The following is a 142,542-nucleotide window of genomic DNA, read 5'->3' on the forward strand; positions in this document are numbered from 1 at the left end:
CGATTACGCTACGAAGGTAACTATGGTATAGTCGGCCAGGTAATCAATGTACCTGTCGATGTAAACAACATGGTGCAGCAATTACCGAGGCGGATAGACGACGATTTTGCTTTTAATGTCAACATAAAAAAGAAACTTATTCATAAATCGAATTACTTAAGTGCTTTTGTATGTAGATCAGTTATCATGAGGGATGAATTCGGCCTCAACTACGTACAAACATCACCGGCAACATTAGGCAATAGCACTATAGACTGTACATTCACCAGAAATATTAATGTTGACATTATGCCGTATGTTTCTTATTTCACAAATGACTGACCTATGTTAAATAAAATTGTTGTCGAATATTAATCGTAATAATAAGTAATTTATGTTTATATTATGAACCTGTTCTTTTTTATCAAAATACTTAAAACAGCGTTAATCTTGTTTTCATTTCAATCCTTTACTTTAAAAGCGGTTCGCTAACATAGACGTTTCACGTTAAAACCAACGGCCGTGTGCCCCGGCACAGCCCCACCCGATTTTTCCCCTTATAACAGCGTGCATTTAATTGTATTTTTCCTTTTTCTGCCGTTGTTATTTTGATCGATCAGCTGGAGGAGAACTACTCGTGTTTTCGCTTTCCTTTTGGTTTGTGCATTGCCAACCACCGAAAACACAAGTATCATCCAGTTTGGATCAAATTTTATGACATGATTTTTTGAATATGCCGGTTATCAATAAACACTTAAACTTATTGGCGCTAAATAATTTTTCCTACTATAAACATAAGTGATCAGGACAACCGACATCAATCCTATGATCATTATAGTTACAGAGCTCTTCTTCTTCGGGTATAACCGAACCATTTATACTCTCGCAATTTGAAAAGATCAAACCTGGGGCAACAACTTCAAGTGTTGTAAAATCTTATATTAAACAAGTAAGGAAGGGCTGAGTTCGGGTGAAACCAAACATTTTATACTGTTGCAACTTGCAAGAATCAAAGCCAAGGAAAAACTTTAAGGTGTATCATATAGAGTAAAGTCAGCCGGATGTTCGAAAATCCTGATATTAGTCATAAGGGGCCTAAGCCAAGTTTTCGCTCAAATTTACCCATTTTAGGCACAAAGTTACACTGTCATGAGTAAAGCACGCTTTCTTATTTTCATTCGGATAAATAACATATTGGCCGATACAAAGTCAAAGTCGAAAATCTTGATATTAAGTATATGGGGACTAAGGGAAGTATTGGTCCGATTCAACCCATTTTGACATACGGACATACCATTGTCAGGAAAGGATTGTCCTTGCCAAACGACATTTTCGATCAAAAGTCGACTATAGGTACCGGGGTCTAAGTATTCGGTATCAAGGGGCTCGAACAGTTTTTATTGGATTTAAATAATTTTTGATCATACGATGGCACAGACTCAAGACATTACTCGTGCAAAGTTTTATTCCGTTATATTAATTGCTTCTTGATTTGTGTACTGGAAACTGAACGAATCAAGTGGAATTTAAAATTGTGCTATATGGGAAGTAGGCGTGGTTTTTGTCCGATTTCGTTCATTTTTACAGTATGCATAGAAATCTGAAAATAATGTCACGTACTGAATTTTGTCGAAATCGGGAATATGGGATTTCGCCAAAAAGTGGGCGGTGCCACACCCATCGTCCAGTTTTCACACCGGCCCCCGTAAAGCTCTCTTGTACCATCTCGTTGATAAAATTTAGTGTCTCTAGCGTAAATAGTTATTGATTTATCTCCCTTTTAGTAGTTAGCGGGGTTATCCTCCGATTTCATCTGTTTTCACACTGTCGGTAGAAGTTTCTTTAAAATTTGCACTCAGCGAATTAAACAGAATACAGGGCCACGCCTACTTTTTCAAAAATTATTTGGCCTTAGATGCGCTTTGCTACAGCGATCGCCTGTACCAAATTACAACTTTAAATCTTAATTTAGTGCTTACATGATGATGACATGGTGTCATCATAAAAATATTCTCCCTGAATTTTTGGGTGTAAGATGAAATACTTTAAAGACTTCGTTTTCCCTCGTCAGACGAACTAAAAGATAGTTGCTTCCTCTTGTCAACCTCATCATTTACACCTACACACCACCATTTTTGTAGACTATTTTCATCTCTACTATATAACTGTAACTTTGAAAAAAAATTTACTAGATTTAGTAAGCACTGAGAAATTATTTATTTTTTATGAAATTGGGTTGAAACTGATCAGTTATAGTCATGGTTTGGTTGAGTATTTGAAAAATTAACGCGTGACGCATATCGGCATAAGATGAAGGAAAGTAATATTCTCGGCAAATAGCAACTAGTATTGGTTGTAGTCATTCAACTATTGTTCGTTTTTTACAAAGAAAAAGAGAATAGTAATGATTTGAAGCGTAAGAATGGATCAGGTCGTCCTCAAAAATCAAGTTAGAGAACAAACAACTTACTGCGGCAGATAAGCTTTAAAAAAAATTTGACCAAGTGGATTTAAATGTCGTAACCTAACTCCAACGGCTTAGAGGTGTAAGTTTATATAGAAGATGTCCTGCCAAAAAAAAAAAAAATATTAATACAAAAAATTTATTGGACTTTAATTTGCTAAGCTTTGATAATTGTGTAGTAAAGAAAATTAAGTTTGCGTAAAGACAAATGATTTGATGCTTCTTTTCATACCATGTTTTGGGGTAATTACGATAATTATTGAGGATAAAGGAGAAACGACTCGTTATTAGAAGAGCCTATTGTGAAGTTTGTATATCTACCGTTAGTTGTGAAAATTTAGTAGCTTTAAATGTATGTACATACATACATATGTACATTTTTTCGGTGGTGACCACTGCTACTAATATACATATGTACATGTGCATACATATATATGTATGTATATGTAACCACGTATTCCGGATTCGGTTCTTTTTTCAAATAGATTTTCGTACAAAGTAAATATTGTAAGAAAGTACACACTATACACATTATCCACAAAATCATGTTTGAGTTAAAAAAGTCCTTTTACTTTTAGACCTTAAATTTTACATCACAGTCTAATTATTAATACATATATTTACTTCAAGTACAGTTATTCTTATAAAAGATATGGCATTTTAAACTCATTTTTAAAAGTTTCGACAAATATACTTATTTCCTGACGATTTTCACTACTACAGTCTATCACTCTTTGGCGTCTAGTTTATTTTCGCCGTCTTCGTCTACTTTACTTAATTTCAAGAATACTTCATTAAGTTCCTGTTCGGAACGGTATATTCCGGCAGCCTCCTCCATCGCTATTTGTGACTGCCGACGTGCAACTTCTGCATTGCTCACTTTCCGTCCAGTACGGAAGTAGTTTTCAATTTCCAGTAATGTGCGGCCCTTCGTCTCTGGCACAATGAAATAAATGAACGCCACACCTAATAGAGATATCGCACCGAAAAAAGCGAAACAATTTGCAGTTCCTATCCAAGCTTCCGCGGTGGGATACAGCTTCACTACGCTAAAGGAGAACAGAAGGCCAACGCACAGTGTGAACCCATTGGCGCTGCCACGTACACGTTGTGGAAAAACCTCTGAGATCATAAAGAATGGCAGGGTTAGCAGACCCATTGTAGAGAAGATTATGTGCAGCACAATGGCAAAAACAGACAATAATGGGACATGCTCGCCGATAACTGGCCACCAACCGTTAGCTGCAAGCAATGTCATGCAAATCGTCATTCCGGTCGCTGAAACTATACCCGCTGGGCGACGTCCCCATTTTTCGAAAATCATGCCCATGAAAAAAGTGGTAATTATACGTGCAACACCAACGAACACAGCCACCAGCAGCGGATCGGCAGAGACACCAGCGCGTGTAGCGATTTGTGCTGCAAATACAATCACAACAACAATTCCTGAGCACTGTTGAAAGAAAAAGAAGCCGATCATCATGAGCAATGGTTTGTAGACCTCAGGTGCTCTTATGGCCTGTAAAAGCGACTCATTGGCAGCGGCTGTCCGACTGCTGTCTGAGTTTTTCTTGATGAGTGCCAATTCTGTTTCGAATTCCTCGTAAATGTTATTATCTGTTTTAGCAAGAAATTAAATCAGAATATTTCATACATACACATAATGATTTAGAAACTAACCATTTTTTGAGAGACCCCGAAAATACTTCAGCGACTTGCGAGCCCGCTCCTCATAGCCCTTTTGTAGCAGCCAACTTGGGGATTCAGGCATAGGAAGGCAACAGCAGAACGCCAAGCACTGATAAACGACGGATATAATGGAGATTAATTTAAAATTGTTCTGTAATGAAGACATGTTTCAGTACTCGTTTAATTCGATTTATTATTAATTATTCAAACTAGATACAAAATTCGAGTATGTACTCAGTACTCACCCGTATAAAATAACCTAACAAATACATAAGTAATATACCGCTGGCTATTGCTATCGATGTACCCATAATCAGACGACCCCTTATCCGTGGTAAACTAATTTCCGCCGCATACGAACCAATTGGGGACAGTGATAAACCAATCATAAGACCTACGTATGTATTTACATTGACGATAATAATATTTGTTAGATGTTTGCATAATGCCTATTTACATTTCTTTTTAGTAATTTACCACATAGAAATCTGCCGATGAGTAACTGTATATAAATCGCATCACGTGTGGTTTGGTGGGGGGCAGTGACAAGCAGCAATAATCCGATAATACCGACGAAATTCGTGCATAACATCGTGTTCCTACGACCGATGCGATCCATGAGATAACCTACTAATAGGCCTCCCAGCGGACATGCCATACTGTTAATAGAAGCTGAAATTGTCGAGAAAGGTAAATTAAACGTTAGGAATTAAAATGAATTCGGAACACTTAACACTTGACACTTTTATAAATATTTAGAAAAACTAAGTCCTAAGCCTTTATTTTTTTCGTTCGACTGGACAAATATAATTTCAGTGCTCATACTGTTATTCTCCATTATCATTCCCGTGTTATTTTTTGTAAACCTTGAAGAGAGTATATTATGTTTGCCATGATGCGTGTACCCTTTAAAAGAAAACGTTGGAGACCCTTTAAATTATATAAAGAAATAGCCGACATAACGAACTGAGTTGATTTAGCCATGTCTGTCGGTTTATCCGTCCATCTGTATAAAACCATACTAGTCCTTCAATTCGTGCTTTTCTTCCAAAGAAGCTACTCAATTTTGAATGGATCATTGTCCAAAGCATCTCTAAAATTGTTCAGATTGTACCAATGTATCCTTTATTTCTTTATTTATCTTTTGTATTTGTAAACATACATTAGTTCAACTGTTTAGGTTTTTTCGTATTTTTACTCCGTTTTAGACAACAAGGTATATTTTTAAAAAATTATATAAATATTTATACCGATTTCGTAAAAAATAATTACACAACTTGGATTTTGTGGAACTGTCGGTTGGAACATTGTATACATAATAGAAAATTAAAAACAAAAAACGTTTCAAATAAGGGAAACCTTCAACTGCATTTGTTTGAAACTTTATTTTTCAATTAAATCTAAATATAATATATACATATGTATGTAGGTACATTTATGAGTAAATTTATACCTGGTTTTGAAGTGAAACCTTCTTATGGGAGGGTTTTGAAATCTCGATCGGCAACCTTTTTGGTGACGCTCGCTCTAACGTAGTAAGTAAGAGTGAGGGCCTCCGGGAATCGAGCGAGAGTGAGACGGACTACCTTACGTCTCGTCTATCGGGCGAGAGTGAGAGGCCTTGTGTATCGTGCGAGAATGAGACGGAAGACTTTCTGTCTTTCATGTCATTCTCTGCGTTCAGGCGGCGTCGCGATCGCGGAAAACAGCTGTTGTTTTCTAACACAGTGATCATAAGCAACGTATTTTGTTTTTGTGCGTGTCTTCATTACTTAAATCGAGAGTTTTGTGCAAATATGCCGAAGTCGGGTGCAGAAAGGACAAAAACGTGGCGGGAGAAAAAACGGGCGAGTGAAGGAATTGATCAGAATAGAAAACGGAAAAAAAAGTAGAACTGAAATTGAACGAGATAGCAGGGAACGGAGGCAAACACGTGCTAACCTCTTACGTGACAGTGTGGACGATAGTGCTGCGTTTATCCAAGCAAACAACATCAGCCACACGGCAGTTCCCATTGCACGAAGAACTTCTACGATATATTTGAACAATAATAAAACGATTTTCGTCAAAAGAAATCATCTGCCATTGGTATCAGCGTGTGATATTACTATCCACAAGTCTCAAGATGGTACGTTTAATCAAATCGTCTATGGATACGAAAAGACACATTCACAACAACTCCTTTACGTAGCCTTGTCCCGTGTCACAAGTATACAGGGATTGTACATCGTTGCGAAGGATTGAAAGAACAAATTTTATCATGGACAGAAAAAAGCTCAATCAATGGACAAGCTACAATCAGAATTTAGAAGATTATCAACAAATCCATTTATAACTTTGACTGACATTCTCCGAGAGTTCATCAGCAGACCAGGCTTATCAATAACAACCCTCAATTGCCAAAGCTTAGGAGCTCATAGCGGAGATTTGAATGATCCGGTGATTCTAATATATTGATACTTTCAGAGACGTGGAAGGTACACGATCAAGAAATTGATGTTCCCAATTTTAATTGTGTCGTACAGTTCAAAAGACATAATGTGAGAGCAGGGGGTGTCGCAATACTTTGCAATACTGCTCATGGAACGAACATCATGACACCCAATATGGACCTGAACTTGAAACAACTAGAATCGCTTTCAATTGGGTTGTCATCTGTTAGTGAAATATGTGCAGCTGAATGTCGCACAGAAAGCGGACAGCGGATTATGCTTATAGCACTCTATATTTCACCAAATCAGAAGATGGCGAAAATAATAGAGTTTATTCACCTTCACTTGCTGCCGTATACTCCAGTGGGGGCTGCAGAAGTTGGAGTAGAGCTGGACAAAATACCTATGATTCTAGGTGGAGATTTTAATGTTAATTTTGCTTCAGAGGATTCCAAGCCATTAATTCAGTTCTTGCAACAGAAATTGTCATTGGAAATGAACAATTCACCCATTGAATCGACTACACGCCATGGTACCACGATCGATGCAGTTTTCTCACGTTACATCGAAAATTTGGAGTCAAGAGTCTTCATTACCTATTTTAGTTACCACAAACCTATCATTTCGTTCATGAAGAGTCTACCAGAGAATGAAGGTGAAGCTGATTGAGATTTAATTCAACATATTCATACTAATATTATTGTATCTTGAAAAAAGTATAACTATTATGATGAATAAATTAATATTTATTATCAAGAAGTGTTTGACACGTGATTAAAATGATTCCTCTCCCTCTAATCATAGAAAATTAAATCCTTGCCAATCCAATCATTCAGTTTCACTTCTATTTATGAGTAAATTTATACCTGCTTTTCTTAAACTGGCGTATAGAAATTGTAAAAGAAAGTGGTTGTTTTGTATTATTTCAGATATTGTTTCGAAATTATAACTAAAGTACTTGCATGACAGTGACATCCAAGTGTGCCAAATGTCACATCAAACTTATCATTAGTGTTTAAATACGCTTGTCTTTCTGAAGTACATACATACATACGTGAATTCGGCGATTTTTACGATGAGTGAAATTTTTCAACAAAGAAGTTGCATTAAATTTTGTGTGCTGAATCAAATTTCTTGTTGTTGTTTGTCGCGAACAAGTGTTTTTTATTGGTATAAATTATTCAAGGAGTGTAGAGAACGCGTTGATGTCGAACCATGTCCAGAACGGCAATAAGCAACAATTGATGATCAGCACGTTAATAAAATAAAGGAATTGGTGCTTGAGAATCGACGATTTACAGTCAGAGATCTTACTGGCATCATTGGACAATAAGAAGGATAAGTGAAACTCATATTGAAATATTATTTCGTATCAACGTCGTGAAACAATGGAGGTTATGAAACGTATTATTAGTGGTGATGACTGGACCTACGCTTACGACCTGGAAATAAACGATTGTTATGGTGGCAAAGGTGAGCCGAAGCCGAAAGAACCATGCCAAGGCAGGTCAAAAATCAAGGTTATGTTGACAGTTTTCTCCGATTATTGAGGTGTGGTGCACTCCGAATTCCCTCCGACTTGAGAAATTGGAATACTATTTGAGTGTTATGCGTCGTTTGGGCGAAGCTAAGAGAGACTGGAATTATGACAACTTTTGATTTTTGCACCACGATAATACACTGCCGCATACTGCTTTGATTCTTTGTGAGTTTTTCGTCAAATGTTTAACCAATATCGTACTGGCACCACCGTTTTCGTCTGATTTAGTACCGATTGACTTCTGGCTATTCAGCAAACTCAAACGAACACTCCGGGGGGAACCGTTTTGAGTCAATTGAAGACATTAATTGTGAATCGCTATGCGTACTGAAGGCTATTTCGGAAATTGATTTTAACCACTATTTCGTGGATTAAAAAAACGTCACCACAAGTGATTACTTAGATGGGGACGACATACACATTAAAAAATAAATTAAGCATTTTAAAATTATGAAAAAATTCATACTACTTTTTGCTCATGTCACAAAATACAGCGAGTTACTGTATTGCCGAGATTAACGAACGATACAGAAACAACTTTGGAATGCGCTCAAAAAGTGTTGAACATTGCAGTGAGGTAGCATATTTAAAAACTCAAAACAAAACTGCGAGTCCTTACTTATCTGATCACTGTCGTCTAATTACTATATCTTAAAAATTACATATACATAGGTATCATTAGTATTGATTTTCGAATATTTTAATATAATACTACCCATCATACTTACCAAACCAACTACTTTCCTCGGTGTTCAGATGGTAAATATCATTGGGATCTGTTAGTTGAGCTAGCGATACAGAAGGTAGAGCCACGGACATGCCCGATGCTACCACACACGTATTGCCAAGAAGTACCATCAGCTCCTATAATGATATCATTTTCGTACGAATTATCAATGTATTTGATTATTCTTGAGTTTTTAATTACCTGACGCAATACTGCTTTTCTCCGTTCGCCCAACGGTTTCGGTGGCTTTATTTTATCGAGTCCATTCACAATTAAAACTTTTTGTGCTGAACTACCGTTGTGCAATTTCACCAATTCAGAGTGATTCGTCATTTCGAGTTTTTATATTATATTGATTAATTTACGTATGTATGTATATAACTGCAATGTTTATCTGAAATGATATCTAATAAAATCAGCATATAAATCGTAATGTAAATGCAATTAATATTGTACATTGTAAAAATTAAAACAACGGTGAATACTGGAGAAATTTCAAATAAACCAAAAATTTGCATACATACATATAAATTATTTTGAACTTATTGTCTCATTATTCTGAATGGAGCTATAAATGAAAGTAAGATCCTCTGGCGACCACGTTTCATTACCCTTATTAATGGTTTCTTAAATATGTTAATTTTAATGCGAACTTCATTCAATGGGTTCAGTTGCTTACACAGAATACCTCAACGATCTTATCAAAATTATACATACGTATGTATTTCATGGTAAGACTTTAAATATTTCCGTTTTGTAAACATTAATTGCTTAGATTTGACTTCAACAACTGTTAGATGTTACGTCTTTTAATGTACTTCATGTAAATTAGTATTCGGTATGACAAATACATATATGTATATCCAAATATGCTCCGGACAAATACCTTAAGCACCCCTACCTATATACTTGTATGTATGTATATTGTAAAAATGGATGAAATCGGATAATATGGCCGACCACTTCACAAATACATAACGATTATGTTAAAAAATATTAAAATTGCGATAAATCCATAAATAAATGCATCAGAGGCATGTAATTTTAAACCCATGATGATAGAAGAAGGCTTTAAGGGCGAGACATCGCTCTCATTTAGGTGTAAATCCTTATCTGCACACATGTTCGATGTGGTTGTTGGCTTGTTACAATAGGGCTGTGATTTTAAATAACCCTTTAAAAAGAAATCTAATCTTAAAATTAAGCCATTTTCAAAAAAGTATGGTCCAATTATGCCTCCACCCGAAAATCCTCACCAAACAGTAACACGCTGTGGATGCAGACTCGCGAGAAATGTCGAGCTCTCTTGCCACCTCTCTATAACTCATATGTATTTTCATCAGTTGAAAAGGTCGAAAGTCGCCCAGAATGAGCCATGTCTTCAACGATCTTCAATGATGATTTTGTTTTAGAATCTCAGTAGGACTTTTCCAACCTCCGTAACGATTCCTCACACGAAATTTGGTTATAAATACAAAATTTGAGACAAATTCTGTGTTCGACATTTTTATTCATTGTAAAAATAGCATCGCACTACTGCCATGCAAACTGTCCGACAAACACAACACCTTGTATGAAAATCTATTTTATTTGACAGGGATTTTCACAAAATTTGACATATGTATATTATCCAAGCGGTCTCCGATCTCCGAACATATTGTTCAGATAGGATTACTATAGTATTAGCTGCAATACAAAGTGAGCGATCCAAATTAAGATAAAGATCTTTTTATACATACCTTTTTATGGTATAAAAAATTCACCTGTTAAGCGTATTCTAACTTTGGTACAGCCAGAGTTAATGTTTTTACTTATTTTAATTAATTTACTATAATGCGAGAAATTAAGAAATCATCAACATACATATGTATCTAACATTATTATCCGATATAAGGTAAATATGTAGTCTAAAGTCAAAAGGAATGACTAAACTTTTAATATTAGTACTTATGTATTGAGGGAAAGAATGAATAGATATCAACCATTTTCGGTCATAATTCAGAAGCGTTTTTAGTACTCTACTGCATTATATTTATTAATTCTTGAGACATCTATTACTAAGTCAAATATGCTGATGTTATTAGTTTTAGTTTTGTATTGAAAGTAGGCGTGACTAGACCGATTTTGGTTGTTGTTGTGTCAAGCGCATTATACAATAGCACAGTATCAATCGCTATTTCGTAAGTGCTGTTTAAATTGATCGGATAGTTTGAATGACTTGAATTTCAACAGAGTGGTGACAAACCCATAATTTATTTTTTAAAGAGATTCACAAATAAACGCTGCTTTATCCTTATAAGTTTCATTACCCAGCTATAGAAATCGGATTCTTTCTGATCCTTTTCTCGACGATACGCGGCCTTATCTAATATTATCGTAATAAGGGATCTTAATATAATTTAATAGGACCTGGTCTTAATTAGTGACTGTTGTGTAGTATCCTTGCAATACTAATGCCGTTAAATTACCTTCCTGTAAAGATTTTGTTATCCCAAATAAAAGCATAAACTATGTAATTTTTCCTTTAGCGTGTAGTTTTGGTAATTATTATGTTCCGTTTTAAGTAATTCTGTGATAAAATCAAAGGCATTGTTTATACAAAATTATAAGCAAATTTGAAGACGTCGAATGCCCAAACAGATGTGGACCACCTACAAACAAGTATATGTCACTCTATGAAAGATTCCTGTCAGGCTTTGTATTTACTATAAATGCAAGCATTTTGAACTGATTGTAAAATCTGCACTTTCACTTCACAAATTGTGTTTTTTTCGATTTCTTATAGATTTTACTCATTTTCTATATAGAATCTTTGTTGCTGCTTTATGTGGCGTGTTTAATTTGCTCGAATGTATGTATGTATGTACTTATTTTTTACTTGCATGTGTACATATGTATGTATGTATGTGTGTAATTATGTGACATTACACTTGTCAAGCAATTTTCGTAGAATTTGTTAATTTACGAGTGTCATATCTCACCGAAAACCATATACATACTTATATACATATGTACATATATTTTTTTTAACAAATTATCACTTTTAAGTATTGTAACTAACACATATGTACATTCTTAGTTATGTATTTGAATTTACTTTTCAATAATTATTTTCAAAACATGTCCGAGTCTTATATGATTTTTATAACTTTGTTACACATTGACGCCACTTTTTATATACATATAATTGATTTATTAATTTGTATCTTTACCGTTATAAGTACGTGAAAAAATTCAAAACTTCCAAATAGTTCGACACACCGAACATGAATTTATGGTCGAACGCGCAATTGTAAAACGGACTTCTACATTTCTACTCCGTCAAATATGTATGTATGTAGCTATTTTAAGGTGATTTTCGCAAAGGAGACTCAATTTGTCAACCGTAGTAAAAACTTTTAAGTTTGATGATTTGCTGAATACGAGCCGGTTAATAATATGTGGTACGGCTTTGGTTTTCCTGACATAAACGAAGTGCGAAGTGCACACGAAATTCTATTCTTGTTGCTTTTGCATTTGTTTTGATTGGAATTCCTACAGCTAATTGAAACAGCTGTTTCTGTATCACTCAAACCGTTACCTGATAATAAATACTTGTGGTAGAGTCATGGACAACGAAATAGAAAGGTTCGGTTAAGTTGAGTGCATTTTTATTACGTAGAGCAAAATCAAACGAAATAACTATAATTCTTTCGATTGATATGGATCTGTGCGAACCACTACAGATATACAATTAAATTCTCTAGTTAACTGTTAAATACTGTTAAAATGTGATTTCCAGTTTTTATGAATTTCGAATATTAGTTTCGAATAAAAAGATATTAATCTTGAAAATGCATTAATAAATTAACAAAAATATTTTCTAAATTTAAAAAAAATTACTTTAAAACTATTAATTGTCAATCTGAAGTTTGAATTACTGTAACTAGTGGCAACAATAAGCCTAATTATAGTTTATGCACACACTTTACGTATGGCGACGGAGGTTTTCTTATAAAAATCTTTTATCTTAAAAATACCTACTAATGAAAGCGTATTTTGGATTTAAAATAATATTTAAAGAATGCATTAAAAAAATTTAAAAATATACCTTTTCTCATATTATATGTACATAGTAAGGTGATAAGTGCTGTAATAGGTGAAGATAAGTATATGTAGGTACATATGTATGAATACAGTATTATTTAACAAACCGAACTTTGAGCAAAATGCATACAACGTGACATTTTAGAGAGGCTTGAAAGTGACTTATCACAGCTCATTTACGTAATAGAAAAACACTTGCACTGGACACAGGAAAAAATACGTAAGTATGTAGGTATGTATGGATGTGTGTTTAAACAATAACAAAAATATTGTGTTTTACATTTTTCATAGCATAGAAGAACAAATGCAATTGAAATAAATACATATATATGTACATACGATATCATATACTTATCGATTTGATCAATTTTTTATAAAACTCGCCCTCAGTTACTTACTCATCCTTATCAACCATGACGTTAGACGACAATCGACATAGGTATATATGCACATATAGTACATATGTACATACATACATATATAAAGGGTCTTTTTTTAAACGAGTGATTTTGAACAGTTTTAATAGTATGGCCAATTATTTAGCTTTATTATAAAGATAAAGGTTGGTCACTCTGTTTTACGAATGATTTCCGGGAAGTGACTTGCGTAGTTGGCTCGAACAAATTCCGGCGAAGAGGCGCAATTTTCCCAGGAATTTCGCGCCAAATATTTTCTTCCAAGCTGTCAAACGTCTCGTGTTTGTCTGCATAGAAAAACAACTTCACATAAGCACACAAAAATAGTTTAGCGGCGTTAATTGGCACGATTTTCCAGGCGACACCACAGACCCACGATACGAGATAATACGCTCACCAAAAGTTTCCTTCAATAAATTGAACAAGAGGTCGTCTACATCAATACCATTAATTCTGGCAAGAGAAAGTTATTTATTGCCCATTGACTGTCACATTACGACCGGCTTCATTTTTGAAGAACTATGGAGAAAGTATTTATCTGTCCATAGATATTCATCATGCGCAAAATTTTGGAAAAGACCCATGAAAAGAGAACCGACACTCATCACCTCTTAGTCGATTACGAAGCTGCTTTTGACAACACGAAAGGAAGTTGCCTTTATACCACGATGTCTGAATTTGGTATTCCCACAAACCTAATACGGCTGTGTGCCGTCGTGTGACTTCTTCAATCTGCCGCTGGAGAAAATAATTCGAGCCACAGAACTTAATGGAGCAAGTAAAATCTTCTATAAGAGTGTACAACTGCTGGCGTACGTCGACGATGTTGATATCATTGGTCTCAACAGCTGCGCCATTAGTTCTGTATTTTCCAGAATGGATAAGGAAGCGAAGCAAATGGGTCTGATAGTGAACGAATACAATATCTTCTGTCATAAAACAAACAGTCGTCGCAATCGCGACGTCACTGTTGAAATTCATAACTTCGAAGTCGTAGATAATTTCGTCTATCTTGGAACTAGTATTAACAGCAATAACAATGTCAGCCTCGAAATCTAACTGAGTGGACAGTTGAGAAGTAAAGTCCTCTCTCGACGAACAAAAACCAAACTCTATAAGTGAACTATATAAGTAACTTATTATTCCCGTCCTGCTATATAAAGAAGAAAAACATAAAAATGTCAGAGAAATGCCACGTTTAGTCGAAATCGGTCAGGCGGGTCCCGAGGTAAGGTATTTCACTGAAAAGTGTGCGGTACCACAAGCATAGTCCAATTTTTACAACTGCTCCTCTAAAACTTTCTCACATCATCTTGGGTGTAAAATTTTATGTCTCTGGCATACATATATAGATCAGCGTTGTCCACGGCCTATGCGCACAATAGCGCACGGACAGTGCCAGACACCTCACACCAACATGTCGCGACAAGTGTCTGTGAAAGCACGATTGTGCTACTGTATTCAACTTCGTAGGCAAGCAAAGAAGAATTTTGCGATCAGTTGACGCTAGAATAACCAACACAAGCATAACGTGCACACAGTCACGTTGGACAACACTGTTATTGATATATCGCACTTTTTGTAGTTTTTAGCACTACCGTTATATGGGGAGTGGACGAGGTTTTATTTCGAGTCGATAATTCACACTGTCAAGAAGAGTTCTTATAGTATTTGTGCTGGGCAAATTTTGGTATTGTAACTTTATTGGTTATGGTGTATGTACATTAAACTTATTAGAGGGCTGGCCTACACCTCTTATTTCAACACTTGTTTGCCCACAGGTCCCTCTTGCTACTGCGAGCCCCTTTGCCAAATTAGATTTTTGTATCTTAATTTAGCGCTTTGTTATGACATTTTAGTTTTACAACGTTTACGTTTACAAAGTTTTTCAAAAATAAAATCAAATTAAAAATTTTCAGGTAACTTTTTTTTCACCATAAAATAAACAATTTCCATGTGTCCACAAAGAAATAAAAATGTCTTAACTTGCACATCCTACTACACATACATATGCATATACATATGTACATACAACTAATTGCTAGACATCTTAAACTGCTGCTTCTTTTCATGATTACAACTTTGTAATTGCATAACCGAACTGATTTATAAGTAGTCATAAACACGTAGGTAATAATGTAAATATGTTATATATGTATGTATGTATAATTACGTTTAGAATATTTGTATCCATGTACGCTAGACTAACTAGTTAAAAATTATTTTTTTTTTGTTTCGTTGATCGCTTTCTCGTGTAACAAAAATGCCAGTTTTTGCACGTAAAAAGTAATGAGGCAACTTCGAAATTATCTCATATTTTCGTCTGAAGAGAGTATCTGAAGTTTGCAATTTCGTATAAAAATACTACTCATTATTCTTTAACTCAATAATTTCTACAATAAAAGAGAACACAAATTTAAAATAAATAAAGTTAAAAATAAACTAAAAAGTACATCAAACAAAAAACAGAAAAATAATTACTAATATTGCCAGACAACAATAATAAACGAAAGGTACGTTGAGAAACGCGTTTGCTGCCCGATATGCGCAAAATATGGCGTAATAAGAGTAATTTTTGGTCAATTATTGTTGTTAGATGATACAGTAATTATTTTTCTATTAGTATTTTGCTTTTTATTTTTTTTTTTTAAGTATATTTATTTTTCATTTATTAGTTTAATGTGCTAAAATATGTTTTTAGGGGTATACTCTTCCAGTACAAACATACATGAGAAGCTAATAAAATCGTTATAAAATCAGTCACATGCACGGGAGTTCGGATATATGGATCCTTCAGAATTTATAGCCCTATTTAGACAATTTTTAGGCGAAAGATTAAATATCTTAAGACCACTTATTAAAGGTTGGGTAAGATAAGGTTGTGTTATATGGGAAGTTGACGTAGTTGTTGTCCGATTTTCATAGTGTGTGATAGGAATGGCTGAGTAACCTCTCACTCCAAATTTGGTTAAAATTGGTCAAGTAGTTTAATGCTTGTGGCGCATTTATTCAGTGAGTGAGTGCAGTAGTTTTCAACATAGCCTTCATATGGGGAGTGGGCGTGGTCATTTTACCCATTGTCTGAGGGTATAACGAGATGCTAAAGAAACTTCTTCGGAGCAAGACTTGAAATTATAGACGTTTCAAATACACATACAACTAGGGGAAGCTGATAGAAACGTTATAAAAAGAAATTTTACAGTACAAAATATTAAAAAAAGTGCCTCAAATTATTATTACACGAGTAAGTAAAATATTACAGTTGAAATGTCTCAGGGTTATGAATCATAAGTTGGAGATTTTATAAGCTCTTAATCAACACTTCTATTGCATGTACCTTATTCTTTGCATAGATTAAGTTTTTTGCAATGAATTTAATAAATATAATCATTATCTTTGATATCATGGTTACTTGTTGTAATGAAAGTAAGATTAAGTCGTTTCTCCAACGCAAATAAGAAAAGGCAATTCGAAGCAAGAAACTTAGAAATTTTAAAACAGTTTGCAGTAGGCAGTCTTCAATAAAAAAGGTAAATGTTATAACTGAATTTTATAAATATTTTAATATTTTTGTTTTGACGGCTCTAGTTATTGTTTGATGGCCGGTTACTTTGATCGGAAGGCGTAAAGAATAGAAATAGTGCGAAGAAAGCAATATGGTACTTGATAATACTATCAATGAGGGGTTATTCAATCGCAAGTTCTTCAACTTTAAGGATACTCAAGTTTCAATAGCATTCTTAAAACGCATAACAATTTAAATGTTTAAAGCAAAAAATATATAGGGGTTTTATATAGTCTCATAAAGTTATAAGTTTAACGAACCGAGAAACTAGCGTTGAGAATTGTAATTGCGTAATGCCATTTTTGTATGTAATCCAACAACATTTTTTTAAACAAACGTAAAAATTATAATTTTATGATTTTGTGATGCGTTATGACAAGTTGTGTGCCCCGTAATAAATTATACAGGCATCTATGAGTTTATAAAGTAAGGGTATAAAAAGACATGTATCTGCATTTTGATCGGTCAGTTGACCTAATATAGTGGTCCGATCTGGACAATATTTTCGGAGATTATATATATCAGATAATGACAGATTCTCAAATTTCGTGACGATACCTTGACAAATAAAAAAGTTTCCCATCTCTAAGGGCTTGAATTTGACCGAACAGTTTGTATGTCAACTATATGCTAGAGTCGTCCGTAATGTAATAACATATTAATCTATACCGACTTTCTTGAAGATACCCTGTCAATTACAAGGACTTGATTCCAATCGTTCAATTTGATGGTAAATATATGCTATAGTGGTCAGATTTCGGCTTTTCCCAAATAAGCAGTGTGGGTATTGCAGACGAATGGCTTGGCTTGTCAGACTGATTATTTATGCATATGGGCCATTCCATCAATTGGCGACATGGTTTTGTACCCGTGGTTCTCCGGTTTTGACCAAACCTTAGAATACCATAATATAGACCAAAAGAAGAATATCAGTTAACTTTTTAGTGGTCAAAGTTGCACCATTGTTTTTTGGCGCGCAATTCAAATTGAGATTAAACAAAAAAATGATTCTTTCTTTTATTTTTTAACGACCTTAAAATTGAGTGAAAAAAATTTTTAAATTATCCAATTTAAGTAAAAAAATCTCAGCTTTCTGATAAAAATATTTTCAAAATCCAAAAAAATTTCAAAATCCCCAAAAAAAATTTGTTTCCATTTTTTTTTGTGTTTTTCCACCAACTTTTTTTTTCAAAATTGACTTTTCCATTCAATTCCTCGTTAAATTCTACATAAGAATCAGTGTTCAAAAATATGGGACTCTGATCCCATCAACAGCAAAAAAAATGCAAAGTTGTCGCTCAAAATCCAAAAAAAAACATTTTTTTTCCAAAAACCCGGATTTTTGTGTTTTTCCACTAACTTTTTTTCAAAATTGACTTTTCCATTCGATTCCTCGTTAAATTTTACATAAGAATCGGTGTTCAAAAATATGGGACTATGATCCCATAGAAGGTTGTGTGAAGGAGATACTCGTAAATATGTAAATTGTATTCTTAGACTTGAATTAATGCAGAAATCAGTGTCTTCATTCATAAAAATATGCACCGTATAGCGACAACTTTGCATTTTTTTCCTGTTCATGAGATCAGAGTCCCATATTTTTGAACACTGATTCTTATGTACAATTTAACGAGGAATCGATTTTTGAAAAAAAGTTGGTGGAAAAGCACAAAAAACCGGGTTTTTGGAAAAAAAAAATTTTTTTTTGGATTTTGAAAATGTTTTTATCAGAAAGCTGAGAGGTTTTTACATAAAATCGGATAACGAAAAATTTTTTTCACTCAATTTTGAGGTCGTTAAAAAATAAAAGAAATAGTCATTTTTTTGTTTGATATCAATTTGAATTGCGCGTCAAAAAACAATGGAACATATTCTTCTTTTGGTCTATATTATGATATTCTAAAGTTTTGTAAAAATCGGAGAACTACGCGTACAAAATCATCTCGCCAATTGATGGAATGGCCCATATACTTTGTGCAGCCTTCCACGGCCTTTTGGGTGTTACAAACTTTGAGGAATATATCCTGTGCAGGGTATGAAAAGGAAATATCAAGAGTATTGTTGTGTGACAAAAAGAGATGATATCTCTTTCTGAAAATAATATCTCTGGTGCTAAAATTGGATAAAATCAGTTCAATACCTTTCATAATATAAGGTGTTTCAATCATTTGGTTGACTGCATACCATACACACGTATACGCCAAATATATTACGGCCAACGTGCTCAAGCATATTAGTTGAATGTTATTAAAAATGTAATAAGATTGGACCTTCTTCAGCCCTCAACATAGCAATTTTAAATTTTTCGGCTTACTTTACCCAGTTCATATTGGTCAATATTTATATTATGACAAAATGAAATAGACGTACCTAGGTGCTTAATCATAATTACAAGGTTGACTTTTCCCTCAAATTATCTAAGATATTAAATTTCGTTTTTTATACTCTCGCAACAAAGTTGCTAAGGAGAGTAATATAGTTTTGTTCACATAACGGTTGTTTGTAAGTCCTAAAACTAAAAGAGTCAGATATGGTTTTATATACCAAAGTAATCAGGGTGACGAGTAGAGTTGAAATCCCTGTCTGTCCGTGCAAGCTGTAACTTGAGTAAAAATTGAGATATCATCATGAAACTTGGTACACGTATTTCTTGGCTCCATAAGAAGGTTAAGTTCGAAGATGGGCAAAATCGGCCCACTGCTACGCACAGAAAATGGCGGAAACCGAAAACCTATAAAGTGTTATAACTAAGCCTTAAGTAAAGATATTAAAGTAAAATTTAGCACAAGGGAGGAGCATATTTGGACGTAATTTTTTGGAAAAGTGGGCGTGGCCCCGCCCCCTACTAAGTTTTTTGTAGATATCTCGGAAACTGCTATAGCTATGTCAACCAGACTCTATAGAGTCGTTTCCTTTAGGCATTTCCATATACAATTCAAAAATGGAAGAAATCGGATAATAACCACGCCCACCTCCCATACAAAGGTTATGTTGAAAATCACTAAAAGTGCGTTAACCGACTAACAAAAAACGTCAGAAACACTAAATTTTACAGAAGAAATGGCAGAAGGAAGTTGCACCCAGACTTTTTTTTTTAAATTGAAAATGGGCATGGCGTCGCCCACTTATGGACCATATCTCAGGAACTACTCCACCGATTTCAATGAAATTCGGTATATTATATTTTCTCAACACCCTGATGACATGTACGAAATATGGGTGAAATCGGTTCACAACCACGCCTTCTTGCAATATAACGCTATTTTGAATTCCATCTGATGCCTTCTCTGTATAATATATACATTAGGAACCAATAATGATAGGTAAATGACGGATAATGAAATCTCGATTATCACTTTATCATGCGAGAGTATAAAATGTTCGGTTACACCCGAACTTAGCCCTTCCTTACTTGTTTTTATTTGAGTTCATATCGGATACATATAAATAGCAGATAGCTCAATAAAATTAAGCGAGAATATGCTAATTAACATTAGATCAAACGGTACTTAAAATTATTCTATTGCAACGATGAGATCGGGTCATTAAGTACGAAAAATCACACAGTGAGAATTAATAAGAGATTACAAAATAAAATGTTTAATTGAAATTGAAAATCTCTCTTATTATTATCATATTCATTCCAATTCCATGTTATGAAAGTAGAGTCTTGATTATGTGGTTCAAACTGTTTGTTTTGTTTAGCTTTTAAACTCTTAATCAAGACTCGAGATAACAGCATTACTACTGCGATAATAAATAAATTAACGTTTAAACGTATACTTAAGTATATACATTTGCATGTATGTATGTGCATAGTTGAATCTAATTGCAGTTCTTGGGCAAAATTTTGAAGTCTACTTCTGCTGGAAAGATTTGTTAAGAAAACCATGATTTTATCGGTGGCCAGTATCACAAAAGGATGGCCTCTTTTTGAAATCTCTTTTTTTTCAAATTTTGCTTGCTTCAGCGTCTCTTACTAATCCATATCTCCTTCAGTTTTTCGAGAAATACCGTTTTATGGGTATGATGAAACTTCGCAACCCTTTGGAATAACATTTTTTATTCATAAGGATATAAGTAATACTATAATATTAAAAACTTATTTTTTATTGTTATTTTAGTTTATGATATAGAAATAACTGAGTGTATATGACTGCAAAAGCTAAAACTTTTCAGTAAAACTAGCAAGATTCACCTTCACTTGGTCTTGTAAACCTGTCTCGACCGTAGTAGTATAATAAAACCGTTTACGAGTAAATGCACATTTGAATTAAAAAGCACATGAATTTATTTGGATTATCACATAAACAGTTTACTTTTAAAAACTTTCCGTGTTCCGCGTTAGATATTTAATTTGCATTCAATTATAATTTCTGTACTTATATTCTTTATTTGAACATATTTTCATGTAATGTCATTGTACAGTTCAAGTTCAGTGGTAAAACGTCCTTACTTCACGGCACTTGTCTAGTCCAACGGATGTAGCAGGATATTAATATCCTTCAGATTCACTTAATTATATTTGCCACACCGAACGCAGCAAACTTAAAGGACTCGTGTTAACAGACATAAAATGTTACAGGAACTTGATACTGTCAGTATAATTATGAACGTTGCCGTTAGCATTTGCCGCTAAGCGTCCGCGTGCTTCGAGCCGTTATTGAACAATGGCAAGTCGCCTATGAATTGCTGTAGCCAAAGTGCAAATCGAGTCGTCAGCCAATACCGGCAAACAAATTCAATTCGAACAATTGAACGATGAACAATGAAACAAATGGCAGAGACACCCTACATAGCGACATACTTAAGTACAATATACACATACTTTTGTATGCACTTGCTGCGGGCTCTTATTAGCTGGACTCACGCGACATAAACGCCACTTTGTTGACCGTTCAATTGCGGCGAATCAAGTCACCAGCTACAAGTCACTCCACCGGTCGTTTACATACAGACGCATACACAGTCAAAAATTTAAGACTCACTTTGAAAACTTTGAGCTTCAAAGCAAATTAAAGTGCTTCAAAGGAAATTAAAATGCTTCAAACTTAAAATAGGTAAAATAATTACTCAAAAATATCTTCGGTTGCACCGACGGTATCACAAATACAAAATATTCATTACAGGAACTTGATTTTGATTGGTCGGTAAATACTGCTGCTATGTCCTATAGTGATCCGATCTGATCAATTTATTGGAAGGTTAGACTTATACCCTTAGACTATAACCCATCATATCTTTTGTAAAGATATCTCGTTAAATGAAAAGGCTTTCCATACAATTGGTCAATTGGTAATGACAACTACATACAGTAATCCCATATCAGTGGTAACGGGAAATGAGTAGATAGCTTCTTAGGGAGAAAATGATGTGTTCAAATTTTCAGACCGATATCTTAAAAACTGAGGTATTAACAGGCAGACGAACACGGCTTAATCGCCTCAGCGCGTCAATGTAATCACTCACAGTGACGTTTCTCACCGTGTATTATGCACGCTAAATAATATAAAAACTCATTTGTATTGAAGTATGTGCATAAACAGTCATAAGTATAATAGACAAGACGCTGCACTGCTGGCGTACCGGATTGTTCATCCAATAAACAAATTGCAACTTGGTAATTTATGCAATTTTGCGGCTAATAGTCTGTCCGATTTCCCATTCACTTAATATCGCGGTAATCAGTAACGCGTTGCCACGCGAGCCGACGCACCACTACATTGTACTTTGCTGCGCTTAGCTCTGCTCCGCTGCATTCTCAATTGCTGGAAAATTGCGTCAAACTTACGTTTCGTTACACAGGCCAATACAAATAATTAATACAACGTGAATATATGTATGTATGTAAGTCTACACAAACATTTGTTAGAAAAATTGCAATTTAATGAAATCAAATCATCGTCAGCAATCTCCCTGTCTCACACGCGGAACACTTGCAACTTTAACTGAAATGTATACAGAAATTTAACAGTTATTGCTTACATTAACAGCAAAGCGGCAATACAATTTGTCACTGCTTCGACACAAAGCAAACACCTACTTGTAATATTGGTGGCATAACGAGCGCCCCACACATTCTGCCTTCTCTGAGCTTTTCACTGCCTGGGTGTGTGTGTGTGAATGTGTGTTGACCGATTCGAACAAGTATCACACGTAAGTATTTATAAATATGTACGCGTATGTCGGTTTGTAGCACCGTTCGTTGTCGTTCGTTAGCCAAGTGAACTTGACATTGGCAGTAGCCAATGCACGAGCTTTCCCTTCGACGCCTATGCGCTTGCATGCCGAAGTAAGTGTCTTAGTTTAGAACTAACGCCGATACAAATAATTATGAATATTTCAAGTTAAAATTTAATTTGGGTTAAGCTAAACTCGGCTATAATCGCGTAAGCGGTGTCTACGCCAGTGAAGAAGAGAAGCTAAACTTCCTGTCAATTAGAAAAATAGAAGTTCCTATTTTATGTATACGTAAGTGAGCACATTTATTGCTGCGCAGCTGAAGAACAACACGGATAACTTTTGATCAAGTAAAAGTTTAATGTTTTTCTTTTTGTGTATGATTTTTCATTAAATAAAATATATTGCGTTAAGAAAACAATTTTCTAAAGCGATTGAGAAATAAATTGTAATTGAATTTGTTTAAAAAAGTTGTTTCTATTTTCTACAAATATTGTTTTTTGTAAAAAATTAGTAATATCAAATGAAAGAACACATTTCACTCATAACCGTACTCAATATAAGAAATCGGTTTGGTATGTTAAAATAAATATTTTTTCTGTTAAGAGATATTTTATAAATATTTTCTCTTAAACATGGAAAAAAATATACATTCGAAATTTTTCGAATCAAAAAACCACCGAATTTGTATTTTTTATTTATCGTATAGAACCAAGAAAACGTTTGCTGTACGGGAAAAAAAGCATAAAAAAACAGTTATAGAAACCAATTGCAATAAATATTTATTGGAAAAATCGTTTTTCCCCCCAAAAAAAATTTTCACGAACGTGAATCAAAAAAATCATACTGTGCGGCGATTCATGGCGGCAGTGTGTTGATTCGAATGTTATAAATTTAGTTTGAACGCCACACAAAACCACAAACGCAACCACCTGCCCCCAATGTTCGTACCGTCCTGCTCCACATACTACCTGCGCCGCCGATAGCGAAAAACATCGACTTTTGCTTTCCTTCAGTTCGATTATTTGTTGCTGTATGGTAACGGGTTTTGTTGTTGTATCTTTGTTTTGTTGTATTTATTTTGGTTTTCTTATTTTCGATGCAACTGTGGCTAGGTCTGCGTTGTTCCGTTCTTTAATGACTTTAGTTCGTTTCTTTCCGTTGTTAAACATTAATTAGTGAAACTGTGCAACAAAATAAAAAACAGCGAAAGTTTAAAATATATAGTATATACTATCGGATCAAATAATCGCTGTTAGGTGTAACAGATAAGATTGGTTTTATTTAAAGAAAATTTAGTCTAAAAAAATTGTGTACTAACATCTAGTGATGCGGAAAGATACATATAACTATGCAACTTTAAAATAGAGGAAGGAAAGTGCAAAAAACGCATGTTACAAAACGATAAGACTTTGTTTTTGTTCTGCAGACTTTTATATTTTGTTTTTATTTTGAGAGCCTCTGGATTCAAAGTCGTAAATAACGATTTATTTGAAACGTCGAAAGGAAAAGCATTTGATACTCTGAAGTCCACCCCTCTGACTTCTTGACTATGAGAATTAGATCATTTAAGTTCTTCTGTATTATTAAATTGGCAATTTTGAATTGACGTCTGGGGAACATGCCGGCCACTCGAGTACCGTAATTAAAATCCGGGCCGTTCAATTTTTAATTTGCCTACTTACATGAATTGCCACATTATACTACTGAAATATTCGTAATTTTGGCTATTCATTGAGATAAAACAAACCAGCAGTTCCAAATGTTTTTTAGAAGAAATAGCTCTCAAAAAAATTTCAAAATTTAAAGCAGTTCTTTTCGAATATCATGACAGTATGATATTCATTAACATCCCTAATTTGATCGGTCTTAAAATTTTGCAACAGAAATTACAGGGGAGTTTTGCCAAAAGTCAAATTAAAAATTGCAGTCACTACAAGGTTTTTTGAGAAATCAAGGTGAAAGTAAATCATTAAACTACATTTTTTGCTACAAAGGTTTTCAGCTTGTGGAAGAAGGAGATTTATTAGGGACTTTGTCCTTGTTATTTCCGCCCAAACATCGTCAAATAATTGATTAGAGAGTAAAGAAACCAGCAAAGTTCGTTTTAAACCTTTCAATGATATTAAGAAATGGGCTTGGAATGTGTTGCTCTATTATTTATTGCTTGAGAATATTTTTCCAGTTGCAAATAATAAACCTACACTAACAGCGAACGTTAAAACTGGATTATTACTCTCAATTATTTACATCATGTGATAACTTAATGATGAGAGATAAATTTAGTATTATTCCATTAGCTTTTAGAACTGATCTGGACTTGAGAAACATCCCCAGACCAATCTAATTAACCCTCATGTTAACATTTACCGTGGTTTTGAACAGTGCCTTCTTGTGCAGCTCCAATTAAAACATAAGACATTATTAATTAAGTAAACAATAAAAATATATTTGCCCTAACAACCTCATAAACGAATTATTTTATGAACTTTTCGATCTGACGAGAAGTTGTGCCGGATGTGAAATTTACAAGGAAATGTAACTGATTCACTTCCAACTACATATTTTTGCAATATTATTGGAGACTTATTTTGACGAATTTTTTAACCTCTTCTACAATATATTAAATTATTTGTCCTAGCGAACTATGAGAAGAATTAAAGAAGGATACTCGTTTTAATTTTGATAAACACCATATGGATGTTCTACATAAGTTTTGACGTTTTGGATAAATAAAAGTTGATTTTGATACTTCTATTCGTTGTCTATATACATAATTAGTTTTAATGAGATCAGAAAAGTTTCCTACTTGTTTTGGGAAGATCTCAAAATATAAAAGCAGTTAAACCAGAGGATTCCATTTTTTTGGGAAGAGAGTGGGAGAGTAAGTACGTCGCTTTAAGACTTTGTAGATCACAGTTCATCGTTCTTAAATTATTCTGTTTGGACTTATCAGTCAAGCATTAGATAATACAATGAAGTTCCAATATTTTTGTTGATCTGCGAATGAATGTTAATACTTAATCAACAACATACTTTAATAGATTCTGTAATCAGTTTTTTTCCTAAATATCTTAAATGATTTTTTTTTTAATTCTCTTTTCCGAAACTGGCACGCAGATCGAACACAGTGTAAGCAACGGGTGTTTCCAAAGAGCGTCCACCAATTAAAATTAGGTAATGAGGCATTTACTTGTTTATATTCTGCAGAAATATCCAAGTGGAATTCTTTCGCAATATTTGTCAAGGTATTTCCTACTCACTAGTATTTAAGATAATATCACTCCCTATCAATTTAATTAGATTAGTTCATTTGTATGTATAAGAGTAAGGGTAATCTTATCCACCAATATTATTCAAATAATAATTATATAACTTCATACACATACTTCATATACATGTAGATCAATAACCTTATAACTATGTAGTGCTGCGTTTAATAAATTGCCAAATACATTAGCAAATTTATTGAATTATGTTTCCATTTGAATATAATGAGGCCAAACGAATGCTTGCTTCTTCATGGTAATCATCGTATTAGTTGGCATTTAGTGATTAGGAAATTACAAATTACTGATCAGCTGTAAGTAAAAGGCTGCCATCCCTGTGAGAATATTTTACCAATAATGCCCAAATTAATTAATCATCTTTGACTATCCCACGGTAGGTGGCGCGGTGATAGAACTAACGTTTTAGAATTTTTATTAGAAAATTTTTATTTTAGCTATAGTAAATATAATCTTCAAAGGTGTTGTATAAATGTATTTAGCAAGAACTAATTTGACCCTTAATGCAATTCTATTGTCTAAGATGGTTGTGTCTTCATCGAGAATAGATAGTTTGATGCAGTTTAAACCAGGCGCCTACATATCAAATTCCGCATAAATTTATAGTAAATAGCAGAGGCTCTTTTAACAAAGCTGAGAGCATACGATATACATATGAATGGTGAGTTTCGCTCTCGAGTTCTTAATATTTATAGAACCTTGAATATTGAAGTAGAAAAGAAAACTTTTTCGTAGGATGAAAAATCTCAAGTGTCACGATCTTTTCGCTTCGAATATTCGATCAAATATTTATTTGATATAGAATTTGTGAAGAGATTCCTGAATGAACGAAGACTAGATGTGACAACTTGTATCGATGGAAGAATTTTGTGGCTATACCAAAACGTTGGTATCAGGAGCGCTTTGAAAAATTACAAGTAGTGTTTCAGCCAAAGTGTGTGCCGTAACTGAATGTGCTTAATTACTGCAAAATCATTCAAATACGTTATATACCAACTGTACGTATAATTATATATAAAGTTTTGTACAATGTAAATGTACAAAATTCGAAATTTTTGAAAAATTAGTTCGGCCCCACTCACTATTTTGTTAAGAAATCATATTACTTACATAAATAACTTGAGCTGTCTTCGTCAAAAGTTTTCTTAGAAACTATGTTGTCAAATAAAAATGGTCTATAGTATAAGGTGTTGCAAATATTTATTAAAATTGCAAATCTCAAAAACGAGTTCTAAGTTGTGCATAAATATGTGCGAGAAACAATGTTTGGTGTACCCAATTTTTATACTCTTGCAACCAATTGCTACAGAGTATTATAGTTTTGTTCACCTAACGGTTGTACGTATTATGTACGAGTATATACATATAAGTTGAAATCCGGTTGACTGTCTGTCTGTTCGTCCGTCCGTGCAAGCTGTAACTTGAGTAAAAATTGAGATATCTCGATGATATTTGGTAAGTGGGTTTCTTAGTAAAAAAAAAAAATTCGACTGCCACGCCCACTAAACACCATAACTAAACATTTAATTGAGGTATAAAGCTGTAATTTGGTACAGAGGATGGCAGTAGCAAGGGGCATCTGTGGGCAATTTTTTTTGAAAAAGTGAGTGTGGCCTCGCCCTATAAAATAAAATAGTATACCACCGAAATTTATAAAGCGCATATTTCTAATTATTGTACGGTTAACTGATTGTACGAATAACTGATAAATACAATTTTATTATTTCTATACCGTTCTATCCCCAACCTGACCAAATTGGTGTAAGCGGGGCCTCTCTACGAGCTTTGCAGTTTCCAGCGAATCCATTGTAACCCTCACAAGTCGGATAACAAAGTGGCTGGATGCAACTGAAAAGGGTAAATATTCGTTGACTGTAAGCTAGCTCAAGGTTCATTTTGCTCTGCTATCGAAGTGAATGCACACCTCTACAAAGGAGCCCTTCGGAGCTGTTTATCTGCTGTTTCCTTGATGGCAGCCATCTCTACTTAAATTACAGTCTGGTAGAGTTAATGGAAAGCATCCGGTACTAGATTTTCCCTCCCACCTTTCAAATATGTATTAATTACTATATTGTTGTATTTTTTTTTTATTATATTCTAAATGTATTTAGTTGTATATATTAAATATTAAATTTTAAACCACTAAATGTAATAAAATCTTCTTTCAGGACCAAAACCTATCACAGTTTAAGTTTTTCATAAATTTTATTCTTTTCGAAAGTTTTTTCTTTTTGTTTGCGTCGAATATTAAATTCAAATTGGTTTCATTTAACTGTTAATCTGTGTACTTATTGGCTTCAGTTGTAAAGCGCAACGACTCAATACAAAAGCTTTCATTAACAATCACTTTCACTTCCTTAAATTAAACAAAGAACAACTAATTAATTAAAGCACTTTCTCTGCACTCGATTGGCTCATTTCACGGACACTTCCTGCATTTCTACTGGAGCGGCTTGATAACGCTGCGATTTAACGCCAGTACGGAACTGGTCTTCAATAGCGAGCAGTGTCCGTCCACGTGTCTCCGGCAGCACGGCGTATACATAAACTGCCGCTATGAATGCCATAATACCGTAAATAACGAAGCAGTAGTCTTTATCTAATGCATTCTTCATCGCCGGATAAGTTTTAATGCAGATGAAGGCGAAGCACATGCCCACCGCCACTGTGAGGCCCGACGCTGCTCCGCGCACTTTCTGCGGAAAGAGCTCCGATATCATGAAGAACGGTAACGTATAGAGCCCGAATGTGCTTAAGATAATGAAGGCAATAATTGCAATGACCGGCAAATATGGAATTAGTTGTAGCCATGAACACCAGTTATAGCCGGCCAAAAGGAACATGCATATGCACATACCAAGCGCCGATACAATACCCGAACGACGACGTCCCCATTTCTCCAAAATGATTCCTAGCAGAACTGTGGTTGCGACTCGTCCAACGCCGATCAAGATAGCGCACATAAATGGGTCTATATTGACGCCAGCCTCTTGTGAGATTTGCACAGCGTAAACGACAACAACAAAGATGCCTGTCAACTGTTGGAATGCGAAGAGGCCCATGAGTATTAGAAGTGGCTTGTAGACCTCTGGTTCGCGTATGCTCTTCAAAAATGGCGGTTTCTTTACACCTTCACCCAATTGGATAGATTTCTGCAGTAAGTTATATTCGGCAAGCACTTCCGGATGAGTGATTTCGTCTGGAATTTGGGGAGAGAAAGCAATGAAATTAAAACTAAGACTCAAGTCATTAAGACAATTTTATTCACTAAATATTTAGGGGTTTGTGAAATGCATAATAATGCCTATATTTAGCTCCAAGCTTGTCTTTTACCTGTAAGTGTCCCTTAACGTCAATTGAATGATAGCTGTGGAACATAAGCAAATATATTTTTTTCCAAATTTTACCTGATTTTTCCAAGCCTCGAAAATAATTGAGCGCTCTCTTCGCTTCCTCAACACGCCCCTTAGACACTAGCCAACTGGGCGATTCGGGCATTGGAATAACGCAAAGCATCGCTACTATTTGATAGGCACAGCAAATCATTGAAATTAACTGCCAGTCATTACGAATAAAATATCCCATTATATACATCACTAGAATACCCGCAGCAATTGATACCGATGTGCCAAGAATGAGTCTTCCACGTATGCGTGGTAAGCTTATTTCGGCGGAGTAGACACCGACTGGTGCGCTGGCGATTCCCATAGCAATGCCTTGAAAGAGCAGAAATTTATAAATTTAAATTTAATACCTACATATATTGGCAGCTTTTTTTTAAAGTAATTAAAACAAAACACTAGTGTGAATAAATCCTGGAAAATCTTAAAAAACAAGCGGGTGATGGCCAATTGTCTACAAAATTGTATATTACTATTTTTATTATAGAAACTTTAAAATTATTTAATTCCTAAATTGTAGTTGGACGATAAAAATATATGTGGTCACTTCTACTCACCTATGCAAAATCGCGACACCATCAGCTGTATAAAAACAATATCGGCATTACTTTCCACCGCTAAAGCCATCAGAGCCCATGAAGCGAGCGCAATGCCGTTCAACACATATAGTGTGTTTTTGCGACCCATTTTATCCAGTAGAATTCCAGAGAGTAGACCACCGAGTGGGCATGAAAGTGTGTTGATGGAAGCTATAGATTGAAAAAAAAAATCGAAAATTGGCCTGTAAGCAATTCATTCGAACTATTTTACCGAACCATGAAGCCTGTGACTCGCTGAGATGAACAGGCTCATTGGGGTCCATCAGCTGTCGCAAAGTGACTGTTGGCAAACTCAGCGCCATTCCGGTAGAGAGTAATCCAATATTACCAAGTAGTACCATTAATTCTTGACGTCGTACTGCACGACTTTGTTCGCCCAGCGGTAATTTTTCTGTGGGTCTATTAAGACCTGAAACAATTTGCGCTGTTTTACCATTTTTCGTGGTCAGAGATTCCAGTTCCTCTGATTTGGCGGGATTATGTTCGGTCATACTGTTGTGATGACATAAAAAGGAAAAAATAAATAAATAACTAAGTAAATGATAATCAAATATTACAAAAGTATTAAATTATAATATGTAACCAATCAAAATCGATATCGCTGCACATATGGTAAGCATTGAGTACCAGAAGAACAGAAGAAGTTTTAGATGTTTCATATAATGAGAGTGCGTGACATTGAAAATCTTTAATTAATGAAAATATTTTGTGGCAATTGGTGTGGAAACAGCCAACAGTCTATGTCCGGTGATTTTATTGTAATTATGAAACGTACATTTGTACAGAGAGGTAGTCTGGCAGCACTCAAGGCGTCTCATCTTTGGAGAAAATATCGTTGATGGTGCTAACAGCTTAGCTACTTATATAGCGTACACAGAGGCATAGCAAGAAATAAGCTACCATATAAATGTATAAATCAAAAACATACAAATAAAATAATCAGCCTCTCTAGGGATATATTCGTAGTAAGGATACTGATGAAAACAAGCTTATGCAGACTCAGGTAGCATTTGAATAATATCCTCCGTTTACTCTCGCTCGCCTCTCGTAAAAATCATTATTGATTTGCATTTGCAGAATTTTATACATACATAAAGGTTTCGAAAGTTTATTCTTAAGAAATATTTGTTTTAAGGCAAGAAAATCTTATGTAGATCCTTCAACCGAGGTTTCAATGAAATTGGTACAACCGTTTTCGAATATTGCGAGCAGCAAAATGTTTATGAAAATGTATATAATATAAAGTACATATGTACATATATAGTAACATAACATCGCACCAGCTTAAACCTTCGCGGACCTCCAGAAAACATGTTTTTGGACGGGTTAAAATAATTAAGTCATCGAAAGCTAATGCCCGGTTTCACAGTCCATACCTAAGTTGTGCTTAAGATAAAACAGGAAAATAGTGTTTTACAGTTCATACTTAAGTTATGCTTAAGTACTGAAAATGGGAGAATTAAGCAGTGCTTAGCTAACAGCTGATTTTTGTTTTGAATTTTCAGTTTTTTGTCAAAAGAAGAATAATAAAAAATAAGAAAATATATAAGTATATACTTGTATAATGTTATAATTTAAATAATTTAAACATATTTTTATGGATGACATTTGTAAAACATTTGTTACCCCTAACGTTGCCACATATCATAATACAATTTTATAGAAATTAAGCATTGTCTGTGAAGCGCTGTAAAACCGGGCATAAGTTGATAAATAAATATTCCAATTCTTGAATTTTTCTAAATGTTCGTTTTGCTTTTGTAGACTTAGTATTTATCGGTTCACCCCGACATATGTATACTATATATATGTGGGTAATAAGTATGTAAGTAGGGTACTTCATACACTGATTTTTTTTATATTTAAGTGAATTTATGAAAATAGGTTTGCATGTACGTAAATCAATCGATAAAAATTTACGTATGATTTTATAAGAGTCTTAGGTTATTTAATACTGCACAAAGTATTCCAACTATTAATAAATGCAATGTTTTGAGCGGTGCAGAAAGTAACTGTCAGTTATCTTCGTATATTTAAACAACATGTTGCACAAAGGTATACTGGTATAAAGGTATATCGAAATAGATTTATATCTAGTATATATGTACATACATATGTACATGCATAATTGAACAGGATGGCGATACCTGTCAGACCGTTTGATTGATCGAGCAGAGGATAACTCTCATAAAGAATTGAAGTATTTTGGGTAATAGACTTATCACCTGGACTCACGTGCATATATTATTATATAATGCATAAAAGGAAAAAAAAATATTTTGATCAAAGCAGGGATAGATCCATTAAATCTGGAATATGAACTAAGATGATCTTGTCGCTAATTTATTATTCATTAAGAAGAGATAAAGACTCCCATAATCAAAATGTTTGTCTTATTTCTCTTTTTTACCATATTTTTCATTCGGTGCAATTTACCGTTATCTGCAAAGCTCCATGGCAAGTGGTCGAACAGCTGCATATGCAAGAAGAGTAAATATTGTGTAATAAACAATTAATTTAAAATCAATCAACATTAATCAAAATGTTGTACACCACCACACCAGCGCGTTACGCCAATGATGCGGAGCAGCGGTCAATATTGGAGCGATATGATAATTTATCAGCATGTCGCTTTAATTGATTCAGTAAACATTGGACTGTCTAGAGCTATTTACAGTTCATACATTGCGCAATGTTGTGAAAGATTGAGTACACAGTGGTCTACGGAAAGGATGGGACTGGAAAACATGCATAGAAAGACTGCTAATTAAGATTCTTCAATAAAACATAAAGGAAAACATTACGTATTCATCGCCACAAAAAAGAGCTGAATCTTGTTCTATTAAGTTAAGATTTTAATGGTAGGAAGGTAGGTAGGTGCCATTTTGATACACTATTCCTAGAACCTCCTGTATCTGCTATTACGTTTCATCTTCTCTCTCAAACCATTTTGAGGTTTTGATGAAACTACTTATGTCTGATATGCTTTTAGTGGAAATCCATTCAAGGTTTTAAAGGAGTACGGACATTATTTAATCGAACTATTTACCGATTTAAAAGGAGAATATTAAAAAAGATTGGTGAACAATGGAGAGGTATATTCATAAGTATATTCGAGTATTCATTTGGAATAACGATTTTGGAATTAAAATCAAAAGCATATGTTTATAGTTGTTTACTTTTGTTAAAGCTTAGTAACCTGAATTATATTATTTATAATAAGGATAACATGTGTTTCTTTAAAAAAATATTGAAATGTGCAAAGATCACAATATGCCACTTTCTACTCGCGCGAAAAATTCCACAAAACATTAGCTGAAAAAGCAAAATATTTTTGATTAAAAATGGCCTTGTTTAAAAATGCATCTCAAGTCGCCAATAAAATTTGTGCAGTTTATGGACCCGATACAGTTTCTATTTCCACCGCACAACGATGGTTTCAACGTTTTCGTTCTGGTGTAGAGGTGGTCGAATATGCGCCACGCTCCGGAAGGCCTGTCGTCGAAAATTGCGATAAAATCGCTGAATTGGTCGAAAGAGACCGGCACCGTTATAAACCATTTGAAGAAGCTTGGAGTCACTAAGAAGCTCGATGTATGGGTGCCACACGAATTGATTCAACAAAAATACCGCAAGACTTTTTTGACAACCAATACATATGTATGTATATTAGGAAAATAACGTGTAATCCATTAGATCCACTTTTTTCAATAGCCTTTTTGTTTTACAGATCACGCGTGAGTCATATCAAGTTATTTTTGTTCAATATTGCTTGGTATTTCGTCATGTAAAGGCTAACGCCTGAAAAACGTTTACAAATCATTCAACTTTATTACGAAAATTCACGTTCCATAAAGAATGTGTTTCGAGCGCTTTGCACAACTTATGGTCAACATAATCGACCTATTGAGCATACTATTCGCAACACCATCACCCGTCTTGAGACCCTGTACTCATTATTGGATAATATTCGACGGAATAGATCACTTCCAGCACGCAGTGAAGAAAATATAGCAACCGTAGCTGAGAGCGTGCACGAAGACCGTGAAGAGTCGATTCGACGCCGTTTGCAGCAACTCGGACTGACATATGTAACGACTTGGCGCATTTTACGTCGAGATCTTACATTGAAAGTGAACAAAATACAGCTTATCCAAGAACTAAAGCCACTCGACCCTCCCAAGCGACATCGCCTCACTCACTATGTGCTCTTGAAAAGTTTCAAGAAGATCCAACGTTTTGAGCCAAATTTAGTTCAGCGATGAGGCCCATTTCTGGCTCAATGCGTATGTATGTAAACAAGCAAAATTTCTTCATTTGATGGCGGAAATTGAAGTCCGTGTTCTCGGTGGAATTTTGTTTCAACAAGACACTTTTCACACGTCTTCGGTAAGTAGATAATGTCACGTTTTGGGCTGGTCGATTGGCCGCCAGTTACCAGTTGAAATGCTAAAACGAGTCATCAAAAATTGGACTCAAGGAGTGGACCATCTGAGACGTAGCCGCGGGCAACATTTGAAGAAGATAAATAAAAACAATTAATGTCAAAGAATGTTCTTTTGAATGATAACAAACATTCCCCATTAAATTTGAAGTTTCGGTTTTTTTTCCTTAAAAAAGTAGGAAACTTCGAAATGGATCAACCTTTATAAAATATTTGACTCTGTATTCTATTTAGTTTGAAGATAAAAAAAAATGGTAAACGTTGGCGAAGTTTTCTCAAAACCAAGAAAAAACGTTAACTTCGGCTACACCGAAGCTAATATACCCTTCACAGTTGAATTTGTTTTAGTAACTATGTGTTCAGTTTGTATGGAAGCTAAATATATGCTATAGTGATCCTATCTGAACAGTTTTTTTAAAGATTATATTATTACCTTAAGCAGTAATCTATACCAAATTTCGTGAAGATACCACGTCGAATGAGGCAGTTTTCCATGCAAGTACTTGATTCCGCTCATTCAGTTTGTATGGCAGCTATATGCTATAGTTAATTTCTTCGTATATTACATTATTATCTTAGAAAATAACCTGTGCCAATTTTTGTGAAGATTGAAGTATGGCAGTTATGTGTTATAGTGGTCCGATATCGGCAGTTCGGACAAGTGAACAGCTTCTTGCAGAGAAAATGACGTTTGCATAATTTCAAAACGACGTCTTAAAAACTGAGGGACTAGTTCGTATATATACAGATGGACAGACAGATGGACGGACATGACTAAATCGAATGTTCATATAATAATAAAGTTTTTTATAGAAACTGTGGTATTTTTTTTTATTGATATAAAAAATTTAAACAGGTGTAATATTTCAAAAATATTTTCAACTGTATGTCTTCTTAAGTTTATTTGGTTTGTTATATAAGTAAATAATTGATTATTATTAAAGTGTTAGAACAGTCGATCTCATCAAATATATAATATTTTTAGGTGTAGGAGATGTATGTTAATTATTAATCAAATTGACAATAAAACACTGAATATTTTGTAAAATCGATATACTTAAATGCTATACTATATAATATATGTACATAAATGAATTTCCTCAAGTAACACTTTGCACCATTTGAGATTCTTTGTAATTAATCAGCTCGACGCGCACTTCACTTTGCGCATAATTTCCGTCCAATAAAAAAAATACAAACAGTTCTCACATGTACATACATACTTGAAATCAGTGTTGCGCGACATTTGCTGAAAGACTGCGTTCACGCGAGCGCTCTTTTGTCGCTCATTATAGCTAAATTCTCTTTTGGTGTTGCTCATTGCATTCACGAGTAACACGAGTCCCAAACTTCAGACGCACAATTTTCTTATTAATATTTTACAAAAGATTTCAACATGAATTTGCATATTTGGATATTACAAACAAAAAATAGATAATAAAATTAACAAGTAAGGAAGGACTAAGTTCGAGTGCAACTGAACATTTTATACTCTTGCAACTTGCAAGAATTAACGCCAGAGAAATGCTTTAAGGTGCAAAATCAATCATATAGAGAAAAGTCAGCCGGATGTTTGAAAATCCTGATATTAATTACATAGGGGCTAGGCCAAGTCTTCGCTCAAATTTATCTATTTTATGCACATAGATACAAACTTATGAATAAAACACACTTTTTTTTTTCATTGGGATAACTTACATTTTGGCCGATGTATGTGGCACAAAGTCACCCGGAAGTGCGAAATTCTTTACATTAAGTAAATAGCCCCCATATATCCAATTCAACCGGTATATTTGACATGCAGACCTTCCATTATAAGAATAGGATTATCCCTTAATTCCAGTTATATATATCACACATTGATCGACATTTTTTATCAAAAGTCAACTATAGGTACCGGGGTCTAAATATTCGGTACATAGGATCTTGAACAGTTTTGGTTGGCATTGGATTTGAATTTTTTTTCATAAGGTGGCATAGACTAAAGGCATTATTCATGCAAAGTTAATCCCATTATATTAATTGTTTCTTGACTTGTGTGCTGGAAAGTAAAAGAATCAAGTAGAATTTAAAATAGCGTTATATGGGAAGTAGGCGTGTTTATTGTCCGAAGTGACATGGGAATATGAAAAGAAAGAAAGTTGGGACTCGAGATAAGGGATTTCACCAAAAAGTAGGCGATGCCACGCCCATTGTCCAATTTATACCCCGGCGCCTAAAAACCTTTTCCACACCATCTGGGTGGTAAAATTCAATGTCTCTAACGCATTCAGTTATTGATTTATCGCGCTTTTAGTAGTTGTCAACAGTACCGTTATATGGGAAGTGAGCGGGGTTTTCATCCGATTTCATTCACTTTTCACACTATCGCTAATAGTTCTTGTAATATTCGTGCCGGGCGAATTCGATTATTGTAGTTTTAGTGGTTTAGGAGATATGCGCATTAAACATGTTAGTGGGCCACGCCCACTTTTTAAAACTTTTTTATCCACAGGTGTTCCTTGCTACGGTGATCTTCTGTGACAAATTGCAGTTTTATATCTTAATTTAGTGCTTAGTTATGACACTTTATATGTTTTCGGTTAATGGCGATTTGAGGGCATGGCAGTGGCCCGCTTACGCCCATCTACGAACTCGAATTTTTTTTGTATTAAGGAACCTGTATACCAAGTTTCATCAAGGTATCTCAGTTTTTACTCAAGTTACAGCTTGCACGGACGGACAGACAGACAGACAGTCAACCGTTATAACCCTATATCTATCTCCATTTGTTTTAGGTGATACGAACAACCGTTAGGTGCACAAAACTATAATTCTCTGTAGCAATTGGTTGCAAGAGTATTGAAATTTCGAACATACTGATAATATTAACTAAAAGCCTACCGCAATCGCAACCATGGAAAGAATTTTAAAATTTAAAGGAATGTCAAATTGCACGGATAGATTGTAATGAACTGTTACGAATAAGAATAGAAACCGAGCCGCACAAGCAGAAAGACACGGTTCTTATGTTTTTTTTCGTCGTCCCCTTTACAAAAAACGGGCTTTGGCAGCAAAAGAGTCCTCATGTCAACGCAGTCAAAGCAAGCGAGGCAAATCTAGCATTTACCAATCTGCTTATTTGTTATCAGTACTTCACGACGTAACGTTGATAGAGGTCAAGTTATCTGAGCTATAATAGTCTACACATTTATAAGTTTGCACTTTGTTACTCCAGCGAATGCGCATATTAAATGCAAATATTTGCATAGGAAATATAAAACAGTTAGTCAGCTGTAAATATACTTGTACTTACATACATACATACATATGTATATTTGTACACTTAGAACACTGCTGACATAAGATTGTTTTATCTGAGATTATGTGTAAGTACTTTTGCATTAAATTTGTAGACGTTCTTAGTTTAAAAGTAAATATTATTGTTATCAAAAACAACATAAAGCTGGAAAAGTTGCACAAACTCGAATGGAGGGATTTTGGCACACTACTTAGTAAACTTTATTATCTACAATATCGAGTTATGATTACCTTCAAGATTTTAGTTCAATCGCCCAAGAATTGCACATTTTTTGAGGGCTGCATTAGATTCTTCAAATTGCTTTATGTGCTGAAGTTGGTCCGGACCGATTTGCTACTGAAAGTTTCGCCATTGCGGCCGCTAGATATCCATCTTAACAGCCTTGAAATCGCTGTCGGAGACATCATAAATTCTAATAATTAAAACCGTATTCATTCTAGTTTCATATTTACCCGCACAGGTGTTTCTATAAATTATTTCATATCGCATTTATTAAACAAAAACCAATTTAAATCAATTATACTTTCCTATTAAGAGGCTGGACCATAAATCAAAGACGTTAATTAAGTCATTAATGTAATTTCCTTTCTGGCCGCTTTATGCTAATTTTTGAATAACAGTATTAGAAAATTATCACGATTAGAAGTGGGTTTTATAAAAAATTGTATTGAATTAACTAACTAAGAATAATTCATACTTATGTATGTGTTAATGTATCTATATATATTTACATACATACATATAAATAACTTAATGATAGATGTTTATGAATATGAATTGAAACTGATACAATAACAAAACTTTTTTCAGTCTATGAACGAGAACAGGATGCAGTTAAAGATAGTGTGGTCCGCGATGTGACGCAATCGCTAAAGATGAGCTCTAGATTAGTTCAAGCTTTGTGGTGAACTTAGTCAACACATCAAAAGCGGTCTCCAAACCGAGAAGAACATTCACACTTGTTACAAATAATGCAACCATCGAAATATGTATATCGGAATACCCGAAGGAAAGGGCAAGTTAGCATTAAACCGTATTAAATTTTACTAGCGAAAATGGTTCAATTTACTCTTTTAAGTCACTACAGCATTACCGTTAGACTTTAAGGGTATGTCAATTCAAAAGCATGCCAATTTTTGATTTAACTTAGTCTGGGTGATGAAAATAGGTAACAAAAAATGCCGAGTACAGCAAACAGCATCTGATTCATGTTATGAAATTTTAGATTTATTTTTACTTATATCCTAAACTTTGCTTGGATCATTGTACCTACGCATAGTGAACATTTTCGTACAAGAAGTAAACATTTAATATACTTTTAAATTCCAATTAAAGCGTTAAAGTTTTCCAATTAGATCATTATCAGTGTTTTTAGTATCAAACACATTGTTGTTCTTTCTTTTGTTTATGTAATATGTGCATAAAATTGGCTGTTATCAATCTAAGCAACCTTCTTGAGAATAAAATTGCATTGACGTCAAAAGCCCTCAAATTATGTAAACAAAATACACGTAAATAAATTTTGTTTTTATATTAATTTTAGTTTGGAGTATAAATCGACGAAACTGAAGTAATGTATCAAATAATTCTATCTGTAATTCCAGCAAATTGCTTAGTTCTCTTTCAGTGAACTATTTCGGCAACCTCGTTAGTAAAATTTGCATACAATTCCAAGAAAACTGTTATTATTTTTAAAAAATGCACCCTAACAATAACTATGAAATCTATTCTATTTATCTTTTATCAAACTTTAATAGCGCTTAATAATAGCGCAAAGTATTTATCATGTATCCACGAGCACGAAGTATTTAAACTACAACTTTGTTAAACTTCGAGTATATTTGTAGAGTTCGTCTTTATTTTATGTAAAATTTAATCTGAAAGGCTCTTCATTTGGTGCGTCTTAAAAACATTACATAATTTGGGAGTGTTTGAAACCACAAGCCCACTGAATCGTTCCGGAACGGGATCTGAGAGATCTAAGTGCTTAATTGTAATTTTAAAACGTAGATTTCAACAAACTGAATACATATGTATATATGTAAGTATGTCATATACATTAAAATATCATATAAATCAAAGGACGATCGCCGTAGTCTAATCCTTGAAGAAATTATCACTTATCAACGCGAACTCTTATAACGATATCATGACTTATTATAACAACCGTATATGGTAAAATCGGTTGCGATTAAGTAGATAACAACTACACATACATACATATGCATAATTAAAATATATTTGGAAAAGTTGATCAGTTGTTTGGGTCGTTGGGCATATGCCGCCCGACAAGTTCATTATTGTTATTCTATTATTGAAATCAAAATGTACAAATATATGTGAATTGCTTGCACCTGTTTAAAACCAACGCGGAACATCAAAACTGGCTAAGCAACTTCAAGACACGACTGTCAAATATTAAAAGAAAAAGAATACGACAATAAAGAAGTAAAAATAAAGCACTAGTAGTTCACGACGCCAATTGTATATACATACTTCGGAGTTGGTACGGTCACTATCGCCGTGATCCGAGTTGAAAAATTCAAAAACTGGTTTTTCCACTAAAGTTAGCTGAAAGCGACAAGCGAACAGCTGTTCTCTACACTTTTGAAGTTCAAGTTTGACACATTTACTATATGAACCCAACAATAAGGTAGTTCATTCGAACGCTTTCACTACCGACTGCACTAAAATCTGTGCTGGGACACGACGCGTTGTACTGAATGGTTGTACCGACGAAATATCCGTTTTAAGTCAGACGGTCCGATTTGAAGCAGTTACGCCAGCCGACTAAAGCACAAATGTCGCATAGCTAAGCGTTAAAGCGACATTCAAATGCCTCTGTGAGCCGCTGCCTTCACCACTACTCGATCATTAGCGCGCTCAACTAACCTAAAGGCTTGTTTAGCAGTGATGGGCTATCCGATGACCATAAAAACCTATTTAACAAAAAAGAATGTCAGATTTCTCACGGCATTGCACCGCACTTTGAGATTATGAGACGCACACAGTAACAAAGCTTTGGAGTGGCGCCGTCGACATCTATCAATATTAGTGCTCTTGCCTTTGCGTTATCACAACCGTCACAAAGAAATACTAAAAAGAGTAAAGAAACTCAAAATTGGCCAAGCGGAATCGCAACGAAATCAACTGTGAGTATTTGTTATCATGAATGGAGCGGAGCATTTTATACCATTAGAGTATTGCGTCCGATTAGTGTTGGTAGGATCGCCGATGGCTTTGTGTATATGTATGTGTTGTTGCGATGTTGAAAATCATTCTAAAAGACTTGCATGCTTATCTGCATTCTTGTAATTTCAGCTCTCGGGGAGCAAGACGAGGTTATCGTTTGTGATTGCAGGCATTTGGTTAGCCCTCGTTTATTCGCGTGCCATCAGCGATAGGGTTGAGGTGAACATTCTCCCATTGTTTGGTAAACAAAGGGTATACATATTACAGTGTTGGTCACGAATTTAGCGCACTTGTTTTGAATCTATCCGAAAATCAATTTTATTTCGATAATTAGGTGAAAAGTTTTAAACTACCTACTTTGACAGAATTCAATTCTTATTTTAGTATTTGGTTGAAAATACTCTATTTTTGATAACTTATGTATACGAGTATTTGCTACTTAAACATTCAACTAAAATATCGCATCGTCTCTTCGGAGTTGCATTCCAAGTCTTCCTTCCTTCTTCTAAGTTCTTCGGTTTTTCAAATTCTTTATTGAATTGAGATTAGTAGACTAAGCTAGTCAGTTTTTGTTTTCTAAGGAACTCTTCACGAGACGTGAATTATGTTTTCGATCGTTATCTCGCATAAGATCCACTTTAGATTCCAAAGAGAAAGGTATTACATGGTACTCAAGTATGCTGTTCTATCCATATTGATCCATTGTTATTTTCAGATCCAAACCTATAAAATTTCGAATCATTGGCTTCTAGAAACTGATTGGTTTTTGCGAAAGTAAGCGTTTAAATTTGTTTGAAACAAGAGGTTTTCGCTGAACTATGCATCTTCTCTCAGTTCTAGAGGATACAGTAATACCTTAATTTACCTTCTTTATGTCCTTTGAGTCCCTTGGAGATCCTTAACAGTAATCCTTCGAATTATTGCGTCTTCCTTTGGAGACACTTTTTAACGGCCGTGAAGTCTGTTTCTTTTTGTGTCAAACTTTTGTTAATGTTGTATGGAGTTGGGCACTTCACTTAGGATCTGGTATTCTTCTTCTTTGCTTCTGGACACCAGCCACCTCTCGCTTTTACTAATTTCAGTCGGCAATGTTTATACATTTTATAATTTCTCAAACTTTTTTTATAATTACCTCAAATTGTGTTGTCCAGTTGTCCACACCGAAACTAAAATTGCAAATATCACCAAACTAGAAAATGTGCTAAGTTCGTGTTCACCTTTAAATCATCACTACTGACAACATTTGCGTTTCTTTTATAAGCTTTTATAAGTGATGAAAACAAATCCTTGTAAAAAGTAACGAAATTTGACAATTGTGGGAGTGCCAACTAGTAACATTTTTGTGGATGTTTTAGATCAATGGAATAAAATCAAAAAGCCAACTAAAAAACATGAACATGTGCATTAAATTCGTGGCAACCACTGTGAAATTTGTAATAAGTTCATTGGTTGTTGGACTTTGGGGAATTCTCTTTCAGCTCCATCATTAAGCCGTGCGATAAGCCTACATCAGTTGAATATATAAGTACATACAAGTAAAAGAGATCATATAAGAAGCAGTAAAGTTCATGAGTGGTCAGTGTTTACTTTCAGAAAGGTGATATGCTTAATATTTATTAGTGCTTAAACACTACTGTATGGCAAATATATATATACAGTTATGTGCATATTAAAAGCAGTGCAAGTTGGAATATGCTTCAATGCGAAAAACTGATCTATTTGTAGTAGCAATTTACTTAAAATTACTTAAAATTGTGCATTCGGATTAATATAACAGTATAACAATCACTATTAATTCTGGTTTGATTAAAGTAACCGTAAATTTAAGTGCAAATTTTATAATGATCACTAATTTTTCTATTGCGAAAATTAAAATATAACTTGTGTTTCAAACATTTTACCCTTAGGACAACTCAAGTAGAAATATTCAATATATAAAAACTAAAATAAGGTAAAATAAAATTATCATTTCCAACCCCTACGTTGAATTTAATAAAGAAGCTTAAAAATGTTAAAGAAAAAATGCAAGGATATTGAAAAAAATTGGTGTTCGACGAAAGCAGTGTCAAATTGTCTAAAATTGGGAAATAATCTAAAAACATGTTACCAAAAACAGAATGCAGAACCGCAGTCACATAGGTTAATGTATGGCATTAATGGAGGTCATGTTTCGAAGATGTACCGTCAATTTCCGGAATAAAGCGCATTCGTGTAAAGATTAGTTGGATTATTAATTAGTGTTGTTAACAATTTACATTTTTGTTTAGTTAAATCTAAGTATTTTGTTGTTAGTTTTACTGGTATTTATATGAAAATATGCTCATACATTTACAAACATTTTCTCCTAACCCTGAAATCGTATTAACTTTGTCGAAAGAATGAAAAGAAATACATACATACATATAATGAAATTTGTACATATAGTGCATACATATGTGTGTATATTCGTCTATATAATAATTTCCGAAAGCAAGTTTATTTAATTTTTTTATTCCTAGTTATTTTTGTGAATATATCGTTACCTGAAATGCAAAATAACGTAACAACATTTTCGGAAATTTAGAGTGGAATGAATGAAACACGAAATAAAATGGAACAGGAGTGAAAAAAAATTTTAATATTGGTTAATACTGGTTTATATCTGAGCGCAGAACCTGAAAATGTTGATCATATGTTCAGTTATATATTTAAATATTTAATTTGAAGTAATTAATCGTAATCAATAAGAGACTCAATTTAGAATTTTTTGATGATACTTTATTTTGCATTTCAGGTGACGATATATGTACATACCATATATTTTGAGCGTAGTCCCCTGATATTTAATGAAATCATTTTACTGAAATTTAATTTTTTTCGAAGAGGATAGATTAGGAGTTCGATTTGGATTTGCTTTGCTTAAAATTGTAAGAACTTTTCAGCCTGTGTGCATTGATAAAAATGGCATTTAATTGATTTGTCATATATGAACGTAGAAATTTTAATGAATTTTTAATTTTAGAGTATTGTGTTAAATTTATGAATATGGTTTTATTCATTGTTTTGAGTGCTTAATGAATTGTATCTTAATCACAAGTTTGCACTATATTAATATTTATAATAATAAATTTTAATAAAATTATTGAAAAGAAAATGTGTCAAGAATTAGCGTCGACGCTCGATCCACTTCCACTGAAATTGCACCACTTGTTAAATATTACATGCATTATCTACGAGTATCTTCTATATTTATACTCGTATCGCACAATTACTTAAATAAGATAACGGAATTAGACATTTCTTAACGGTACTTCAACGGAAACTGGTAGTCATTTATAAATAACAGTATATTGCGATGTAAGCTGCAAAAAACAGAAATTCTTTGAATCACATATACTTAGTTAGCTAATATGGCTATAAAATAATTCTGAAATGCAGTTCAAATAATCTCAGTTGTTGTTTCTCTATAATTCAACAAAATCGTGAAATATTGTAAAAAGTACCGGGTATTTTTGAATAAGGATTACTTTTTCGCATCATTTTCGGTTTTTAATTCGCCACTTTTATGTTCAAGTGCCAAAGGTTTGCATGGGAAAACAACAACACAATTGAATTCAATGCAAAAAGTATATGGATATTTCACGTCGAACAAAACAATTGAATTTTACAAAAAAAAATTTTAATTTGCCGTAAAAGTTCGAAAATTCCAGAAATTACCCAGAAGTTTAACCTTGAATAACTTTTAAAGGGGTGAGTATATCGAAAAATTGTCCGGACGTTTTTGTAGAGCATTCAATTATGTATAAGAATATGACTTTTTTATTCCTACAAACGAGAAAGTTCCAGAGAAAAAAAAAATATTTGTAAAAAGTGGCAAAATCCCATGTAATTTCAATGGGAAATGTATCGTGTTTGGGGCAAGGTTTATTATGAAAATTAAGGGCTTTTTATGGTCTGATATTTTTTTTTAGATGGAAAACTAAGAGTTTAAGGGGCGTTTCGTCAAAAATAATCAATTTGGTAAATAACGGACACCCTAGTACATATGTACATACGTCAAGATATCTTAAAGAGAAATATTTTTTTAGTTTAACTTTATTGCTTGTCCACTTTTTCGTCTTCTTTAAAAAAGCAACGTGTTTGAAAAAATGGGCGTTTTTCATAGGAAATCTTTCCAACAGGTAAATCATACTTAATGTTTCTGGGTTAAACTTTGCCATCGCTCTGACATTCTAGAATCTAGATGTAACTTTTCAGTATTGAGCATTTGTCGCGCTACCATTAATGTATACACAAGTGTTTTATATAACTCAATTCACTTCTTTTCAGAATTCATTAGAAAGACGGAGAAATCTACTTAGGGGAAAATGGAATCTAGTCTTAATTCACTATTTCGCAACTCTTTTGAATATACAGTAATAACGGGTAGTAATCCCCCGTTCCTCTAGCTTAACCGACATACATATAAGGTACACACGAAAAAAAGTATTCGTAATTTTGCTTCTTTTCTGCCGGAAAAAATTGTAAAATAAATTTTTAATTGTTCAGAGGTGCTACCAATGCGTTTATTTCACTTTAGCGCAACTAACATTTTCATTAATATAATATTTTATTTCGTGAAAAATTTGTATTTAAAAAAAAAACAATGGAATTCAATGGACCATTCAAGAAGTTTAGACATTTCGTAAAAATTGGGATTTTATGGTCGCGATTGAAAAAGGAAAAATAATTAGAAAGACTTGAGCAGTATTAAGGAAATAAGTAAATTAGTTTGGAGATTAAGCATCACCAGTAATATTAATCACCTCAGGAATTATATGTATTTTAAGAATAACTCAAGAAGGGAATGGTTCCTTGCACTTATGTATTGCACGAGCTGGAAAGATAAGAAATTAACTCATTCAAACTCTTTTTCTAGGAGATACCCGCCTCCCTGAAATGATAAAGGAAAATTGGGAAAATGTGTATTTCATCACACATTGAGGTTCGTAGATGTGGGCAAATCAATGTTTCCATGTGAGTTATTGACAGTTTTGTTTGAGCGGAACGAATACTGTCTCTCAGGCTCACCGGTGTGGTAAACTGGTGAAGTTGAAAATTTCATCAAAGTGACACAGATTACTAGTCATGAAGACGTCCTTGAAAATGGCATGAACATGCCGATACTTTTAGAAGAGAAAGCTGTGGACGGATATTGGCATACAATTACACGTTACTTAATGATTTTTTATGCCCTTTTTGGCGACCCTACAAAATATAAAGTATATATACATAATCATACTTAAATCTATACGCGACCTATCCCCTCAGTTTATGAGATATCGATCTGTCGTATTAAACCGATACCAGACCTTAACATGTAGCTGGCGTGCAAACTGATTGATCAAAAGTCAGACCTTTTTCATTTCATATCTTCACGAAATTTGGCAAGGTTATTGTCCAAACCCCGGTATAATCTCCATAATTATTCAAATCGGACTACCATAGCATATAGTTGTCATACAAACTGATCGATCAAAACCTACTCCTAGTATGTAATTTTTGTTATTGTGAATTAACCGACTGTTTTTCAAAGATGTTTTTTAAGCAACGTTTTTTAATAGGTCTCATGCGATGTTAATACGATGGTTCTTCTGATCAAAAATACTCACTGTGGGGAAGAAAATTTCGTTAGCAGATGCTTCACGTCTGAGCTTGCAATGCGTTTTTAGGGATTTAATGATTTTTCAACTCTATTTCTCACGCTTCCAAACTTTTATTTTTATTTAAAGTAAAATTAACATATCCTATAGCACAGTAAATATTTCGTATCTGTGAAAAGCTGCCATTTAACTTTAAATATCGGCGCATTTCCGATTTATATGACTGTTTTAAAAAATTAAAAACTACGCAAGTGGGAAGTGCATGAACTTTCTAATTAGGTGTTTTAAGCATATTGGTAAATTGTGAAAACCTTATAAATCGTAGCATAATCATATTATTGAAAAAAAAAATAAGTGAGAATAGCTCACTAATACACATCAAAGAAATCTGGAAATCTGAATTGAAATTGTTTGTAATTGTCTATCGAAAATTGAATGTCATTCAAAGGTTTTCTGTAGTTCATATACGTAAGTATATACGAATGACATAAGATTGCGGTCATTCATCTTTATCCAGTGTGGAACCGCAACCAATTGATTGCTCCCTTTGATGCATTGCCCTTGGTTTATATTTGCATGATTGTGTGTATGTGTCTAAATTATGATACTTGAATCAATCAAATAAATTAGAATAATATGATACATGTGTGGATAATTATATACTCGTACACCCTCTCAGTTTTAGACGGCGATGTCAATTGTCACTTTTTGCTGGAAAATATACCAGTCTCATATTCTTTCAACATATTTACTATAGATAGAAAAAAATCCTAGTATGACTCAGTTTGGGTTTAAAAAACTATGAAATTAAATTAAAAACCGTTTTATACATGAAACAACTATGTTCTTTGTCAGTATATTTCATTTTAAGTAATTGTGGACTAGTATATTACAGATTAGTTCGATTTCGGTTAGGATTTTACAGTAGTAAACCGGTATTTTTGCCTGCATAGTTTGAGGTTTCACTGCAGTGCATTTACATATGTATGTATGTACCGGCATATCGAAACTCAATTAAACGCATCCGTTTGTTGATCCAACTGCTAGTAGGCCTTCCAATTGAACTCATTTGCCATGCGCTCGAAAATAAGAATTACTGAGTACAAAAAATATCTCTCTGAATGCTACGTTTTAATGTATTCTTGAGCAACGCTTTGTTTGCCTATTTTTTTTTAGTTCAAACATTTCTTATGACAATTTTCAGCACGTAACAAAATATACTTTAACTTCGGTTACACCAAAGCAGTAACAACCTTCACAAATACAAAAGGTTCTTTACAAGAATTTGATGTATAGTATGGCAGTTCAGTTCAGTTTGTATGACAGCTATATGCTATAATCACCCGATCTGAGTAATTTCTTCAGTTATTGCATTATTGCCTTAGGTAATGATCCATGTCGAATTTCATTAAGATATCTCGTCAAATAAAGAGTTTCCTATGTATGTGTGACAGACATATGATATGGTGGTCCGATATCGTCAGTTTCGACAAATGAGCAACTGTAAGGAAAAACGATAGTTGGCTGACTCGTTGAGCTTGGAGTTTGCATTAAGATTTGTATAACTATTTGTTTTTATTATGTGTGTAATACAAAACAATTAAAGCGTGTTGGCGAATTTCTTGCGTATAAGGTAATAAACCAAAGGTAAATATTATAAATTTGATAAACAATTGCTCATAAGGAAGTGTTTATGAACGGCCTTTATGTAAGTATGTGCAGATTTGTCAGTAAATTGCTTATAACTAGATTTAAAATTAAAAAAATTTATGATTGGGTAAAATAAGGCGGAAAAATATCAAGTCTTATTATCAGTGCAATGTCACAAGATAGTGGGATGTTGTTGAATAAGTAAAGACTTTGCAAATAATTCTTGTATGGATACATTTTCAAATATTATCTTTAAACATGATCTTGAACTACTAATATCCCTTAACAGACATAAGCCCGTCGAATTGACAAGGCTCCAATAGGCTATTCGATCCACAATTCAATATTCAGTTGATGAACTGAAGACTCATTGGCGTAACGTTATTTCGTTGGAAAAGCGAATTGTTATCGGACTTTGTGCATTAGCTTCATCAGTAGAGTACAGAACAATGGAATTGGTGGAACGACAGTTGGAGAAATAGTGTTTGAGATGTGTAGAGAAATTAGTACCGTTTTCCAAAAGACAGTGCTGGACCCGTATCCTCCAATAGAAGCTAAAATAGAAGAGATTGTAAATGGCTTTAAATTATCAACATAGAGTACCTTGAAAAAGTAGCACATGAATAACGAACTATTTAAATGGCATTACAAATTCATTGAAGGCGTAAAAGTACCGATCTTACTTATTGAGGATTCAACGCTTAAATTTCATGAAATGCCAGGTTGAAATATAATGGTATTGTTACTAGCAGATGTTTTGCTCACATTGTAAAGTGCTAGTATAGCATAGCATACGAGTATGTGTCACTATCTGGTGTTCGTTCGTAGTATTGTATTGTTACCACATGTCTGTCATAAGCATAAAGGATTTGGCCTCTTTCAAATAAGTTTAGTTTCATCTTATATAAAGGTGTCGTAATAAAGTCAAGTCATTTCAAGAAAACTTGGTGAGAACCTTGTATTCATCACCTGATTGCATAGACATAAGCTTATAACCACGCCGACTACTTTATAACAATTTTTTACATTACATTTAATAAATCAGTGCGAAGAGGTAAACAGGTTAAACTTTGGCTGTTACACCGGGAAGAATGATAAAAATAAGTAATTCCTCTCTGTACAGGGTATACTAAGTGTGCCAACGTTTGTAAAATTCAAAAGAAAAGACCTTCTGAAATATGTACATATCTTAAATATAAAAATGAAACGCCTGAACCACAGCACGGAAAGACGTGAAAATTTGCACGGGTATTCATTTAGTCCTGGAGAAGGTCCTAACGGCGGTCTTTTATGCAAAATCACCCTTAATTTCGCAATTTATGTCTACATTTATAACTCAAGAACGGCTGAACTGATTTGGTATGAGGTAGCTCAGAACCTCGGGACGGGCATAGGCTACTTTCTATCGTTTTCTGTTAAAAGTCACAACAATTCATAAGTAAAAAAATCTATATTTCAAAACATAAGCATGTGTTCAATATTCATGTCAGAATCATTTGAACAGTTTTTTCTTCAAAAATACAAAATAAAATCACTCAGCTACTTGCAGGGACAGTGGTTTTTGTTTACATACACATATAAATGAATTATAGTGCTAGTTGTAACTGAATAAGAAAAGGTTGAATCATAATGCAAAACAATGCAGTATTTAAAAGGAACGATCATATCTGTGTTTTCTTAAGTCGATTTTGCAATTACATTCGATGATTGTTAGACAAAACATTACCATATGATTAAATATGTATAGGGCGTGAGATGCGTCCTCTTATGCTCTACTCCTGCAATGTTATTCACCAGAACAAGAAGCATACATATATACTATTTGTATAACGATATACGATGCAGATGCAGAGATTGTGAAGATGTTGTTACATCATACATATTTATGTATGTGCATATGTACCATTCCTTAAGTGATTTACAATATCATTAAAATTCAGTTTAACTATTCCATTATATTGTTATCACGATAAATGATATCCTTGACAATAAAGAGCGCGCGTAGCCGCGGGTTAAGACTAGTATGCTATACAAGATGTGTTCCAAAGTAAACAGGACTTTTTTCGGGAAAATCAATTTATTTTATTCAAAATAGTTTCCTTCTGCTTCAATACAGCTTTTTGCATGGTTCAAAATCATGTCGAACGAGTATTTTAGCTCGTTGGCCGGTATGGCAAGAGCCTTTTGAATGTCCTCTACGTCTGCATAACGTTTTCTTTTCATGGGCAAATGCATTTTTCCGCACGGTGCTATATCAGGTGAATACGGGGAGTGGTTAATGGTTAAAATTTTTGGTCAAATAATCGGTCACAAGCGTCGATCGATGAGACGGATTCTGAGTAGTTTTTGGTCGTCAGTCAATTTGTGCGGAACAAATCGTGCACACACCTTTCCTAAGCCCAAATGTTAGGTCAAAATGCGATAAATCGATGTTTTGGGGATGTTCAATTCCATTTCCGTGATTTCAATAATGTTTTCGGCTGATTTTTGATGAATTCATGTCATAAAATTCTCACTGGACAATCGATAAAGATAGCAGATTCTAACGCACCAGTCCACATATCGATGGCGCCACCAGAGGGCGCAGAGTCCTGTTTACTTTGGAAAACTCCTTGTATGTATAAAAAGGATCAGCGTATTGAGCGATCGATGCAAAATTTTGCACACGTTCTTTTCTCCTTAATAAGGTTTGTCGGAACCGCCGATATCAGACCACTATAGAATATAGCTGCCATAGGAACTAAACAATAAAAAAATATTGTAAAAAAGGGATCAAATAATGACAGAGAATACCAATAGTTTTCCTAATTAATGCCACTTAAGTTGGCAATAATATTCCGAACCAATGACATATGACATTCACTTTAAGCGTAAACAACATGCAATTTTGCTTAAAAGTTCTTCTTCATTACTTCAATATGAAAATAAGGCTGAAATTTATCGTGTTTTTGGTGCCCTAGCTGATAGAAAGTACCAAAAGTAGTTTGAACGATTTAAAAATCATGTTTTTTGCCTATGCGATGAAGATTGTTACCGCCCAAAAAGGTTTTGAGGAGTATTTCAAGTAGCCATTTCAAAACGCTCCAAAGAGCCGGAATTTTCATAAGCAAAATTAGATGTCACGTAAATTAAAGCGAAGAGGCGTTGAAGTGCGATTTGGATTGTCAGACGTGCTGCTTGGATATTACAAAAAGAAGCCATATTTGCAAAGAATTGTGACTGGTGAAGAAAAGACATATATCCATTAGGAGAACCCTAAACGCAGAAAGATTATTAGGAACCTGGCAAACCAGATGAATCATGCGCCAAATTAATGTTTCCTAATTGGTGAGATCAGAAGGGTATGTTGTATCATGAGCTCTTAAAACCTGGTGAATCTAGCGACAACAATTAATTATATGGAAGCGAGCGATTGCTGAAAACGTCGTGAATTCGGGGTTAGACACGAAATTAATAATTATTTTCGAAACAAAGCTCGGTCTCGGTATTTAGAAGAAACCGACTGGGAGTTTTTACCTTAACTTACCAGTTCTTCGTATTTGGGAGACATATGGGAAGTTTCTATAGCTTCAAATGACTTAAGCGCACTCGGAGATACGAAGGGATAGAAAGTCCTGCGGAATTCAACTCGTCCCGTTATCTTTATCATTTCGATTATTCCATAGCTATCTCGTTTGCTTTTAGGTGTAACGAACCATCGTTAGGTGAACAATGTTACTGTTTTGTAATGACACGTAGAGAATACAACTAAAAACCTTAATTTAAGATAAAACAATCATATTTTTATATACGTAAAGCAAGCCTCTTAAACAAACACTGTCTAAACAAATACGGAAGGGCAAAGTACAGCTTCCACACCCACTCTTTCAACATTTTTAAACCACAGGTGGACCTTGCTACTGCGGCACAGGGAGGCCAAATTAGAGTTTTATCTTTTATTTTACTGTTTAGATATGGCACTTGCTTTTCGGTTTTTGCCAAGGAACAAGTGTACCAAGTTTCATCAATATATGTATGTATCTCATTTACTACTCAAGTAACAGCTTATACGTATAGACCGGCAGACAGACAGACGGCACTCGGATTTCAGTTTCTCGTCATCCCGATCATTTACATATATGTATACATATACACATATATATAACCATATATCTATCTCTTAGTTTTAGGTGGTAGTATGACCGTTAAGTGAGGAAAACTTTCTACTCTGTAACAACATATTGCAAGAGTATAAAAACAGTTTACTCATTAACCTAAAAATGTGTATTTCATTGGACATACTTGTATTTCGTAGGATTACAGATTTGCAATAAAATTCGTACTTTAATTTATTTTGGTCTTTGCACTGTTGGGTCAACTGTACAAACTCTATATCTTAGCTATAAACATGCAAAATAATCAATTATTTAAAACTGGGTTTCGAAGTTTTAAGAAAGAGAACTTCCCTGTTATAGCTTGTAAACAAAAATAAACATAATACTGATGAGTCTTCAAATGTCTTGTCCAGAGATATTTGAGACTTTCACAAATAACTTCATAGTTTTTAAAGAAAAATTTGCTTACTTAACCCCAATCAGTTATAAATAATCGACTTTGGCAAGTTTTGAAATGAACGATTTGATTTGATGTAGCAAGTGCACATACGCCTAAAAATATGCAAGCTTTTTGGATTTGCACTTTCATTCCACAGCTTTCGGCACAGAACGTATTACCAGAGAACGTACATCATATATAATACGTTCTTTGCTGCAATCATCCACTATGCTTTGTCGTGACATTCGTCGATAAGCATCAGCTGTTTAACGCAGTTTGTTGTTAAATGCCTACGTGAACAAGTATGAAGTGTGTTAACTATCGTTTAAATTCGTGAAATGAAAGAAAAGTTTTATTAAAAGTGATTTCTATAAAATAATTAGTATTCACAGTTTTTGCAAATCAATTTATAGAGTTTTAAGTGTATCTGGAGCGAATTCCTTTGATATTTCATTCATTCAACGCACGAGTAAATCACGCCTGGAATTGAATAACTAGTTGCGCTTTTTTCTCTGCCAAATATAGCAAACGAAATCATTGCGAGCATTGGAATAATCAAGAAAAGTGTATGTAAACCTGATGTACAAAGGTACAACGCTCTGTAGGCACATCCAATGAATATGCTTGAATGAAATTCTCTCTCGTATCCGTTGTTTACTGTCAGAATTGAAATAGTGTCACCAACTCCATAGGGGTGGGTTAAACTGGTATGAACTCACATTATATGCGAGAACACAAGTTCTCTGGCTTGGAGCTGTCGTCTCACTGTTTTAAAAAATATTCAAAAATATTTAAGTTTGGTACTCTTTTTGCTTGAAGCAGCATGCCTATAATTTTCTCAACTAATATGTAAAACTTTGTTGTTGAATTAAAATTGTCAGATTAAAATTTCTTAACTATTTTATGCTCATGTACGCTTATTGTGGCAGGTTAAAGGTTAGGATATTGACAGGGTAGGTACTTTGAATCTTTGTAGAATCTACAAGTAAATAGGAACATGAGTGTGATGTTATCAAAAGTTTTTCCCTCGTATGGACAAACCGTTGTTTTTATGCTGTACAAAATTATAGAACATCTTTGAAATGTGGTTTATTATACATACTTATATACATATATGTAGAATGATTTAAGGGGATAGATGGGTTTCAGAGGTACAAAAAAAGGTATTTTTAGGACTTTTTTTAATATAAGCAATCATATATTTGAAAAATATAATATGTTACATCAAAGGTACATATTTGAACAATTTCTCCTGAAATTTCGATACAAAAATGTTGAAAATTCAGCCATTGAGACCTCATTTCCCTGGATGTCTCACAAAAAAGTGCTCTCGCCATGGACAGCATAACTTATTATTGGGTCATATAAAATTAAAAAACTAAGCATAATACGTTAGTACATACATATGGATCTAAATCTCGCCTTTGAAAGAAAAAAATAAAAAAATATTAAAATTTAGCTTTTTTCTCAGACTTTGAACAAAAAATCTAATTTTCTGGTAAAATTTTCGCCATTTATTGGTCAAAAAAATATTCGTTCAATATCTAGATAATGTTATTTTAAAAACGTGTACACAATACGAACTAAATCGGTCGGTAACTTTTCGAGAAATCGTGTCCACCGACTTCATAAACACAGTTTCGAGAAAAACACGTTTAAAGACGGGGCACTTAGCGCAGCTAGCCTCGAGTACACAAGTTCTCAAGGCTGTATCTCCGAAACTATTACTCAGATCATCTTTAAAAATTAGGACAATATTCTAGAGGTATTGTAGAATTTAATAAGGCAAACAAAAAAATCGATTTTTTGAAATTTTCAAACCCACCTAACCCCTTAATGGCCCGTTGATTTTAAGTATGTAATTTAAAAAAGTAAAAAGTTATCGAAGGAAGGATCCTAGAAGTTCATTCCCTTGTCATTTAGCAAATTTACTCCAAACAAGAAGAAACGAAACCAAATTGTTATAATCCTTATTTCTGTCATTAGTCAAGGTCTAGAACATTTAAATTTACCGGTTTTACTGAAAAGATTAACTGAACATGCACTAGTCGTACGCCAATCGCCCGAAGCATAGTTTTTTCTAGATGTGAAGCAGACTGCGTTCTTATTCCTATTCATATCACATCAACCGAACTTTATAGGGATGAGGTCAGTGGTGAGGTACATTTAACTGTTAAAATTACGCATATGTAAAGTATTCGTGCGCTCATTTGCACATTGCCATGGTGATGTGGAAACGAAGGCAACTTGAGCACAAATGAGAGTGCGGTTATTGCGCAAATCGGAGTCACACTCATTTGAAGTTTCGCTACTGCGGTATTGGATTCGCGAAACGAAGACAACTCACTGAGTTTATGTAGAACCGGGAACGCGTACAGATGTACATTCGCAACGACGCGTTGCAGTCTAAAGCTAAGAGCAAGAGGATAATAAATAAATAATAACCATAATCATAATAAACATAATAAAAAGCAGTAATGTGCGTTCTAGGTGCATGTAATCACTTGTCGGTGTAGATAAAGTGCTGTGTGTTGAATGAGAAATGTGAAGGGAGCATCCCATCGCATAAAATGAAATGTAAGCATAAAAAGTGAAAATAAAGTGGAAAAGTATAATAAATAACTTTAAACATCTACTGGCGCTGCCAAGTCGCCGAAAACACAGTTTATTAAGAGAGAATTTACATATGTATATTATCCAGAGGGATAATCATTTAGGAAAATTGTCTGAAAAGATGGAAGTGCAATAAAATTTTTACACACCGAAATTCGCTTAAAGAGACAGGTGCCTTTGCAGTGAAACTTGGCTGCATAAATATATATACATATATTCCAATTCAAAAGTGAACTCGTCGAGTAAAAGGCAAAATTCGAAGCAAATACAGAAGTGCAAAGCAATTTTAGCGAAACGGCTATAAAGTGAAAGCAACAAGAGTTGGGATTGAGCAGCAACAGCCACGGCAAGGTAGCTGCTTAATTAAGGCAGGCAATCTTCGTCGCATACTCGCGCACTTGCCAAACAAATATTTTCACTTCATCTCAACACACACACACAGACACATTAACACAAATATACTTATATAAACATATATGCGCACTTTAGGCAAGTGGAGTGTATCAGCTTTTAGGCGCAGCAACCGCCGAAGCAAGAGCCAAGAATAACAAACATTGCAAGCGTTGAAGAGCAGAATTTGCAGAATCCACGGTGAAACACGTTTCCGCTAGATATTGGTGTGACAGCCGACTGGAGACGATACCTTATTGGCATAGTTTAAAGCATCCACAGGCGGCTAAGACATTCGTTAGCCAAGTAGGCATTGACTTTTCCAGACAGCAAACTTTGTGGCTGGCACGCGTACATGTTACCGTTACACTGCTACCTATCTAAATGTCGTAAAGTTGAAGGATTTTTGGTGCTGAAATAACACACACATATACATACATACATTAGGCAAGTGGATAGTCGCTCGTCGACGTTGTGCTAACCAAATACCGCACTGCAGCAGAATTTTGCAAATACACCCACTTTCATACGCATATCTGTATACATATACACGTTTAGTATGTGTATGTAAATACAGTTTAAAATCTGTTTTGTTTCAGTTGCATACTTCACCAAAAAAACTGTATAGTAGTGTGTGCACAGCAAAGAATAACGGCAACCGAGCGAGTCCCAACACTGTTGACGCCGCTTTGAACTTCGATCCATAGACGCTGTGTAGCCAACAAGGTCCGTGCCGAGCCGTTCTTCGTTAGTTGCTAATTAGTCGCCTACCGGTGCAAGCGCATAAGTTGTAGTGAAACTGGCAAGTTGTTTAGCCTTAATTGTATCGCATTTACCGAATTATCAATGTAACAATTAATTTATACGTCTGCTAATCAGCTGTGAGTAGGTTAATTCCGAGAGTGTTGTTTGTTGCTTATCGAACGCGTAGAAAAGTGTGTGAAATAAAGAAAACAATATAAAATAGATGATCAAATAAAAACGGTATTCAGCCAAATGAAACGAGCCGGATAATCGGTATAAACTGCAACGCATTCAATATCGCCGCATACACACATCTGCAATATTCCGTTATAGTCGCCGCAAACCACAATTCGGTCGGTGGCTGACCTACTGCGTTCGCCTGCACCCAAACAACTACTACAACAAAATAAACAAGAGCAACACAATCGACCGCAACCGAGGACTCGTTCAACAGCGCCTGACATCATCCGTCGCATCGTACTCGACGTCCGCATCGTCGTCTCAAGATGACCACAGATTTGTTGTTCCCGAAAATTTCGGATTGCTCATACGTCTCGTGTTACTGGTGAGTACTCTCGCATCACACGCACACACCCACATAGATAAATACATACGTTTATACGAGTCTTATATACACAGCAAATAAGTCAAATTAATTCAAAGAAACCCTTTGAAATTTATAAATTAAACCCATGCTTTGTGTGGTTGTGTGATTGTATCTGTTGAAATTAATGCTCTGTGAAATTGCATTGCCCACATTGCTGTAGAAGTGCACGAATATGCATCTGTGTGCGCATGGACACCACGTGTGTTGCATACTTTTCGACGTTTAGTCGGCATTTGCCACTTGAGTTCCGAATTATATTTAATTGTATTTATTTAGTATCTGCCTGCGTGCAGCAGCTGCCACACTCGAGGCGATTCTGCGCGCCTCAAATTGTTTATTATATGCTGATATGCCTAACACACACCACTCACACAAAACGCCATTAAACATACTATGTACATAAATGTATGTATGTCGGCGTGTGTGCGTACAACTTTTGCATGTGTTCATCATGCAACGTGGTAGCTAGTTAGGTGGCAAAGTTTGTCTACCTCTACCAGTGCTCCTCGTTGCTGTGTATTAAAATTCGTTGCGCTCATTACTCAAAGCGTGCAGAATTAGGTCAAACGGTCATGCTCGTGCTTTGGGGGAAGAATTTGTGATTTTGCATTTTTTGTCTGCGAAGTATTTCACATGCTGGCTCATTTTATTTTCATATACATTTTTGTATATTCTTATGCATTAGTGGAACATTTCACTGCAACAACAGCCAACGGTAAATATTTCGAGCCTTTCATAAGGCGTTTGCGGCAAACACAACCATACTTTCTACGTCCTGCCGAAGCTTTGTTATTTTAACCGTAAAAATCTGAAAAAAGTATCATATTTCAGTCCACCCAGAAAAGTGAATGTATGCTCCATTGACTTAAATCTTCGGAAGTGGATACCTTTTCAACAAAACTGATATCAAGTTTGGAAAGAGTTATAGAAATTATTATGGTCACACTATGTTTTCGCGTTATCCAAAATCTAAACAATACTGTAAAAATTCGATTGACACTTTCGACATTGCTACAGAATGAATAAAATGAATAAATTGATGAAGGTAGGTTTGTATAAATATACATAAGAAAGAAATTAACCCCAGAGCAGATTTCCAAAATGCGTATTCTAAAGGAGAATTCATTGAAATAGCACTTAGCTCTGTGGTAGCAGAGATCGAAAAACCTCTGAAGGTAACAGAATATGCCTTCGTAGCGTTCCTTGACATAGAAGGCATTTTCAGTAACATCTAGCTTAAAGCCATACTTAGCCCGAATCTATCGTGAAATTCATTGATCAGATACTCATGGTTAGGTCAATAATGCTCAATGCTGAGAGTTTCATCGATAGCAGATCTGTCCGTGGAGGTAAGCCTCAAAGAGGCGTCCGCTTCTCTGCGACTTAACAACGAATAATATTGTGGTCTAAGCAGATGATGTGTCAATTCAATTCAATTCTCAAATACTCTCGCTTACCTTATATAAACAATGTTAAACGACATATGTATGTAAATACATAGACCGTATCGTGCGGACAAAATTTAAATGCTAGCAAGACAGAGTTAGTATTGCTCATAGTAATAAATGGTACAAGGTTAACATTAGAGGGAAAGCGGGGTACTTGGCACATATCGGAGACAAGAAGCAACCATTGTACGTTATATATGCCAAGGGATGGTGGGGCTCAAATGGGCACTAACTTCAGGCATAACTCATTGGCCATGGACAGCAGTTGTAAGGCCATTTATGACATACGGTGTATTGGTCAATAATGGTAAATAAATACGTTTAAGGAGTATGGAAATGGTGGTGTCTTTTCAGCAAAATTGGATACCAGAAATGCCTTCCGACTATTAGACCCCTGTAGTGTCTTCCAAGCGTAGATCACAGCAATGAAACGATTCTTGTTCTGCCAAAGGGTGTGCTCACAAAAAGAAATAAAATTATGCATTGGAACCATTCTTAAAAGATAGTGAAGTAATGTCTCGATCTCTTAATGGATCTAACAGCCTATTTCACGGTACACCTGCAGTGGGTGCCAGGACATGGTGTTATATAGACTTCAAAAAAGAGGGAATTTATACGTCTCTGGCTATTTGTAGATATTTAATAGACAAATACTATGTTGTAGATATACCTGAGTCTCGGTGGAATCAATCCCGAACTTACTCAACAAACAGACAGACGTTGCATGAATGGAAAACAGGCCTCACATTCCAATTACTAAAATTTAAAAGAAATGAAATAAAACTCTAGTAGAGTGCCATCAGGTCCCTGTCTAATTGGCAGATATTTCAGCATTTTAAGTATGTGAATGTTTTTAGGCAACTTCTTGAAATTTTCGATAAAAAGTTCGAAATTCGAAGTTTGATCCAAATATTCTGTATCTGTGGGCTTAAATAGTTTTAGTGCGATTTGAAAAATTGTTAATCTTAAGGTGGCAAACCTGAAAGGCACTAATCCCATAAAGTTTAATCCGATTCATTTATTTGTGCTTGATTTGCATACTAGAAAGTGAAAAATTCAGATGGAATTTTAAACTGTTTTATATATGAACCAGTTGTGGTTGTAGTCTGATTTCGCCCATTTTCGCACTAGAACATAGGAATTTCAAGATATACTAGACGTTCTCGAGGTCGGTCAAATAGGTCTTGAGATATGAATTTTCCTCGAAATGTGGGCGGTGCCACGCCCGTCGTCCAATGTTGACTCCAACAGAGTCTTCTTGTGCCATCCTAAGTGTAAAACTTAATGTCTATAACTCAATTACTTATTGAATTATCGCACTCTTAGTAAGTTTTAACAGAACCGATTGCTTAAGGGATTTGTCCATAACGAGTTATATCTTAAGTGGGTTAAGTTCTTAAAAGTGAGCCGCGCCTATATTTGTTAATTTTTAAGCCGCTTTTTATGGTGCTTCTTTCTACTGTGATTCTCTGTGCCAAATATAAAACTGTCTTCATATTTTAATTTAGAGCTTAGTCCAAATCCATACAAACCTGTGGACCCCAGTATCTAAAGTTGACTTTTGACCGAATATATACAATTGAAATTCAGAGAGAATCCTTTTCTGACGATAGTTATTATGTGTATCAAAAAAGGGTCGAATCGGATTAATACTTCCCTGAGCCCCCATAAAGATTTCCGTGTGACTCTATGCTAGATATGTATATTCGCCAATATTTGAGTTATCTCAATGGAAACTACAGAATATGTTTTCCTCATAACAGAATATCTTTTTTGCCTACAATAGATACAATTGGGCGAACACTTGATCTAGCGCCCATATAACTATTACCAGGATTTTCGAACATCTGCGGGACTTTGCCCCATATGATTGGTGATGGTATGTGAGTTACATTAATGAAACCCAGGGAACATTTTTTAGTTTGTGCCATGATAATAGTTAATAAATCGGGTCGATGCTCCAACGCCCATATATACGTGTAAGGATTTTCGTTTTTCCAACAAATCTTATTACAAATTTGACGATCAGTGTATGAGTTATATAGAGAATATGTATACACAAGATTCCTCAGATTCCGATTCTCTTGCAAGAGTATAAAATGTTCGGTTGCACTTGAGCTTAGCCGTCCCTTACTTTTAATTATATAAATGTAAAACTGTTGTAAGCAATTGCTATGCGTTGGCATACATTAAATACTATTGAAACAATAAACTATTGTAGATTGGTTCAGTAGATCCGGAGATTACGGCTGATACTAGATTTAATTCAAAATTCAAATTTCAAATTCGTATTAAGTTTGCACGAAGTTTGTAACACCCGGAAAGGAAACAAAGACTATAAAGTGCATCTTTCTGTCAGTGAATCAATAAAATTTACATACACCTAGTTCTATTAAACTACGACACGTTTATTTGTTTTAAAATGAATAACTTTTAAGTTTTATTCTAACCATATCAAAAGATGTATATTTAACATTAAATAGGCACTCTTTTGATGAAATTCGATGCTTTCAAATACGGTTTTCCAATAAGTTCCAGATATGTTGAATAGGTTAAATGTCTGGTGATTGCGGGGCATATGGAGTTATTTTCTACTTCGTAACAATCCTTCACTTACAAGAAACGATGTGTATTTTGGGTCGTTATCCTTTCGGAAATTTATTTCGCTGTTTGATTTAAGCACATTTAAAATTTAAATTATTTTGTAAAAATGTTCAGATGCATAGAAGGTGGTTTTAGTATTAAATCAATGGTAAACATTTTTTACAGGAACAAAGTCCTACAGCCAATGTTCAAAATAGAATTGATGCCAAATTCTAGCCAACTTAGAAAAATGAAACACATCCCATTTCCATCGGATAATTACCGTTGAGGAACCTACATAAATTGCAACTTATTAGATTTCTGGATGAAAGTACAGTCTGACAAGTAAGAGTGTGGCCGACTTTACCGACAGTTAATGAAAGATTTCGCTCTAATTCCTTCGGCAGCTGATGGAGGGAAGCTTTGTCCTTGATGCATTGTCAACAAAGGTTCAGTTGTCGTTGATCTTTTGAAAGAGAATCACGTTAAACGCCATGAGTGCTAAGTTTGCGTCGCGCTACGAGACTGTGTTCCTTTGCATCCACCCCAAAGGTCCCAAAATGTCGCAATCAGCGGCTGCTAAATATAGTATATGAGAAAGTTGAAGGCATTTGTACAGAAGTGTATACAGGATATACGAGGGCTCCTATATATATTTCTGGCCTAATAATGAAAATAGGAATATTTATCAACGAAAATGTTTTTTTTTTTTCGTTGGATTTGGGGATTTGGCTCGTCTTGAAAGACCGATAGATCCATGATTCGTCAACTGTGACGATCTATAAACGTCTTTTGAAGCACCGCGATCGTATTTTTTCAGCATTTCTTTACACCAATCCACACGAGCCTTTTTTTGAGCGATTGTCAAATTGGCCGGGATCCAACGAGAACAAACCTTTTTTACGGCCAGGTGTTCATGCAATATCGAATGTATGCTGGTGGGAGAAATGCATAGGCATGCCTCTATCTGAAGGTATGTTACATGACGGTCTTGCATTATCAGTTCACGTACGGCATCGATGTTTTCTGGCACAACGACTGTTTTTGGACGACCTTCACGGAATTCGTCTTTGAGCGAGCGTCGGCCACGATTGAATTCGTTGTAACAGTTTTTCACAGTGCTATAGGATGGTGCTTCATAGCCATACAAAGATTTTAGTTCATCGATGCACTCTTATCGTGATAATCCACGTCGAAAGTTGTGAAAAATGATCGCACGAAAATGTTCACGAGTTAATTCCATTTTTTGGCCGAGATGAATTTTTTAATTCCCTGTAAATAAAACAATTCACGATTAAATGACAAAACGTTCTAAGTGATGTTCTGCTAGAAAATGTCAAAATTTCCAATGGAAATGTCAGATTGCACCTGACAACACTTAATGTTGCCTAGTCCAGAAATATATATGGCAGCCTATGTAAAGTGGCTAAAAAGTGAACAAAAAAGATGAAAAAAGAATAGTGAATCTTTTTTCGCGGAATCCAGCTTTAACACTGCCGCAAGGACAAGCAAAATTAATGGCAAAAGGTTTAGATATATCCTACGAAACTATACGAACCCTTCTTCATACTTATGATCTGAAATGGTGCAACACAATGAAGAAGTCTTTGTTGACTGAAAAAGTTGTGACAAAGCGACTCGCTTGGGCGCATGAGAATGTCGATAGTGTTCTACATATATGGGCACGTTCTGTTCTCACGCGAGCCTGGGCAACTTCCACCAATAGGCTTGTTCAGCGGACCGTAAAACATGGAATAAAGGTGCATCTTTGGAGCTGCTTCTAAAAGCAGGGATTCGGCACTTTGTACCTCTTTACAGACAACCTAATGATAAAAATCTACAAAAAGGCTTTATTGCTATCTGCGAAACGATGGTTCATCAGAAAAAATGAAGATTGGATTCTGCAGAAGGACAACGATCCTAAACACCGCAGCAAGCTCTGTACTCAGTGGAAAACTCAATCTGGCATCGTTACATTGGATTGGCCGTTGCAGTCGCCCGATGCAAACCCTATTGAAAATATATATACATATATATGGTATATATTAAACAGAAGCTTCGTGGAAGACGCACATACAATTTGAAGCAATTGTCTTACGAAATTCGTCGGATCTGGAGTTCCATTGCAACTAGAATACGCCGTCAATTAGTAGAAAGCATGCCTCCGAGATGCCAGGCAATTATCGACGCCGGTGGTGTCTGGACATATTATTGACCAAATTGCATCATTGTTTGTATTGTGTACAATGTATATATATGTAAATATGAAAGTTTCATAGAATATTGTTTTTTTTTATAAACTAACACGCTCTTACTTGACAGACTGTAAAATAGATGTAATGCTATTGTCAGAAACGCATCTTACGAATAAAAACAATTTTTGTACACTGGGATAGCGTCTAATATGTTACAAACCACCCAGATGGAAAGACACATGGTGGAACAGCAGTTTTGGTTAGAAAACGATTTAACCAGCAGGCATTACGAGTAGAATCTCATGCTACAGCGCAGTTACAAGCCACAACAATATTCCTAAAAAATCGAGGTGGTGACTTAAACCTATTGGCTAATGCCATGGTAAATTCCTGCAATCAAACGCGTTTATAAAGAAGTGATCTACCAGCCTACTATAGAGCAACGTTCTAACAAATAAGTTCAACCACATTCTTGAGCTTCTTTAGATTTAAGATTTAAACACTTATTGTTAAGCTTTACCGAGCAGATGCAATAAATAAAGAAATATTGAAAAAAAATAGTATTATCTGTCACATTGTGGAAATAAGCGAAATCGGCCAACGCCTACTTCCCATATAGCGAAATTTTAAATTGCATTTGATATAGTTAACTTTTCATCGAAAAAATCGGTCTATGTGCTATATATACTTGTATAACTGAAATTAAGGGATAATCCTTCTCTTGCAATAGTATGTCCGTATGACAAAAACGGATTTAATCGGACTAATACTTCTCTTAGCTTTTTAATTTACTTAAAATAAACATTTTCGAACTTCCGGGTGACTTTGTACCGCATATATCGGCCAATATGTGAGTTATCTCAATGAAAATTAAGAGCGTGTTTTACACATAACAGTGTATCTTTGTGACTAAAATAGATAAATTTGAGCGAAAACTTGGCCTAGCCCCCTATATAACTAATATCAAGATTTTCGAACATCCTGTTGACTTTACTCTGTATGATTGGTTTTACACCTTAAAGTTTTTCTTCGGCATTGATTTTTGCAAGTTGCAAGAGTATAAAATGTTCGGTTGCTCCCGATCTTAGCCCCTCCTTACTTGTTTAATATAAATTAGGCGCATTTTAAGCTTTAGCATTTTTTTTGTGTAAAAAACGGCCGAAATCGAACATAGCTGCCATATAAACTGATCGATCAAAATCAAGTTCTTGTATGGAACACTTTTTTATATGCTAAATATTTGCAAACACTACTCAATAAATATTTTCCAATTAAACATTAGAAAACCTTTTAATCAATTGTAAAGAAAATTTTTTGATTGTCATAAAGTAGCGCAGCCCTAGATGTGGCATCACTCTCTGTTTATTTATATTCCTCGGAGTTTGTCACTCCTTTCGATAAATTGTACAGCAGACTACCCAAAAAGTTTACGAAATATTTTCTCCACACTTTACTGTGCTGCGGCAACAAGAAACGCATTTCGGTCACGGCCATCACAGTTCATAGGCATGTGGGGGTGCGGGAGCTGGGTGGAAACAATGAAATTTAAGTAATTGAAACTCAAAACGACAGCGATTAATGTCCGGGAAAATAACTACATTCAAGTGTCAACAAGATGAATTTATAACGGCGAAACATTGTTGCTCCCAGAGATGGTAAATACTCTTAAATACTACATGTTTCGCTCGTATATAGTGTACTCAACGAAGATGGTGTGAGCAAATATAGAAAGGCACATTGTCAATTAGATACATATGTATGTATATGCGAGTGTTTGCGGTATTCCTTGAGCAAAGCGATCTTTTAAAAAAAGTAAATCTTTTACGTATTTTTATTGCGAAATGCTTACAGTGCCAACATGCGCCAGTAAATTTTTGAAATTGCGAATGGCGATTGGTGAAAAATATGTTCAAATGTCAAGGCAAAACGCAGCTGCGTTGATTTCAGCCTCAGCGAGTGGTTATGCTTTATGGTCTCACATAAAAACGCATTGTTATGTAAGAACGCAAATACTAAGATACTCCGTGCACATATGTACGCAGATACTCTATACAAGATAACAGCGTTAAGCTTCAAGCGAGGGAAATTTATGCGCAGAATAGCATATAATAAATTGCGACTTAACTTAAATTTGACAGAAGATTATTTAGGTTCTTCCGAGCTGAAGTGCAATGAAATTGAAATTGGTGGCAGAAATGGCTCAATCAGCGTGAAGTTTGATAGATTTAGCAACATTTCTGTAGAACTGTTTTTATTTATTTGAACATATGTACATATGTATCTTAAATTATATTTTACTTAAGAGATTCGAACTACTTCAAGGTTTAAATAAATTAGTAATAAATCTATTTTTTCGTATTGCCAAGATAACCACTTTATATAATTCACTAGGAGTACAAAAGTGCGTGCCACAAACAATCTCTATTCATTGGGCTCTACGCAAAGCTAGCAATAACATCGTCAAAGTTTCAGTACATTTCATCCAATCATTCTCCAGTTACTAGTTTCGAAATTACGCTCTCTCTTGCCCCTTTTATATTATTTACAATGGAAAAATACAACATATTCAATGGTATGTACAAATGAAACACCCGTTCAGGTGGGCTATAGGAGGCGGTGACTCCAGGAGACATCGTGAAGATTCGTTAAATAGTGTATCTTGGGTGACCCTAATATGAAATTGAGTAAGTTAATTAATTTTATTGCACCCGGCTAGACTTATAAGTCGCTGGTGGGTTGGGATATTGTCTTACAATATTATTCTTAGGCCACACGTTTTTCAGTCTATATGGTAGCCGGTTTCGTAAATATTTTCTAATTACCTCTATTGGAGTTTACTTCGTTTTCCACTTGCTTACCTAGCTCTAGAAATCAATGAATTTTAAAAACTTTCGTATATGTCGTATGAGTCGATTTAGAAGAGTTTTTAATTACACTAGTTTACAGACTAGGATGGAGTCATGTGTAGAAGTTCACGCAAGTGTGGAAAGTTCTCTGATCGCCATTCACTTGGGAATGGCCAGAAACGATTCTTTTACATATAACTCAAGCAGTTCACAACTTCCGGTCTTTGACCAAGTATCCTCTGGGTAGCCTAAGAACATCTGTTTGAAGGCGAGCTAAAGTGAGAAGGCGAAACATCCCCTCCGCAGCGTTGTGCGCTGGGTTTGGGGCCCGCCACATAAAAAAAAACATACCAATGAAAAGGAACAACAAGCGTCGGATAGGGGGGTCACTCATGAGGTTTGATGACGACCGTGGAAAACGAAGTAAGGAGTATGAATTGAAGGCATGCACCTGAAATGTCCGGTCCCTTAATTGGGAAGGTGCCGCTGCCCAGCTGGTTGATGTCTTCGTGAAAATTCACTGAAAATAAAGGCTGACATTACCGCCGTCCAATAAATGCGATGGACGGAACAAGGACAGAGACGAGACGAGACGAGCCATATAAAGAAGCGCAAGTTTGGTGTGGGATTCGTGGATTCGCCGAGTACTATCATTTCACTTCGGTGAATGAACGTCTAATCCGTATCAAAGCGAAGTTCTTCACCATATCGCTGATTTGCGTCCACCCCCCGATGGAAGAGAAGGACGATGTGAAAAAAGATGCCTTCTATGAGCGCTTGGAGCGTGCCTATGAGAGCTGCCACTTCCACGATGTCAAAATCGTGCTTGGCGGGGTGGTGTGTATCGAACTTCCTTTCACGGGTCTTGCCCAAGATTTTTGAAAATCTAGTTGATAGTTGATTTTCAGGTATACAGCCAATAAGGTCTAATCAGTTTGTTGATGGTGGGCTTTAGTCTTCTATCCCACCCCGCTCATGTTATGGTCGATCGCAACATTGCGAGGTTGGCTTTTAACTTTCTCTGCAATGCGACGCAATAGTCCTCATAGTACCAACTGTTCTTTCGACCTTTCTGAAAACAAATGGTTTTGCTTGCAGCTGTACGGAAGAAGCTTGAAATGCTACCCACAGTTAACTTATACCATGTTGCTGATGAGTGCTCTCAGAGAGCAGGTGTGCAAGTTGTAATTGTAATTTCTCGATGTCTTACTTCTCTGACGGCAGTGATGTCAGCCTTTACTTTTACGAGGACATCGACCAGCTAAGCAGCGGCACCTTCCCAATTTAGAGACCGGAGGCATTCTAAATACATGCTATTAAATCATACGCCTTATCACATTTGCTGTGGTCGTCATAAAAAGTGGTTTCTTTTTTATTGGAAGTAGTATAAAATTTTCTACACATTTCTATTACGAACTACTTGTTTCAAGACCGACGCCCGCCCCAACCGCACTTTTAATTAACAGACGGTGCAATTAGACTTCAGCGGACTCTTACACCGAATATGTCCGAGTGGAAGAGTGTTCCCTTTTAGCCGTGACACCAGGCTCCACACGGGTTGACTATCGCATCTTACACAAAGGTTGCTCACGTTTCCAGGATGCGCGGCGAGGACGCAAGATAAAGAATTTGGTATAGCCCTACGACTGTAACTGCTTACCTAGAAACATGACTATATCCCATTACACTCCCAAATACAGGATCCAGCACTCGAAGTGTAACCAACTTCACACCGTTTGCGCAAATTTGCTGAATGACAGTTCAGAGTATTGTTCACAAGTGTACAAAAGCGTTTTGCCAAAAGTGAACGCAAAACAAGTGATCGGCGATGGAATTCAAACGTAATAGTGCAATTGCATTTTATTTAGCTGGAAAATCACAGCCAGCAATTGTTCGTGAGCTCAAACACCTTAATGTGAAGAAAGTTCTTGTTTATCGCACCATCACTCGTTCCAATGATGCTGGTAGCATAGCAAGACGCCATGGAGGTGGTCATCAAAAGATTGCAACGTCACGTGAGATGGTTCGGAAAGTGAAGAAGCGACTTGAGCGAAATCCACGATGAAGTGCCAAATCAAATGGTTAAAGAACTGAAAATATCCGACCGCGTCATCCGACGCATATTGAAAAATGAGCCCAAGGTCAAGCCTTACAAGTTCCAAAAGGCCCATGATATCACACCGAAGCAGCAACAAATAAGACTTGAGAGAGCGAAGCAGTTGCTTCGCTTAGCCGAAAGCTGTCAAATTCTGAACATTGTGTTTTCTGACGAAACAAATTTTCCAATTGAGCAATTCCTAAACTCTCAAAACGATAGGGTTGACCGTTCATACGAAAATTTAAGTCATCGGTTGGCCACCAGAAGGCAGCATCCGCCATAAATAATGGTTTGGGCCGCTGTCACCGCAGATGGGCGCTCTCCAATTGTTTTCATCGAGCCTGGCGTCAAAGTAAATGCGACATATTATCGGGAAAGTGTTCTGGAGGCTGCGTTGAAGCCGTGGGCAAACAAACATTTCGGTCGCAAACCATGGACGTTTCAACAAGACTCAGCACCGACTCACAAAGCACGAGTGAACCAAGAATTGCTGAAAAACAACGTTTCGAACTTCATTACGATCACACAATGGCTACATTCACCAGATGCGAATCCAATGGATTATTCTCTCTGGGCCATTTTAGAGAGCAAGGTCCGAAGTAAAAATACACCAGTCTCGGAATGCTGAGAAAGCTATTGTCCGTGAGTGAGCCAAAATACCGGGAAGTCACATTCGGGCAGCTTGCGATTCGTTTTTAACCGTCTCAAGGCCATAGTTAAGGCAAAAGGTGGTCATAACGAGCAAAGGTGAATTGGTCCTGAATTTATGATTATTTTCACACATTTTTTACTTTACTTTACTTTACTTTTGTTTGCGTTTGTTGCTGATAGATGCATATGAATGATTTATGGATTGAACTTTTCTCTCTTTCAGCATGCAACCCAAGAAGTGTGGACACTTGAATTAATATTTAGTGCATAGTTTTTCGCAATTTTATCTTTGTGTAAAAATTACAATGCTACAATAGAAAATTGAACCCCTGTCTAAATATAAATATGTACGTGTTAAGTTTCAGTTCAAGTTAAAGGAAGAAATTCAAGAAGTTTGCGATATTCTCTTAACATATTGCACAGAGTATATAAAGTTGGTTTATATCACTTGATGTTAATTGAGATAAATATGTGGACTTGTAGTAATATGTCGATTAAAATATCTAGAGTACGGATAACTACGATCCCAAATGTGGGTTTGGTCTCGTTCTCGTAAATGTTTATGGTACATATTGTAAAACAGTTAATCAACCAAACTTCATCTCATGCCCTACCTTCGATATAACGGTTATGATCGAAACTGCTACAATTACTATATCAAAATAAATCAAAACAAATTAATCACAAGTAATCAGATCTCAGATTGTCCTTCCATAATATTTAGAAATAGTTACTGCTTCCTACTCCTTAGGACAACACTTTTCTCACTATAGACTTACCAGATTAAATTCACTGTAGCTGAAACACTGTTTTTGAGTAAGAGTTGCCAATTTGACGCATTAATACTAAAAAGTGATTTTAAAAATCAAAAATATAAATAACTCTATGGAACCTGAGGGCTTATACTAGTGAAGTATGAATCTAAACTCGTCCATATTTCGGTCAATGTTATTAAAATCAAGTTTGTTTTCTTAACTTTTAGAAAATGCATGAATTGCACTATGGTCATAAATATGTATTGAACTATAAGGAATAAAATTAAAGATATGAAACATAAATCTAATATAAAGATTATTTTTTTTTAGGTCGACTTTATGCAATTGCAGATATCATATATGTTCTGATGCCAAAAATTGTTATATCATTTCTCTTATATGATATTTTAAAGATCACAATGACAAGACGAGTTGAAATCAAGGTGTGATTTATATTCCTAAAATTGCGTGGAAAATTATTCTCGAGTATACTTGATTGCCCCAAACAAATTTTAAACAATTTGTTTTAATCAAAAATAACGCTGAATTTTAATGAAATTCGTCTATGCCTTGGTCTAAACCCCGTGTCCATACCATAATTATTGGGAATTCAAAGTTTAGCCAGATCCTTCTCCACCTGGTCTTTCCAACGAAGTTCATTTGTCTGTTTTCGGTTCAGCGGAAGTTAAAGTAGTGTCTTGTTAATATAAAGGTTGTTAACACCTACTAGGGGTCCCTTCTAAATGACGTGAGTATAAAATGTTCTCATACCCGAACTTAGCCTGTTCTGTTTGTTTAATTTCGTCGTTTTCTACTGTGTTAATTTTATTTACCATATACATATGAGTGTTTGTACCTATGTATTCTTAGTAAAATTCACTTCCGTCGCTAGTATATTCTAGCACTGGTTCATTGTAATCAGATACCATCGGAAGTTAAGACAATCTTCACTTAATGTGGCAAATTCTAAATTCCTATTCCACCGCAATATTCACTGGAATCTTCGAAAGCCAAGTTGCCAAACCTAATGCCTTTCTTTTTCTTTTGGGCATCGTTGGCGCAGGCGGTTGAAATTATCTAAAGGAAAACTTTATCATCATCATCAAAAGTTTGCGACGACAAAGCTGCTCCATACAAAAGAAAGAAAACGCTCTATGCTTGCAAAAGTTCACATATGGGTATGCATGTATGTCTGCAAGTACGAAACTAATGTACACGGATAATTGCGGATGCCTGCTTCTAAAGAAACTGAAGGTAGAGCGGATAATATTGAAGGGGATCTCCAAAGCAGGCAAAGGCGACGTTGGCAGTGATTACGCTGTCACTGCAGTGTTGATGCGGGCACATTTACGTGTGCTTGTATGTGTGTGTACAGTGTTGCTTTCTTTCTGCCGTCTGGGGCTTGTTTTTGTCTGACGATTTTCTTACGCCACGTCGCCTTCCGCATACCACCCACACATTTCCACAACTGGATGATATCGCTGGAGTATTATGAATGCGCTTATTGTTTTTGCACGACATGCCAAAGCAGCTGAATGCAAAAACAAATAAAACAACGAATAAGTTGCGCACATTCTTTTTGCCTATTTATTTTACCTTGTACTTTCTGCAGTTTTAGTTGGCGATGATGCCGTCGTTGGTATGCTGAATGATATGTATGAGTTTTTGAAAAATTATTAAGGAAAAGCTTTCTCAGTTTCAAGTCCCACAGGACATTTTCATTGATTAATTCACAACGCAGCGAATGTTGCAATAAAGCAGCTTCAGTGAGCAACCGAGCGATAGGCTGGGGGAGTACCGAAGCTAAAGCTGTATGCTTCTTTCACTCAGTCAGTATTCAAAGAGTGTAAAATAAACCAACTCGGTGACATGGCTCATTTTGAAAAGAGGAGATGAGCAGCTGCACGAATGAGTCCCTCTCGTTGCTTGGAAGCTGGAGTAAAAGCCGTTGAGAGATAACGGCTTTACTGGTGAGCATGAGAGTTAAAGAGGTTAGTTGTGCTGAAGCTTGCACGAGTGTTTTGACGAGACCATACAAGCAACGAGCACTATGGCGTCAACTGTAATGGCCAACGACGTGCACTCACAGCTGGGAATATGGGAATATTATTGTGACACTAAATCGACCATCGGAGTTAAAATCTTATGGCATTTGTTCAACGTAGCAAATTCTTCTTGCAATCTCACAGTTACACGTGAATTGGATAATTTTAAGATTTGAAAGAAAGTCTAAATTCGTCTGCGGAGTCTGACCTTTTCCATACACCAACAATTAAATAATGATGTCAAAACCTTATTTCAGTATAACCTCAAAATATCTTGGAATATTAATAAACACGTAAGGAAGGACGAAGTACGCAAGTGACTGAACATTTTAAGCTCCCTCAATTCGCAAGGGTTTATTGTCTACGTCTAAAAGAAGAATTCAACTCTCATTAAGGATTATAATCAAACTTGGGTTCTTCTCAACCTATCTAAGTATATCATAGGTTTTAGATTTATTTAGTGTCATTACTACATTTTGATTCGTGTTCGAAATATTTATTTTAATTTAAACCTAATTAACTCAAATGAGAGCCAAATTTAAAATATTGGGTAGAAATAAGTGAACAATATAATTGCAAGTCATTATGTTCGGTATCTAGATCAATCAATTAGATCTAGATCAATTACATTCAAATTCAGCACAAATCCACATAATACCATTAAACTAAAACACTTTAATATAAGAATAAGTTTAAATTTGGAAAGTCAAAAAAGATGGAAATCCCCGTATCGTGTATATTGGGCTTAAGGACAATCTGAATTGATTACACTAAATTTGGCATTAAAGCTTATGGGAGCAGAAAAGACTAACCACAGATTTTAGTATACTCGAGAACATGGAAATAGTTATAAACCCAGTTTCGTTACGTTCTTATGGTGGGTTCAGTTGAGGTTACTGCAGTTATCTGAAATTCTAAATCAGCCGATGGCGATCGGTTAGCGTGTAATTGACATCCAATATTTGTGGATATGGGTAATTGCGGTTTATATATCGTATGTATATACACCCAACTCTTTTTTATATGGTAGATACGTTCCTCAGGAAACCGTGTAAAAAAACATAAAGAACTATATTTACTTCAAAAACCGTGTAAAAAATGTTGAAAACTATAAAATTTCAGATATGCATACAAATTGTATATTCATATGGCACTTTATTGAGCATTAGAACTTAAAATACATAATTCATGCAGGTGAAAAATTGGTAGATTAAGCAAAAACAAAGGAAATCTGTTAATCCGTTAATTAAAAACAGAAAAATTAGAATAGAAATAAGGAAAACATATTTACATAGCTACATAATTATTTGTCGCTATCTGATAACAAGCGCAATTGTTTGCGACGAACTGGACTAAAGTCGGTATCATCGCTGGAGATATCCATTTCAGCAATGTAAATATCATGCGAATAAAATGTGTAGGTAAGGGTTATCGAATAAGGGGATTTCCCAGTTACTACTATGTATGTAAATTTCAGCAATAGTGCTAAGTGTGGTAAAAACAAACATAATTACAAGACAGTGATTTTGAAACCGTACTAGATTAAAAATTTTTAACAAATTTTTTTTTTTCAACCGTGTAACTTCAAATCCGTGTAAAAAGAAACCGTGTAAAAAAAAGAGTTGGGTGTACTGTAAATCCCTCTCCAACGTCACCAACTGCAAGTTATGCTAAGCGGCAGCGAATTGGCATGTGATGGCGTGAGACCAAAGTGCGAACAATTGTCAATGCCATTGGAACACAAATCCAGCATTCGCATTAAATTCATTCACGTTTGGTTCTGCCTGGAAGAAATAAATAAATATGAGAACACACAGACACATACACATGCACCTATTAGCTACTAAAAATATACCTCTGGTATGTGAGTTGGGTGTTGCTGCACATGACTTATGAATGACTTTGATTTTACAGCATTGACTCCATTCACGTGAAAAATTCAATTCTTAAATTGGACAATAAAATGCGGTTGAAAACACACACACACACACCACTTTATTATATAGCTATTGTGCTTTTAATGCCAACACACAAGTGTAAACATATGAACGTATAGTATGCCTATAACTCATATTGTTGAAATACAAATTGATACTACGAGTACAAGTATAACTGCCTAAGAGATTTTAGTCCTACGTTCTCACTCACGTGTAATCGTGAGCAGGCATATTTATATCGTGGCTTACGAGTATGTGTGTATGTAGTATATATGTATGTACATACGTGCGTGTTTATCGGTTATTGCTTATTACTGTGTAAATATCGTCTATTTGACTGGATGTGCATTGAACGGTAATGGCTTGCGTCTGTGTCCATACAGACATACCTTCCTGTGAAAGACCACTTAATTTTCGTACTAAAATCGAACTAGTCAAAAAAGAGAACAGGCTTATCCATTTATTTGGTGAGTTGTTTCAGAAAACAGTTGGCGAGTCAATACTGCGGCCATCTGGTGGGGCATACACGGACTGGTTGGGTTTGTGGTTCATAATAGCTGTAAATTAGTGCAAAATTACTTGATTTGACTACAGGGTAGTTACGCAAATAATGCGCCTCTTCACATACCGCAGATACGGGGTTCTGGCGTGAAATGAACATCAATATAGGAATTCCTTGTTGTACGAAGAGAATTTTCATTATTTATGCAACACCGTCGCTTTGGAATGTGAATAACAACATTCGCATCTATCTACTTGTTTGCGTACATGTAATTATTTCGCTCGAGACTTACCTGATTATATGTACGTTTATATGTGGTACATATTATGTACTTCGATTTCATTAATATTTAAGAGAAGGCCCGTGGGGTAAAGATGGAATATGTGGAGACTTTAACACTTAAATCATACTTCAAACTAGTAATATTTAACAATTAAGTACGTGTATAATATTTATGCTGTCATATTTTTTCAACTGAAATGAAATGTTCTGAAACAAATTCCTTATAATTACCATATTTACCGAATAATTTATGCACCCATAACAATACCTAAAGGTCTGACTTGGAAACCAAAACTTAATCATAATGGGACTAAACTAGGGTCACCATATTTGAATCATTGTTCTTTCTCTACTTTGGCAACATTGCTAAATCTTGCGTTTCAATTAATAATTCTTTTTTAATTAACCAAATTTAGTTTTTATTTCTAACGGATTAAAATCTCCGGTCCACTCGAATATAAATCGGAAAAGAGTTTTCACTCCCACAAAACTGGCTTAATCATTATTTTTTTTTATTCTATTTTTAACTTTACTGAATTGTTAGTGTGTTGTGAATTATGCACATAGTTAGTACGATAGAGACATATGTACATATGCAGAAGACTCTCACCAAATTTCAAGTACATCAGCTAAGAAAAACTTCAGAAATTTTGACAAACTTTTAAACAATTAGTTTCGAACTAACCACTAAAGTAATCATCATTATTATAATTTTTTTTAATATATACTACTAAGCCAAAATTTTACTAACCTACGCTAAGTAATTGACAGAGATAAGGTATCCTGTCCACACTTTTAATAATTAGTTGCATTTATGTTGATTTTTTATAACCTGAATGAAGAAAGCGTCGGAGATCCTATAAAATATATTGAAATAGAAATGATCACCATGACTGGCAACGGTATAATCTTCGAAGAAATTGTTCAGATCGGACTACTATGGCGAATAGCATTTTTAGATCGGACTGATATACAAGTATTATATATGTGGCATATAAACTCATCGATCTAATTCCAGTCTTTGTTTGCGAATTTTTCCAGTTTTCAAAGTACTGTTCAAAACTAATAAAAGTCCGATAAATCAATAGCTGAATGCGCCAGAAACGTAAAAATTTTCCGCCGGGATAGTATGATACGGCTTTATAGGGGCCGGGGTAAAAATTAGACGATGGGCGTGGCAACCCACTCTTTGGTAAAATTCCATATCTCGGGATCCAATTCCCCGATTTCGACAAAATTTGGAACGTGGCATTCCTTTCTTATTCCTATGTTACTCTGTGAAAATTATTCAAATCGGACAATAACCACGCCTACTTCCAATATAGCACAAATTTAAATTCCACTTGATTCGTTCAGTTTCCAGAACACAAATCAAGAAGCAATTAATATAAGGGGATTATACTTTGCACGAATAATACCTTTAGTGTATGCCATCTTATGACAAAAAATTGTTCAAATCTAATCAAAACTGTTCAAGACCCTAGGTACCGAATATGTGGACCCCAGTACGTCTAGTTTACTTTTGATCGAAAATATCGGTCAATGTGTGAGATATGCAAAAATGCGACAGAATCATGTTCCTGCAATAATAATAATTAATACATACCTGAGCCCCCATATACCTAATATAAAGATTTTCGAACAGCCTGTTTACTTTATGCTGGATATATCGGCCAATATTTGAGTTATCTCAATGAAAATTTCAGAACGCATTTAACTCATAACAGTATATCATTGGGCCTAAAAAGCATACCATTGGGCGAAAACATCCGATTGATTTGATGTATAATGATTTTGGGTTTTCTAACAAATCTTATTCCGAATATATAAATATGTATGTAGGTCGTGTATAAGTTATATATGGTGTTTGTATATATAAAAATGCTTTGATTCCGATCCTGTGGTTGACGTTTTACATCGTAAGGTATTTCCTTGGCTTTGATTCCTACAAGTTCCAAGAATATAAAATGTTGGGTTGCACCCGAACTAAGCTCTTTCTTTCTTGTTTTTAACTTACGTTTTTCAATGATTTCTGAAGTGAAAATTTTGATTAAGCCTGCAGGGGCAGTATTTATGAAAAAGCGGAAATTACTTGCGTTCAAATACGTACTTGGGGGTGCTAACTTTTATGTCTGTATATAAATATTTAAACTTTCATATTTACTAAAGCGATTGAGTTGAAGAAAATCTCAATGTGTGGATGTCATCGCTAAATTTATTAAGTAGGCGGCAAATGCGTAAAAATAGTTAATATTTTTCGACGTCAAGTCCCACGACTCAGTTGTTCTAATGAAAATTCCCTGGAAATGAAATCAAAAAGAGTTGATATTGACTGGAAACGCAGATGTTTCGTTTTGCCTCTTCTTGAGTTTTATTTTTAAGCCAGTAATCTTCGAACAATTGTTGTTGCCTTTAGAAACTGGTCAATGGATTTGTATTGTACTTGAAATTAGAGAAGACCACATTAAATAAATAAAAAAAACTCTTAGATGCTTTTTTGAAATCATTGACAGCTTATGTATCATCACACAATACATTGCCCTCAGTTCTTGTGAAATTCTGACTTAATCGATTAAGAGAATGCCATTAAACATACATACATTTTTACGTGGAACTGTGGCAGTAATTGTATGCAAATTGTTTTGAAACGAATTCAGTGGCTGATTCCTTTGCTATCACAACGAGCGACTTCCTATTGCTTTATGCCACCACTGTGACTAACCCACAAGTATATTGCCCGCAGTTGTAATATATCAAGCTTAACTAACGAGTTTTCACCAGCACTGAAATCGAAATTAATTTCGGCCCGACATGGCTTATCCCAGCTTGCAATCAGGATATCGAATTGGTCGCACACAGATTGAATGAGTAGCCGCGATGGCGGTGGTCGGGTATAATTGCTGCTTGTACCGGGTCGAGAGTCGAGTGGCGTGCCACACGTTATCGCTGTTGGCTGCGCGCAGGATGGCATAGAGCTGTCGCGCCAGCTTTGGAATTGGCGCTTGGAAAATTGGCATGACGGCACTGTGGCGGTTGACGCACCGCCTGCCTACTCGTCATTCATTGCACTAAGTGTTCGAAAGTATGTATAGGTGCTGATGTATGTTGTACGTTTGTATAAATGACGAGACTATTTACATACATGTTTGGAATGAGTGTGAGGCAAGTAGGTGCGTCGTCGCCATAAACTGTTGCTGTCGCAGAATGTTGCATGCCACAGAGGCCGAACATGAGCGAAGGCGCAACAGTGGCTACACGCATGTTTATGAATATTATGTCCATTTGGCACGATTCGCTTTTCATCATCACATCTGTGTGTGGGGGTGTGTATCCTACACGGCGCGTCGTAAAACTAAGCACCAACTGTGGAGCGTTAGGCGGCGAGTTAGTTGGTGGCACGGTGTCGCGTCTTTGTTAAAATTTGTGACACATACTCAAGTGCGGCAGTGCAAAAGCGAAATGAGCAAATAAACTAAGTGCGGCTCAGCGTGAGTCACAAGTGGGCGGAAATTGGTTAACCACTTTTTAGCTGACTGTAGCGTAGGGGGCTACGTTAGACTGGGTCGCTGGTAAATGCCGAAAAGATGCTAATTCCGAAAATATTCTTAAATCATTAAAATGATAGTTTTTGTTTTCATTTGGTCGACCTTAAAATCATTAACTTCAAATTGCGGTATTCCGGTATATTCGTCGTAGAAAACGCATGGCCTTAAATAGAGGTCGTAAAAGAAGATCTTTGTAGTTATGTTACGTTATTTACGACCCAGCTTAATATGAAACCATATTTACACAAAGAAGGTGGTTGGACTAGTTTTGCGTGTCGCAACGCTTATTACCTAGAACGTATTGCCTACACTCATGACGGAAATAATGTGCTACCTACAAGATACGTTTTAACCACATATATTTTAAGAGACAACTAATCAAGCATTATTTATTTAAACCAAAAAGCTAGTTTACTGTTTTGTTGCTTCATTTGAATTATTTTGCTTTTTATTCTTAGAGGGAGATTTTATTTCCTTTTTGGCTCTAATTTAAAAATTCGAATCTAAGGGAGTTTTAATAAAGTAAAAATTTCATAGATTTTTATGAGAAATAATTTTGATTTTATATTGTTTTTTATACGTACCCGCTGCAACAATGGGTTAAGTGGGTGTATATTTTTGGAGTCGGTTCCCTTTATAAAGTGGGGCTCAGCAAATGATGAAACTATGTGAAAGAAAGCCTTAACGTAAGCTCTAACGAAAGTATATAATATATTTTTCAAGTTGAGGTAAGTGTCATTAAAATAGTGGTATATATACTGCTCCGAAATGCTTCCTTCAGAGAAGTGACTCTTAAATCTCATGCCGGAACGGTGATACTGTCCTTGAGCTCACTAACCATGCGTTGAGGGATGGTTAAGGAATGCCTAGCCTTTTTATCAATCGCACTTTGTGATAAGACTAGTATGGGTATCAGACCACAAGGGTGTCGCAGATAACTGTAAAGCTGACGAGTTTGCAAGCAAAGGCAAATGTATTTGGTCCTACTATGCCAAATACGAGCCAGTTTGTTTACAGCAGCTGCTTATGTCGGTATACCTCAGTAGTGATTTGCCATTTTTATAGTGGATACAAATGTCTAACAAGGAATTTGTCTCAAATTTCGTATCTCTATCCAAATTCAAAAATACAACCCTTCGAATGGTACAAAGCATTTAAAGACGGTCGAGAGGTCTTTGAAGACATGAATCGTTCTGGCCGACCTTCTGCTTCTTCAACTATGAGTGAAGAATATGATACTTGAAAGTCGTCAGACAAGTGTTAGAAGATGGCAAGAGAGCTCGACATCTCTCGCGAGTCCGTTTGAATGATTTTAGTGAATATTTTGGATATGAAACACATTCTTACTCGACTCGCCCCGATAAAGCTAAATTTTTACAGTATACACGTCTCTTTGAACATCCTTGATCGTGCGAATTCCGATCCCACATTCATCGAGAGCATTATAAGTGCCGATGAGACATTGGTTTATGAGTTTGACATGCAATCAAGTCAACAATCATCGGAAGGGAGAGGAAAAAACGAACCGAACCCGAAAAAAACGCCAAAGCCGCTCAAAAATCAAGGTGATGCTCGTTCTTTTTTTCGATACTCGCGGTTTAGTGAATCATGAATTTGTTTCAGAGAGACAGGCGGTCAATGAGGAGTTCTATTTGGTCGTACGTGAGAACATTCGTCGAAAAAGCCGGAATTGTGGAGGGACAATTCAAGGTTTTTACTCGATGATAATGCACCATCGCATCGAGCCACGATTGTGACCGAATTTATAGCCAAAAACGCAATCGATGGTATTCATCTACCACCGTATTCACCAGATTTGGCTCATATGACAAATAATAAAAATATTTCAGATAAAAATGTGTGAAAAGAAATATTACTTGAAAAATTCATATGTTGGTTTTCTAAGATCAAAAAACGAGATTAATTGGGGGGAATTCACCATTTGTTTAAAAATGTAAAACGTTATTCGCAAATTGTTTTTCAATATAATATAAAATGTTAGCTTTTCCGGAAATCGAGATAAAACATTCGTAACACTTAAAGATTCAGCCATGCCCCTTCTATTTTTTCCAACCTCAAATCGGTCGTAAATTATTATTTTTCTTTTAGTTTTAGCTACTTTTTTGTTTTCAAAAATTATCTATCTTGGTCTGAATAATAAGAATTACTAGTAAATTTTGGTATTCTGTTGTGGAACAGCAGCTATTATGGATGCTTAATAGGGGCGTAAATGAACCATGAGTTTTAGCGTTAAGATGTAAAACAAATTTTAATAAATTTGAATTTAAATTGTATTTACATATTATTAAGTACAGAAGCTAAATAGAAGGTATTTTCTGCTGAGTTTCCTTGAAGCTGGTATAGAAAGTAAGAAGATGCTTATTTATTAATTACAATGAATTATAACAACTTTAATTACATCGTTAAAATGCACTTAAGAAAGTTTAAGAGCTTTCATAACTAGTGCACCATAAGTGAGCATGTGAAGGCGTAATAAAAATGCAACAACACCTGTGATAAATCATGTTTCACACATCCATATGTACATATGATATTATGTGTTAAATACTAGAGAAAGAATGAATGTGTGAGTATGTAGGGTATTTGTTTGCCCATAATGCTTTATCACACACACACGTAACATAAGTACATGCAAGAACTTAGGAGTGGGTCATGCTAAGAGGGCTTCGTGGTGAATAGAAAACGGTGTGCCCTTCTGCGAAGTTTGAAAAACCTCCCAAAATTGTGTTTCGCGCAGACACCTAACCATCAACGAAATGAACCGAACAACTGCTGCACTCGCTGACTGGTTGGCTGACAGGTAAGCACTTCGTGGACAGGTGAGCAAGTGAACACCCGAAAACCTCCGAAAATTCAACACAGTGAAATTAAGCGGTTGGTTGGGTTATGCGCCGAATGTAACTGTTGCTGGCACAAATTATTGTTGTCCCTAGCCTTTTGCTACTTTTGTTCGTTGCAAGTGTTGACTGCTCGGTCACTTGAGTTTTAACACATGCACGCGCGCACACATATTCACATGCATATCTGTGTAATATGTTTATATGTACATATGTACACTGTTCTACTTTATAACTTTGATTGTGCGCTTTTTTAGCATTTAGTTAAAGTTCGCACTGTTTTCGTTGTTTTGCTTATAATTCTGCACACAGTGCGGCGTGTCTGCGTTCTCTACTTACATACATATGGTATATAGTATGTGATGCATTACTGGCTACTGACGAGGCAAAAGTTCAGTTGTGCGGAGGTAATGGCACAGCTGCTTGCGGCTCGCCGCTTCCTTTTCTCACTTCCTGTAATTGTAATTAAAAATATTCGTTTTTCATTTTCGTGAGAAATTAAAAAAAATTGGGCGCAGAGACAAAAACAAAATAACTGTCGGATTATAAAATTACAAAAATATTAAACGCTAAAATTTATTCTGTTGTTATCTTACTGTTATGCTGAAAACCATGGTGAGATTTATTCATTTGAGGGGCTTAGTCTAATATATAAGATTATCAGATAATATTTATCTGCATACATAGAATTTCATATATTTATATGATCATAAATGTATATAGCTGGGAGTAATAAAATAATAGTGATAGTTCCACAGTTTTTAAGATATATTTTGCACATGCACATGTCTACCCAAGAATCTGTTCATTTGTCGGAACCGGTGCCGGATCACTATAGCGTACAGCTGCCATACGACCTGAAAAATCAAAAAAGGTAGAAAATTATTTGACAATGTATCGTCACTAAATTTGACATTTGATTTGGATTATTTTTTACGATCTCCGAATAAAATTTTCCGATCGGGCCATTATATAGTTGATATACTATACAACTGCCAAAAAAAATTTTTGTATGCAAAACGTTTTTCTTTTTTTTGTTGTTTATAAGGGAACCTTAGAAGGGCTGCAAGAGCTGCCTAGTAGACATATGGTCCTTTAAATAACTGACAAGTCTATTTTTTTATTTAAAATACTCACAAGTCTGTAATAAGCATTTAATATTTGTTACATATAATAAACCTTACAACATATTTAAAAGAGAGGCATCGGAAGCTTTTCGGCAACCCCTATTTAAAATAATACATTTTTGGACTACAGAAAATTAAAGACTATTTCATCTCTCATTTTATAGTACATGCATATGTACATATATCTTTCAGTTTGTAGCAGTCTCTTTAATGAGTCTAATAAAACCTTACTTTAATAGTTAAGAATGCACTATCAAGATTTTTTTATGCTCATACTGCTGATTAAATCGTCTTGAAAGCGTTTAGATGCGATATTATAAATGTCATAAAAGAAAAGTTGTTTGTCTAGCGAAATATAATAGAAGTTCACACTGCGATGTGATTAAACTGTTGATTTTCTCGCAACCATCTAATACTTGATAACATAGTTACATATTGTACATATGTATGTGAATTTGGAATATTTTTGGTGAGCACAAGTATAGTTCAACATTCTTAGGCATTCCGCTTATTCTAAACATTTATTCATTTACATACTTAAATTCTTTGTACTAATGCTCTTCTCCTTCCTCCAAATTGTGTATTTGTAGCGAAGAGAATGTTTGGAAACTTTGTGAACAAGTGAAGAAAACACGCATCGATGAACTTTCCAAGTGCTACGCGGTGTTCGTGTCAAATGAGGGGCGCACGGTGCCGCTATGGCGCCAAAAAGCAGGACGTGGCGATGATCAGGTCGTGATATGGGTAAGTAACAAATCAAACAACAATGTGTGTAAAGTACGAAAGAAGAAAGTCGAATACATGAAAAAAGAATAAAACGAAAAAAAACAACGAAGGCTGCAATGTTCAAATAAAGCGCAACACATTCTGTCGCGCATAAGTGGCACTTGTAAGCGCTTACCACTTTTCTTGCTGCTCGCATGCTGTTACTTCGCCCTTTCGCACAGCTGCCATATTTAAACTGTTGCAAAGCTAGTGTCAAATTCTATACACAGACGCCACAACACATTCATTTCTAATATGTACTCTTTCTTCGCCCTATCCTTCGCAAAAATCCAATCCTTCGATTAGGGTGTGCTAGGGCAGAGTACAGAGCATACGGGCGTATGAGTAACTTTCATATGTTTGAAAACGATTACATTTGAACTGATTTCCAATTATTGCTTTGTACTATACATTGAGCAAGGTTTATTAAATTTTCCCAGAAGGATACGTCGGAGACCCTTAGCTGAGTAGATTTAGCTCTGTCTGTCTGCCTGCCTGTATATACGCGAACTAGTCCATCAGTAATTGAGATGTTGATCTGAAAATTTTGCAAACGTTCTTTTCTCCCCGAGAAGCTACTCATTTGTTGCGGTCGCGAATTGCGGAAACTATAGAATATAGTTGTCATACAAACTGCCTGATCAAAATCAAGTCCTTGTATGGAAAACTTAAAAAGAGACAAAGATATAATGTCCGAACAAATTGTTCAGATGGGATCGTAGATGTTAGCTGAATTTATCGATTTCACAAAAGAAACTTATTTAAATTATTATCAAATTAAAATAATTCTTAAAACATTGCATCCGAAACCTCTAAGTGGTCAAAAAATACTATTATGTACACAAATTTTTAGGTGATATGAAAGTCAGTGTTTACTTTATTCTTCGTCGTCAATCGAATCTTAAAAAAGTTATCCCAAAGCACGTATATTTGATGATTAAAAAGTGTTTTTATATAATTTGTTTGAATATATAAATTTTTCGAACCCTCCTAACATATATTCGACAATATTATTTATACTTCAGCTCATATACATATGTATATAAACATATTCATGTAATGCCCTGCACGTTCCTGGGTATGTTCAACGCACGTACGTGCCTTGTCTCCTTTACTGACGCCATCTCTGCCGTCCTTTCGACGCAGCCGAATGCGCGAACATTTGCACTTTTTACACAAATAATGCTTTTGAATTGAAAATTGATTGATGATAGAAAAGTGTTTCTTAGCGAAGATTTCAAACTCCTCACACAAACACTTCAGAATTATTTTTTATCTTTACCATTATTAGGTAACCTGCCGAATTTTCTATTTCTGTAACTCAATCTTCAAATTGTAGATTTATTATACACATGCAAAAATATGTTCGAAAATTTGAACAATTAGCAGCTGAAGTATTCCATGAGAGAATGACATACTCTCTTTAATCGGTACGGTGAAAGAACACACATGTGTGTCGTTAAGTGCGTACCATATGGATATATTAATACAACAAAAATTAATATAATGTAAATTTTTAGGCTTGTTTTAAGGTCTGTCTGTCCGTCCGTCCGTGCAAGCTGTAACTTGAAAAAATTAAGACATCTTGATGAAACTTGGTAAGGTATGCGCGCTTCCTGGTCAAAAAAAAGGTGTGTGTTCGTAAGCACTACATTAAGATATAAAGCTCTAATTTGTCACAGGGGATCGCAGTAGCAAAGGGATCGATTGAAAATGTAATATAAATAATAAGTTTAATATACATATCTCCTAAATAATATAAAACAACCAAGTTCGCCCAGATCAAAAATTATAAAAACTCCAACCGACAGTTTAAAAATGGGTGAAATCGGATGGTAGCCCCGCCCCATAAAACGGTGACATTAAATTTGGGATGGTATAGCCAAAACGGAGGATGGGAGTGGCACCGCCCACTTTTAGGTGAATACACATATCTCCGGACCCGCCCAACCGATTTTAACCAACTTCGGTATATGACATTCTGTTCGTGTTTTTCTAATAACGGCGCATTTTTGTGCTTAGAATGAATGAAATCAGGTAAAAACTCGCTCTAGGCTACATATAACTAACAAACCTTATATAATTGAAGATACTTCTCTGGCTTTAATCCTTGCAATTCGCAATATTATTAAATGCTCGGTTATACGCGAACTTAGCCCTCTCTTACTTGTTTATTCATACAGTTGAACAGATTTCAGATGAAATATGAATAACAACAATGTACGTATGCATTGAATTGAAAGGCAGAAGGTTAAACGTTTTTATGATTTGGTTGATCTTGAACTTGAAATTGATACATAACCCTTTTGAAGTTTACTTCTAACCACTACATACTTTGAACTAACTATTCGACAGGTAAATTTTTTGAACTCTGACCAAAAACTGTAGTCAAATTGATTACAATCAACACTTCTTCGAGGCCAATTATTTGCAGCTATGCAACCAGGAACATTGCCTTTAGGCCACTGCTGGGTGATTGTTGCCTAGCGTGCTGAGGCAAAATTTTGCTAGAAGATTCAAATCTCTCCATTAAAGAAGGTGTTGCTTAACTGCTTTAAAACGCCTCCGAAAGCATCTTGCTATCGTAGACTTTTTTCCCAGTGTTAACCACTTATTCCGGATGTGAAGAGGGTATCTTTACTGGAGTGCAGCAGCTGAATGGTGGCGACGTTGAACCGTTGAAATAATTTTGTTACGTTTTTAGAAGCGTAGATGTTGTCTGTGTTCTGTTTATTAAAAACTTCTTTAACAGTAACTTTTATTGACGGTAGGTTTTCGTGTAGAGATCATCTCAAATAAGTCTTCACATTGATCTGGTTGACATTTTATGTATTGGTTTGAACCACACACCCTCTCTCTCTGTCATCAACTATAGACGTTTGGGAAAAAGGACATAGTTGTACGTGGTGTGTGGCACGATCATCTTCTTCCAATTTTAGCCATAAACAATTGGTTATCATCGATCTATACCGCTCTCCATTGACAATAACAGTGTCACCAGCTTCATTTCGAATGGAGTACGGACCAATGATTCCACCAGACCAAAAACCTTACCAAACTTTCAATTTAGGTGAATGTAATATTTGTTCATGAATGATTTGTGGATTTTCTTCGCATCTTCCAAGGCAAAATCAGCAAATTCTCCACATTTACTTTGGTTCAATAGCTTCAGTTCTTAAGTGAGATCAATCTTATATGAATGCAAGCCGAAATTTTCTCTTCGTTGGGTTAGGGTTTGAGACAGTCTCAGTACTTACATCTTAAAATCGACAAAATGCGGTTTTCAGCAACTCTTGCTAGAACGGGGGCGATATTTCCATTACTTCGAGCGGGTCTTATTGGCACTTGAACGTTATGAAAAGAAAAGTGCGCTCGAAATTTTCAACAATTCGACTAATAGCGAGCAATTCTTGCAAGAACGATTATTTTGATAATAAAATTGATTAATTTGCAAACGTTGTTCTTGCGCACATCTTTCGATAATGAAATTTCAAACATTACTGAATACAATGAAAAAAATGTACAGATCAGGACTTATTAAAAATGAAACGACTCTTCGAAATAATACTATCCCTATTAGAAAACCCGGTGTAATGATAAGTAAAAATTTAGGTGATTTATAGGAAGATGTTTCGGTAAATGCGCCTCTTTTTGACACACAATTAGTTGTATCATTTGGCCTTATAGAAATTGCCAAAAACCGACCTTTGCTTGGTTTAAAGCATACTTTAGTGTTCTACAACCATGATTCTATTGACATAATAGTAAACGAAGTGGTAATAAACGTTGGGTCAGTTAACTTCAGCAATTACAGTTTTAGTTGGGTTGTATGCTAAACGAGTATAACTTTACTAGCAAGCCTTATATAGATGATGATTTGTTTCAAAGAGCACTGGTCGCGAGCACTGTCGCGCATAGATGTCCTCTTGAAAGATGTTATTCGGTAGTCGCCAGAGTGTCGATACATAAACTTTTTATTCAAATACATTTGTAATAAAGCTTTATTTAAAGAAATTCAATCTCTTTTTCTTTCTTCTTCTTCTTAATTGGCATAGACACCGCTTACGCAATTATAGCCGAGTAAACAACAGCGCGCCAGTCGTTTCTACGTGGCGCCAATTGGATATTCCAAGCGTAGCCAGGTCCTTCTCCACTTGGTCCTTCCAACGGAGTGGAGGCGGCTACTGCGTTGAATACTTTCAGAGCTGGAGTGTTTTCGTCCATTCGGACAACATGACCTAGCCGGCGTGGCCGCTGTCTTTTAATTCGCTGAACTATGTTAATGTCGTCATATATTTCATACAGCTCATCTTTCCATCAAATACGATATTCGCCGTGGCCAACGCGCAAAGGACCATAAATCTTTCGCAGAACTTTTGTCTCGAAAACTCGCAACGACGACTCAGCAGTTGTTGTCATCGTCCAAGCCTCTGCACTATATAGCAGGACGGGAGTTATGAGTAACTTATAGAGTTTGGTTTTTGTTCGTCGAGAGAAGACTTTGCTTCTCAATTGCCTACTCAGTCCGAAGTACTCTGTTTCTTTACTTCCAGAATAATTCGTCAAAGTATGATCTATTTTAATCGCTCTGGATGAACCCTTATGATTTTTCCCCTTTTAAAGTTTTTAATCACACAACACTCATTACTGTTAAATAATAATATTATCTTTCTTGAGGCCGTGGTGTGATACAATCCTGAAATCGACCCGAACCTTGTGAATCACTTTCATATAAACATTGAATGGTTTTGACTTTAAATTCTCTTTGAAATTGCTAATAGACACCATAAAGAGATTTCTAAATTCTTAAAATTAGGACAGCAAATGCGGCCGTTTTACACTTTTACTCTTCTCTCCAAATAAAGGTCACATTATATTTGTCTGAAGTACTTAATGTACTACGTATACGGTGAAACCGAAAAGCAACGTTCGAAATCATTAGTCATTGGCATCCGGCCACTGTCAAACATTAAATACACAACACAAGCGCAAAAAAGTCGATGAAGGGCTGTTTAGAAAATGCATTGCAGTTACACCGGTGACTACCACCCTGTGCAGCAGAGCAGCTGCAGTTCAGACAGAGGCTGTGACCAGGCCATCACAACCGATCGGCGTCATCAATTATGTATGAATTTACTCAGCCAACGGGTTCGCTGGTGAGATGACTGGAGAGTGATGTATGGTCTGCTTCCATTTTATTAGCGAAAAGTAGTTTCAACTACGTGGCCAGGGTCACACAAAGCTTCATGCCGCTGTGCTAACTGTATTGTTACTGTAGTTGCAATGCCGTGAAAATTCGGTGGCGATTTGGTATGTTGGCTCGCAGCTCGAAAAAAGGCAAAGGCTGTTCTGACTTGTTGGCTGATTGCTTATTCTGCGTGTTCTAGGCTTATCCTTGGCCGTTCACAATTCTATGGGCGCTTGGTTTGTTCGTAAATTTTTTTATGTACAAGTAAAATCTCACGAATACACTTAACCTTTCCCGTGCATGCATTAATAAAGTCATATTGGCTAACTACGTACTCTAAGTAGCCGCCCTCGAGTTTCTTCTTTGCCTACTTTTCGGAGCACAAAGTAAAAAATTCAAAAAAAAAAATAGAGTAAAATAGCAATTGCACATGAAGCGCCGAGCCTAAATGGAAAAGCCAATTTCAGTGCGGCCTGCAAGCGCGTAGTTAGGCTGGCTAGCAGCAATTGGAGGTTATTCGTGAATTTTGCGAATTTGTCTACTAATAAAATAAAGAAATTATGTGCTTGATGGCTGACATGCCGAGGCCAGTAAAAGCTTGAAGGCGCGCCAATTTTACGGTCGGCGAGGGAAGTTTGTGGCGGATGGCGCAATGGCTCAATGAGCATCATACACACCACACCAGTAGCCGTTATTTGTTGTTATTTTAGCGTGTAAATGGCGTATAGCATGTTGTACGTGGCATGTGCACAAAATACCCGTCGGCGTTAATGTTCACAACTACAATTACAGAGCCAGCAAAAAATTCATCCAGCATTTACCTTTAAAAATCTACATTCGTGCTTATATATTTAGAAGTATATGTTTATAAATGTGTTTTTTCTTTTTATGTGAGCGTGTATATTTGCTGTTATAGTACTTCTCTTCCATGCCAGTCTTAAGTCCCCTAGGGCTCTGTGTTTTTGTCCGCCTATTACCGCTACCAGTTGAGGCCTTGTCAGGCCCCGCACCACGAACATGTAATGCAGTTTATTATTATTATTTTTTCGTTAGATTCTTTCTTTTCTGCATTACAACATTTTTCCATATATGTATATGCGAAGGCTTGTTTGAGTATATTTAGGCATCTACATATAACTGTATTCTTACTGTTCCACGTAATATAGATATGCATTTCAAATATATTTGCAGCGTTTTGCACTAAATTTTCATCTTTTATTTCTTCTAGGATTACCACGTTTTCTTTATGCACAATCCATCGCCAAATCGCTGCTTGGTGTTTGACTTGGACACGACACTACCTTTTCCTACATATTTTCACAAGTACGTAACAGAAACGTTTCGCTCGGATCTTGCGCTGAGACCGGAACATCACAGGTGAGTAGTTATGCGGTTTAGATCGAAGAATAGATGGCATTAAGAAAATGTTTGTACTAAATTTCTCGTGGTTTGTGAGATGTCAAATTGCTTCGGAAAATGGACGTTATAAGCAGGGAAGTAGAGAAAAAACCGGGAACTGCGAAGAATATAAGATACGGAACCTCCATCCAATAATTGTTACAGAAAAAAACTTGCAATTTTTTAGCAGAACTCTTTACCTATCTCTGACCCGTGTGTACGTCATATACGCGTATCTTTTGATGAATTTAATACATAATTAATGCCCTTTCGTGATTAAAAAAGCATTTTAAATGATGAAGCTGGAAAACGTATGTGCAATTGTCTTCTATATTTGGAAAAACATATTCAGATCTTCATATTCGGTTGAAATAGGAGTTAGGAATCGATTTATATAGGAAGGTAGCTCTGTTTATGAGTGAATTTCGTCAATAATTGTCTACGATATCCAGGAATTGGACAAGTTACAGAACTTATAAATCAATGAAGTTCAGAAATAAATAAGTGTACCAATAAATCCACAAGAATATCGAGCAGATGACCAAAATTTTACTAGGCAAACATTAAACGATACACTGGAAGCTCACTTGAGCTGGTGCTCACTTCTGGGTATCCTCGAGAGAACTAAACCTTGTAGAATAGTTATAAAACCCGCAAATAGAAAGCTCAATATGTGCTTCTGTATGTTTTCTTAAATCGAAGAAAAATACTGATTTCTTGAAACAAGTCGTGACTTTGCAAATTTCATTTATATCGTCTTATTGGGTTGATAACATTGAAAAATTATGCATTTCACACTAATTTATTGAAATATTGAATATAGTATAGCATCTGATGGCATTTGCATCATTATCATTTTATTTGCAGGTACTTCAGAGTCATACCCGCAGAAACATATCTAAGTGAATTCTCATCCGACCGCCGCCACATGCGAAGGCCAGATGGCAGTTGGATAAAACCACCGCCCTCATACCCGCCCATACAGTCAAGCAGTAAGACATTTCAGGCATTTATTTAGCATTTACTATTCGATTATGATGTTATTGGGTTTGAATTTCATTTAATTTATTTTTATCATTTCAATCCCCCTCCAGGCAATGCGCATAGTTTGGGTGACTTTATCTGCATGAATGCGGGCAAAGGACCCGGCACCGTCTACAGCCTCTCGGAATTCGTGCAAACCTTCTACAAGGCGCCGAATGTGGTGGCGCAGCAGAACAACAAATAATATCAACAGTGCTGAACAGCTATCAATGAAGTGCCAGTTAAGTTAACGAACCGACAGTAGCGCCAAAACGCCGCATGTGCACTTGCAGTAGAAAATGAGAAAACGAAAGAGTTGCAACTGGACCAGTTGTTTACGCTTAGATGAATTATTTAATAGCAATAGGGAGTGCATCAAGGGTCTGGCAACGTTTTGCAGGCAGTGATGCGATGTCGTGAGTGTCAACGTAAAGATCAAATAAATAACAATAACAGTAGCAGCGCATGCCAATAAGTAGGGGGGGCAGAATTGAGGACAACATGAATAAGTTATAGCTGGTTTCAGAAGCCAATGCAGCGGCCGTCAAGCGAACCTTATTATCGTCAGCAAAAGTTGCCTTCAATGCCGCACTCAAATTGCTCGCTTGCACTCGGCGCACGAATGCCATGCAGGCTATCAATGAACAGCTGAAAATGTCACTTAATTTGCATACTACACAAAATTACCTTTAGCTTTAGCCAAGCACTGCTGCTAAGCTTTAACGACTGCAAGATCCTCCAACAAGTGCCGATTTGGCCTTTCGGTTCATTCCGATTGACGATGCTTCTATTATGCGCAGCACTACATAAGCAGTCCTACCGCCTGCACCTCGCAACTCTGGACTAGAATGCTTTGCCAGCATTCAGTAAAAAATACTTTCCAAGTATGCACTATGCCGAGGAATATTTTCAACTTTTATGCATGCCATTCTATTTGCTGCTGTTGTTGTTGGCTGCTCATATTTATAACCAAGCATCCTTGCCGACATTGGCGCTAGCATACCAAGTAGAATTTGATGGATTCATTGGCTTTAATGGCCGCTGTTGATGGCTTCATGCTTGATTGAATAATCGACTGTTGACCGACGGATGGTTGCGGGCACCAGACGCATCGGCATCAACAACAACATTAGCTAGACGTCTGCCGGAATCTCTTATAAGTTGCTGCTATTGGCATGTGTCGACGTTTGTGGCGCATTGGGAGGAAGGGTATAAATATTCAGTGGGGTATATGCATTTCGTGGCATAATGATGGCGGAAGGCAATAGATAAGAATGGAAAGAACTTTGTAATCAAAGATAACACAACATAAACTATTAAATATTAAATTAATGTTTAAATCAGAAAACAGATAGAAAATATATTAACTAATATATAGTTAGTAATAAATACATGAACTATTACATTTACAATAAATATCTGCTTATATAACTAAAAAAGACGTAACAATATCGTAATTATAATGATAACGTATTTTTGTATTCAGATGCATGCTTAGAAGCAACAAAATATAAAACAATATAATTAACTGAGGAAAAAAACATACTAAGGTTTATAATTCAGCGATAGAAATTCGAAGAAAATACAAAAAAAAAATATTTTATATATTATTATAATATTAGCCAGTCACCATGCAATATGCATTCGGCAAATTTTGATCCAGTTTATTATAACCTAATCCAAATTTTTAAAGTCACACTAATTAATTAGTGCAACAACTCTGTTATTTCTGAGGCACTCTTAATTCATTGCTACAGCAAACAGCCCGAAAATGTTTTCTGAGTTGGTGTGTCGTGTGCCTGAGTTGGTGATTTTGCGCAGGCACAGTACCATTAATAGTCTTTTGAAAAAATTTACACTCAAGTTCACAATTTCTTAATTGTCGTTGAACGCCCATATGAGATATGTAAACACATAAGTTGCAAAAGAAATATATATGCATTTATTCATATTTTGATGAAAGAATTTCAATTGCGAAAAGAAAGTTGAGCCTCAATTGCAAAAGTCAGACTTTAAATTGACAACCTTAATATATAACTCAAACAGCAGCTAAAGTTGCTTAAGTCGACTTTAGCTTTTGATTTTATGGAAGACTTTGAAATATTACTTACACCTTTTTTATCGAAAAATTTGTTTCATATTGATAGGGCATATCTAAGGTACAAAATATGATTACCGGTTCCGAATTAATTGTTTAGAATACCTTAAATTAATTTCGATTTACTATCTAAGTCGATTTAAGTCGTTTTAAATCATGGGCATATTAATAAATTATCGATATGCATATACATAAGTATGTAGTATTGAATTTTTTAAAAAACTTTGATATATTAATTCAAATGCCACTGTTTTAATAATAAAAAAACAATAATTAAACTAATAATTAATAAATAATAATTCAATTAAAGAAAAAGATATTACAATTTAAATTGCCTTGTGATGAGTCTTCTAAAAAAAGTTAAGTTTCGCAAATCAATTGCCCTTGAAAGTTACACTAGTAAATAAGTTTGTATTCTACATAAAATTAATTATATCAATTATTACATGAAATTATCTAAATTATTTTTCATCAATTATACTCCAACATATACATAGTAATATTTTTGAAACGATTTTTAAATGTGTACATTTTTATACTCAACTAAATTAGAGATATGAATATAATATTTTATTGTATATTAGTAGTCCAATCTATCCGCACCAGCAAATAATAATGGACTTCACATTACCAAACATTTGTTTGAAAGTGCTTAACAAGGCAGTGCATCGAAGTGATCGTTGTGGTATTTTTCAGCAAATAAAATTTTTTCAAATTTATAAAACATCTCACAGGAGTAAATAACAAATCTCTGCAGTCTTCGAGGCTAACACTAATGTAAACGCATTCAATTTAGGTAAACTTTATATTTATTAAGCTCTAAGAATTTTTTACATTTTTAATAAAAATTACTCTAGCCTAACCAGTTTCTTCCAGTTAACAATATACATCTTCTCCGCACTCAGAATTAAGAGCCAAAAATTTTAATGGAAACCTATCTATTGATATGTTAATCTACGAAGTGAGTTATCTAATAAGAAGTTCTCTTGTACCACTTAAGTTGTGTTATGGTAATAGTAATTATTTCACCTCGCGATTTTACACGAGGACTGGAAAAAAAGTTACAATATAGTTCTACATAACGGCCTTCATGTTAACACGATCATTAGTCTTCTCGTGCTTGTTTATTCTTATTATTGTATTCATAACTTATGTAACGCATACATTACAGTTTAGAGATTTTCTTTGGTACTTGTAAACTGATGGAAATCTTTTTTACTTCCAATGGAAAAAATATTGAAATAGCACGCAGTAGCAGCAACGGTCCCACCCTGTATTTAAGTTTAGCCAAAATTCTATTTCAGTACGAGTAGCCTTATGAACTGTTTAAAAAGCAATGTTGCCAAAATGTTAAAAAAAAATATTTTTTTCGAAAAAAATAAAAATAAAAATGGCCCAAAAACACAAGTTAACATTATTTCTACTACTAATTACTTACATATACTACGACTACTATTTATTATTATCGTACTATTTTTATGGATGCAATATATTGAGATAATGCATTTTAGTGCAACTTAAAATAAGCGAACTTTTCATTAAAATTTATAAAATATATGCAATAAAGGCAAATGCAAAAATCTAAGCATAAATGAAATGAAAAGCACTAAACTTTTCATATTAAATTATATATATATATATATATATATATATATTAAACATGTCTAAACTTTAGAAAATAAATGTAAAATATAAACCGAAACTGAAAACATAAGCGATAAAGGTAAATAAAAGCCACTAAGTACATTAAACAAAAAATGAACACACACAAATAACTGTATTTGCTTAACCATGCAAAAGCGGAGCGAAGTTATTATATACATGCAAACATACATATGTAAAAAAGAATATTTTCACTGTGCAAGTCTTAAAGTTAAACCATAATTTTTAAAACACAACAACAAAAATATATTGTATACATGCTAAATATTATAAGCGTAAAGTATTTAAACTCATCTACTATATACTTATACATACTATTCGTAATTTAAGCGGTTGGTGAATTTATCAATTCAATTTAAACTCAATTGAAAGCAGCTATAAATATTTATAGTATACTTATGTACATACATATGTGAAGAAATATATATACATATACACATGTGGTAGATAATGCATACAAAGCTATTACAATGATGATATTTATACAAAAATTTAACGGTATAACTAAATCTTTATCTCGATGGTGTTTCTCGTAAGCTTTTGACTCTCTACATCCACACACACACACCCATAGGTTATACTTACCACACTTATACGTTAAAATTGTAACTCACGTTGACACCCATAACAAGAACACCCACACGCCCAACCACAAATGTTGTAAATTCTAAGCCAGTCACATAAATTGCTGTCTTAATCCAGATACTTAAAGTTTTGTATTTTTGAACTCTTTCACAACTCTTTAACAATATGCTATAATAAAAATTAAAACGTAAAAATAATAAAAATAACATGCTTGAATACAATTTATGCATATTATATATACAAAATAATATTTAACAAAAAAATAATCAAGTGAAAAATATATGTATTCCAAGTTAAAAACGAAAATCCCTTGAAAGATTGTATATAACAGTGTAAGGAGATATTTGAGAGTGTTTTATATATTATTTCTAAATAATAGTAATTTTTACCAACAAAAGAGGTGCTCGACGTGCATGAACACAAAATTATTGCAAAACTCGCAGGAAATAGAGATTATGACAGTGCGTGTGACATGAAAACAATTTAGTTCGTCATGAACGATATTAAGTTTGTTAGGTGTGGCGGACTTAACTGAAGGACTGGCAGTAATTTCTTTGGTTGTGTAGGCATTTGATGAATGATTACAACACTCGCTTTAGCAATGTTGATGAGCCGACATGTCTTATTCAGGTGCCATATTAAAGTCGCATTGCCTTTTAATTTCAATTCACCTGCATTATATGCTCGCTAAATGATACTTCCGAGCAAAAAGAAACCTTTTACCCAGAGAATATATATTACTTATATACTACCGAAAGGCATAGTTGTTTGAAAAATATTTTAAAATTCTATAATAATTCTATAAATAGAATAAACGTTAGGCTTCCAAGATGTTGAGATTAAAAATTAAAATTTGAATTTTTAATTCCGATTTTGTTATTATTTTTATTTTTTCTGATAGGAAAATTTGAAATTTTATTTTGAATTTATTGGTAAAAATTAAGCATTTAATTCATAATATGCAAAACAGAATTCAGAATTGATAAAATATAATTAATCAAAATATGTCAGTTTGCTCTAGAGAGTTAATTTATGGCTCTCTGTTGAGCTTTAGTTCAAAACGGTAATTCTAACACAGTTTTTTTTTAATTCTTAGTTAAGTGATTGAAATTTCATTTTTTAAATTTATCGATGAGGAATTTGGAGTTAAAAGTTAAAAATAAAATTTTAATACGGATTTTTTATTTTTAGACTCGTATTTTATCTAAATTCTTTTCCATACATCACTGGGCATTAAAAATTTAAAAATTACTTTTAATTAAGTTTTTCGACATTACAAAATAAAAAATTAAAGAATTAATTCAAATGACAATTAAATTTTTTTAATGAGTTATTTGCAACCCTGCCTATAATACGGAAGTATTAATAGTACATCGCTTAATTACATATATTTTAAAAATTAAAAAAAAAATAAATTGTAATAAACAAATAATAATGCGTGGTACAGTATTTCTAAAAACTCACCAAAATATTAGTAACATAATATAAGAATATATACTCGTTTAAAGTATTTGTTCGAAGCCAAATACTCAAATGACAATGCCACTGTGAAGCATTAATTAAGAATTGTTTAAATGTTCTAAGGTCAAAGCATTTAAACGGTGTTGAATTATGCAGTCGAAAAGCTTTGACGCCTCTCCGCATTGACGCTTTGCACCTTGTAACGCTTTTAAAACGGAACCTTTTGAACTTTCGTTCCAAAAAATTACGGGTAAACACAATTTAAATATTTTAACAATTAATTAAAATGGATTTTGAACACATTTCACTTACTTTAAATGCTTATACTTAGTTTTTGGATTGTATGATAAGTAATTTAATTTAGTTTATATATATGTAAGCAGACATTTTATATTAAAACCTACGAATTATAATACAAAACACAAATAGGATCGATGTGAACATTAATGACACATAAAATAAATATAATAAACAATATAATTACATAAAAGGGAACGAGTATGTAAAGTTGGTAAACAATATAATGTAGTTAGGTGAATATTTTATAAAAACGAAGAAGTTATACAATGTAGCAAGAACAAGAACATTGAAATTACACATGCAAATCAAATTAGGAATTATAATAACGCAAATAACGGTGCAGAAAATTAAGCGAATGCCATGTAAAGTCAAGACTAAAAGTACTCAAACGTGCGAAGTCTCTAAATTTCATGCATACATACACACCCGCTTACTCACACAGTCACAAAACCAAGTTAAAATAAACAAAAATAACGGCAGCAATAAATATTCGAATACAACTAAATATGCAAAAATATAAATGGTAAAAGCAACAAAAATAACAATTGCGCTCTAACTGTAAAAGGCAAGCTGCAATCAGCGGGCAAAACAAATTGATGAATGGACATTAAAATCACATCATCAAAAGTTCCACAAACCAAATTGGACTAACCAAGTTGGTTTTTTATTGCTAAATGTTATTGTTGTTATTAGCAAAAATTCAAACTTATGACATTTTTGAACTTGTGCTCTCTTTATTATAGCCGCTAAGGTTAACTGTTGATATTGCATTATCAATTGATATTTGTCCTGTTAGTTGCGTTTTGACTTCACTCAGTAATGGCTTTTGTGGAATTCAACGATCAAAATGAAAACAACCTGCATACACCTATGGTTCTAAAATAATTCAGTGAAATTTGAAAATGTTAAATTCAATTCGCTGTGCATTTCATTGTTATCTACAGCCAGAAGTCACTAATTTTAATAATTATTCTTTTTATTTGATTTTATTGGTCAGATACAGTTATTGTCTTTTACTTGTATTACTACAAATGCACATGAATGAATCGCTACTACAATTTACTACTCAACTCGATCGATATTGAAATTCGAAATTGCGGCAAAAAAAAGTTGTTTTCGAAATGTTTGTTTTGCTAATGAAATTTTTTCAATTATTTCAGCTAATTTCGCATAAAAAGTTGTGTATTATGATTCTCTTTGAACTTCTTGCGTCAAGAGAGTTAAAGTTATAATGTCAACCTTATGGCTTTGTAATAATTTTTAATGTAATTTTTGGTATATGAAATGAAGTTCCTCTAAATAAATCTGCGAAAGAAACGGCTGTAACTTCCACATTGAAACTATGTGCAACTCCCTGTTATCAAAAATGAGAAGGACGTAACTTCGTTCGACGACCGTAACCTTAAATATCTAGTTAAATATTGGTTATCAAGCAAGTCTGAAACATTTATAGAGTTTCGTATAGTTTCAATATGAGAAAGATGAACCTGTAATAATGCTGAAGAATTGTTGACCAATAAAGCGGATTGGCGAGCAACCGGACATTCCTTAGAAATAATCATATTTATATCCATGACTAATCAATACAACTTCAATTTACAATTCTAGTTTAAATGCTTATAGTTGAGTTCCTTAATTGAGTGGAGCGCAATAGACGTAGTTTTTATACCGCGAAAAAGTTGATTGAATTTGACACGAAAGAAAACCTTGTAAAGTATATACATTGTGATGAGTTGAATTTATTTAGTTATGTCCCTTTGTCGATCGCGTATATTATATTCCCGAATTACTCCCTCAGTTTGTTTGCATACGTCCTTTTCACATCAAGAAGCTTCTGCGGGAATCGCCGTTTTCGGTCAAATATAGCATATCGTTGTCACACACACTGATCGGTCAAACTCATGTCCTTGTATAGAAAATGTTTTTATTGTTCAGATCGGACCAACATGGCATATAGCTGTCGTTTAAACTGACCGATCAAACTCAAGAAAAAGATCTTTAATAATTTTTTAAATATAAAAGAAATTGACGTTTTCTCTTCCTTCCTTTAAAACTAAACTACTTTTTCTGTCGAGAACTATGGATTAACAATCCAAGAATATCGAGAAACAATAGGGAAAACAGGAACGTTTCACATGTGCAACTACACTTAATGACATCGGGACTGATTTTGAATTGAAGCTTTGTTGTATTTTGTCAATAACTTTACGTTATTATCCTTATTGCGGTTTGCAACTGCACTCAGTTAAATTGAAGTTAAAGTAATTAAAGTTCAGATCATTTAAACCCTCTTTTAGTATTAAGAACTTCAACTATTTTCAGTTGAAGTTTCATAGGTATTGCCGGAAATTAGAAAGTGAATGTTTGACAGATAATTAAACAGCTGAAAATTTGTAAACGAAAAATCAAAACAATTCTATTAATCGTAGCGGATAGTACATAAATGACTGAATAGGAAACCCTTCAAAAATTTTACTTAAAAAGTATAATACATTCCTAGGGAAAGTAATTTGTACCGGTTTTTTTGTCCTTTATTTTTATTTTCCAAATTGTAGCTTGCCTTTTCCAGTTTCGGCATTTTTCTCCACAAGCTCAACAAATTGTTCACCTTTCTATGTAATATAGATAAATTAAATAAAATAAAATAGTCAACATTTTAGGTAACGATATATAAATAGTTTATTTACCCATTCTATTTTTCATTTTCTATTAATATTTTTCCTAAATAAACGTATTCTTGGTGGCAGTTGAAATTTTTTGATATTCTAGTCAACCACACTGACACATATGTAGTTGAAACCCGTAATACCCCAAAAAAGTTAAAGTTTGACAACAATTCCAGCGAAATGCAGTTGAGTTGAAACCCGTAATAGGACCTAAAAACTTAAAATAGTCAAAGAGGAGCCGATTTTAATAAAAATGTTAAATTTAAAAATGTTAGCAACAATAACGACATAAATACAATTTCAATATAGCATTTATACTTCAAAGAAAAAACATGTGTTTAATAATATAACAGCAGTGCTTAATTAAAAAAAAAACAAATATAAATATACTGAAACATAAGCGAACACAATAAAATAGAAAACGAAAGTCACACAGATACTCGGATGTTTATGTTGTGAAATGGTTTCAAGCGCGTTAGTACTATTTTCGAAAGGCATTTATTTTTATGCAAAAGAATCGTATGTAAGCTCTATACACATGTTTGTATACGTATGTATGTATGTGTAAATTAGTTTAAACAATTTTTTCAAAATATTACAAATAATAATAAAATATGGTATATAAACAATATAAAAACATCAATTAAGGCAATGCAAAGTGGATGAAACAGAACAAAATGCAACCAGAAGCTAATAAAACCGATGCAATTAATTTAGAATAAAATAATATTTAAAGGCAACACCTTCAAGTATCCTTAAGCAGCATTCACACGCAGGATAAGGCAGCAAAGCTGCAAGAACACAACTATTTAAGATAATCGCATAATCTACGGATCGAAACCAAATCTCTTGGGAATAAGAGTTGCAAGCAGCAAACTTAAAACCCAAACACATATACCTATACACATACGGACTTAACAGAAGCAGCGGCATGGCACCCGAAACATTCGCTTAAAACTCCGACGAAATCCATTCTGAAAAGTGAAGTTATGAATGTGGGCATACATACCCATACATACATATATACAATACTGTTCTACTTACACTTACATACATGCATATGTGTATGCATATTGTTTGTAATATGCAACAACAACGCACATAAATAAGCTAAACACAATATTAATAACTAAATATTGAATAAGTATTTTTTCCACAATTTGTTACGCTTTCCCTCAAACTGCATAAATCGAAATAAATTTATTAAAAATTATAAAATATATGAAAACCGTCTTTCGTTCTTATTTCTGTGGCTTACAACCTCCAAACAAAAGTCAAAAATCTCACATCTACTTTCCAAAAGGAAACTTCGGATACCTTGTAAAGTAATATATAAATGATTAGTGGAACGCGCTGCGCTGATTAAGTCAACGCCGTGTTTTTACCCAAAGAAGTTGCTCATTTATCGGAGCCGCCGATATCGAACCAATACAGCGTAGGTACCTTATATGTAGTTGTCATTATGTACATACCCGTATTGATCGATTAAACTACAGTCTTCGTATTGAAAGCCTTCTAATTTGACAAGATTTGTTCACAAAATTTGGTAAGTATTATTATCTAAGGCAGCAGTGCAAATCACGAAGAAATTATTCACATCGGCCCACTTATATCATTATATAGCTGTGAGACAAACTGACTGATCCAACATCACTCCTTGTATGGAAAACTTTTATATTTGTAAAGGTTATTAAAGCTTAAGTGCAACCTAAATTAACGTTTGTTCACGTTTTCTGCAATTTAAAGGTTTACGTCGCCCTTGACACAATTTTTCATTTGAATACTCATACATAAGTATGTACATATGTATATGTATTTTACGAAAATAATAAATGCCACCTTCATCAAAGCAAGGCTTGTAAAACTCCTGGTTTATTATGGTCATTGTAGAAGTAGGTTTATAAAATACGCTTCTTTATTAGTATTATACATATATAAATTTAGACCAATAATGTACATATGTAAGTATATCCAGGACCCATGTTACGCTACTGGGACATTAAACTTCTTGTCATTCCGTGCTCCTATCGGGAAATATTTGAAGTTCAAATATGATGTATTGAGATTTGTTTTCCAGGGTGGTAGGTTTGATACTTACGCTATCGTGGTGGGTATTTCAAAAAGCAGTTCATAAACAGATTTATAAGAATTTCGCCATTTAAACAGATATTCTTCATTTTAATAGTATGTATTAGGAAAGCAATAACAATTCTAAATCACGATAAAATAATGGCGCAAGGAATTTAGGATTCAAAATTTAAACTGTAACGTAATTCAGAACAACCCTCAGAAGTTACAGCACCAGGAGATTTCTAAATACGTATGTACATATGTATATACAAAGAGACTGCAACTTTGTTGTAGCACGAAGGGCATCAAAAATGGAATCATCATAATGATTATTGTAATTAATGACGTAAAGAGAACTTCGCCCATTTAAGAGTGAACACCCTGTTAAGAGCATTTGCGACATAGGCGATTAGATTGAGAAGAAGAAGAGCAGGTGTGAGAGTAAGCAGCTTGCTAATCACTAAGCATTACTGTACTGTCGTTGACATTAAACGAGTCGGTAGGCTCACGGGAATGACAGGCAGAGTTGGGAGTACTGTGCTGGCAAGGTGCAGTCTCAAATATACCTTTGCTTATATTGAGAAAGGAGGAGTAATAATTTCAAGGTTGTTGGCTGGGAATAACAGCACTTAATGAATTAACTATTTGTAGATTTTTTGGGAATCCGTTAATTATATACAATTAAAAAAATACGTTGCACTTGTCTTGAAATGTTACAATGATCCCTCAGTGAAGTGCAGTTATATATTTTTTTGTATTTAATCTCAGTAATGACAAAATTATTTATAGATTAAGGGGAATGTTGACTGCAGTAGTGTAGAATTCTTTACAATTTTTATGAATTTTTTAAGAGCTTGAAAACATAGTTTATTCTTTAAATTTTTATCACTGGCGAAGAAATGGTAACTTTAAGGCGTAACTAAATATCGAAACTAAAAATAACCTAAACTGGATCCTGAAAGCTTAAGCATAACTTTATCTATATTAGCAGAAACATTTTAAGATCAAAATTTGCATTCTACTAATTTATACTAAATCTATTTCTCTTTTACTCTCGCTACCATACAACGACGTTGTTGCTTTTGCTATAGCTGAGCGCCCGAAGCAGCGCCGTTGCAATATACTCTATTCGGCAAAGTGCTCTCCCGCCTATACAAAAGTTGACTCATGTTTTGGTCGGATGTCATTTGTGAAGTAGCGCTCGGTCGTCGTGGTTGTTTGTATCTACCAGATACTTGTACATTCGGTGTTCTTTTTTTAGAGGTTTCAACTTGAATATATTTTCAAAGTTTTTGCACATAAAGGAGCACATATTTTGTGAATTTTCGCAACAGTATTGAACAAAAAGAAAAGTACAACTTCCTGCAACGTCGAAGAGTCGTTCGAAAAGAAAGCATAAAAAACCAATTGAAAAGAACAAGAAAAATAATTAAATGTTATTTTGTCAAAAGTTTACATACAGTTTATTTGGTGATTATTTCGTAATCCGCACAAAGTCGTTTCCACCAGCAAAACCAGTGTGTGAGCGTCAGCATAAAAATCTTGTCAAAAGCTACAACAATTGAAAAGCAAAACAAAAGCACCGGAGAATCAACTGCGGTCAGCTGAGACTCATACTCCATATATTCGTGCAACCAATTCCAACGCATCTAATCGAAACTCAAAAAGTAACGTGCTTAAAAGCACAACGAGAAGTTTCATAAAATTTGATAGAAATATTAAAAAATACGAAATTTTGTGTTTTGCTGAACTTCCAAATTTTCTCTTTACGAATAAATCGTGCGTATGTTAATTCGGTTACCAATTGTTTAAAATCGGTAGTTCGTTCCAACAAAAACTGTTAACATTTTGTCTGATTTACACAAAATTGGCTGAGAAGGCCCAAGTGAAAGTGTCAAGTGAATCGAATTGGATTTTGTAGTCTGACACACAACGTCAACGAAAGCGCTGCAAAGCAACAGCAAAATTATCAAATCAAAAACAAATGGTGGCGTGATTTTATGAAGTTTTACCAAAAACGAATTTTAAGCAAAAAGCCAAAAAGTGCAGCAAAGCCTTTCGCATTGTGTAAAGTTAATAAAACGTACGGGAATATCAAATAATTGCAACCGCAAAACGCCCGATTTTTGCCCTACAACAACGAGTGCAGCTTTATTACAATTCAAAATACAACTACAATAAATACAACAAAATGAGCGCCTACAGAGAGATGTCCAAATTGGAGAATAGTCGGTAGGTGTCAATCACTATAACAAATTGGAAATATGTCTGTGGGCATGTTTTTCTCTAAAAGTTTGCACATCTCCGATTTGCTGACTTGATACCCCTGTAATTATCAATCCCTGTACTCGTGGTAGGGTCATCATCACTCATGACAACTAAAAAACCACAACAAACGCGCTTGTTAAATCAGAAGATGTCAGTGAAAACGAAAGGCGCGCTGCATTTATCAAAGTTAGGCGCTTAAGGTCAACGGGATGCATATGCATACACACACACGAATGTTTGTGCGGGTGTTGGCCAGTGGGAACTGAGATATTTATTTACCTCCCACCTCTCAGATTTATTAATCGCTTAAAAGTATTTGAATCTTTATTAACGGCTGTCTATCTGTATGTATGTATGTATCTTAAACGCTCTCAGTATGTGCTAAGTCTCTTTAGCAAACCTTGCCGTCATACATACACACAAATGTATCTCACAAAAGTGTTGAATGAACATGATGTCGGTGCGTGTTGCCGTCACCATTCCTCAATAAAATACACGCTCTTCACATAAATGATATACCTACACGTATGTACGTACACATATGTATATCAGTTAGATACCACGCCACGTTGTGACGTACGTAGCATATGAGTACGGAATGATTATCGCATGAGGCGGTAATGTGCCGAAGTGCCCAATGCCGGAGAGCTCATTGTACTAAATTTATTTAGTACAGTATCCCCAGCTTAATTGACCCCCGGCCAATTGATTTTACCGCTTATTTGAACTACCGGATCTGTCAAAACAATATATACAAAATACGGGTAAATTTTTCCGCATAATTGAACCCATTTAAATGGTTTCGCCGCGTAATTGAAAAAGATAGGTGATAAGATAAGTGTTATTGAAAAAATATACCTTCAGTTTCCTACGATTAAAGGCTTTAGTTAAAAATCTGGCATGCCAAGAACTTCAGTATTTTAGTCTGAAAACAAGTCTTTGTATGAATTATTGAACAATATACAAAAAACATTAGACTTTTTCAATTAACATTTCAAAAATATTAGCAAGGATCTCTTAATTTTCGAAAGCAAGTACTGCACATATGTATACAATTGTATGAACAAGTTTGTTCCTTAAGTTTTATTTTTATTGGAATGATCTCTAAATATAATATACACCCAACTCTTTTTTTACACGGATTTCTGAGGAACGTATCTACCGTGTAAAAAGAGAGTTGGATGTACGTTGTTTTTCTTGATTATATCTTTTACCCTATTATTTAAAAAATATTATTTAAATATCATTACTAAAAATGAATGTGCAATTAACGAGTATCAGTTACTTGCTTTCCCGGTTTATTGAACGAAAAATTGTGCAGTTATCCGGAGTATACTGTATAGTTTTATATACATATATGAATACATATATGTTTGTGTAAATGTATCTGTTCTGCCTAAACTGATTCTCCAATTAACTATTGCATTCAAAGAATAAATGAGAACTTTTTGTCGCTCATATGGGCTTGTACCAATACGTATACAGTGTTCATTTAATCACACTTTCACGTGAAAACAGATTTTAAGGACAATATAGTTTATCCAATATATATTATATATACTGGTATTCTTATTTGTTTAAGTAATTTTTTTACAATTATTTCCAGTTTTAGGAACTTAAGCTAGAAAATACAAGTATGTTTAAGATTAGCTTTACTGCGGTTTAATGTTAATTGATAACAGTTAATTATTTCAAATATTAAATAATGTTAGGAGTCAGGTTTTATTCGAATTTTATATCGTTACTATATTTTAATAATTTTTCCCATTCTTGCTTCACTATACAAGAATGATCCAATACATTACACAAATCTAAAATTTTTGTGCTGGTATACATTTCATGTCTGTTAAATAGAAAAACTTCGTGAGTGCTGAAAAATGTGCTTAGAAGAGATACGCTTCGAAATCATATGAGTCACAAGAAGAAGAAAACGCAAACGAAAACAGCTGATTTCTAAGTTTTACTCGTGTTTAGTTTGTTATGGTTACTCATGTTTGATTTTAACAATTTTCATATTTCTTTGTGGGAATCAATATTTTTTGAAGCTTACTTTATTTAACTACTTTTTTGGGCCCGGTTTGTTTTCTGATTTCTGATGGACTACTTGTACATTTAGGGTGCTTTAATATACATACATACACACACCTGTTATGCAAATATGCTCCATATTGGAAATTATTTAGCATTCTCATTCAAAAGTGCTTTTTGAAAATTTTGTGTATCCGATTTTTCCTTTGCTGTTGCCGACTGTGTGCTTATAAACATTTCACTTTCACTTTGCCGCTATTTCTGCATAAATACATATGTATATAGTTCTAAATTTATACTGAATCAACCAGTGCCTCAATGGTTAACATTATGCGCTTGTACGCTTATGTCACCTCAAATTGTAGAATCTAAATTAAATTTGGATTATCATTCCACCCGGAAAATGTCATCCATCTATCATAGTAATCGATATTGATCGGTGATTTACATTTACTATCAGTAAAAGCTTTAAGATAGGCGTTAGTCGGCGCCAACTTCACATTACTCATGAAAACAATGAATCATTTCAATTAAAATACTGAAATTAAATATTTATCAATATAAATGGTTATTTGATTATGTAGACAACTAGACAAAAACTAAATTTGTGACACAGAATTCATAAGTTCATACGAATAAACCGAAGGTCGTGCATGAACTTGCACTCGAATATATGGGAGTATACGTATTTTATATGCACGTATATTTGCACCTTGGGCACACACACGCCTGCATTTTCTACAGCCACGAATTCGTACACAAGAGTTCCAAATAAAAACTACTTACATTACCTACATTTATTTTCTTTTACGTACACCTTTGTTATGGCCGATTTCGTAGTGCGTGAAGAAAAATGAATGGACAAAAAAGCTTGGTGCGACTTCGTAACAAAAGCATTAAAATTACAACAGCAAATAAAGCAATCGTGTTGCTGTATGTCTGCCTGCCTGTGAGAAATTGCCCAACTTCGCAAATATTAACCTAACAAACTGATTTTTTCGATTTAAGTAGACGCTTTTGGTGGCTTTGTTGCCTTCAGCAGGCGAGTTTTTAAACTTCATTACTGTCAATGTAATAACATTTTGTTTAGTGCAAAAAAGGGTAAATACATACGTATTTTGTAGAGTGTTAAATATAGCTATACTAAATATGACAAAATAAGACTTAGAATGCAGAGGACTACAATTGAATTCAAATACTGTAAAATAAATTTTATTACTGTTAAATTGTCAAGATAACTATTTAAGTAGATTTATTGGTAGTTAAGTAGGATGCCAATTTATTGGCATAAAGTTTTTATCGCTTACTAACGAAATAGTTTAGAGTACAACCTAATTATCGGTTTCCGCTACTAATAAAGTCTTTTAAAATAAACTCCTGTTAGTGCTAATGCGTTCTATAAACCACTACCGATCCAAAAAATCGGGTTGTTATTCCTGTAGGGGCAAAAAACAATGCTGAAGTAATTAGGAGGAATGTTGTCGGGTTGACAGTACTTGGCCGTATAAAAATCTGGAGCCGTTCCAGTTACGTAGATCCGACTAACGTGGAAACGGTACTTCTAAACTAAATAAAAAATTGGGGTTCTTTGGGTTTGGTGGATGAGGATAGTTGTGACTTTTAAGTAACTACTCGATTATTTTTATTAACAGACAATATATCATTTCATCTTGGTACTAACTTAACAATTAAATTAATGTAACTATTCAAGATTTCGCAGCGCTATCAATAAAAAATGCAATATAAATATACATAATTGATGCATTTTATATAGTTTTTTTTTTTGTGTTATTATATATTTATTGTTTTACAATAATTTATTTCCCAGCGTAGTGCTGTCTTTTTAACCTACATAACCTATCACAAAAAAGTACCTGTGCAAATGTATAGACATACATGCATATATATGTAGAGATGTATATACAAATATATGTGAGGAGTGCATATTTTTAGATATGCATATGCATCACATTTTCTTTATCAAACAAACGCTGCCGCAGATAAAAATATGTTCCCTTAATTTCGGCCGACTCTTCGATGAGCTTGCGTTCTCTTAAGCTTACACTTTCGTACGACCGTTTGCAATCAATTGGGGCAAAACCGGCCCAGCCCACAAAACCAGTAACGGTGAGCAAAGTGCTGGGTGTGAATAGCAAGAGTAGCAAGAGAGTAAATTCAATATTCGCAAGTCAATTTGGCCATACTCGTAAGCTCATTACGTCGACCATTGACAATTCGCGTATTCGGGACTTGTGTCAAACCTCTCTTCTACTTTCAATGGTTCTCCCTAAACATTCTGGTAGCTTCTTCGTTTGTTTTTGTTTTTAATAGGTTATACTGAAAATCAGGCGATTTTCATGTGGTATTCTACATCCGCAATGCGCATGACTGACATTTGCGCAAAGATAAAAGCGTGAAAAAGCCGGGAAGGTAGTTGCCGGCGTTAATTCGGCACGATGGTGTGATGGCATGTCGCAGAATTTGCTTATCGTACACAAGCATGTGGTAGCCCATTTTTCGATGGGATAGTAAACATATGTATGTATGTACATACCCAACTCCGTGATATCAATGTAGCTATGTGCGACTATCATGATATAGCAGTAACTGGTGCAAATACAACCCGACTGACATGACCCCTGAAGCCGTGATAAAATTGTGCCTTCAACAGCTTTTCGATTTCTGCGGGTATCAGCATTTCTCTTTCTTCAAGCAACTCTTTAAGGCTGTTGTGTAACTTCGGTTCAGTTCATATATGTACATATGTACATACATATAATGTTTTGGACACAAAAGCTTCCCATTCAATTAAAAAATTCCCCAAGCTTTCTGCTTAAATGTCGGTAGACATAAGCAACTTCGTTTGAGACGATGGCTACGAAGACATTTAGCGATTCGTCGAGTGTGCAATTCATCCGCAACCGGCGGGGTATGGGGTATATTTTTGAATGTTCCGATTGGCTGAAAATATGGCGTGGTTCTTTCTTATGCTCTGTGTGCAAGTTGCAAGGTGACTGTGAAAGTGATTCGATTAGGCGAGTGCGGGGAACATGGGTGTAAGGTTTCGGTCGGGTATTGTGAATTACGTATGTGGTTTCAGTTTGTTTTATTAGTGAATTGCTCTTCATTTGGGAGAGGGCGCTTAGGTGATGCGGGAACACGTAACTCAAATTTGGTGGCATTGAAATACAAAAGCCGGTAGGGTATTAGAAAGCAGTAAGTGAGGAGATATGGTTGTGTACAAATACGAAATTTCGTTGTTAAAGCCACCTGCAACTATTTTAAATATAAATTATACTTCATTTAATATCTTTTCGGGATAGTATTTGTTTAGGCAAAATTCATACATTTGTCCATGTATGACTTTACAGTTGGTAAAATAAACAAAAAAGTATTGAAAAAATACTTTAATAACTGTTTGCCTTTGCAGTCTTATCTTGGCACACATATCAGTTTCAAGCATATGATTTGATATTCGCGTGGACATTATTTTTGAGCTTCCAGAAAATTTCGTTTAGCAAACAGACTAATTTGAGTTCCACTATGAGTGCAAGCGCAGAAAATCGCATACTTTTTGAATTGCAGTGTGAATGTGTCTAAATGACAGTAATTCATTCAATTAAGGGTATTACTGCCTACCCCTACCCGCCTATAATTTCCATTGTTGAATTCCATGTCACCAGCTTGGGTAGTTCTAGAAATAAATCACCGGCTCTCGCAATGATGAATGTGTTCATAAAACTTAGTAAGCAGACGTCATACTAGTTACTAGCTAGATCTTAATTTAAGTCCGTTATAAATAAAAAATTTCTGTATATATGTATATTCAAGTGTATGTATGAGTATGCATACGTACATATTTATTGTGGATAAAGCATTAAATGTGCGCTCGCGACAAGCGAGCTGTCTTGCTAATCAATTTTCATAACTGGCGATTTAGCTGGAATAAAGGAAACGAATACGTATCTTATATATGTACATAGAAATATTTATTTGGAATTATGCTCTATAGTACTCGAAGGGGTGCTCAGAACTATGCAGCCTGGTTATCGTGTTCGAGAATAACAAGAAAGTGACACACACCTGAATCAGCTGATGGAAAATAACTCCGCAAAGTTTTCCAGAAGTACCCACATACATACCTCCATGTATGCATATGCATGAATATTTGTAAATATTGATTAGTGCTTTGAAAAGTTTCCGCAATAGCAGATAATTATTTGAAGCTTTAAGAATATAAGTCGATTCGTAAGATAAAACCGGTAGCTGAAATTCTACTTAATAGCACATCAACTTACTTTTCAACTACTCTGTTAAGTTAACTCGTATTTGCAATATGAATAGCCACGTTTCTAGTGGTAATAAACTTGAGTTTTAATTGCAAGCGCACAATAATTAATATCTAAAGATAAATATACATGAGAGAACAATTAGTTGGAATTGTTTCAAGCGATCTTGTAAATTACAGCTGCTGGTACATACACTTGAGCTTAGTAAAGGCATGTGCCACATGCCTATAAATAATACATATTTAAATGTATATTTGTAGGTGAATGTCATACCTGCGTAATTAGAGTCAGTGTAACGCCGATTACTGGCCAATATTTACTAATTAAAAGGGTGAAATCTAAAAGTACCGAAAATATTAAAATGTTTGAAAACAAAAAGTTTTGGCTTAAGAGAGAAATGTATTTAATGAAGAATATCTGAAATTTTTCAGAAATATGATTAGTTCAGTGTAAATTTCATTTTAGATTTTTGGCAATTCTAAGGCAACTCAGTCAATTTTGCTCCTCAATACACTTTAAAACAATTTCATTTATTTATTGTAATTGGGTTCACAAGTTACACCAGTTTTAATGTACCCCAGACACTCTGGACCTTAGCTTGAAAGTATTGCTACATAAACTCTTTATTCCTATCCTAAATAATGCTTATAAGATATTTAGCACAAACTTTATTGCTCTCTTTCGTGTGCTTTTTTGCAGTCAACCTACCGCAGATGTTTTGCGCATTGAACCCTGTTTTCTTTGTTTTCACTTAACAACAACTTTTATTGCAACAAGATTTTTATTTGCAATATCATTATATTGGTATTAGAGGGCATCCCTGCTTGCCTCGCGTTGGCTAAATGCCAAGTTGACGCTCACTTTTGCTTGTAATGATCGCTTTGTTTTCTCGATTAGTAATTTATTTTTATTTTAGCGCTAAAAGATGCACTTTTGTCAATATGTTGACACGCCAGCCCAAGCTAACACCTACTACATATATATGTATGTATGTAGAGATGTATATGTGGGGTATAAAATATAGCACAGATGGCCTGATTATCACCTGATGCTCCTCTTTAAGTAGCTGCTAAGTGAGAAATACAATTGCGCTTTGTTTGTGCAACAAAATTGAGACATACCGCAACAGACTTGGGGACAAAGCGGTACAACTACATACATATAAACATGCGGGTATAATTGCTATAGTATGTATATATGTACATACATATATATGTGACAAATGCATTTTATAGTGAAATAGTTGAAGTAAGTGGTGTCAGTTATTTATAACAGGAGATTTTACTTTTGTCAATTCATTCGTACATACATTGTAAATGTATATACATAATTTCTATATATGTATGAACTTTTTACAATGATATGGTGGCCTGACTTGTGGCGTGGTATTCTTGAACATACGATCAGCTTTTATAGTTTATATCCCAAAAAATAAATACATACATACATATGTACACATCCGCAACCAAGATACATACATATACATATACTTGCCACGACCACTTTAATGTTATATTGAATGTTTAAATTCATGGTTTTAAGGGGTTAGATTAGTTAGAGACTGGAAAAAATTACAATTTTAATTGTTTATTTTTTGCATTGTTGTTATTTTTTAATAATTTTGTTTTATAAAAGTAAAAGCATATACGATTAAATAAAGTTTTGAGTTGAGAGAAATTTGAATAAAAATAATAATTTAGAAGTAGTGGTCTTTTGTGTTGATCCAGTTCTAATCAAAGCTCCTTGCGGTGACCATCCAACAAATCCTTTGCTAACTATCGAATGATTTAAAAAAATTTTGCTGGATTTACTCCAAACATTCAAATAATATTTCTAGCATATTCGACTTTAAGAGAATTCAAAAAGCGATTTTTCGAAAATTATGATTAACCCTTACCCCTTAAATCGGCTATAAATTTGGTTTATAAAAATATTCACAAATGCAAATTTAATCATTTTCTGCTTATATTGGGTCAATATTTAGATCAATAAATCACACTTTTAATTAATTGCAATATAGAATATGGTAATTAACTATAATTAAATAAAAAAATGTCATAAAAGCCAGAACCAAGAAAAGGCGTGTACATAAGTATGTATATATGTATGTATATGTATTCGTTTATACTGGGCTGATAAGAAAATATATTTAATTGAACATTTCAAGAAGAGTTCAATGAATTAGTTGAACTCTGTGCGAAATTTGTCTTTACTTGTGAGCATGAGTATGTTTGTATGAATCCACTTGTCAGCAGAAATAAACTTAATTATTTATACATACAGTTATGTAGTTTTAGTTGTTCAATATAAAACTACAAGTATTTAATATCACCGCCAGACAATCGATTAGATAAGAAATAGTAAGAGCCCATAAATGGCTTAGTAAAGGAGTGTGAAGACATCAAAGCCCCACCCTAAAGATTACTCACACTTGACTAAAAGTGCACATGTGTACGTAACAAACATATACAACAAATATTTTTCTTGCCGGTATCCCCGACGTTCAAATTCCAGTAGTACGTTGCTCACTTATTCTTACAAACAATTTTACATGCCTACATGCATATGTACATGTAAGTATGTATGTATATATGAACGTTTTAATGCCTGCATGAATGATTAGAGACACCTTAACACTCACGCGTTTTCGCCGGTTCTAAATCATGTGTATATTTCTGTGTAGATAACACACACGCTTCTTGAGCTGACTGGACCGCTGGCGTGCTGATGTCTGGAGTTGCACGAACCAGCCGCGTGACCACGGAAAAATCCATGCTTAGGTTATGGGCAAACACAAGCAGAGAGCTCTCTTTCATTCTATTCCCTTTGGCTTTCTATTATACACAATACAATAACAAATATAAACAAGTTGTAAGTTTACACTCTTAAAATTAAGGGAGCGATGGAAGAGTGAGAAGAAGAAGAAGAGTACACGCGTTGCCCAAATTATGTCTTCAGCGCGCGTTTTTGGAAATGTTAAAGCAGTTCTATAGTTAAAACAAGGGTGGGAGCACACACAAGAGCGCTGTATATAGGTTGTCTTGGATGTCACGGTGTGGACGCGTGGTCATAGCGTGTGTACGATCAGTGACAGATGTAGACGCTCAACAGCTGATTGGCCAATTGGATGCCTTTCTATTCGATAGTGGGTCTTAGGCGGCATGATGGTGGCCTCTAAATTTCATGAATTTCTGTGAAACGCCCAATGCATGGCGACATATGTATCGTGGTGGCGTTCACGTAGCACTTTCTCAAAAAGCCGAAAGAAAACTTCTCACCCTGTTTTTTCGTACAATGAACCTAATGAAGGAAACACATATCGTCACCTAAAATTCAAAATAACGTAACATAACTTTTCATAAGATTACAGACGAAAGAAAAACGATATAATAGAAACCACGCATATTAAAACAAATTATGAGTGTGGTTATAAAATGGTTATATGCACATATGTATGTATATTGGTTATATCTGACAGCGAGAGCCGAAAATTTCATGCTACATGTACATACATCTGTGATATAATATAGTGAATCGTAGGCAGTAAAAAACTCATTTTCGATTTTTGGTTACGTTGTTTTGCATTTTAGCTGACGATATGTGTTTCATTAAAAGTGATCAACTCTATTCTAAGATAAGTGGTACACCGGTTGGTGACACATGTATACCGCATTGCGCTTCGATCTGTTATTGTCTTTCGCAACAAAAGAATGATGTACTTCTTTTGAAGATATTTCCGCATTTCTATTAATTTTTGGCGGTTAATATTCCGAATTTGCGATGAATAATAGCAAAAAATAAATAAAGTGCTTAAAATATCAGAAAATTTTTCTAAGAAAGCCTAGAAATATGGAAAAAATGTATATAGACGAATTAAAGTCACTGACTATTTAGTATTTATTATAAGTTATAAGGCCATTCAATTTAACAAAGTGCTGTCTATTCCAAAAAAAGGCCTCTCATGTCAGATGTGTTAATGCATATTTATAACTTGAACTGGGCACATTAGGTTTGGCATGAAGTTTGTAACACACAGAAAGAGACGTCGGAGACATTAGAAATTATACAGTTTCATTACAGAGATATTTTGAATTTGCGAGGGGTATAACCGAAGTTGATGTTTTTTCGTTTTTTATTGCTTATATTTTTTGTTTGTTAATATATTTGCGAAAATATGCATATTTCTAGTTCAAATGTTTTCAATCCATCGATATCTAAACGAAATTCAACCTTTCTTACTAAAACGTCAACCACAACAAGTTAGCGTTTATCTGATATTTGTGCGCTTTATTTTGATTTGCAAATTTAATGAGCACAAGGAAACCATAAAAAATTACGCATAAAGCTCAGCACTGGCTCGCCACCAAATTAACGACCAGCCAAGGCGAACTTTGCTGCGGCCAACAAAAACTAATACAAATTAATAGACCACTATAAAATAATAAATCGGAGTGATTGCACTTGTACAGCTGTCAATGGTTCTGATTCAAGTGCACGCACATACAAACATTTGCATAGACTACTGTACCTACTGACATACTTACGTATTTATGATATGGAAGCCACATATATTTTTTCATATACACATATGCTATATATAATACATTTATATGTATATTGACATTTTTTTACTTTGTATATTAAGTTTCGAGATTAGCCAATTATTGGTTGTGATAAGAAACTACTAATTTAGATTCAGCAATTCAGGGAAACCCACGAAATTAGAAACATATTTACGAACATGAATTAGCCGAAGCGTATGTAATTTACGCGATAATATTCAAATTAACTCATAGACTTACAAATGCGCAGTATTTGATTTTTCATTCATCATTCAACATTTCCTGTAAAATGTTAGGCCCAACATTGATGTTGCCTCAGCACATCAACGAAATTCATTTCTCCTAGCAACTTTTTGACCCTTGAAATCGTAACATCTTAACTAAGCTCATCGCTACAAGACTATGCTTTGTACTAACGTTAACTATTCGGCCCTCAGTGCATTTCGGGGTACAGAGCAACGTGGCACACTTACTGAATAATAAATTTTCAGGTGAATCGGTCAATTTTTTGTCACAGCACAACTCGCACAAGTCGGACAGGTTCATTAATATGCCGAGCGTGTCGTCGGTAGGCACCATAAAGCGTTCGGCTGTGTGTGTGCGCGTGCAATTTTCGCACTTATTTGCAGCCGCAAATGCTCGGCCAGCACTTGGCTCCGCCGTGATATTCAGGGGCGTGTCAGCCGTCACCCACATGCAGGCACTCCAACGGGTGAACTCATCAGTACGTTGCGGACGTAAAGTCACGAGCGGGAAATTTCTATGTGTTCGCAGAGCGCAAAAACGAAAACAAAAGGCGACACGTGTATGGCTGTGCGACTTAAAGCAAAAATATATATATACATTATACATTTGTATATATGTATTTGTATGTATGTATTTGTATATGTTCAGTTGCTCATATACCTAAATTAATGCGAAAGGAAGCGAATATTTGGACTTATGAATTAAATGTGATATGAAGATATATAAGTATATGCATATGACGCCAATGTAAGCCAATCTGTCCGTTTAAGCGACACACGCGTTCTGTGTCTACCTGTCTGCGAGCACGATCGCTGCGGGTTCGCGGCTATTGAAAGCGTTTGCCCAAAACTAGAAATGTCGCGCTCAAATTAAAGCACACGAGGCTAAATATTTTTAATCCAAAGCGTATGTTTGTGTGCGCATACATTAGCCGGACGCTAGAGAACAACGACGGCGCAACTGATGGCTGTCTAGTTGTACTTGGTGCTGTTGGCGACAAGCCTGACGGCTAGTTTCTACACACGCCAGCAAATAAACGGCAATACTTAATATTTCAATGTTGTGCGCCAATTTTTTCAATAGTCAGCCAATGGCGAGCGAGCTGCTCTGCTGTTGTTGTTGTAAGAATTAAAAAAACAAAGTACTATTGTTCTGGTACATAGTATTATGAAGCAAGATAAGCTAAAATTAGAATAAACGAAAAGGCGGGTTTGAGATTGTTCTGAAAGATGGTAAGTCAGCTCTAATTTAGTGGCTTTTTGTTAACAACCAATTCATTGAATTGAAACATAATTAATTCGGCTATGGTCAACCTCACGGGTGATATGTAAAAGCTTCTTTAATACTTTGTCATGCTGACTTTGACTTATTTTAAACACGCTTTGAATGCCAACACATTTGCATAGAATACAACTTGATCACAACAACAATAAAAGTAATGAAATAGCGAAGAAGCCGAGCGCCTCAAGGCTTGTTAGTCCATAGCAGAAAAACAGCAAATTCGGCATTTCGAATGCGCGCACGCTCCATCAAGTTAAGCGCTGACAACGTCCATGAGTAGGCGAAAAAGTAAGATTTGGTTTCTACGAAGGCTTCCTAAGCGGAGGGCTGAACAAACGAGCCTTTATAACACACGTGTATATACAGTTACACGCTTGCGATAAAACAAAGCATAAACCACCAAATCAGGTAGACTTGCTGTCTACAAGCGGACACTCTAAATTTAGCATTAGTGATTCTGACTCGAGTATCTCTGAGGGGACGAGTAACTTGGCACGCTCCACTTGTTGATGCGCGAAATCTACGGACTGATGTATTTATGAGCTTTTAGCTGATACAGATTTTGTGGTTTATGTTCGTTTGTCTGTGAAGTGTCGATAGCGTATAAGGTTAATTATTGAATACTTAGCTCTTCTAATCTAGATTCATGTTTCAGAAAAAAATTTCGTTTCAGAAATAATTATTTTTGCGCACTTTGGTTTATTTATGTTATTTAAATTTGACTTTTGTTTCATATTTCCAGAAACTGCCTACGTCGCATTGCGCGTCACGATGAGCCCCAATTCTCCAAGGATAGTATTGTCAATGTTATGGAGAAATTTGTGAAAACCGTTAAAGTGATGGATGACACTATATTGGTGCCATGCTTGCTAATGGATCGACAGGTTCGTACCTTCATTGAAAAAATATTTGCATTTACTTTAGTAACGAGAATCGGAATTTTTGACCGATTTAATAGAAACTTTACATAGCATAATATTATAACGGGTTTTCCAATAGGTATGGTATGATTTAAAAGTGTCGTTTCGGCCATTTTAAATGATATGTATTTTTGAATCATTGAACCACCGTAAACATCTTGAATTTTCATCTGAGTGGTGCGGCAAATGAACAAAACTGTCGATTATTCATGAATAATCATTACATTCACCTTCAAATAGATGGAGCTACGTGCCACACACCCCATGCAACAACAAAATTATTGCGAGGAAAATTTCGAAATTCCTATATTTCAAGAAATTGTGTCATGGAATGGCCTCCAGTGAGTTTTAACACCATGAGACTAATTCTGACCTGAGCAATAAACCAGACTCTATTCAAGCTTTTAAGCATGACGTACGACTTGATTTTGTGGAAAAAGTACTCGAAAACTGGGTTCATCGACTTCGTTCCTGCAAAAAGTAAAAAAAAGAAATTAATCCTTAACAAATAGAGAGTTTTGTTGTAAAGAAATCATATCACTTTTATTGGAAAACCCTGTATAAACTGATGCCAACACGTGAAGGTATTTCCCCAGCCTTGATCCTTCCAAGTTGCAAGAGTTTGTATGAAATGTTCGGTTAGACCCAAGCCTTAGCCCTTCCTTGTTGTGTTATGTTTTTATATTTCAACACACTTATGTAAATTTAATTAAATATATACACTATAGAAATTTATATATCATTAACATTAAAATGTATACCCATCTCACCCATATGTATTTTCTGCTCTTCCGTACACAGGTCGGTGATAGCACAGATATTATACCAGCACCTGGCAAGAATTCCACCGCCAATCAGCACACTATGCAACATTCTGCCGCACATGGCAAACGCAGCGCTGCACACTCCAAGAACGTTCATGAGTTCCTTAACTCGTCGGAGCTCTTCAATCTCTATAACATGTTGAAGGCGCTCAAGACTGATCTGCTTTGGACAGGAAAGGACGATTCCGAAGACGACGAATGTGTCGGGAGTGAAAAGCAAAGCACCGCCGAAGTGGAAAATCTATTGTATTCGCGTTACGATTCCAAAGCATCGGATGCGGTTAGTGTGACTAGCAGTACAGAGGCCGTTGCCGCAATCAGCAGAAACGCTACTGCAACAAATTTGAACGCCACTGCAGCAGCAACAGCACCGACCGCAGCCGCCACCAGTACAGCAAGCGTCAAAGGACACAATCGTTGCCCCTCCACTGCCTCGGTGGCTTCGATTGTTTCCACCACATCGGCATGCAACCTAAGTGATTCGGAGAGTGAAATTTCAAATGAAAATGATTCGGGCATGGAGTCGGAAAGCCATAAGAGTGACAATCAGCCAAGCAGCACCGAGTCCGTAAGCGGTAGTGATGATACCGAGTCACGTGCCGCTGCAGCCGCCACATCCAGCGCCAACGCCGACAAAGCTACCGAATTGGCGAAACGCTGTCGGCGACATTTGAACGGTCTCTACCATTGCCTTGAACAAATGACAGAGGCGGCACATTACCTGACCGTTAGGTACCAAAGTGATATTGGCCCCGTTTAGAGATGAACTGCCATGGAGCTGTGAACAGAAAATGCACAGACTGCAGGGAGCAAGCGATCCCCTAGGGGTTGTGCGTAAACTGAACGAGTGTATTAGGTGGGGTACTATGTTAGGGAGGGTAGTCAGTCTCTTTCTTGGGGGGGCGGGGTCTTATATGTGGGTTTTTATGTAATAATTTAATAATTTCTGTGTTTCTTTACGGTTATAGGGTTAGGCGATTGCGAAGACAGTACACTTATTGCGCTTATGCCCAGACTAACGGTTACTATATTCGGATTAAAAAGATTGTTGATTTTTAAATTATATGGTGGTATTGGTAATGTGATATCTATTATAAAAAACGCAACCAAAGTTGTAAAGCTTCAAAGAAATCCAAGCACATTTAAAAAGTCAACTTACACGTCTTTTGTTCCAAGAATGTTTGATCGTACAAATCATACGGTTTAAAAAATAACAATCTCTATCGGTAACGTTTGTAATGTGACCAAGATGGCGTTGGTGTTGTGTGCCTGTTTGGACATAATGCGCGGGTGTTCACTGTCAACTGTTTGTATGCAAAATAATAGCACACTTTATGTGTGTAGGGTATAAGCGAAGTAGGTAGCTTAAAAATATTTAGTTTAAAGAACAAAATCATTGAAAATGACTAAACGATATACCACTGAAAACAAAATAAACAAATAGATCAAGTAAAAACAAAAAGCTAAAGTTGTAAGAGAACTATGTAGCAACCGGAAACCACTAAGAGAAAAAACAAATGAGTGAAAAGCGAAAGTAAAAAGAAGTAGAGTCGAGACAGCACAAACGATTGTTGGGCAAGAAAAAAGCTCCCTTTTAATTTAATATTGTATTGTACAAAAACAAATAACTTCTATTTTTCCATAATAATGTGATATAGAATTGTATGCGGTATCATGTGCGTTGCCAAGCGCTCCTCCTTTTTGGCATCAATTAAGCAAAGAGCTTGACAAAGAAGCCAGAAAAATACAGAAATGATACAATAAGCAAACCGTATACGAAATTCAATTTGTATCTCTAAGATACAGCACTACTGAGTATGCGTTGTCTGTGTAGTATGCATACTCTTGTACTTGGACAAATTTATGTAGTAACAGAATACAAGCATATGTTGAAATAATGAGAAGTATAATAAAGAAGCCAAAGTTATTAAGCGAAAGCTAACAGTGTTGTCTTCTTTGCTTGGGGCTGGGTGGAGAAGAAGAAGAAACGTTAAGTAAAAACTGTGAGCCATTAGAAGCAAACTAGAGGAGCCTAAATTGTTAAACCGTTTCAATATTGAAATAATATTTCCAGCAAATTTCAGAAATCATAGAAAGAGAAGATTTTAAAGTTTTCAAAATATTTCAAAACTCTAAATTTTTAAACCTGTATGAGCTGTTAGTTATACTAGGAAGCGAGTAAATTATTTTACATTGCATATTAAGCTATGGAAATGCTGCTTCGGCCACTTTAAGCCGTGTTTTGTTGCCACCAGTGGCAACCCCGTTACAATAAAGTACAAAGACCGCTGATGAGAAAGCGTGGCGGCTTTCGAAATACACATTCGGTCTGCCAGTGTGACGGCGTTGCTAACTATTCGCCAAGGGCTGGTTGGCTTTGTTGGTTAACAGCATTAGCGAAACGAAAGACTTAAGCAACGAACCTGAGCTTGAACGAAACTCGCAGGGTGTATTTAAGCTCATTTGTGTGTTCATTGGAGGGAAGCGGGTTTATAGCAAATAAATAACGCTGAAAATTATTGAAAAAAAAGCTTTAATTTCCATGCAAAAATTGTTAAAAAATTAGTTTGATAATCGTTGTTGCGTACACCAAATCATAATCACAACAGCTCAAGGATTATTGGGAATAGTTATTAAATGACTAAATATAACAGGAATAGCTTGCATTTAGGATATTTCTTTGCATTGTTAGCCAAATAAAAAGTAGTATATACGAATTATATATTTTGGTGATTTGTATGAGTTCATCACATTGTATTTATGTCTGTATTCTCTATATTCACAAGGTTAAATGAAAAGTTGTACCTCTATGATTATTCTGAATGAGTGCATAAGCAAACGTATAAAACGTTTTTACACCTTTGTATATGATTATATGTATGTATACACTTATTCTGTTCGTATATTAGGTTTACTAATTTTATTTTGCTTATACTCGTGAATGTATGATTTAACTATGATTGCACATATGTATTACCTACATATATATATATATATATATTTATATATGAAAATATTAATAATGACACCTTTTGTATATTCAAATAATAGTGTATATAAATTAAATGTTTACTGATAAATACCGGTGAAACTATGATGTGAGAACGATATGACATAATGTAAATTTAAATTAAAAATAAACAAAGATTATATATATTTAAATAAATTTAAATATATAAGATTTCAAATATATAAAAAATGATGTTTAAGGTTTTCAAGAAGGTTTTTATGCAGTAAGTACAGCCGGTCAAAGGTTGGTCTACCGAAAGGGAGTTTAATTCATTTTCTTTTCCAATATTTGTTTCGAAAAACAAACGACGATGAAGATGAACAGTATCATCTTCCTCTGTTTCCCCTGCCAGGTAATAGGTTGAATACTCTCACAGCTGGAGTGCTTCCACCCAATCAGACTACGACTAGTCAGCCGCTGTCTTTTCATTCGCTGAACTATGTCAATGTCGTCGTATATCATAGATCTTCCGCAGAACCTTTCTCTCGAAAACTTATAACGTCGACACATCAGATGTTGTCATCATCCATGCCTTTGTACCATATAGTAGGACGGGGATGATGAGTGACTTGTCAGTTTCTGATTTTCCAGACCTAAAGCCACACACTGATAAGGTCCAATCAGTTTGTTAACGGAGGGCTTTAATTTTTCCCACGGTAGTTGGCGCAGATTGTGGGATCTCCCATTTTGTCGATTGGGAAGAGTATACTTAAATTCCAATCGTCTTAAATGCTTTCGCCTGACCATATTCTACAAAGAAGCCAAGCATGCTCCTTATCAGTTCTTCGCCGCCGTATTTGAATACCCACAAAATAAAAGAAGAAGTTGCAGTTATGAATCAGTTTAAAAATAACGTGTTCATATGTTTTTGTAATAAAAAATTTTGTGACAATTGGTAGGCTAACAACCGCAATGTTTATCTTCTATCCATTTTCATTGAAAATATTATAAAAGTGACAATCAGCTGTTTACGAGAATTTCAAACACGCATAGCTGCCGTCTGTCACCTACAAATTTAATCCGGATTAACGCTGGCGTCTGTCAAGGCTATTATTGAAATTCAGGTATAACGCTTTCCTGACAAAGGTATGTCTGTGCGTAAACAATAGCATGGATCGAGTCAATACTTTCAGTTGCTCCCATATACTTAATACAATTGTTTTCGAACTTCCAGGTGACTTTGTACCGCATACAAAGATCGGTCAACATGACAGTTATCGCAATGAAAATTAGATAGCGTGATTATTAGATATACACTGCCTAAATTGATGAAATTAGGCGATGTCTTGATCTAGGCCCTATATAGCAAACGTATAATGCCGGATGACTTTATTCCATATGATTGCTGATGATATGTGGGTAACTTAATGAATCTCAGTGAACATTTTGTTAAATCGAGTTGATAATATCACCAACTCCCATATATCATACCACATATGTATGTACATTCCTCGGCCACACAAACCTTACCATCTAAAATTTTTTTTTTGCCCATTTTCGTTCGTGTTTTAATTTCAAATATAGTGTAAATGGAATCAAATTAAAAAAAATATAATTTTTTCATCGCATGTCAGTCTCTTACATTTCGAGCTCACTAATTTTCAAATGATTTTGTCTATAGTTGAATGTGTTTTGTTTTTAATTTTTAATATTTTTGATAAAGAGCATGTCATGTCATTTATTTCTAAATAAAAAAATTTCTATACCGCTAAAGGAACCGCTATAGTGTTGTCAAATATGCACAACACTTGAAAACCTTTAGTGGTAAGGTTTGCGTGGCCACGAGTGTAAATATATATATATTATTGCTTGCATTCTGAACCGCTAGTTGAGGGTTTGCACCTTAAGGCATTTCTCTGTATTTGATTCTTGCAAGTTGCAAGAGTTTAAAATCTTCGGTTCACCTGAACTTAGCCCTTCCTTACTTGTTAGAAGTTATAATTTTTTTAGAATATCTTACATTGTTAATGGAACACAAAATGGTATGTATATATTGAGAAAAGCAAATTCGTGCAAAAAGTTTATTGAGCAAATATAATACACAATAACAATATAGCTAAAGCATATCGCCGCTTATAAGCTCAAAACGCTAATTATATAGGCCAAAGTCCATTCAAATTGAAGTGCAAATCCATGTGCCAGCACAGAAAGTAAGATATCGAAAATGTACGATATGCGATAGATATGTTAACTCATTTAAGGCAACTTAAGCGGAGCTACATATGTCTTGAAGACAGTCATTCAGAAAGCAGGAAGAGCCAACAAAAGTAATTGACGAATAATCGAATTAACTTGTAATTTGAGAATTATATCATCAGAAAGAGAAAAAAACTTTTTCATAAGTCGCGGTCATTGTTACTCAACAGTTATTCCAAGCGCAGCGCAAAAAGTGTAAAACAATTTGGTTCAGTATGAGTTTCGAAAACGAATGTAGAGACAAAACAACAACACCTTGCAAGCCAAAAAAATATTTTTACGGAAAGATAAACTAGTTATGCGATATTTTTAAATTTAAATTAATGCTTAAGTGTAGATTATATATATTCGAATGACATTTGTTCTTGAAGCCTTTTTTGGCTGCTTATTTTATAAGCTTATTTATATACAGACATTTTCACAGTTTGCCATTTTTGTGGCACATGCCAAATTTAGAAAATTTGTATAACCATCTACTGCTATTATAAAATTGAAAAAAAAAGCTTTCAAAAATAAACACAATCAAAAAGCATACAAGAACTTCCTATAAAACTAACTAATTATTAATTGAGTTTGTATTTTTAGAAAATATACTTGTTTATGCGAAGAAACCGTCAACCAAGTTCATTCTTGCGAATAGTCGTTGATCTTGTGCCATCTCTACGACTTGTAAGTTTGTATGTGCATATGAATTTCAAAAACAAATTATCAATTTGTGCTGACTAGCCTTCAGCAGGTGGTCGATTAGCATTAAGAGTCTTTAGTTTTTTTTCATGAAACAGATGTTAAAATATTTTGCAAAGAATATTCGAACGAAAAGTAATTTATTCTCTGCGAAGCAAAGCTTCCGACAATCGCGTGGCCTGCGTCGACGTTTAACCTTTGAGGAACTTTTAATTAGCCACCGCAGCGCCAAAACCATAACGGAAGTGTCTTGACTTTATAAATTCATACTGTTTCATGTTTCTGCTTCACATATTTTGTATTTTGTCAGATAACTGGTATTTCCTGATAGTTGACTCTACGGTTCGGTATATACATATGGTATAGACGTAAATATGTATGTACATGTATGAATGATTGTCAATACGAATGTTCAATATTAACTGTTAGTTAGTCGAAAGAGAGCCTTTTTATAAACCTTAAAATTAAGCATTTGTTCAGCTAGAAGTATATTCCTTCCTACATTAGTTTCTGAAATAGAAATCGAAGGCATTTTTTTGGAGTGAAGGATGAGAATGAAAATCGAATGGAGTAACGGCTACTAAATTATTGTATAGTTTCTTTTAGCTGAGTTCCTACAGATTTGAACTCCACACGGTCAGAGTGATTTGACTGTTGCTTTACATATGAATAGTTTGTCCTTTAGAGTTAGACGGGTTCTTTTGATTCTCGAGTGGTCTTTCCGTGTACCTCTCCTCTCAATTGTATATTTTTTGTACTATCTTCCAGATACATCAATGTCAATATTCCTTTTGGTGAGCGTTATATAGTGGTAAATTGCATTTGCGGAGGAGTAGATAAATTTCATAAATAACATACAAATTTTCAAATAAACTATCCTACTCTAGTTTTAGAGATTTAATCAGTACTTACAATAGAGTTCAAACATCGTACGGTGTAACCGATTACATCAAAACTCAAAAGGTTTTTTTTTCGACTATTTAACCTAATCACTTATTTAAATTTTTTAGTGAAAGTGATAGAGAGATAGAGAAACCAAACCGACTATATAGATATGTCGAAGAAAATAGTCAGCAAAACTTTAGTTGAATGTTAAGAGTTTTTATGAAAGTTGTTCGAATGCGGGATAATTCCACATAGTAGCTGAAATAACTGCGTTAATATAAATATTCATTTGCATTTCGAACTCTTGACACACCCTCTATTCTTTTCGTTCATTTTAAATTCAGCTGTTTAATTTTATGACAAATTTTTAGTTTCAGTCTTTTAATCAATAATCATAAAATGTTCCTTATCTACCGACGCCGGGTATTTTTTAATACGGTAAAACATTGGAAATATTTATTTGGGTAATTTATAGATTTTATTACCTTAGCTGAAACCGTCAGCGCTAATTTTCTGCTGAAGTAAAAAAGAGAAATATAGATAAATAGAAAATAATAAAAATTCATTTCGAGTTAAACAGGAAATGGGTCTATCTATTTTAGTGGGATTTTATACAACTCAATATGGAAAACGGGATTCTATTTTGCACCAGTCCTTCGTTTTGGTACCTTTTTACAAAAGAAGTATTTTATATTTTTAGTCCTTGGGTACTTGTCGAGTTATAAGGCGTACACAAGAACGCTTTCTGTTTTTAGGTGCACTAATGTTAACCACAGGGACTTCAAAATGTATTTTCGAAATCAAACTCAAGACAACAATTTGACCGAAATGTCTGTTACTGTTCTTCTTTTCGCACACAAGGAGATTGATGATGGTTTTTTTTGTGTTCTGTAAGCAAAAAGTTTATATTAATTTAATGTGGTGCCAAGTATGGTCATCCTTCAGCAGTCAGTGCGAGCTCACACTAATTTGACCGATAAAAATATCGAATGAAAGTTGTTACTGGGTATAAACCAATTGATATCTGTTTGTTTCTTCATAATTATGTATAATGACCAATCACATTGTGTCAGTCAGTGTTATAAAACGAGCCCACAGCCACACTTAATAAAATGAGAGACATAAAAGTAAGAAAAGCTTAACTTAAATATTAAAAAAGTAATATTTGGCAAACATTTTCATCTGAATATACAAAGGCTCTATAGCCAAAATATATTAAATAATGAAAATAACAAGAAAATAGGTTAACTTCTGGTGCACCGAAAATATAATACCCTTCACACATACAAAAATTAAACAAGTACTTGTCCGTTTAGTTTGTAAAGGGGAAATAGGAAATATACTTCAGTAGTCCGATCTAAAAATTTTTTTCAAAACTTATACCATTGTCTTCGACGATCAATGTCAAATTTTGTGAAGATAACTTGTCATTATCTTGTCGTTTTGTCTGTATGGCAGCTATATCGACAGTAGTCCTCACAGCCTGAAGGACTAGTTTGCGTAAATACAGAAAGACAGACGGGCATGGCTGAATCGACTCAGCTCGTCACGCTGATATATAGTATATGTTATAAGGTTCCCGACGTTTTCTTCTGGGTGCTACTAACTTTGCGACAAGTTTAATATACCTTTTTCAGGTTATAATTCTTTATGTAATTCTTTAAACTGATTTCCGATATTAATCAAACCAAATTAACGCCTTCGACGGGTGATAGTGGCTAATATACGTACATATACATATATGTATATAAAATTATAAATCAACCCAGTGTTTTTGGTGAAAATTTTGAGCTATTTTCTAATAAAAAATTACATTTTTTTATCTAAGACATAAAGTTATCTAAAATGAAATTAAATTATAATTACCGGAATTATGCACTTGTTTTGTCCACACAATCACTTTTGTGTTTTATCATTTGTGCAATCGGCAAGCAACAACAATAACAGAGAGTACAACTCAGTTATATAATAATTATTTTAGCAGTCAAGCCAGTTCATCCATGCCAATACTAGAAAAAGAAAAGTAATATTTTAAGCAGTAAACGACAAGCTGATAAGTGTGCACAAATCGATATTTATCTACATTATTCATATTATGGGTGAAATGCAAGCTTCAAAGTACACCCGCCATCGCCAGTTGCCACTGATAATACAAATAAATATATGAAGCTTGCAGCTGAGGTATTGACGTTAATACTAGATTGGTATTCGAGATATGAATCTTTGGCTGTTTGCATTTTCAGGGAGGTCAAGTGAATATTTTTTTTATTTGTTGGCTCCAAACAACTATTTCTCGTTACCACTTAATGAACTTTTTGAATAAAATTTGGAAGAAAATTTTGAAATAAAACATTCACATCGGAAACAAACTAATCACAATAATGCTTGATCAGATTCATATATTCATACACAGAACAAAATACCCGCACAATTTTCAAAGTTAGGAATCTTTAAGTTTCTTCCAAATACCATTTAGTTTTTGAAACCTTTGCTGCACATTTTCAAACATACAGAAATAATTCGAATTATACCGTACGAGGTGTGTTCAAAAAGTATCGCGAATTTTGTGTTTTTTCAAAAATTATTTATTTATTCATGAATATCTATTTTGTCCCTTCAAAGTAATCCCCATGAGATATTATACACTTGTGCCAACGGTTTTTCCAATCTTCGAAGCACTTCAAAAAATCATTTTTTTTATCTTCTTCAGCTCCTCCTTCGATGCCGTCTTTATCTCGTCAAGAGAAGCGTAACGTCGCACATTGGGATATCTGTGGCCGAAATTCAAAAATTTCATGTTGTCTGATTTGAATGAAAATTTCACAGTTTGTTACCAACTATCTATACATTATTTTCCCAAAGTATTAGGATTCTATCGGCATTAGTTTTTTGTCCAGAAATACCCAAAATTGGTGAATGCAGAGAACATCAAAATTAGCAAAAAATTTACTCAAAAGTCAAATCATTGATACAATAAAACAACTATTGAAATTCAACTTTGTTATTATTTTTCATTTATAATATGTATCAAAGAAAAAATTTGCATCAAAATTCATTGAAAAAAATAATGCATAAAAAATTTTGTGGAACAACATAATTTGGACGTCAAAATTTCAATGTTCTTCAAATTCAAAGTGGTGCTTTTTTTAAGCGCTGTCTACCGCTGTCGACATACATATACCGAATTAAAGCCTGAAGTCTCAGCTAAACGATAAAAAAAATTCAGCTGCTCCAAATTGCCCCCCTTGAAAAAAACAATGTCAGAATGTCACGAAGATGTAAAAAAGTTGCTAAAAGAGACTTAATAAAAGAGAATTTAGTTGTATGAGAGGTGGGCGTAAAAGTTGGCGGATATTATTGAAATTTAACACCAACATATATAATGTCATAAAAATGCTATGTACCAAAAATCAGTGCTGTAGGTCAAAAATTAAGTTTCACCTTATATGGGAGGTAGGCGTAAAATAAAATTAAAAAAAAAACTTTTTTCATTTTTTTCTTGATTGGCATCCAAAACAATGATGTACCAAATGTCATTGTCCTGCGACAACTCCTTATATTTTTAGCCGCAGTATGCACTAGCAGAAACCTATGTACGTCGTCCTTTCATGTGACTCTTCAGTTTAGGGAACAAGAAAAAGTCACAGGGGGCCAGATCTGGGGAATACGGTGGCTGCGGCATTATTAGTGTGTTGTTTTTGGCCAAAAAGTCGCGCACAAGCAACGATGTGTGAGCAGGGGCGTTATCGTGGTGCAAAAGCCAATTTTTGTTCTTCCACAAATCCGGGCGTTTCTGGCGGATTGCTTCGCGCAAATTGCGCATAACTTGCAGTTAATATTCCTTATTGACTATTCTTCCCTGTGGCAAGAACTCATGATGCACCACGCCCCTGCAATCGAAGAAAACTGTCTGACGATTCGCGATACTTTTTGAACACACCTCGCATATGGTACGAACAGCAAATTTGCAATATTCTATCCATTATTTGCTTCATACATGTACAAGTGTATACCATATATAACAGATATGGAATTCTCAACAGCACGTGATTAAATAGAGAACCTAAATATAGACCTTTTTTAATCTCAAACGATCTTTAAATTTTGATTTAATTAAAATAACTCTATCTTAGTCAACGATTCGTTAGTGTATACATATAAATATTTATAATATACAAGTATATGTATATATATTAAACAGGTTTTACTGAATATATTTCTAACTTTATAAATATTATGAATATTCACATAGCAAAAACTAACAACGCTCTGAGACATATTTACAAAATTTACGCTCATATTTGCATTAAGATTTTCAGTGCATCATAAACATAAAATATTCTATATTTCTATCTATATAAGTACGAGTATGACGTACAAAGAGCCCAAAACCGGAAAAATCGGGTATGCGGGGAATGTTCTTGGGATCATTCTCAACAACTTTGCCTAAGAGACTATAGGTCCGAAACCGGCTTCTAGCCAGCAATTTTTAAGGCTTACTTTCCGATATAAGTGCATGTTATTTATTTTTGCTCTGTTTGCAGTTAGATTTCATAAAAAATCTTGTACAGTAAAACTAAAATGTGCGACAAACGTAGAAAATTTTGTTAGATTTTTGGTTTATTTATGGATTCAAGTTATAGGTGTGAAAAATAATATTGGTATTCTAAAAAGACTTTTGAAATATTTTATAGTGTATAATGCGCAACATTCAAAAATTGGAAATTTCAAAAATCAATTGATTTGCCCTTTTCGGTGCCTACGCCTTCGCATTGTCAGGTATATCAAACGAGTCAGGTCCCAATTTTAAATCGCAGAAAAACGTCAAGTTTGCGAATGTTTTTACGTTACAAAACCAAAATACTTAAATGCCGAAGTTCCTACAAAAAGTAAGTCACTATTCTTCCGAAGAACCTTTTTCTCGGAAATTCGTAACGCCGACTCATCAGATGTTGTCATCGTCCATGCCTCTGCACCGTATAACAGGACGGAGATGATGAGTGAATTGTAGTCTTTGGTCTTTGTTCGTGGAGGGAGGATTTTACTTTTCAATTGCCCACTCAGTCTGAAGTAGCACCTAATGTCAAGAGTTAATCTGCTTTTGATTTCGAGGCTGACATTGTTATTGGTGCTAATGCTAGATCCAAGATAGACGAAATTATCTACTACTTCGAAGTTACGACTGTCAACAGTGAGTGCGATGACATTTTGTTTTATGGCAGAAGATATTTCGTCTTGCCCTCGTTCACTACTAGACCCATTTACTTCGCTTCCTTACCCTCTGTTGACTAGCTTGTCGCGTTCTTCCAACTCAGTCAATTCGGGCTCTCTCTTTTTTTTGCCGCTAAATGCGTTTTAATTTCTTGTGTCTTTTGACATGCGCTTTTTTCAGCAGAGAGGGGAGTGCGTATCATGGCTGCTACAAAACCGCTGGCACTACACACACCTAAGCTACTGGAGACATGTCTTCTGTCTATCACAACATGATCGATCTGGTTAGCGTCATTTTGATCCGGAGATAGCCTATGCTGAAATCTAGTACTACAGATAAACATGGAGACCATTTGGAGATGTTCATCAGGAAGGCTCAATTTACTGACCGTTGTGCTAAAGATACTTTCTTTGTCCACACTGGCGTTAAAGTCGCCAAATAGGATGTTGACATCGTGGAGGGGTCTGTTCTCATAGATGTGCTCCAAGTGCTCATAGAAGACATGTTTGGTAACATCGTCCTTTTCTTCCGTGGGCGTGGGAGCAAATCAGCGATATGTTAAGAACCTCGCTTTGACGCGGATTGTGGCTGCCTACTCACCCACAAATTCTACACCAAACTTGCGCTCCTTTATATGGCCACTGTAGTAAATACCACAAGGACCTACTCGTCTCAGTCCTATATTGACTGTTTCGAGGATTAGTAAAAGTGTTGGAATAAATAGAAAATGTATATTTTATAAACAAATTCAGTCACAAAGTATGTCACATACATATGTAAGTATAGAGAAAAACATGAACAAATAAAATGAAATTAAAGTACATCTATTTTCGTCTTTGGATGCATTTATAACAAAGAAGTCAAGCCAGCTTTAATAAGAGGATTTTTAATGCTAATAGTTTTCGGGAAATTTTAAATTTGTTTGCTCTTTCTGCTGCGAAAACCAAATACTGTCTACATTCTCTTGTATGAATGAAATATGCGAATTTTATTATAATGATCTTGAAAAGGTATATATAATTTTACGTTATAGATTTTCGCTCATTTATCTGTCTTGTTTCTTCAATAAACTATAGTGGAAAAGCCAGAAACTTAAAAACTTAAGACGCAAACCGGAAATTTTGCATAACTTCCTTAAAAGCATAAAAACCTTTCAAATTAAACCATCGCCACATGTTGCACAACGTACATTAGCCTTGTTCACCTAATAGTTGATTGTGTTAGTTAAACATCAGAACAGGAAAATACATATTGTATTTAGGGAATTCTGCATCAGTTTTTAAGTTTTGTTGGGAAATCGAAAAACGCTTACATGCTGTTCAAATTCGATGATTCACTTTGGCCTTCATTGGTCTTGAAATAAAAATTTCTTGAATGAAGTCGACGAAACCCAAATTGCACGTAGTTATGTGTCATGGTAATAGTGCTCTGCCCAATCCACAGAAGGGTGACCCCACAATCTGCGCCAACTACCTTCTCCTAAACATCGCATATAAGGTCTATCGAGGGTATTGTGAGAAAGAATAAACCCCACCGTCAAAAAACTGATTGGACCTTAACAGTGTGTCTTTAGACCTGGAAAATCAACAACCGACCAGATATTCTCCATACGCCACCTCTTCGTCGATTTCAATCCCCGCAAAACTAATACGGCTGTGTAAACTGACGTTGAGCAACACCAAAATCTCCGTCAGGATCGGGAAGGACTTCTCCGAGCCGTTCGATTCCAAACGAACTTTCAGACAAGGCGACTCCCTATTTTGCGACTTCTTCAAACCTCTGCTGGCGAAGAAAATAATTCGAGCTACAGAACTTAATCGATCAGGTACAATCTTTTGTAAGAGTATACGGCTGCTGGCGTATGCTGAGCTGATGATATTGATATCATCAAACAAACAGTCGCCGCACTCACGACTAGGCTCACGTCACTGTTGACAGTCATAACTTCGAAGTCGTAGATAATTTCGTCTAACTTGTAACCAGTATTAACAGCAACAACAATGTCAGTCTCGAAATCCAACACTTGCCAACAGGTGCAATTTGGACTGTGTAGGCAATTGCGAAGTAAAGTGATCTCTCGATGAACAAAAAGCAATATCTACAAGTCACTCATTATTCCCGTCCTGCTATATGGTGCAGAGGTATGGACGATAACAACATCTGATGAGTCGACGTTGCGAGTTCTCGAGAGAAAAGTTCTGCGAAAGATTTATGGTCCACTCGATGGAACGAAGAGCTGTATGAGATATACGACGGCATTGACATAGTTCAGTGAATTAAAAAACAGCGGCTTCGCTGGCTAGGTTATGTCGTCCGAATGTACGGAAACAATCCACCTCTGAAAGTATTCGTCGCAGTACCCGCCGGGGAAAGCAGAAGGACCTGACTTCACTTGGAATCTCCAAGTGGCGCCAAACAGCGAAAAAGAAGAACGACTGACGCGCTGTTGTAAACTCGGCTATAATCGCATAAGCTGTGCTAACACCTACAAGGAAGAACAATAATAAAATTCCAAAACTTGAAATAAAGCACTATTATAAAGCAAGAAATTCAAATATAATAATTATCAATATAATAAAATTATCAATAAAACAAGTGCAGTTAGGTAGGTAGTAATAATTTTTTTAATATTTATTATGTATTTATTCGGTGACTTAATTGTTCGGAATAATTGACGGAGCTGAATATACTTAATTATTCGAATTAATTGTCTTTAAATACAACAAAGTAATATATGTAATATCTTAACGGAAATAATTTTTCTAACTACCTCATATTAAAGTAGTTAAATATATAATCGTTATGTAAATAACAAAAAAAAAGTTAAGATAGTACATATATTGTAGATTACAATTGGATAAAACACTTTGAAAAAATTGCTCGTATACCCTAAATTTACATCCATTATAACTATTATAATTGTTTTAGGTTAGAAAACTGGTTTGAGTGACTGTAAGGAAAGGGTTTTGAATTTTTATCTTTTCTTGTAAAAGTAAACTTTTTAGACCCTTAGTATGAATTGTTATTAGAACAACATTAGTACAATATTTTTAATATATTTAACAAGGAGGTGAAACATAATTTTTTTCGTAAGCCAGATTGACTGTTAGTTCAGCTAAATTGGGTGAAAATAAACTAACTTGGATTAAGAGTTATATAGCAAAACAAGCAACGATGGGTCAAGTCAAATAGGAAACAAACAAAGTTTCGAAAGTTTTTATATTGAATTGGGGTCAAAATTTAGTTATGCACCATGTTGCTATCAAACCACAATAAGTTGATATATTTCAGACCAAGTAGAAAGTGGCCATAACACACATTAAATGAACATCAGTTGTGCTACATTTCTTTGCTATCCATTCTAAATTAAAATATTCAAAATGACGTTATTTGTAGTTTGATTTGTAGGCGTGATGGTAGCTCGATTCATTAAGGGGGTAATGAAAGATTTACTAGATAGGATCGAAATTTTATAAAATATTATGAAAGATAATAGTGTCTAGTCTTTTAAATAATCTCAAAAATAACCCTTTTATAGATTGTGGGGGTGATTATCATCACATGTTGCCTATTTTGTAACATAAACTCCTTAGCATGAAATGTGAAAATCCTATAATAATTAATAGAATTCGTCACTCAATGTATTTAGCCCTCCTCTGCTCTCACTAATACTAGCTAACTGAAACCTGTGTCTTAACTTAAGCAAATTGTATGCACTGTTAAATGCTTTGTTCACACCCTTTGAGTACTTGAGTTAAACAATCGTATTTATTTTATCGTTTTTGTGTTTGCCGAATTTTACAAACATAACCGTAAGTTGCGAAACATTTACTATAGCAATTTGCATTTACAAATAAACTAAACGACGATGTTCGACTAGTTTTTAAGAAAATATTACCGTCAAAACAAATGCTCGTATTCTAAACAACTAAATAAATACATCGCGCCCACAAAAAGCTTTAAGCATTATTTTCATATTACTTATTTAAGCGCGAAAATTGAGTTTTGCAGCCTAACTTGGGCAAATTCCATACAAACATGAAATGACGTCAAAAAATAATCAAAACGACATTCTCGAAACAAAATTCCTAAAATACTCGGGCACAAACAACTATACTGAGTGTTAGCAGCTCTATTGGATATTGAAGTGCTTAAGTCGAATCGTTCACGAAATACTCGTATGTATGTATGGTGTCTAATATGTTGTGCCCGAAAAGGCGGCGCAACTGTCGCGGTTCCACTCCTTGTCTGTCACTGAGTTTGTCGAAAGCGTCGCGATTCTATTGAGTTTTGCTTCCGCTTGCCACTTTTGTACTGCGCTGGCACTCAGAACAATTAGCACGTCGGTTTTAGTCATTGTTTGGCCGTAGATGACAGCCTCATTTAAATCTAGAGCGTGCCGAATGCTTACCGCTCAGTGCGTTTAAAGTCCAAAAATTCACAGACAATGTAATGATATGGTCGCAAAGCCTTCTGACTCAGGTTGATGTGTACCATTTGCTCTTGTCGCGTGCCTCTGAGTTGTTGCTTTGGAGCCATAATGCTCGTTGTAAAATCTTATTATGGAAGTGACAAACTGTATTTGACGTCAATTAGTAGTTTTATGTATTCAATTACGTAAATTATGTTGTCAATACTGTCAATTATTAGGACAAGGAAGTATAAGCACATCTATTGTTGGCTAGTATTTAATAAATAATTTAAACTTGAAATTGCCCAAAGTTTTGCTTCATAGAAAACGTGATTATTGTATGATCGCATCAGCAATTTAGTTAATAAATATTATTAGAAAAAAAGAATACTTTTGCAAATTCAATGAGCTCAAAATTGTAAACCTGAAGCCTTCTAGCACTGATAGCTAGTGGTAATAACTTGTTCTACGTTGGCTAATGTTTTCAAAAACGTAACTTTCTAACGTGAAAATACAGTACAAAATGTTTATTTGTGGGAAATATCTTCCAAAAACCGAAAACCACATTTATGTAGCACATTGCTGGTCAAATGTACTTGAAGCAAGCTATGTATATGTGTGTATATGCTTAATATTCTTTACTAACAGCCTTTCATAGTCTATATTAATTAATTTACAAATGTTGAGATGTAGTGTTTATCCTAATTTAATCCTCTTTAATTAAAAGTGAAAAAGCTGAAAGTTTCCGACGAATTCATTGACATCTCAATACGGTGTTTCTCTTTTTGCTAAAAACATTTTTTTTACTAACTTTTAATTTATTTAATGAAGTATAGTCTCTTTTGAATTGATTGACAAGCTTAATTTACCAAAAACGATTTGAGATATGAAATTCAAAATAATTTCAGGACAAACACCATTTATGAAGAAACAGTGCGCGAATCGTCAAGTTATATCATTTCTGTTATTTCTTCTAAAAACCTAAAAGAGCTTCGTTAGATTCTAACACAATTTGCACCCATTTGCAAAGTTCCGTATAGGCCATATGAGCACTGAACGTAGTGGACAAATACATAAAAACTCCGAAATTTTTTTGGAAGTCCGTAAAATAAAGTTGATCGAGATTGCTGACATTTAAAGCTACCAAGGAAACATGTTGACCAAACAATTCATAAATATTGGGCTACATGAAGGAAGAGTAAGCGCTACCAAAGGTCACAGTCAAGTACCGTGCCTCAAACGGATAAACACGATTTTACTTGTTTTCGCATTCAATAAGGTATTAACGCCGAATAGTTTATTATGGCAATTCGTTAGTTGACACTTAACTGTGAACTAACTTTTTGCTCTCTCTCACTAAATTTTGTTCCAATCGGGTCATTTAATTCTATTAAATAGTTACTTTTGAAAAAATTGTCTAAACTGAAACGAAACAAACAGCTGATTTGAAGTAATAAGTCAGGAAAAACGTATCAAATTTGCCAAACTGGCTTAACAATAACAAACTTACTTTAATCTAATTCTTAATTTTGGCTGTTGAAATTTTTGTTTCTGTAGCTGAGCAGTTTAAAATCGCAACACTTAAAACTCTCTTGCCTTTTATGACTCGGCAAATTCCGCTCGTTCGCGGATTGCGCCCTCGCGTCGGTTTGGTGGCAGGAGGGTAATCGTTGGGTATTATTATTATTATAAAGCTGTTGCGAACAACCCTAATGAATCCTATGGACGCAGTGTTTTTTTCTCCTCACATGTCAAGAGAACTAGCATCTGTAAAGATGCCGATACCTGTTTTAAATCAAAAATACCCTTTACAATAAACTTCTTTCTAAAGTTGGAATATCGCTATTATTGGTGTATCGCTTGCAACTGTAATGGCTAATTCAATCGAATTTTGCAAAAAAAAAAAAAAATAAAGTTTGACTTGTTTGTCAATTATTATTATTATATATTATATTACAAGTTGAATAAAAAACAAATAACGACAAAAAAGTACCCGGAAATTGTAAATAAAACGCAAAATATTTAATTATTAATAAAATTAAGATGGTCGTCAGTTCCTTCAGCGAATTTTGTTTAATCTCTTCGATCACCTGAAAACTCGTTCCACGGAGCGACAATTTCAGTTTGAGGGGCAAGAAAAAAACACATGGATGCAAATCTGGTGAATACGGTGGTTGATCGATGTTACACTGTATTCATTTGGTTTTTGGTTTTAAATTCGGTCACAATCGTGGCTAGTGAAGATGGTGCATTATGTAAAATCCATGAACTCTTCCACAATTCCGGCAGTTTTCGACGGATGTTCTCTAGAAAACCCCTAAATACGGTCTAATAGAGCTCCTTATTAACTGTCTGTGCCTCCGGAACAAATTCATGCTGCATCAAAAAGCGATTATCGAAAGAACCGTGAGCATCATCTTGATTTTTGATTTTGGCATGGTTTTTTGGTTTCGGCTCGTTTTTCCCCTCCACTTCGCACACGAAGTTTGGTTAAAAATATAAAATTTGAGACAAATTCTTTGTTCGATATTTTTATTCATTGTAAAAATCGCAAGGCACTACTGAGGTGTACCAACTTAACCAGCGGCTGTAAACAAACTGGTTGACAGATCGCGCCCACTTTTGGTGTAGTAATTAAAGACAGTCCTACCAACTTAGCAAAATACATTTTTTTGAAATGTCATTTACTACAGGAATTTAGTTACAATTTCCAGACACGTATGCAAAAAAATTGAGGTGTGGTACAATTTTTTATATTCGAAATCTATGCTAAAATGGGAAATTTAAGAGGGAAGCGCGTGACTAGCTTTATGAGATTTGAAATTTTCAAATTTCTCTCTTTTGGCTCATTTTTAAGTTTTACTAATAGAAGAGAAATAGTAATACTTATTTCTATTGTTCTAGCTAATTGGAGATTTAACACTTTAAGAAATAACGTGAAACAAATCTAGTAACGGAAATTAGAAATGAAACTAATGAGTTGTTAAAATAAATAATAAAATAAAGTAACTTATTTGTGATCAAACTAAAACTGCTATTAGTGATATGTTTACATACATACATATACATACATATGTATATATGCAATACTCAAAACTTAGGAATGTGGAATAGATCATTCCGATGATTCCAACGATAGCGACAGTATGGATCGAAATATTTTTTTAAAGAGAATACCATAGTGTTAACGTAGGGAGTTATTGTGTGTAGTATACATATATGTGTGTGTATACATACGTATATATAAACAATCATATATGTATACGTAAATGTATGTATGTATGCCAAAAAGTTTACAAGTTCGCGTGATAAACGATAAAACAAACTGCCGCTAATTCTTTATTGGCGTCCACGTTGCGGTTCATGGTTAAGTGGCCAAAGTCCAATACATCCGAAATTTTCAAACAAGTCAAATGAAGTAAAAGAATCAACGCTAACTGTGATGGTAGTAATGCTTCATCATAAACGCCAACTACAAACCAGACAATTCATGCAATTGACACCCAAATACATACACATATGCTCTCTACATGTATATCTATGTACATACATATGTAAATTTGTATAAAAGTATGTGGAGAATCAGCTTGTCAAGCAACAAATTGCTCTGTCTAGTTCGCCGCTCTGGTACTATCATCTTAAAGTTATTTTACGAGCTACTACGTTAAACCGCACTTTATAGAATTCACACATGTATTTCCAACACATACATCCAAATGTGCACAAATGTATACTTAATGTTTGTATGTATATATACATATATGTAGTATGTGTGTGAGGTGTACAGAAATAATATTAACAATAATAACAAAGAAATAGGCAATTCAACCAACTAGTCAACTGACGCGATGCTGTGGCTCTCAGACTCCACCAGTCAGCAGTCATTAAAATCTCAGTCTCCTCTTTGCATTATGTTATATCTCGGACGCGTGTATGCAGTTTTAAAAAAAACACATACATATTTACATAGTATTAACACTATTCAATTTTGAAACTAGCAAACACGTTTTCACCAATATTTAGCATATTTTATGCGAGTGTATTTATGTCTGTACATACACACACATATACACACTATATGTGTACGTATTCGTATACATAATATTATATTTTTTATCTCATGTCCAAAACATTTTCAATTATTCGCTTTTCCTTTTATTTTATTTTATTTACTTTTTTTACTTAAGTGGTGGGTAAAGCCGAACTTTTGTGTCTATAAAATACATACAGTTAAGCATAAATGTACCGTAATAAAACGGACAGACACATAGCTAGTTGGCAAAAATATATATATGTGTGTGTGTTGAGACTAGTAAGACAGCGCACAAAAAAATCGGCAAATAGGGAAGTGCCAAATTCAAATGATCCATCGATTATCTATTCTAGCCATAAATATTCGAGTAGCCTAACAAAAGCTGAAATAAAAAAAAATGAAATGTTGTGCATTATATAAATACCGGTATGCACATACATAAATAAATATTGTGTTTGTGAGTATTTTGGCTCAAATGGATTATGAATTAAATTCGAATAATATGCTAAACGCTCGAAAATCACATACCAAAGCTAATTAGCGCACGTAACTAGCGCGAGATACACTTGGAGAAATTATGACTTCTACTGTATTTTCAATTATGGTGGAAAAATGTAATTTCAGAAAAAGGAAAAAAAAGAAAGCTGATTTGACTCGAAAATAAAATAATTTGGTTAACGTTATATATTATATTACTAAATACAATTTGAAATTTAAGGTTGTTATTTGTCTATTAAAGGAAGATTGTCAGATTGCCAAAGTTTTAGACAATAAGTTCACTAAGGTGCATGGTGAGTACACAAAATTTGTGTCGGTAAGCCGGTCCAACCATCAATAACTATTTTAAAAGACGATGTGCTCGAATCAGTTATTCGCTTTCTGTAAGATAACATTCGAAGTTAAGAACGTAAATCATCTATAAGACTTTGTCAGTTGAATGCTTCGGTTAGGTTTAACCTTTCTCAACTGAAACACAGAAATGACCAGAATTATTTAAAGTGAAAAATTAAATATTAACAAGTTAAGAAGGACATTAGGTTTGCATGTTATACGGGTTCCAGAGCAAGTTGTCTCCCGATTTTATCCATTTTGGGCACAAAGATGAGCCATTAAAAGAATACGCTACCTCAATTCTATTAAAATAACTCACACAATTGCAGATATATTTGCGGAAAAAGTCAAGTGCAAGTTCGAAAATCGCTCTATTACATATAAAGGGGCTAAAGAAATTATTGACCCAATTCGGCCCATTTTTGACATACGGGGAAACTATTATTAGGAGATTAGCTTTCCGAATTTCACACACATTGACCCATATTTTCGATACAAAGTTTTCGTACTGGAACATATGAATGTTAAGATGATATTATGTACCAAATTTTGTCTATATCGGTGATGTATGTACATATATGACTTTTCACCGCTTTTAGTAGTTTTAAACGGAACCGTTATATAGGAAGTGGACGGGGTTATCACCTAAATTCATCGATTATTACAGTGTCGGTAAGGATGCCCTGAGCGAACTTAGTTAGTAAAGCTTAAGTGGTTTATTAAGCGAATAGGAGAGCGGGGCCGGGCCCATTCAAGATTTTTATCGCACAAATTACAGTCTATATCTTAATTTAGTGCTTAGTTATGGCACTATATAGGTTTTCGCTTATGGCATTTTGTGGGTGTGGCAATGCTCCGATTACGCTCATCTACGAACTCGTTCTCACTTTTTTGCCAAGGAACACGTGTATACAGTTTCATCAATATAATTCTAAATTTTTAAATTTTATCGCTTGCACGAATGGACGGCAGACAGACAGTCACCCGTATTTCAACAGTATAGTAAACATACCATAAAAGCCAGCATTAATTTTTGTGCAACTGATCAAATTTTCTTCAGTATAACGATACTTAAAAGCGTTTTGAACTTGACTCCAAAATTGTTTCTCGAACATTTTTTGTTAATATGATTTTGGACTGTTTGTTCGTTACTTCATTTGTTTACGTTCACCGAAACTCACCATATGAATGTATGTGTATGTAAATTAAAATATTTCGGTTAGGTTGGCATCGGGGGATTCTCTTACCAAATATGGCACAGTCTCTTAACTAAGCTGATAATGACCACACTTTAACGGTTGATAATGCGGAGGTGTGTAGGTTCAATGTATTTAATGCAAATAAATATCAATGTGCTCTTCGGACACTCTTCTTTGTAGATGTTAACACATGTACATATGTATGTCAATACACGCAGCCGTCTGTCTTGTGGCAAAAATCGCACAATCAAGCAGATTTATTTGTATACCAAGCACTATAAATTCGTTTTGCGCACTTAAATACATTACGGGTTCCAGAAGTTTCCATTTATTGTGCGCAGTCATAGTGCGAATTTGGGGATTTCGCGAATAAGTGGCAAGAGTAACTGAAGTCGAAATTACGCTCTGATGAATGTTTACTTTCATTACTCAGTTTCAATACGACTTGTACCTCTTTAGTGTATCGTCATCACATATGTAGATGTATGTATATGTATGCAGTACGGCATCATATACGTAAGTATGTATGGCAAGCTAATGGAGAAGCGCGCGCTATGTCAGCACTGTCACCTGCCCTGCCAATCCCCCACCGGTATCCGTGGTGGCTTTAATTGCCAGCAGCGACTGATTGGTTTGACCTTAACAAGACCGGCTTCAAGCTCTCCGCATAAGATATTCACACGATAAAAATACAACAAAATTTTTGTGCTGGTGTATGTGTGTGTGAGTGGAATGCAGCCATACATACATATGTACATATATGCTCGTTTGGGGAGGTATGTACGATTGCGATTTGTTGTCGCCGAAATGGGCACGTATCGGTTAGCTGCTGAAGTATTTAGGGCCTAAACACATATGTACGTCAAAACTACAAAAATACATGCTTACAAACATATGGGAATGTTGCATACCCTTGCGTATACATACATAAACTTACAAATGAGTATACGCGAGTGTTATTATTGTCATATTTTAAATGCTCTTCGCGTTGTTGACGATCGCGCTGCATTCACGCTTGCAATTTTTACTCACACATACTTATGTTATGGATACACCTGCATGCCAACATACAAATAAATCAATTCAGAAAAAACCTTTTGCTCGCAGCCACAACAATTCACTTGACTTTGCTGAATTATTCATGGAATGCAGGAGGGTTGGTTCCAGATTTGGCAGGCATTCCATTTACAGTTTTGGAGTTCATGATCACAATTTCTAATTTTGGTCATTTCTGCGTCCGTTCATATACATGCATACATACATATGCACGTGTGTTTTTATGCGTCTTTGTTGTTATTATTGACATTGTGAGTTTCAAGGCCAAAGGCGCACAAGATATGCCTACAAATAAGCTGCGGCTAATTGGACAAATATTAATGCATACATATATGTAAATATATGTATATATCGTCTGTGCTTTTAAAATTTTTACGGTAGAAAACAAGTAAAACATATTTTTGCAATACAATTAAAGGTGAAAGATACATTAACATAAATAATTGGTATAGTTTCTGAGCTACAGATCATTTTTTAATGCACTTACCTTTATATACATTATAAACTTATTTTTAATGACGTCAATGAAAAATCTATCAGTATCAAAACTGACAACACATGATCATAGAAAGTACATTGATTCTTCCGTATGGGTCCGTGACCCGAATGTTGGAGATATCCCTGAAATGCATGGCCGAATAAGAGACTCTTGTATTTCTGCTGTCCTGTTATGTGTTATATAAAGTGATACGGTTGATTCTTGAAATAAGCGGGAACTGTATATGTATATAAATGACTGGCGTAACGAGCTGTGATGATTTAGTCATGCCCGTTTGTCTGTCTGCCTCTAAATACATGATCCCTCGGTTTTTGAGAGGTATTTTACAAGCAATTTTCACAAAATTTGGAATAGATTATAACCGAAGGTATCTCTACCATATCCGAATAAATTGTTTAGATCGAACAGCTATGACATATTTCTGTCACATAATTTTACCGATCTAATGCAAGTCTTTGTATGGAAAATGATTTTTTTTACATTCTCTATGTAGTTCATATCAGATGCAATCAGATCACAATAGCATCTATCTGCGGTTTAAATTGGTCGATCAAAATTCA

At 34.8% G+C, this 142,542-nt stretch overlaps 4 protein-coding genes across 16 annotated transcripts; 2 read left to right on the forward strand and 2 right to left on the reverse strand.

Moving 5' to 3' along the window:
* Window positions 1–2,986: 2,986 nt before the first annotated feature.
* On the reverse strand, window positions 2,987–23,006 carry LOC105227657 (facilitated trehalose transporter Tret1-2 homolog). 4 transcript variants are annotated; one of them, XM_011207116.4, is made up of 7 exons: window positions 22,884–23,006; window positions 9,033–9,237; window positions 8,833–8,968; window positions 4,610–4,804; window positions 4,378–4,526; window positions 4,124–4,283; window positions 2,987–4,060 (listed from the first exon to the last, which is right to left on the reverse strand). In XM_011207116.4, exons 2-7 carry the CDS (start codon window positions 9,162–9,164, stop codon window positions 3,171–3,173), a joined length of 1,662 nt encoding a protein of 553 aa, XP_011205418.2. In that variant the 5' UTR covers window positions 9,165–9,237; window positions 22,884–23,006; the 3' UTR covers window positions 2,987–3,170. The 4 variants fall into 4 exon arrangements, with proteins under 4 accessions (XP_011205418.2, XP_011205419.2, XP_011205414.2 ...); XM_011207117.4 differs by lacking the exon at window positions 22,884–23,006 and adding an exon at window positions 21,097–21,593 and having other exon boundaries at window positions 9,033–9,225; XM_011207112.4 differs by lacking the exon at window positions 22,884–23,006 and adding an exon at window positions 21,097–21,592.
* A 4,540-nt stretch (window positions 23,007–27,546) lies between these two features.
* On the reverse strand, window positions 27,547–40,999 carry LOC105227658 (facilitated trehalose transporter Tret1-2 homolog). 2 transcript variants are annotated; one of them, XM_011207119.4, is made up of 5 exons: window positions 40,607–40,999; window positions 30,577–30,857; window positions 30,324–30,515; window positions 29,773–30,081; window positions 27,547–29,564 (listed from the first exon to the last, which is right to left on the reverse strand). In XM_011207119.4, the coding sequence occupies exons 2-5, from the start codon at window positions 30,854–30,856 to the stop codon at window positions 28,780–28,782; spliced, it is 1,566 nt and encodes a 521-aa protein (XP_011205421.1). In that variant the 5' UTR covers window position 30,857; window positions 40,607–40,999; the 3' UTR covers window positions 27,547–28,779. The 2 variants fall into 2 exon arrangements, with proteins under 2 accessions (XP_011205421.1, XP_029406715.1); XM_029550855.2 differs by lacking the exon at window positions 40,607–40,999 and adding an exon at window positions 38,341–38,501.
* Window positions 41,000–53,383: 12,384 nt separating this feature from the next.
* On the forward strand, window positions 53,384–99,863 carry LOC105227660 (protein N-terminal glutamine amidohydrolase). 9 transcript variants are annotated; one of them, XM_049453804.1, is made up of 7 exons: window positions 53,384–53,695; window positions 55,093–55,683; window positions 56,709–57,418; window positions 82,923–83,076; window positions 89,514–89,662; window positions 90,551–90,675; window positions 90,778–99,863. In XM_049453804.1, exons 3-7 carry the CDS (start codon window positions 57,360–57,362, stop codon window positions 90,909–90,911), a joined length of 621 nt encoding a protein of 206 aa, XP_049309761.1. In that variant the 5' UTR covers window positions 53,384–53,695; window positions 55,093–55,683; window positions 56,709–57,359; the 3' UTR covers window positions 90,912–99,863. The 9 variants fall into 9 exon arrangements, with proteins under 9 accessions (XP_049309761.1, XP_049309767.1, XP_049309763.1 ...); XM_049453810.1 differs by having other exon boundaries at window positions 53,389–53,672; window positions 55,597–55,683; XM_049453806.1 differs by having other exon boundaries at window positions 53,389–53,672; window positions 55,093–57,418.
* A 2,854-nt stretch (window positions 99,864–102,717) lies between these two features.
* On the forward strand, window positions 102,718–119,059 carry LOC105227661 (prophage side tail fiber protein homolog StfR). The gene is made up of 3 exons (XM_011207123.4): window positions 102,718–103,780; window positions 116,965–117,106; window positions 117,944–119,059. The coding sequence occupies exons 1-3, from the start codon at window positions 103,740–103,742 to the stop codon at window positions 118,724–118,726; spliced, it is 966 nt and encodes a 321-aa protein (XP_011205425.2). The 5' UTR covers window positions 102,718–103,739; the 3' UTR covers window positions 118,727–119,059.
* The last annotated feature ends 23,483 nt before the right edge of the window (window positions 119,060–142,542 follow it).

This window comes from Bactrocera dorsalis, chromosome 3 (genome assembly GCF_023373825.1).
Source record: "Bactrocera dorsalis isolate Fly_Bdor chromosome 3, ASM2337382v1, whole genome shotgun sequence".
Taxonomy (NCBI): Eukaryota; Metazoa; Arthropoda; class Insecta; order Diptera; family Tephritidae; genus Bactrocera; species Bactrocera dorsalis.

Excerpts from the sequence above, each read along its gene's own strand:
- LOC105227658 (XM_011207119.4), bottom strand. The coding sequence starts at position 30,856 with ATGACCGAACATAATCCCGCCAAATCAGAGGAACTGGAATCTCTGACC. Across the intron at positions 30,516-30,576 it reads GTCACAGGCTTCATGGTTCG|CTTCCATCAACACACTTTCA; the intron begins GTAAAATAGTTC and ends TTCAATCTATAG. Across the intron at positions 29,565-29,772 it reads TCGAGGCTTGGAAAAATCAG|ACGAAATCACTCATCCGGAA; the intron begins GTAAAATTTGGA and ends CCCAAATTCCAG.
- LOC105227660 (XM_049453804.1), top strand. The coding sequence starts at position 57,360 with ATGACCACAGATTTGTTGTTCCCGAAAATTTCGGATTGCTCATACGTC. Across the intron at positions 83,077-89,513 it reads ATGATCAGGTCGTGATATGG|GATTACCACGTTTTCTTTAT; the intron begins GTAAGTAACAAA and ends TATTTCTTCTAG. Across the intron at positions 90,676-90,777 it reads CCCGCCCATACAGTCAAGCA|GCAATGCGCATAGTTTGGGT; the intron begins GTAAGACATTTC and ends ATCCCCCTCCAG.
- LOC105227661 (XM_011207123.4), top strand. The coding sequence starts at position 103,740 with ATGAGCGCCTACAGAGAGATGTCCAAATTGGAGAATAGTCG. Across the intron at positions 103,781-116,964 it reads TCCAAATTGGAGAATAGTCG|AAACTGCCTACGTCGCATTG; the intron begins GTAGGTGTCAAT and ends TCATATTTCCAG. Across the intron at positions 117,107-117,943 it reads GCTTGCTAATGGATCGACAG|GTCGGTGATAGCACAGATAT; the intron begins GTTCGTACCTTC and ends TTCCGTACACAG.
- LOC105227657 (XM_011207116.4), bottom strand. The coding sequence starts at position 9,164 with ATGACGAATCACTCTGAATTGGTGAAATTGCACAACGGTAGTTCAGCA. Across the intron at positions 4,527-4,609 it reads CATCGGCAGATTTCTATGTG|GTCTTATGATTGGTTTATCA; the intron begins GTAAATTACTAA and ends ATACATACGTAG. Across the intron at positions 4,284-4,377 it reads TGTTAGGTTATTTTATACGG|AACAATTTTAAATTAATCTC; the intron begins GTGAGTACTGAG and ends TCTTCATTACAG.